The sequence below is a fragment of the Phyllopteryx taeniolatus genome, chromosome 6, assembly GCF_024500385.1.
Source record: "Phyllopteryx taeniolatus isolate TA_2022b chromosome 6, UOR_Ptae_1.2, whole genome shotgun sequence".
In the NCBI taxonomy this organism is placed as follows: domain Eukaryota; kingdom Metazoa; phylum Chordata; class Actinopteri; order Syngnathiformes; family Syngnathidae; genus Phyllopteryx; species Phyllopteryx taeniolatus.
This window is the reverse complement of record NC_084507.1, coordinates 28552945-28694320: the sequence shown is the minus strand read 5'-3', so window position 1 is coordinate 28694320 and position 141376 is coordinate 28552945. Positions and strand designations below refer to the sequence as shown.

General features: G+C 41.2%; 9 protein-coding genes and 2 long non-coding RNA genes across 31 annotated transcripts in view; 3 read left to right on the top strand and 8 right to left on the bottom strand.

The window, feature by feature from the left end:
* LOC133479903 (serum paraoxonase/arylesterase 2-like) overlaps positions 1 to 2561 on the bottom strand; it is a 2915-nt gene extending 354 nt beyond the window's left edge. Inside the window, exons 1-8 of the mRNA XM_061777438.1 lie at positions 2354 to 2561; positions 2194 to 2255; positions 2067 to 2122; positions 1159 to 1321; positions 663 to 789; positions 370 to 573; positions 203 to 284; positions 1 to 59 (exon numbers count right to left, since the gene is read on the bottom strand). The exon at positions 1 to 59 is cut by the window's left edge and continues 70 nt beyond it. Coding sequence (XP_061633422.1) covers positions 1 to 59; positions 203 to 284; positions 370 to 573; positions 663 to 789; positions 1159 to 1321; positions 2067 to 2122; positions 2194 to 2255; positions 2354 to 2430 — 830 coding nt within the window. The 5' untranslated portion in view covers positions 2431 to 2561. The remainder of the gene's footprint in view (positions 60 to 202; positions 285 to 369; positions 574 to 662; positions 790 to 1158; positions 1322 to 2066; positions 2123 to 2193; positions 2256 to 2353) is intronic.
* Positions 2562 to 3394: 833 nt separating this feature from the next.
* LOC133479408 (serum paraoxonase/arylesterase 2-like) lies at positions 3395 to 7709 on the bottom strand. Of its 2 annotated transcripts, XM_061776392.1 has the most exons (9): positions 7545 to 7709; positions 7399 to 7469; positions 7267 to 7322; positions 6534 to 6696; positions 5941 to 6067; positions 4544 to 4747; positions 4366 to 4447; positions 4084 to 4212; positions 3395 to 3951 (listed from the first exon to the last, which is right to left on the bottom strand). In XM_061776392.1, the coding sequence occupies exons 1-9, from the start codon at positions 7619 to 7621 to the stop codon at positions 3736 to 3738; spliced, it is 1125 nt and encodes a 374-aa protein (XP_061632376.1). In that variant the 5' UTR covers positions 7622 to 7709; the 3' UTR covers positions 3395 to 3735. The 2 variants fall into 2 exon arrangements, with proteins under 2 accessions (XP_061632376.1, XP_061632378.1); XM_061776394.1 differs by lacking the exons at positions 7267 to 7322; positions 7399 to 7469; positions 7545 to 7709 and adding an exon at positions 6934 to 7245.
* Positions 7710 to 8630: 921 nt separating this feature from the next.
* On the bottom strand, positions 8631 to 20556 carry LOC133479407 (casein kinase II subunit alpha-like). Of its 6 annotated transcripts, none has more exons than XM_061776386.1 (15): positions 20418 to 20556; positions 19630 to 19721; positions 18098 to 18179; positions 17486 to 17614; positions 17296 to 17407; positions 17105 to 17206; positions 11906 to 11956; positions 11752 to 11811; positions 11591 to 11674; positions 11387 to 11497; positions 11174 to 11275; positions 10123 to 10223; positions 9796 to 9944; positions 9587 to 9676; positions 8631 to 9494 (listed from the first exon to the last, which is right to left on the bottom strand). In XM_061776386.1, exons 4-15 carry the CDS (start codon positions 17584 to 17586, stop codon positions 9379 to 9381), a joined length of 1179 nt encoding a protein of 392 aa, XP_061632370.1. In that variant the 5' UTR covers positions 17587 to 17614; positions 18098 to 18179; positions 19630 to 19721; positions 20418 to 20556; the 3' UTR covers positions 8631 to 9378. The 6 variants fall into 6 exon arrangements, with proteins under 6 accessions (XP_061632370.1, XP_061632372.1, XP_061632371.1 ...); XM_061776388.1 differs by having other exon boundaries at positions 18098 to 18174; XM_061776387.1 differs by having other exon boundaries at positions 20291 to 20430.
* A 3607-nt stretch (positions 20557 to 24163) lies between these two features.
* tyrobp (transmembrane immune signaling adaptor TYROBP) lies at positions 24164 to 26670 on the bottom strand. The gene is made up of 4 exons (XM_061776395.1): positions 26048 to 26670; positions 25907 to 25956; positions 25755 to 25814; positions 24164 to 24297 (listed from the first exon to the last, which is right to left on the bottom strand). Exons 1-3 carry the CDS (start codon positions 26193 to 26195, stop codon positions 25758 to 25760), a joined length of 255 nt encoding a protein of 84 aa, XP_061632379.1. The 5' UTR covers positions 26196 to 26670; the 3' UTR covers positions 24164 to 24297; positions 25755 to 25757.
* A 5017-nt stretch (positions 26671 to 31687) lies between these two features.
* Positions 31688 to 41791, top strand: LOC133479785 (NF-kappa-B inhibitor delta). Of its 2 annotated transcripts, none has more exons than XM_061777181.1 (12): positions 31688 to 31803; positions 34403 to 34539; positions 34631 to 34664; positions 34898 to 35082; positions 35177 to 35358; positions 37207 to 37312; positions 37402 to 37548; positions 37776 to 37827; positions 38159 to 38316; positions 38672 to 38788; positions 38866 to 39030; positions 40236 to 41791. In XM_061777181.1, the coding sequence occupies exons 1-12, from the start codon at positions 31788 to 31790 to the stop codon at positions 40305 to 40307; spliced, it is 1371 nt and encodes a 456-aa protein (XP_061633165.1). In that variant the 5' UTR covers positions 31688 to 31787; the 3' UTR covers positions 40308 to 41791. The 2 variants fall into 2 exon arrangements, with proteins under 2 accessions (XP_061633165.1, XP_061633166.1); XM_061777182.1 differs by having other exon boundaries at positions 31712 to 31803; positions 34634 to 34664.
* A 151-nt stretch (positions 41792 to 41942) lies between these two features.
* On the bottom strand, positions 41943 to 54260 carry LOC133479786 (FXYD domain-containing ion transport regulator 6-like). Of its 7 annotated transcripts, none has more exons than XR_009789070.1 (11): positions 54011 to 54260; positions 51404 to 51460; positions 50002 to 50025; positions 49862 to 49888; positions 48561 to 48635; positions 46587 to 46623; positions 46439 to 46476; positions 46276 to 46302; positions 44276 to 44488; positions 42171 to 42202; positions 41943 to 42089 (listed from the first exon to the last, which is right to left on the bottom strand). XR_009789070.1 is itself a non-coding variant. In XM_061777187.1 (9 exons), the coding sequence occupies exons 2-8, from the start codon at positions 51453 to 51455 to the stop codon at positions 46298 to 46300; spliced, it is 258 nt and encodes an 85-aa protein (XP_061633171.1). In that variant the 5' UTR covers positions 51456 to 51460; positions 54011 to 54259; the 3' UTR covers positions 45290 to 45359; positions 46276 to 46297. The 7 variants fall into 7 exon arrangements, 5 of the variants coding, with proteins under 5 accessions (XP_061633168.1, XP_061633167.1, XP_061633170.1 ...); XR_009789069.1 differs by lacking the exons at positions 41943 to 42089; positions 42171 to 42202 and adding exons at positions 43514 to 43588; positions 43679 to 43714; XM_061777187.1 differs by lacking the exons at positions 41943 to 42089; positions 42171 to 42202; positions 44276 to 44488 and adding an exon at positions 45290 to 45359 and having other exon boundaries at positions 54011 to 54259.
* Positions 54261 to 59768: 5508 nt separating this feature from the next.
* Positions 59769 to 76101, bottom strand: LOC133479348 (IgGFc-binding protein). Its single transcript, XM_061776210.1, has 26 exons — positions 75943 to 76101; positions 72740 to 73876; positions 72310 to 72638; positions 71638 to 72220; positions 70973 to 71568; positions 70354 to 70897; positions 69731 to 70272; positions 69127 to 69658; positions 68776 to 68972; positions 68423 to 68564; positions 67564 to 68141; positions 66886 to 67450; positions 66027 to 66607; positions 65395 to 65956; positions 65113 to 65312; positions 64863 to 64998; positions 64457 to 64776; positions 63815 to 64394; positions 63150 to 63736; positions 62482 to 63049; positions 61628 to 62205; positions 61005 to 61560; positions 60726 to 60925; positions 60240 to 60614; positions 59911 to 60170; positions 59769 to 59837 (listed from the first exon to the last, which is right to left on the bottom strand). Exons 1-26 carry the CDS (start codon positions 75983 to 75985, stop codon positions 59798 to 59800), a joined length of 11331 nt encoding a protein of 3776 aa, XP_061632194.1. The 5' UTR covers positions 75986 to 76101; the 3' UTR covers positions 59769 to 59797.
* si:dkey-262k9.2 (uncharacterized) lies at positions 74153 to 89297 on the top strand. Of its 5 annotated transcripts, none has more exons than XM_061776217.1 (8): positions 74153 to 74270; positions 81716 to 81770; positions 82275 to 82310; positions 83579 to 83611; positions 84724 to 84798; positions 84925 to 84993; positions 85187 to 85229; positions 87631 to 89297. In XM_061776217.1, exons 2-8 carry the CDS (start codon positions 81725 to 81727, stop codon positions 87674 to 87676), a joined length of 348 nt encoding a protein of 115 aa, XP_061632201.1. In that variant the 5' UTR covers positions 74153 to 74270; positions 81716 to 81724; the 3' UTR covers positions 87677 to 89297. The 5 variants fall into 5 exon arrangements, with proteins under 5 accessions (XP_061632201.1, XP_061632203.1, XP_061632199.1 ...); XM_061776219.1 differs by having other exon boundaries at positions 74177 to 74270; positions 81713 to 81770; XM_061776215.1 differs by lacking the exon at positions 74153 to 74270 and adding an exon at positions 76433 to 76648 and having other exon boundaries at positions 81713 to 81770.
* LOC133479351 (uncharacterized) lies at positions 82350 to 83572 on the top strand. Its single transcript, XR_009788925.1, has 3 exons — positions 82350 to 83106; positions 83183 to 83281; positions 83345 to 83572. It is a non-coding gene; the product is annotated as an uncharacterized LOC133479351 (long non-coding RNA).
* Positions 89298 to 89578: 281 nt separating the features above from the next.
* fxyd5 (FXYD domain containing ion transport regulator 5) lies at positions 89579 to 97694 on the bottom strand. 2 transcript variants are annotated; one of them, XM_061776211.1, is made up of 10 exons: positions 97540 to 97691; positions 93254 to 93299; positions 92612 to 92653; positions 92403 to 92537; positions 92250 to 92300; positions 91073 to 91144; positions 90712 to 90741; positions 90299 to 90373; positions 90178 to 90223; positions 89579 to 89773 (listed from the first exon to the last, which is right to left on the bottom strand). In XM_061776211.1, exons 1-10 carry the CDS (start codon positions 97597 to 97599, stop codon positions 89731 to 89733), a joined length of 600 nt encoding a protein of 199 aa, XP_061632195.1. In that variant the 5' UTR covers positions 97600 to 97691; the 3' UTR covers positions 89579 to 89730. The 2 variants fall into 2 exon arrangements, with proteins under 2 accessions (XP_061632195.1, XP_061632198.1); XM_061776214.1 differs by lacking the exon at positions 92403 to 92537 and having other exon boundaries at positions 97540 to 97694.
* A 2614-nt stretch (positions 97695 to 100308) lies between these two features.
* Positions 100309 to 139096, bottom strand: LOC133480077 (uncharacterized). Of its 3 annotated transcripts, XR_009789171.1 has the most exons (14): positions 134985 to 139096; positions 134779 to 134860; positions 130799 to 130934; positions 130503 to 130618; positions 126137 to 126310; positions 125454 to 125556; positions 124788 to 124918; positions 122310 to 122449; positions 118449 to 118567; positions 117808 to 117947; positions 109094 to 110119; positions 108389 to 108458; positions 104714 to 104873; positions 100309 to 103808 (listed from the first exon to the last, which is right to left on the bottom strand). It is a non-coding gene; the product is annotated as an uncharacterized LOC133480077 (long non-coding RNA). The 3 variants fall into 3 exon arrangements; XR_009789170.1 differs by having other exon boundaries at positions 108389 to 110119; XR_009789172.1 differs by lacking the exon at positions 122310 to 122449 and having other exon boundaries at positions 108389 to 110119.
* Positions 139097 to 141376: the final 2280 nt, after the last annotated feature.

Below are 141376 nucleotides of genomic sequence, written 5' to 3'. Positions count from 1 at the left end.
AGGTCACCAGTGTTCCCGTCGACTTCGATGTTGTCACAATATGAACCCAAAGCCACAGACTGGTGAAATTGTCGATGATAAAAGTAGAATGAAACATACGTTTATTAATCACAAGGCATTATCTAATTTGTTATTTACATAAATACCCTGATTTTTTGTAATATTTTTAAATAATGTAAATACTATTCTTATTTAAATTTACCTTGACAGAGGCCAATGCATTGTCTTCTTTCCGCTCCAACACATGCACATTATGGGCTAATATATCCGCCACATATATATGCCTATAAATAAAAAAATGAGGAAAAAAATATATATAGCATCTCGATATTCATATGTAAATACACAACTCTTAAAGAACTCCCTAACCTTTTGTCTGGTGAGCTATTGATCCCATTTGCAAAGTAATATCCCTCAGAGACCACTTTGACCATCTCTGTACTGTAATAAACAACATTAGTCAAAGGTTGACCCAGAAGAGGCTCCACAACACTTTTCAGGTGTTCATCTGAAAAGTAGTGATCATTGGTGGCATAAAAACGGTCCACTCCCAAAGCCACGATATCATTCAAACTTGGGAAGAAAAAAGAGAGGAAAAAAAGTTACTGATTATAAGTGATATAGAGAACATTTTGTAAAAATCCGTTGTAGCCTTGCAGTACCTGTAAAGAAGTTTATGTTTGAAGGTCTTCAGATGCAAAAGGGAAAATCCCCTCTCATCAAATTGAAACAACTCTACTTGGCTCTTGTGGTGAGGATGATTCACAACAAACAAGTACACCGTGCCATCTAAAGATGATGAGGGGAAAACAGTATTAGCGACATCACTGACGTATGCATTTGTTTATGTGTAAAAAGAGGATGGCCATGCATTGATTTAAATGTCAGACAACAGGCAACAGTCATTATACAGTGGTAAATGTGTTTTACACTTTTAAATGCTTTTCATTTGTTTTAAAAGCGTGTGAAAGAATGTTAAACTGACAGGGCCAACAGCAGACGGTCTCCAAAACGTTTTATGCATATACTCAACAATGCTTGCATGCAAAGTGGAAAAAAAACAAAAAATATCCTCTATTGTTGTGTTGTCAAATAAATTGTGGTCACACGGCATTACAAAAGGTCAACAAATGCAATTCAAAGCAGGACGGCTCATACTAGTTGGGTCTGTGTAGACACTGATGCCGTGAGGGTTGAACGTCTCCAGGTCAAAGTTCCTCGATATGGGCAGCTCCACTGGCTCCATGTCAGACTCTTTTAGATTGAGGAGGAAGATCTTACCAAGAGCGTCAGAGGATGGCTGTCCAGGATACTTTAAACCCTGGCAATGTTGAAAATATGCAGGGAGACATCATTAATTTATGACTGGGAGTATGAAATTGTCTCCCAGCTCAACGCACGCACCGCCGAAGAGACTGGAGCCCAAGTTGTGTTCACTATGTATGTGTACGGTGTGTTGTGTCGGTCATCTGGAGTACAAGTCACGTGACCTCATACTGTAAGAGCAGTCCGCACACACAGTTGTCTCCACATTTTAAAAATCAGTTAAGATGCGAAACATCTGTATAAATAAATATCTCACTTTAGATATCCACTTGAATGATCCACAGGGTCAGATGGTAAAGTAGTCGGAAACATGACAGGACACCGACGTGACATCAGCAGGCATTGTCCTGATATCCTCTTGGCTCGCTATCAGGAAAGGTTCAAATAAGGGCAATGACCTCGCTGGGGTTCCGTGTTCGGTGGGAGCAGGTCAAAGCCACCCTGTGCGACTACAAACTTTGTTTTAAGCGAGTGAGCCCTCTTTATATTCTACAAGAATAGTTAAGAATGGGATACAAGCTGACCAGGATCTTTCTAAGACCGGGGTCAGCCAAAAATATCATGGTCCTCAACCATGATCAGCTGGCTTTCTAGAGGCAGAAGACCAGCCCAAGAGCACACAGTATACAGATACACGTGTGCAAAATCCTTCTAAACTCAGAAGAACATTAAAACATAAAAGACAAATATACTATTCAGTACAGGTCTAGAGAGGTGAATGTTGGACCAATTCAACTTACAGTGCTGATAAAAGCGAGTCCATCTCCAAAGACAGTTATATCCTCGGAACCATGACCTAAAATAAAATGCTCTGTTTAATTGCATGCTTAAGGAGTACGCAGTTGTCCGATTTTCACTTGTCCTTACTCAGATTTTTTAGCAGTACACAGTTGGGGAGATGATTGTTGACTAGTTCTCGAGACGCAAGACTGCAATGTTTGCAAGGGAGACGTCAGTGATAGTGCATAAACGTAGAGAAATACAAAATTCAAATGTACTGTATATGCCAAAAGTGAATGCTGCTCACCTCACATTGACCATCCACTCGCCAAGTAGCAAATAAAACAATGTTATAGCCACTGAGACGAAGCCCAGTGTTTCCATGTTTAAATTACACAGCAAGCTGTACAAAAGACAGCAAACTATTGAATCGTCAGCCGGATAAATATACTCGGCTTAACCAATACAATTTGAACAAAGAGAGAGAGAGAGAAAATAAACAGAGGAACGGCTGACGCCTGGTTTATCTGCCTGCTAGTCAGGTTTGATATGATGGCTGTAGGATTTATGCCAGGAATTTAAAGCTGTGGTCCTTGTGTCTAGAAATGAGTAAACAAAGATCGCAAGGGACTTTTTCTTTTGATTATGACTGGAAACTGACAGCTGATCAGCACAGGATCAATATTATGGCTTGACAATGACCTGGGATGCACTTTACAAACTGGAATACACTAAATACAAACACCACCAAAGGTCCTTTTTGTTTTTATTTCAACGTGACAGTTGCAAGTGTAAACACATACCTTTTAATCAACAATTTAGCACGGAATACATGAAACCAATTGACCTTCTGCTTTTACTATTGTACCTAAAACAATTTTTAAAAAAGAATGACATTTTTTTTTTAATTCAGCATTAAGTTCAAATCGATGGGGTTCTATATATATATATATATGAGTGAATGAGTAGTTAGCGCTTGCGCCTCACAGTTCTGTGGTTTGGGGTTTGAATCCCGTGTGCCACAACGCTGCTTCAATGGCCTTTTGAAAATAACTAAATAAATTCAACTGCTGAAGCATGATGGCTGATGACATTCAAGAGAATAACTCAAGAAGTCTCCCAAAAACTGTTGCATTTTAGATGAGCATAAGAAAAAAGGATTATGTCCATCTCTTCGGATATATATTAAAATGATATGCGCGTGTGTGTGCGTGTTCGCTTTTGAGTCTGACAATTTCCCCTGCTTGCCCTCTGGTGTCCTTTTTCAGGAAATGCATGCAATTTCTGCCTTCCCGTCTGGAATTCACGAGACGACTTATGACAAGCAACAGGCAGTGATGCACCAAACTTCATTTGAAAAACTTTTATTTTTGTGCACGTTTTGGTTTTACAGTACAAATTTTGGACCAAAAGATGTCCTTTGTAGTGTTCTAATATACAATTCTGTAGTAGCTTATTCATCTATTTTTCCATCGATCAATTTTCTATTGCATTTGTGCGCTTTGGTTGCAGGTTAGCTGGGACCTATCCCAGCAGACTTTGGATGAGCTGGACTGGTTTCCAGTCAATCACACGGCAAAGAGCTTCTTTAAAAATTTTTTTAAAATAATTAAAAAAAAAAAGATCCACTGCAGCTTATAAAACTTTTACCGCCACTAAAAATGAACGTAATGTTAACGATCCAACAAACTATTTATCAGAGGATTCAAAAAAATCCTCCTCATACTCAATTTGTGTCTCCACCTGTTCCAAATCGCAGCATAAGGCTTTATGAAATACGGATCCAATGATCAGTTTCCCTCCATAGGTCGTAGCTACCGAGGAGCCAATAATCACGTGACCATCATCGGCATACACCTGCGTCACCACGGGCTCGTCCGAATGAATGTTCTGAATGGAGATGACCTGAAGGAAACAACATCACAGGAGATATATAGATCCAAATATCCAGATGAATAATAGTTTGTGAATAAATGAATGAATTGGAATTTGATATGTGTTGAGAGTAGCATCCTTGATGAGTTTTCGCATGCAAACCTCTGATCCAGGTGGATCTTTGAGGTCATACTTGACGACTTTCCATCCGTTGGGGTGGCAGCCTAACCACAGGTCACCTGTTTTAGGGTCAACTTCAATGTTGTCGCAGAGTGAACCCACGGCCACAGACTGGTGACATTGTAAGACAAAATTAAACGTTATCCACTTTGTCTGAATGGGCTTCCTGAGTTATTTGTATTATGTAAAAAAAAAAAAATCTGAAGCTCTCGTAACCATCAAAATAAATGAAAAAATTTTCCTCCAGATTTTGCACTTCATTACCTTCACGGAGACCAATGCATTATCTTCTTTCCTCTCCAACACATGCACATTATGGTCAAGTAGATCCGCCACATAAATATACCTATTAATAGCAGAAAATCAATGTTTAATTCATGACAAATAATTAGTACAAATAAAATCATGACCAAGATGCAAAGCGCTTGCTAACTTGCCCAACCTTTTGTCCGGTGAGATGTTGATGCCGTTTGCAAAGTAATATCCTCCAGAGACCACTTTGACCGTCTCTGCACTGTAGTAGACAACGTTGGACCAAGGTTGACCCAGGATAGGCTCCACAATCGTTTGAAGGAGTTTATGAGAAAAATAGTGATCATTGGTGGCATAGAAACGATCCACTCCCAAAGCCACAATATCATTCACACTAGAAAAACATGGAGAAAACAAACTGATTATTTGTTTGATTGTAAGGAATACATAGTTATTTTTGACATCTGAGCTGTCATCTGTGTTTAAGGTTCGCACGAGCTGTAGCTTATAAGCAGCGTTTCCCCGACCTTAACACATTCACTGCCATTGACGGCTTTAGAAGTCAAATATCCATTCTAACTGGAAAGGCTGGTAGTGATTGAGCCGAGGTACATATTTTACAACTCATAGCACATCACCGAATAAAAATATCAAAAGAAGGCGACAAAGTTTAATTATGTATCTTCTGCCATCTAGTGGAAGAGTATTTAATAGAGCTGCCTGTCGCTATTTGCCACTGGTATAGATAGATGGAGAAAGATTCATTTTGTGGTGAACAAATGATAACTTGGGAATCACTGGTTTATGGGGTGCCATTCATAAGTATTTGGATTCTGCGTTTCCATAGATGTTCTCTTATAGACTTTCTGGGTCTTTGCACAAATATTTCCTAAAATCGAGTGATATCTTCCATTTTAGATTGTGATAAAAAAAAAAAAGTATCTCTCTTTCTTAAACTTAGATTTTACAAACCCCTTGAGATCATTTGAGCAAGAATTGGCTTTGTTATTAGACTGCAAAATGATGCCATTTTTTTTGCGACACTGTTTATGTCACAAAGTTGAACCCCTAAAATCAAACATTCCTGAGATTGTACAACTCGGAATAAATAATACACTTCTGAAATTGTGCAAAACGATTGGAGTTCAGCCTCATGCCTGATATCATGTGAGACGTAACGAGAGCTAAGGCAGAGTGGTTTGTTATTTTTACATTTCAAAATTAAAATGTTCAAAGACGACGTGTGAGGCGCAGCAGCTTCTGCATTATACATTCACCAATCATTTTAAGTTTAAATTTAAGTTCAAACTAAATGTTCTATTCTTAATCGCAGTGGGTAAAGTTTTTTCCCCCCACCACATATGACAGCTATGAGTGTTAAAGTTACTTATAACACTGTCTTTATAGTTATTTAAGGTTTTACTATGGTGACAGTTTTCCCTATGAACAGAATAGAATATTTCCAAAACTACCCATTAGGAGATTACCCACCCTCATTGAATTGTGTTTGACCTTACAGATTCCATGGTAATACAAATTAAACATGAATAAAAATGTCTAAAAATGAGAAGGCCTTGAAAGGTGTACCTATTAAGAAGTTTGTGTTTGAAGGTCTTTAGATGCAACAGGGAGAATTCCTCTTCAACAAATTTAAATAACTCTACTTGGCTTTTGAGGTGAGGATGATTCACAACAAAGAGGTACACTGTGCCATCTGAAAAACAAGACCAAGCATTGTGTTAAGACAGAATTGGCGACAGGGTGTTATTGTGTTAAAGGGAGGACAGACACTGCTTCAAAGGCCTTCATGACATCCACCAAGCATCATGTGTTGTTACTTTGGGGGCAGAATACACCATTCGTGAAATGAAACCAAACCTTTGCCCATCAGATTAAGCAGAAAATGGATACAGTAAAGTACTGCATTGGACATCATATCAGGATGCATATCTAAAGAAAAGTTAGCTGATAGAACAGACACAGCCAGGGTAAGGTTTGCAGAATATTGGATTGGTAACAGGTTTTTAGACATGCTTAACGTATCAACTCCCATGCCAACAGCTGGTTTTGAAAAAAAAAAGAAAAAAGAAATCATCAAGTGCTATTGTTCTCAAGATGAATCTTGAGAACTTTTCTTTTTCTTTTCATATTTATGAATGCGATGCAGGACTGGCTCGTACCGGTTGGGTCTGTGTAGACGCTGATGCCGTGAGGGTTGAACGTCTCCAGGTCGAAGTTTCTCGGCATGCGCAGCTCCGTCGGCCTCAGCAGAGTGTGTTTTAGATCAAGGAGAAAGATCTTTCCGGGCGCATCGGAAGACGGGATCCCGGGGTACTTTAGACCCTGCGAATACAAGGACAAAAATGATGACCGGCTTGTGATCTGATCTGATCCTATCCCCGCGGATCGATCGCAGCTCCGTTTTCCCATAAGGGGGGAAAAAAAAAAAAGGTAGTAACCGTAATTACTGTTAAAAAGTGAACCGCTGAGCTGATTTCCATGCGGTTGCTAACCAAAACAGCAGCACATACCAAAACATGCAAGCATTCTTTCAGCCGGGGAATTAAAGGGCAGTCTTACCGAATGTTGTAAACACAGCGATCCCCACTCTGTCCCGCACGTGCCCATAACCATAAGGCGGCCAACTGAACCAAACATTGTGTTTGGGAATTGATGTTGGATGTATTAAGCAGCGTTAGTCAGCCACTTTGCAAAATGGAAAAAAAGGGAGAAGAGAACAGGAGAGGAGGGGGATCGTTGGCGAAATCCAAATTTCTTATCACTGCTACACTTGGAAGTCACCCTATCAACATTCATTTCATATACAGTACGAATGCAATGGCTCTTATATTGTGCAACTTGTTTTTTTTTTTAATGGTTTATTCAAAAAAAAGTTTCGAGTCAAACGCTTACAGTGCTGACAAAGGCGAGCCCATCCCCAAAGACAGTGATATCCTCTGAACCGTCGTCTGTGAGAAGAGCACATTTAACCATTTATTCCTTGTGGAATAATAAGAAGAATAATGTTGACTTGGGCTTGCTTACTCAGATTCTTCAGTGGAACACAATTGGGGAGGTGATTCTTGACCAGCTCTCGAGAAGCGAGGGCCCTCTTCCTTTTATTGTTTACGAACGATAAGGTTAGGAAAGAGCACATTACTATAGGATTGAACGGTGGAAATGTGGTTTACCTTAAGCTGACGATCCTCTCCCCGAGTAGCACAGATAACACCGCCACAGCAAGTGCGATGAGGCCACACGTGCCCATGTTTAAAACCGCACGGCAGCTTTGGCAAAGTGCTGCACACTTTTGTGAACCTTTCAACTAACACACAGTTACAAGCAGACGACAGGGAGTGCCAAAGAGGACACGGCAAGTTCTGCTTGGAGAGAGAAAAACAAATATTACAAGGCAGAGTACCACCGTTCGGGATGTTTAATTGGATTGATTTAAATATGAACAGAAGTGAAGATACATTATAGCTTGCTGCACTTTGCCACCCGGTGAAAAATCTACTACTGAACTGTTTTAACAAATGGTAAATTCTGTAATTTCCCACGTGTTACAAGTACCTGAATGCAGCATAACCTCGAACAGGAAACCGGAAACAATTCGCTCGCATGCATTTTTTTTTTATCAGTTAAAAAAATGATTTACTTTTCGCATTACTGTGTTTCATAGAACACATTTATTGCTGTAAATTTAAATAGAGGTATGGATAAAAGCTTTGACATCGAGACAAAATACACAGCAGTGGTCGAACGTGTGCGATCCTCGGTTTACGACGGTCCCGAAATCACGAACACTGGCTTTCCGTCTGATTCTTTTAGAAAGAGGATCTGATGTTTCATCCGACTATTTACTGTAATTGTGCTGCGTTTGCGTAGACAATTGCGAGGAGCAAAACTGAGGAGCCACTGCCTTGTCCAGCCTGAACTGCCGTTGTTTATATTATTATTATTATTTTAAACACGTCATGTAGTTACATTTAATTGCAATTTGCAAGGCCCTAAAATAGTTTGGAATGCCTTTCACAACACTGATAAGGAGATAATTTAAGTCTCTAATCCCACTCCAAAGTTTGAACACACCGGCTCATGCTATTGAATGAAAAGGTGTTTTTGACTGGTACTGGAGTTAACAAGTCGTCCTATACAGTTTTGGCTTCAAACTGTAAATGCAAAGGTGCTGAAATCGATTGCAATAGTCACCAGATCTGTGACATACTGAGGCGCCAATAGGGGAGGGTTATACTCAAAAACACCGTCCCTGCAAACCCGTTTAAACTGTTTTATTTTTTTCAAGTTGTTTTCTGTAGGTGATGCCTCTTCCCAACATAAAACAAAAAGTTACAAAATTATCTGTCATCAAAATCATTTGTAAGAGACTTCATAAAAAAACAAACATGAACACATACATACACGTACAGAAGTGAACGTAACATAAAATTGGCAATCTATCGACCCTGTGATATTCAGCATTGGGTGCATGCAACCTGACAGTTACTGTAGAATATCTACAAAAGTCCAATTCTTGAATTATAGCAACTAACAACTTCAAAAGACCGACAACCCCTGCACATAGCGATGTGTGTGTGTGTGTGTTGTGTGCGCACAACATTGAGCACACCAGAGTCCTGACTGTCACGTGAAGTCGCGGGGAGGTTCACAGTGTCGTACAGAAGGATCCTGCATCAAAACAGTTTCAAGCAAGACTGTATATTCGGAACATACAAAATAAATTTTATTATCCATTCTCTTCATGTCTACATCTTATTAGAATTGTCAAATAACACACCCAAATTAATTCTAATAATCCTGACAGCTGCAACGATACATGTTCTGTCAAGTCCAGGTGTCAAAATATAAATGAATGTGAAAAGCAATTTAAATCTTTGTTATTGTCGACATAAAAAGGGGAACCGTGGCCTGGGGGCCACAGCGAGAACTAGGCAGGATGTGGCCATGAGCACACACAAACACAGGACTAGGGGGCAATAGGGGAGGGGGGAGGTGTGCAGTCCCTCAGGGCTGGGCCCCAGTGGCTGCAGGGACTTGTGTGGCCAGAGTGTTGGGGGCGGAGATGACGGGTGATCCAGCGATGTTCGCCAGCGGCTGTGCGGAGGTCATTGAGCTGATGCCTGAGACACACAACAAAGGTTGCTTACTCATGTGGGCTCAGGCCGGGGTGGGCGGGAGCGGACTATTCCCGATCGGGAATAGCACAACCTACCAGCCATCATACTTGAAGAGCTGACTGGTGTTGAGCTGGCCGCCATCCCTCCAGGAGTGGCCCCTCTTCCCTGATCTCGGACGATGGGAACTAGAATGAAGATGGGGTTCATATCACAGGATGCAGGCTAATACACATGCGCCCCGTTTAGGTCAGCTGCCCCAATCATTACAATACAATACAATACAACAACAAAAAGGTGCACTAACAGAAGTATGGATGATCCATGGCCTCTTTGGCTGTCAGCCGGGCTTGATGGTCGTAGCGCAGCAGTTTGTCCAGGAAGTCCAGGGCCTCTGTGCTGACCAAGTGCTGGTTCTCACTGTGCACGAACCTCTCCCACCTTTTACGGGAGTGTCTAAAGAAAGGGAAAGCATGGAAAGGAATGGTAAAAAGTTGCGGACCACCAACTGTTAAGGGTTTTTCATGCTGCAGTCCGCACATCGTCCACCAGCCCGTTCATTGTATGTAAAATAAATTATCAGTGGGAATGGGATGCTGAAAACGTTTCTAGAAGGACGGCCTCTTTGTCTTACCTTCCCAAGATGTCGTTGAACCGTGGATCCAATTCAATGTTGTATTTGTCGATGTAGTCGTACAGGTCTTCTGTGCCTAAGACTTTTGCAATTCGCACAAGCTGCAAATTCATGGAACCGTTATTTGATGCCAACGACACTACCGTATTTTCACGACCATAACGCGCACTTAAAAGTCTTACATTTTCTCCAAAATGGACAGGGCGCCTTATAATGCCTTATGTGTGCACCGAGTTCCAAAATCTGTAAATGTTGTGTGACTTTGATGAGCGCTCCGCTTGACTGACTGGGAGCATTTCCTGCCGACACGCTGCTTATACAGAGGAAAAGCGGACGTGACTGAGGATAGTATGCGGACGTTAAAGGGGGAAGGGTGCGCGTGAAAGAGGACGCTAAATGCACTCCCCCAGTCGGTATATAGTGCATTGTGCAAAACAACATAGGTTTGGCTAAGGACCCCCGAAAATGGCACCTACGAAGAGACACGCGTATGGATTGTGGATGCCTGGGCTAAGGTATCTGCTTTGACTGTTGTCCGAGCTTTCGCGAAAGCCGGCATCATTGCTGAACAGCCCCCCGGCAACGAGACTGACTCAAACAATGACGAGAGGGAACCCGGCATGTTTGATGGAGAACTTGCCCAGCTGTTCATTTCGGATACAGAAGATGAGGACTTTGATGGATTTGTGGATGAGGATTGATCAAAAAATAACATGAGTACATTGTTAAATACTTCAATAAAGTACAACCGAACTCACTGTTTACATTGTTAAATACTTTTAATAAAGTACAAACGAACTCAGTTTTGCTTCTGCTGCCTTTTTAAAAACATACGCTAGCATTTAGCGTGCATGCATGCTACTGTGTGTTTTAAGCTAGCGTATGTTTTACCGTGCCTGCGCCCTATAATACGGTGCGCCTTTTGTACGTGTTAAATACAGAAATAGACCCCGTAATTGAGACTGCACCTTTTAATACAGTGCGCCTTATGGTCGCGAAAATACGGTATATTAAAAAAAGCATTGCAGAACAATGCCGGTCGTCGTCCTACCTGATCGTAGTTGTCGTGACCATGAAAGAAAGGTTCCTTTCTGAAGATCATGCTAGCCAACATGCAGCCCAAACTCCACATGTCGAGACTGTAGTCATACATCTGCGGGAGACAAGAAACTGGTTATGTTTTGCATTTAATCAGTCTTAAAAAAAATAAATAAATAAATAAAATAAAATAAAAAACTCCCACTCAAAAACATGGTATCCTCACCTGGTAATCTACCAGTAGTTCAGGTCCTTTGAAGTACCTGGAGGCCACTCGCACGTTGTATTCCTGGTTTGGGTGGTAGAACTCAGCCAACCCCCAGTCGATTAGGCGGAGCTGAACATTGACAACAATACATATTAAAGATGTTTTCAAAACATGACATTGAATTGAATGTTGTCACTTGAGTGCAGAAAAGTGAGCCGGTACCTTTCTGTGTTCGTGGTCGATCATTACATTGTGTGGCTTGACATCCCTGTGCATAATCCCCATACTATGGCAGTAATCCAGAGCCTAAATAAAAGCGACGTAATATGTTCAGATTACACAGACACAAAGTGCTTAAAAACAAACTGATACATTTTACTTACCTTTAAGATTTCATACATGTAAAACCGTATGTCAAAGTCAGATAGGGTTTGATACAATTGCTGTGAAATAAAAAAAACAAAACACATACAGGTCAATTGTCAATTTGATGGCTGTTGTGCTCTAGAATGAGATGAAAAGTCAGTTGAGCCATACCTTGAAGTCTGTATTGTTCACATGTTCAAAAACCAGAGCAGGGGTTCGGGACTACAAAAAAAAAATAAAAAAAAATTGGCCAAGTGAATAGATGCACTTGATCATAGAGCAAATGGACCTCATTTGACCTCATTTAACTCGGTGTGCGTTTTCATTTTCCTTTTGGCTGCACTTCCTAATAGAAAGATAGTGTAAGAGAACAATATCCAGCGCAGGTTACTGGGAAGTATGGAGACTTGTCTGAAGCGGGGTATGTGCATACTGACAATTGGGCCACAATTTGGGCAATTTCCCTGCCTTGCGTTCCAAGTCAGCAAAGGTCAGATTCTCAGATGTCTCTGAAAGATGATCCTGAGGTGTGGGGTGTGTTACGAGTGGTATTTCCTCGCCGATCTGCTTAGAAAACAGTTGGGGCCATCAATCATAAATAGTTAACCGGTTCTTAAGATAGTCTTCAAAGAATTAAAAATTTGATTTTTCATTTGTTGGACAATGTCATTTGAGCCGTCACCTTATCGTGGTGGAGGCGTTTGTGTGTCCCAATGATCCTAGGAGCTAAGTTGTCTGGGGCTTCACGCCCCTGGTCGGGTCACCCATGGCAAACAGGTCCTAGGTGAGGGACCAGACAAAGCACGGCTCCAAAAACCCCTATGACGAACAAAATATATGGATCTAGGTTGCCCTTGCCCGCACGTGGGTCACCGGGGCCCCCCTCTGGAGCCAGGCCTGGAGGTGAGGCTCAACGGTGAAAGCCTGGTGGCCGGGCCTGCAGCCAGGGGGCCCGGCCGGGCACAGCCCGAAAGGGCAACCTGGGTCCCCCTTCCCATGGGCTCACCACCTGTGGGAGGGGCCGTAGGGGTTGGGTGCAGTGTGAGCTGGGCGGTGGCCGAAGGCGGGGACCTTGGCGATCCGAACCCCGGCTACAGAAGCTGACTCTAGGGACGTGGAATGTCACCTCTCTGGCAGGGAAGGAGCCCGAGCTGGTGTGTGAGGTCGAGAAGTTCAGACTAGATATAGTCGGGCTCGCCTCCACACATGGCTTGGGCTCTGGTGAGTGTCGGGCTCTTCACACCGGTGGACGATAGGGTAGCCTCCCTCTGCCTTCGGGTGGGGGGACGGGTCCTAACTGTTATTTGTGCCTATGCACCAAACAGCAGTTCAGAGTACCCACCCTTTTTGGAGTCTTTAGAGGGGGTGCTGAAGCGTGCTCCTGCTGGGGACTCCATCATTCTGATGGGGGACTTCAATGCTTAGGTGGGTAATGACAGTGAGACCTGGAAGGGCATGATTGGGAGGAACGGTCCCCCCGATCAGAACCCGAGCGGTGTACTGTTATTGGAGTTCTGTGTTCACCACGGATTGTCCATAACGAACACCATGTTCAAGCATAGGGGTGTCCATACGTGCATTTGGCACCAGGACACCCCCTAGGTCGCCGTTCAATGATGGACTTGGTGGTCGTATCATCGGACTTGCGGCCGCATGTCTTGGGAGACTCGAGAGGCGCGGGGCTGTGAACTGATCACCACCTGGTGGTGAGTTGGCTCCGATGGTGGGGGAAGATGCCGGTCCGACGTGCCAGGCCCAAACGTATTGTGAGGGTCTGCTGGGAACGTCTGGCAGAATCCCCTGTCAGAAGGAGTTTCAACCCCCACCTCCAGCATAACTTCACCCATGTCCTGGGGGAGGCGGGGGATATTGAGTCCGAGTGAACCATGTTCTGCGCCTCTATTGCCGAGGTGGCCGAGCGGGGCTGTGGCCGTAAGGTAGTCGGTGCCTGTCGTGGCGACAATCCCTGAACCCGTTGGTGAAGGATGCCGTCAAGCTGAACAAGGAGTCCTATCGGGCCTTTTTGGCCTGTGAGACTCCTGAGGCAGCTGATGGGTGAAGCGGAAAGGGGGTTTAGTGGTCGCTGAGGCAAAAACCCGGGCGTGGGAGGAGTTCGGTGAGGCCATGGAGAACGACTTCCGGATGGCCTCGAGGAAATTCGGGTGCACCATCCGGCGTCTCAGGAGGGGGAAGCAGTACACAATCAACACTGTGTATAGTGGGGATGGGGCGCTGCTGACGTCGACTCGGGACGTTTTGAATCGGTGGAGAGAATACTTCGAAGACTTCCTCAATTCCACCGAAACGCCTTCCCATGAGGAAGCAGAGTCTGGGGTATCTGAGGCGGGCTCTCTTATCTGGGGTTGAGGTCACCGAGGTGGTTAAAAAGCTCCTCGGTGGCAATGCCCCAAAGGTGGATGATATTCGCCCGGAGTTCCTCAAGGCTCTGGATGTTGTAGGGCTGTCCTGGTTGACACGCCTCTGCAACATTGCGTGGACATCGGGGACAGTGCCTATGGATTGGCAGACTGGAGTGGTGGTCCCCCTTTTTAAGAAGGGGGACCGGAGGGTATGTTCCAACTACAGTGGGGGATCACACTCCTCAGCCTCCCTGGTAAGGTCAATTCAAGGGTGCTGGAGAGGAGGGTCCGTCGGGAAGTCGAATCTTAGATTCAGGAGAAGCAGTGTGGTTTTCGTCCTGGCCGTGGAACAGTGGACCAGCTCTGCACCCTTGGCAGGGTCCTCGAGGGTGCATGGGAGTTCGCCCAACCAGTCTACATGTGTTTTGTGGACTTGGAGAAGGCGTTCGACCGTGTCCCTCGTGGAGGCCTGAGCGGGGTGCTTCAGGAGTATGGAGTACCGAACCACCTGATACGGGCTTTTCGGTCCCTGTACGACCAGTGTCAGAGTTTGGCACGCATTGCCGTCAGTAAGTCGGACTCGTTTCCGCTGAGGGTTGGACTCCGCCAAGGCTGCCCTTTGTCACCGATTCTGTTCATAACCTTTATGGACAGAATTTCTAGGCACAGCCGAGATGTAGAGGGGGTCCGGTTTGGTGGCCTCAGTGTTGCATCTCTGCTTTTTGCAGATGATGTGGTTCTGTTGGCTTTATCAGGCTGTGATCTCCAACTCTCACTGGAGCGGTTCGCAGCAGTGTGTGAAGCAGCTGGGATGAAAATCAGCACCTCTAAATCTGAGACCGTGGTCCTTAGTCAGAAAAGGATGGAGTGCCCTCTCCAGGTCGGGGATGAGATCCTTCCCCAAGTGGAGGAGTTCAAATATCTTGGGTTCTTGTTCACGAGTGAGGGAAGAATGGAACGGGAGACCGACAGGCGGATCGGGGCACCGTCTGCAGTGATGCAGAGTTTGTATCGGTCTGTTGTAGTGAAGAAGGAGCTAAGCCGAATGGCGAAGCTCTTGATTTACCAGTCAATCTACGTTCCTATCCTCACCTATGGTCACGAGCTGAAGAACAAGATCCCGGGTACAAGCGGCCGAAAAGAGTTTCCTCCGCAGGGTGTCCGGCCTCTCCCTTAGAGATACGGTGAGAAGCTGCTCCTCCGCATTGAGAGGAGCCAGATGAGGTGGCTCGGGCATCTGTTTAGGATGCCTCCTGGACGCCTCCCTGGTGAGGTGTTCCGGGGACGTCCCACCGGGAGGAGACCCCGGGGACGACCCAGGATACGCTGGAGAGACTACGTCTCTCTGCTTGCCTGGGAACGCCTCGGGATCCCCTCGGAAGCATTAGAGGAAGTGGCTGGGGAGAGAGAAGCCTGGGCTTCCCTGCTGAGGCTGCTGCCCCCACGACCCGACCTCGGATAAGCGGAAGACAATGGATGGATTGATGTCATATCTTTATTCCTGAATAGTACAAGGAGTAACGATTCGATTGTGATTCGCTAGTCATTCGTAACTGTCAATGCGAACAGTGATTGGGGATTTACCCGCCGAGTACGAGCTCTAGTATGCTGCTACGTTAGCTTCATGAACTAGCCAGCATATGCTTATCACTTGTGTTCACGTATGTGAGATAAGCGTGTAATACGCGCGTGTAATAGGGATAGGGTAAGATTTAACAATACTACTAGTCTTAACAATACTCCAAAATCTGTCAAATATATGTGTCGCCAAACAATCTATCTAGAAGTTCCGTGTTTTGACTGAACATGTTTTTAGCGGGTCTGGCTAGCATACCTGTGGAACTGCTGGAAGACGAGGCAGCGACAGATGAACTAGCAGGTCTAGTGGTTAGACAGTTGAAAAATGGTGCATTTCTCCACTAAATAGGACACGTATTTTGCAAACTGTTTGTTAAGGTTGCGTATGTTTCCCCCATTATATTCTATTGACTGGACTTATGGAAACGTGCATTGTCACCATCAACCTTTGAGAAACGTAAATCACACTTCATGATTGTCAATCACTTGGAGCACCTTCTGAATCCGAGAGATTCGCGCGTGATGAAAAGAAAAGATCATCATCCCTCTGTCACTCTTTCAGGCATGACAACTCAAACCAAGAATAACCAAACATTCACATTAGTGTAAATGTTGGATTGAGTGTAAACCAATTAGTTATGGCTCGAGAGTGAGACGCAATGATAATGACTGTTGAGCTAAGCTGAATTTAAATGCTGGGATACGACGTTAGTATAGCACCAGAGCTACCCTAACAGCCCACACATCAAAATAACAATGTAAACGCTATAGGGTTATATGGCACCATTTTTTTATATAACTTTACGAATCATATCAGAGGATGATCGCCCAGCACTGCAAGGGAAGGAGGCAGCCATGCCTCTCACGTGTGGCGCTGGAGTAGCGCGAGATGGCTCGCCCCTGATTGTGAAAATACTTCTTAGACAGAGATCTTAATTTTATTTTAAGTTAGAAACAAGCTCAGAGAGGTAAAAGGTGCAAAATAACATTTATAGAGCCTAAATAAATGAAAGAGTGGAGCTTATTGATACTATGTCTTTAATAATTTAGCCCTGGGGCCTGTTTAAAACCGGGGGGGCTCGTACACTTTACATTAGTGGTTGATATGCAAGTATTGAGATGAACTAGGTACATCAGTGTTTATTACCCCTCTTCATTTTTTCATTGAAGTGCTTTTTACCATAATATTATACTGTAACATTTAACTCTTTATAATTGAGTTGGCAATGTTAAGATGATTATTAAAACATTGCCTGTCCAGTTTATAAAGGTTTTATGATGCCAAACATTTATACTGTTGAACCAACTATTCCAAATCTCAGTGGGAATTTTTGTTTTGCAAGTTGATCAAATCGGAGGTCGAGAGCATCACAGAACACATTGTGGAGGAACTTGGAGGCCCAAATATATTGTGTTGAGTGCAAACACATACCACGGGATCCTTGACAATATCTAACAGCGAGATGATATTTGGGCCGCCCCGGAGGTTCTCCAGGATCTTTATTTCTCTCTTGATTTTCTTTTTCTTCACCGGCTTTGAAAGTACAGAAGAGGGGAACAATGACGGAACATTTGCAACACATTTTGCTTTAGCGCTAGTCCACATCCTGATGAGTGTCATACCTTTAGTATTTTTACGACCACTTTTTCATTGTTGGTGATGTTTATAGCTTCGAACACTTCGCTATATTTGCCTCGACCGAGTTTTCTGACTAGCTGATAGTCGTCCTGGTTTCTACAAGGCGACAATGTAGAAATGAATAATCAATTGGCAAATGCAACTAAAATGTTTAACAGCACGTCTTTGCCTTACCCCCACTCAACAACATGGGACTCATAATCCCAGTATTCTCGAGGTCTCTGCGTGTTCACATCGGGGTAAACTCGAGAGCGGCTTGGAACAGGGCCAGACATATTCTACACAGAATCTTCTCGAGATCTCCTTTAAAAAAACAGCAACGAGGTCATGGAAGTGCACATTCCCCTCAACAAATACAGTGGAGCAGGGGTGTCAAACTCATTTTTGTCACGGGCCACATTGTAGTTACGGTTTCCCTCAGAGGGCCGTTATGACTGTGAAACCATAAAAATCTTTTAATCGCATCATCATATTGCCACACAAAATTTATGAACTAGTTTTGGAATCAGAAATCAAGGGTAATGGGGTTTTCAACTATTCTTCATGTTTTGTAACAAAAATGCTTTCAATATCTCAACGTTATCATTTATGATATATGACAATTTGAAATTTTGATACAGATTTTAACAAGAATCACGGAAGCACATGATTTGCCTTCGCAGGCCACATAAAATCATGTGGCAGACCGGTTCTGGCCCCGGGGCCTTGGGTTTGACACCTGTGCAGTAGAGGATCTACTGTACATATTTGGAATATTTTCTCGCTGCGTACAAGATGACACAATACCTGGGAGGTTCCCTCCAGGAAAATGGTGACAGATGAAGGGCAACGAGATTAGTTGAGAGGCCTCTAAAGTTCGAGAGCTACGCTGGCAATCAAATATGAGAAGAAATATTTTTAAAGTGTGGATAGAACAATTGCAACCAATTTACATACAGTAACACAGAGGGACTTGGACTAGTTACAAAGACAAAGGAAGCTAATGTAGATTTGCTTACCATAAAAATAGAGGCGTCACAGTTAATCAAAAATTAATCGATAACTATATTGATAATCGATTCATCCTTTAGAGCCACTGTTTAACTTAAAATGGCTAATTCTCTGCTTTCTCAACAGTAAATAATCTGATTTCTTTCCTTCGTGATAGGAAATTGATTATATTTGCCTTTAATCAAAATCACACATTTGCCAACATCTCTTTTTACTTTGAAAAACAATGATCAATATATTTCCTTATTTCCTGGCATGTTACGGACCAAAACGGTAACTAAATCATAATCAATTTATGGAAAAAATGATCTAATGATCTAGTCTAATCTACTATGAAAATAATTGCTTTTTACAGCCGTAGTATGAATAACCTGTGATTGACATGTACTGTAGTTGAACCTGAAGCAGCCTCACAAGTGCATCTCACATTAGGAGGCCTTCGCATTAATCAGTTAATCTAATACATGATAACGCTAGACAGCCACACAGGGACCGGAATCGGAAGCCGGAAAGGAATTAGTGCTTCGCCGCTAGTCCGCTACGTCACTTGAGAAAATATATGTACATTAAAAAGTACATTAATATAATAACTATTTATAATGTAAGATAACCTTTATTAGTACCATAGGGGAAATTTGCACCCTATCAGCAGCAACAGTGGATACACGAAATACAAAAATAGCATGCAAGACATTTGGCTGTAAATGTGCCCACCATTACGGTGATGCAACAAATACATTAAAAATATATATATATCGTCGTCATAATTTAATAATAATGACAATGATAGAGTAATGATTATTTTGTGGTAAATTCAGACAAATTGTTAGAGAAGTTAATTTCTATAGGTTGGAAGCTTTGCAGTCATAGCGAAAAATGCAGTTTTAATAATAATAGGCCTAGTAATTTCGTTCAGTGTTTTGGGTTTCGCTTTTCGGCCTTGGGTTCCTCATTTTTGGTTTTGCGCAGTAATTTTCTTTTCGGTGCATCGCTACCAGCCAAGTTGCCTCTGCACTTCGGCAGTTTGACACATCGGCGAATCATCATGCGCATCACAGGAAGAAAGGTCTTTGATCACAATTATCTGTCACCGGGTTAATTGAACTTTGAATATATCAAAAGCACTAGTGGTATCAGTACTAGGTATCGGTGAGTACTCAAGAGTGAATGTGAATAGCCGTACTGGCATTGGTCTGAAAAAAAAAAAAGTGGTATCGAACATCCATACTAAAAATATTCAATAGTGACAGCCCCTATAAAATTGTAATTGCATTAAAAGGAAATAAATGATTACACAACCAAATAGAGGCATGAGAACGTCAATTCACCTGAATGTTAAATGGGGGCATCCAACCAGTTTAATCGGGACGTACAGGGTTCAATACAGTCATCACTGGGGACAACAACCAGGCAATATCTCCTGTAAGGGGAAAAACAAAAGTAGGTTGATTACAATCAATCCTGTCAATGAGGCTAACGCACGCCAACCATTATGGCTCATACGACTAAGTATCTTTGATGTAGCAAAAGGTGTCAAAGACCTGCGTGGGGATGTGGCCAATAATTTGGTCGCTTCACGCTTTAACGACCACGGCGAAAGCCCAATGGTCAACGGCCTGCACAAGTGCAATGCAGCTCCGGAGCTAACGTTAGCCGAGCAGGGCAAGCCGGCTAGCTGGCTAGCTGGCCGGGCTGCTAAAAAGTTAGCATTAGCTCGTCAAGTGGAGAAGGAAAAGCCGGCTGGAAGTCACATTTTACAGGACGAGCCACCGCCACAAGGACGCGAGCCCGCGACAAATTCCATTTTCGCCACCGGGAGGGGCGAACCGCCGATGTGTATGATTATCGTTTATGTTTAGCCGAGCCACAAGCTTCATAAAAATGTATTTCCTAGAGCTAAAAAAGTGCTAAGCTAACAGGCTCATGGGGGGACTTGAATAGCCTGCTTGAATGGCGAGGCGACTGGCTGACAACGCCTTAAAAACGCACCCCGCAAAGACGAATGTGGCCGCAGAGAGGTGGCGAGACTGCGCTACGTGCTCCCCGCCGCCCCTCGAATGGAGAACGGTCAACGGTGGTCACAAACGGACGACGATTCGTGTTCGAATACGATTACCTCTCAGCGTTGCTGGGACGTCAATATGGCGATGCTTGGGATCAGGAGCTTAGCTCGGGCGCCGTTTGCGCCAGGGGGCGCTCTCCCTTTTCTTTTTCCCATGACTTTTTTGGGGCTGGATCAGCCAACAACAGGTCGCGTTGAAGGTGCACATCATAATTCCTCTTCCCTCGGCTGCATTATTAGACTTTTCTACAGTGAGTAACACACAATTACGTTAAAAACAGTATTTCCTAGCCTTTATCGAGCTAAGGCACCCATGTTGCATTAAAAAAAGAATCTCACAGCACAAGACCAATAAAGGTCACAAAAAGTATGAATAATGATGATTTCATGTCATTGTGGTTTGAAATGTGGGCCTGTTTAGTCACAGGAAGCCATGACCTATTCGGTTTTATAAATGGCAACGTGGATATACACTTTTGTTGCACCTTTTGCCATTTAATGGAAGAGCATTTAATTGTGCCTGTCACTATACGTCGCCGGCATAGATAGAGGAACAACGCTATATTTGTAATAAAGAATCATTTCCAGACAAATTAAAGGAACTTGGATAATTTACCACAGCACCTCTGATGATCTCCCAGGGCACCTTGGTTGGAAATCACTGCATTAAACCATTGCAAATGCTCACATATTGTCACTGAATGTCGGCAGTGGCAAAAGTGCTCACACTCTGGACTTAAGTCGCAGTAAACATACTTAAAAAAAAGACTGGTAAAAGTACAAGTACTGCTTAAAATCCTTAAGTATAGGAAACAAAGTGCAGACTGAAATGTACTTAAGTACAAATGTAAAAACGACTTTTTACTGGCAATTACATACACAATCAGAGATGGCAAAAGTACTCACCCTCTGTAAAAGTACAGTTAAGAAAGTAAAGAAAAGAGAAGTCGTGATTCAACTCCCATTTGTTGAAATAAAAGAAAAAAGGACAAACTGTGAAATGTACTCAATTACAAAAGGAAAAAAATATATATATTTTTACAATCAATTATTTACAAAACTCATGTTGACAAATTGAAAAGAAAAAACCTTCTGCACCCAAAACTGTTTCTCTTTTTTATTAGCTTATATAGATGGGGGGGGGGGGGGGAATCCATAACATGGCCATTCTGTATTGTGAACTGTCTAACAAAAATGCTAAATTAGCTAATAATGTGAACTGAAAAATGCACCTTATTATGTATTTCCCACAAATCATTCCTGGAGCCGACAATATCAAACAATTCTTTTAAATAAGCCCATGGATGGGGAATATCTTGCTTCTTCGAATCTGTTCATTGTTGTTACGTCTCCCTTGTTCACGTTCCTCTGATTTTCCACTGTCTCTGTTTTTCCTGCCTTGAAAGTCCCGACAATCTCAATTAATCAATCAAGATCTCAACCCCTATGTACTATACTTTTCTCTATTTACATATTCTTCACGTTGTGCCGTCCATCCATGCAGGTTGAAAAAAGTAACGAGCCTGTTTTGACAAAGTAAGAAGTAGAACGTATCGATATATCTGTTTTCAAATATAGGGGTAAAAGTAAAAAGTTGACCGCAAAACATTCAGGTAAAGTACGGCGATACCTGACAAATCGAGTTAAGTACAATAAAAACTTATTTGTACTTTGCCACTTGCCACCACTGCTGAATGTCCATTAAGATACTTGTGAAGAAGACCTTTGTTTTGTCAGCGGTCACATCTGTTTACAATAGTGATAGTGTAGCTGTAACAAGGAACAATATGCGAGCAGTCGAGTATCTAGTTTGTTGAAAGGTTACTTTGATGGGGGGAAAAAAACGAAACAAAAAACAGCCGCAGGCATTTCCCCCCGAGATAATGAACCCCATCCGACCACTCGAGACAAGACATTATTTTGATACTGTGAATGGAGCTTTGTCAACTTTGCGGGCTCTTCTTTGCTCAGTCAAGCCGTGCACCGTCAAACAAAGACAATGATCTTTCATTCAAAGACAAAGGCCTGCTGGAGGAGAACAAATCAATAAAAAGCCTCAGTTGCAATCCTGACTCTTTAACGGTGGCTGCCAGACACTGACGTCAACAATGAGGCTGTGAGTTTTGATATTTCAAATTTTATTTCCAGCAGGACATTGTGCTGAACTTTGAACTCTTACCGTTTTTCAGTGTAATATGTTGGCTGATGCTCCTTCCGCTTGTGACAGCAGCTCCAATCAGAGGTGAGACAATATTTTGGATTCAAGAAAGATCTAATCATTTTCTTGCAGATAACTGCTTTTATTTTTTATTTGTAGCTCGAAGAGAAAATGTTCTAAGCTTTCTGAAAGGTGAGATATATTCAACCCAGATTTGTCACTACCTACATAACATTTTCTTTTTATTCCCATGCTTTATTTGATTACAATTGATGTTATCCATGGTGTCCCCTGAAAATGTACATCAATTCATAATCTAATAACAAGTCAAATATTCTGTGTAAAAACTAAGTAAGTTTAAAGCAGACCTATTGGGCATTTTTCCCCCACATTTTAAAACAGATCCCAGCTGTCTTTAGAACATGCCTGTCACATACTTTTCATCATCTTGGACCGGAGTGTGTCGTGTCACAGGCATATTTAACGTTTGTGAAGCTTTATAAAATTTGTATCCATTTGAATACGTTGTATTGATTTTGATAAATGAAGACTTTTATTTATTTATTTAAAAAAAAATGATGTCCATTTCCGGGGACACCCTGTATGACTGTGAACCCCGTGAACATAATTAACACAAAACTTCAATGGTTCATCGCTGTTGTTGTAGAGGCCCTCGGCACCACCGCGGGAAAGACCATATCTGCAATTATGACAGGTCTCTGACTCCAACACTAATCCACATTTACACTCAAATAATAGTCAGTTACAAGTGATAGTAAGGCCAAAATAATGTATTGTATGTATTAAGATTTGTCTCACAGAGATCGAGTGGAAGCCAAATCAGAACACAATTTTTCATGCTTTTGCTTGTTTGTCAAACACCTTAGATATGATGTGACATGATTTTTAAAATTATGGGTAAATAATTTGTCTTCTGTTGTAGCACACAAAAATCCTCCCAGCGAACCAAAGAAAGAACATGATTCACAAGGTAGTTTACAAAATATGTTTCTACTGCTTACAGATGAATATTAAGAGAATACAAATGTAAGTATAATTGGCTCAGTTAATCCATTCATTGTTTTTAATATTCTGTCACAGATCTTTCAGAGGATCAGTCTTTTGAGAGTGCCAATCAAGACACACTTGCAGGTGTGTGTTAACATTTTTTTAATACTTCAGATCAAATTAGTAATAATAATCCTAATATTGCGGAACCTGATGCAAACCTTGGAGGGGAAAGAAAAGGTAGATTTTTAAAAATAAGCCGATAGTTATACAGCGTATACGATGCTTTATAATTTCACTTATTTAAGTAAAAAAAAAGTTGGAAATCTTCCTTGGGAATAAATAGGAATTTATGGGAAGTAAAAGCGGAATTGTAATGGGTAATTTGCAAAATTGCAGATTAATCTTTAACAAGGAACTTCAATTAACAATATTGCAATAATTGCAATTAATAAATAACTGAACATTTTGTCGATGCTTTCAAAGACCTTGACAGCGATGAGATGCCTCAAACAAAGGAGAACGCTAAAGCTCCACCTCGCAGGCAAACGGGAGCAGTGCGTACGAGCAGCAGACGAGCTCAAGATCAACAAAGTGGAGAAGACGCTGATCTTCACAGTGAGACGGACATTACTGATGGTGTCAACATGTCAAGCATAGCGTCCGTCCAAGGCAGCAGTCTCCAGGGGAAAGCATCTGCTGAAGGGTTGCGCTCGTTGGCCCCGAGCAGAGAAACGGTGGACCAGGCCAGTTTGGAGACGAGACCTGCTGCGGTCGTCGGAGAAACGGACGATGATGGTGAGTTTAAAAGTCACAGAAAACGACAGAAGAGCCCTCACAGTGATCAAAATTCTGAGCACTTCATCGCAATCTTCCCCCAGAAACGAAAGAATTGATGACCTCTGAATCATATTCATTTGGTAAGTCAACATCGTAACTCCTGATATTACTGTATTTTGAAAATAATGCATGTTCTGTATATTTTAGCTATACCAGCAAGACTACAGCTTCCTAATGGGAACATTCCTCTGTCTTCATCATCTAACTCTGTGCGCTAGCTGGATTAGGAGACATATTTTGAATTCAACCTCTTGGCCTTTTATTTGTGGACATGTGTACAAGCTGCTTGTCATTCAGCTATTATGAATTCAATGTTGACCGTCGTTGGTCCCACTTTTGATGACTCAGTCGCTCCCGTCTGTTGACTCAGAATCGCAGTCAGCAGACCGGGTGATTCCCAATGTTATCCAAATTTACATTTGTATTCATTTTTAGCTTCACCATGAGAAGGGAAAACATTTTAAATGAATGTTTTTGTTTTTAGTCTAACTTTACGGTGCTATAGCACAAAGATAATATACTGAAAATACGTGAGAAAAGATGACAAACGGACAAAATTGACAACATTTATCCATTCATTTTCTATATTAATCTTTTCAGGGCCAGGATTGCGGAGAGTTGGCATCTATCCCAGCTGACTTTGGACAAAAGACGGACTACACCCTGGGCTGCTTGCCAATCAATCGCATGGCACATAGATAGACACACAACCCCATCACACTCACATCTACACCATCACTGAGTGGGAACTAAAATGCAAGCGGGCGTGTGAACCAAAATGGATGACTTTTGTTACCTTTTTTTTTTTTTTTCTTAAAAATAGAAATTGGGTTTTAGTGAAGCGTTTTCTTCTTCTTATCTTGTGTTACAGTAGTCTTTAAAAATGGTGCAAATTTGGTTATAGTACAAAGAATACAGGAAGACAGAAGAAGATGACAAGAGGTCTGGACAAAATTAACTTTGGATTCCTTTTTGTTTTACCTTAATGCATTTCTATGTTTAAGAAACTCTTGAATACCTGTTAATTTTTTTTTATAGTTGGTATGGTATGTGTTAAGCTATGACACAAAGGTTATATTCAAAACAGCGGGCCAAGAGAATGATTATGATTTCTTTAGCCTTCATAATTTTTTTTCATGTTTCCAATAATCTTGAAAATAAAAATACTAATTGCCTGAAAAATAAAAGCATAAGGGATGAAATGGTGCAAGCTTTGCATTCTTTTCATTCAGTGTCTCTCTTTAGTTACTTCGTTATACATGTACCCAATATGTAATTAATGAACTTGAATTCTACCTAGTATCTAGGACATGAAAAATAGCAGTACATACTACAGTGGAACAAGGCATAAAGTTAATGTTACATGGAATTGAAAAAAAACTTACGTTTTATTTCCTGAGGTGTTGAAGTTCACTATACACATCTGACTGGATTCCATGTAACTCCTACAAAACAAGAGCACATTTATATGCCATCAGTTTCTTTACTTTTATTTTGAATGAGGATTCTTGTCAAAGAAAATGAAATTACACTTAACCTGATAGGGAGATTCTGTTATTTCTTCTGGTTCTCGTACATGTATTTTTGCTGTTAATTGAAAATGAAAATGTGAAATTACTGATTGATAGCTAAACAACAAAAACAAATCGACATTTATTCTCATAAACGTAATGCTCACCAGCTTGCTCTGTCCTTTTCTTGTGGACGGTCAGCAAGTAGAAGAGAGAAACAGCGATGAAGACAGTCAACAGGAGGTCAGAGGCAATAATGCCTATGACGGACTGCATACTGATGAGATAACAAGATCCACATTCTGCCAGAGACATGAATACATAACTGAAGGATAAAGCAAAACATTACTAGGACAAAAAGAAATAACAATGTACCTTGTTGTCCTGCAGATCCTGCAAGATATGTTCAGAATCAGGGCATTGTACAAATACTGTACAGTACAGTGGATGTAGCGTACAACTCACCAAATAGTGACCCAGCAATACAAAATGTGTCTTTCATGCTGAATTTAGTCTCATCCATAAAGGAGAGGTTGTCAATCAGCAGGGATGTTCCAATTGGAAAAGTAGGAGGCAGACTTCCAGCGTATAGAAGTGCGGCTTACATGTGGACATGTGATTGTGTTTGCAGGAGGAAACATTAAGAGGAGTCACGATTTGCGTTTCCTCATTTATTGCAGGAACAACATAACATTTCTTTTTTTTTTTTTTCCATTAGTATAGAGTATCTAGAAAATGATGATGGATATTATTTGTAGTAATAATGGACAGACAGATACTATGTAATAGACCTTTCTGTCTATATATATATATATATATATATATATATATATATATAATGTACTGCACTGTACTGTTTTAAATATTTTGATAATAAAGTAAGAATAATACAAGAAAAAAAGGCCAAAATATTGTGAGAATAAAATTATAATATCACAACAAAAAGTTGTAATTCTATGACACTAAGGTCATAATATTGTGAGTAAAAAAGGTAAATTTACAAGAATAATGTAAAAACATGCAAAAAAAGTAGAATTATGAGAATGAAGGCAGAATATGAGATAAATTGTAATTTTTAAAGACAAAAGTCACATTATGAAACAATTGTTGAAATATAAGAATAAAATCATATTATTAGAATTAATTTAAAAAAAATATATGATTGTAATATTCCAAAAACTCTCATAATATTATGAGAAACACCATGCAATTTAATTAGAATAAAGTTAAAACATTATGGAAAAAAAGATTCCCTCATTCAAGTTGTTTAGTCCTCAGATTGATCAATAATAATATTTTTAAAAAATTAAATAAAAAAAATATGACTCTATTCTCACGATGGATTTGACTGTCATTACAACTTAATTCTTATAACTTTATGAAGATTTTACAATAGACAAATGTTTTTTTTTCCTTTTCAGAGTGAGTCAAAGATCCATAAGTCAGTGACATCCAAACATGATGCTCGAATGTAACAGTGTTATTTCCCCCCCCTGATTTCAGGATAAAAGTAAAACAAAAAAAGTGAAATAAAAAAACCATTTTTTTTTAGTTAAAACCCATGAATATGTGTGGGAAAAAAAATACTAAATCAAAAGTCTTCCTGACACAGTCAGGTCTTTCTGGAGGCGCGGACATTCATATACAGGTTGTGGTTGTCTGTGAAGAGATGTCGCACAGAGGGGAAAAAGTTAATGAATCATCTTTACCAGAACAGACTCACGCAGGCACTCACACGTATCACACAACTGCTGCCTTACTCTTTTTTTCTTCGCACTTGTGATTTTTGCAACATTGAATGCTGCCGCATCGGTAGGCGATGGTGATGAGGATGAGGGTCAGCAGCACATCTGCACTGACAATGCCTGCCAGCATGCCAGGCTCAATCTTGTAGCATGGCACGGGGCTCTCTGGCGAGTAGACGACACACAACACGTTGTGATGAGTGGGCGCAACAGAGAAGGCTGGAAAAATTGAATCAAGCCTGATTGCTCATCAGAGAGATGTTCATCTAACATTGTGTTTATTATTGTGGGTGAAGTTTGCAGGGAATTTTTTTTTTGCGAGAGGACAAATGACCATAAACACATTTTATTGTGATGCAATGTTACTACTATGTTGTAAGTTGACAGCGTTTTACTCCCCCGATAAAAATGGACCCCAGAAACATTTTGTGTCATGGCCAGTGGTGGACATGGTACGCAATTCCAAATGTTATACCATTAAAAGTCAAAGTAGCTGGCCCTGACAGCTCACCGCTGGATATACTTAAGGCGTGTGTGCAAGATACGTACAGTAAAGTGCATGCAATTCATTTATCTTGTGAGCACAAGTTATAACCATAAGTTCATAAGTTTTCCATAAGTTTTTGTAGGCCACTGTGAAATTTGTTTTCGTATCTAATGAGTAAAAACAAACAAACAAAAAAAAAACCCCACTTATTTAAAGTGCAGATCCTCAAAAACTGTACTTTCAGTAAGTACAGTACTTCAGTAAATGCACTTTCCTTACTGTGCATCACTGGTCCTGAGCATACGTTTGGGAAACCCTGCATGAGACTTTGCGGGGATTTGCACATTCAGTGACCTGCTGAACATTGTGTGCTTCCTCGCATTGACTTACCTGAATGTGCCACAGTCAGGTCTGAAAGAGAGAGGGGGTCGGGGGGGGGGGGGAGAAAAGAAAAAAAAAGATGTCACATTCATAACACCTTGGAGCAGTTTGCCGTTTGATAGTTCACGAGTTCCGTATAGAAAATATGTTGTGGTTTTCTCTTCCTGCACATAAGAAGGCAGACAACATGTCAAAAAGAAAGTGGGCACACTTACTGCACAGTGCACAGATGAACAGGGCAAATGCTTTGCTAGACGACATTGTCGATGCGCTTGGCTGTGGGCTTGTTGGAGGGCAAAATAAAGAATAAGACAGAGAGATAGATAGATAGATAGATAGATAGATAGATAGATAGATAGATAGATAGATAGATAGATAGATAGATAGATAGATAGATAGATAGATAGATAGATAGATAGATAGATAGATAGATGGATAGAATATACATAAATGCGCTTACTTTTGGTAATGTGCCATCCACGAAGATGATGAAGTTGAAGTGACTGGAGCTGCGGCTCTAGTTATTAGTTTCTTTCTCCTTCTTTTTTTTCTTTTCTTTTTTCTACCCCGCCCTCTTTGGGGGCACGACACACTTCCTGTTTGCTTCAATATTGTTTGTTTCTCCTAAAAGCGGAGGGGGCTGCAATTGTATATTCCTTCTACAGTCAGTGCGCCGCGTCTCTGTGTGCCAGAGGTAGCATATATTCACACTCTCTACTTAAGTAGAAATACAGATACTTAAATTAAAAAAATGAATATACATACATACTTTAGTAAACGTACATACTAATTCAACTACTGTAATTAATTAGGTAAAGGTGGAAAGATACATATTTGGAAATATACTACAAAAAGGTAAAAGGGTTTACTGTCTCTAGTAAACAAATTGCTGAAGCAAAAAGTACCAATCTAAGATAAAATAATGAAAGACTAAAGCAAAATCAAAGATAAAAACAATAAAAAGACAAAAACATGACAGTTTAAACATTAAATCATTGATTTTCAAAAAATGAATATTGAGGGGGCTTGTCTGCTGGGCAAAGGGAGGTCATTCCATAGTTTGGGACCACCGACAGAAAATCCCCTTCGACTTTGCTGGTCCTCTGACCTGAGAGTAGAGATGGAGCACAAGACCATTTAAAGAGTTAAAAGCAAACAAACAAACATCTTCAAATGAACTCTTAAGTGCTTTGGCATGTTAACATTTTATCTTTAGGAGCATTTATTTGAGTACAATTTTCATTGAACTTTTTATGTGCAATGCATTTTAATTGAACCATTATTTAAGTGCAGGGTTGTTGCTTTTTTTTTTCCTTCCAACTTTTCTAATGAGCAGCACTAATGTTCAAACCGTGCATAATGTTACAGTGATTTACAATAATAAATATAGATTTTAGGAATAAAACCTGGCTTTTTTTTAAATTAGATTTATTTTTTTAAATATAAACACTTAGGCCTACTATGCAACTGTATTTTAATGTTGTCACGATGGTGGTACTTGAAGTTTGAGAACCAGTGATGTAAAGCAATTCAGAGCACTACCACTAGTGGCCACAAGGTGCTGTAACCGAGCCACCAAGACCTTGCAGCCCACAGCGTCAAACGCTGCACTGAGGGGACACACACACAATCCTCATCCTCAATTTGCCACAAGAATGCCATTTAAAACGCAAAATAAACATGACTCTGCTATGTGGAGTTTTAAAACGACAGTTTTTTTTTTTTTAAACCTGTCAATATACACACCCATTTTGATTGATGACTTGGCACAGCAGAAAAAAAAATATATTATTTTCTCCCACTTTTATTATCTTACGCAGTGATCATACTGAGAAGAAGAACAACCAGCATACATGTGGCATGTTGTTGTTTAACAACTATCTATAGCCTTGGCTTGACTTTTGTTTTTTCAGGTTAGACAAAATTTTTGAACACCGGAAGCTCAGTTTTTTTTTAATGTATTTTTATTTAGGGTGGCACAGGACATAACATCTAGGAACTCTCTTGTAAAATAAGGCCAATGATGATGGGGAATATCTCGCTTCTCCAATTCTGTTGTGTCATTGTCGTTGATGTTTCCTGGTTCACAGTCCTCCGTGTCGCGGCTGTTCTTGTTTTTTTTATTTTTTTTAAATTATTTTTCCAATCAGTCAATCAAGATCTCAACTGCAGTTGATCTTACCTCTTTTTATTCGCATCCTTTTTTTTTTAAAGTAACAATGTTTTGTATTTGTATTGTGTAGTAAAAAGTACAGATATCTCGTTGTTTTTTTTAAATATAGGGAGTAAAAGTAAAAACCATCAGAAAAAAATAATGAAGTACAGATACCAGAACAATTTACTTATGTATCTTCCCATTGCTGTCTTCATGTGATGAAACTTGTTGTTTTCATTGTCACAATGTGAATAAGAAGTACATTATAAGGGAAATTGTAAAAGAGTTTATTCAAATGGGAAAATGTGTGAAACAAGTAGAACAGCACCATGAAATCATTTTATGACTCATGTTTTCTTAAGACTCAATCAGCCAGTTGTGTTAATGTGAGTGTGAATTATTATTATTATTCTGATTATTATTATTTTTTTTTGTCTATGTGCCGAGCGATTGCCTGCCTACCGGTCCAGGGCGTACGCTGCCCTTGGCCAAAAAAGTCAGCTCGGATACAGAGCGAGCTCAGCAGCAACCCTAATGAAGATAAGCGCTATGAAAAATGGATGGATCAAATTCAGCTAAAGCTTTAGAATCACAGTTTATTTTTAAAGGATTTAAGTGCAATCGTTCTATCCAGCGCCTGTTTTTTTTTTGTCTTCTTCTTCTTTTTTCTTGTTCTTCCTCTTCCATGAATATTATTAGATAATAATTAACTTAAATCAAATATACAGGAGAGGAGTTTACTCTCTGTGTATTAATACAGGGTGTGCAAAATAATAACATTGACATGATTTAAATGTGAATGCTGTGCCTTGTCAAGGGTGAAAGTTCAAACATGATGATGATGATGATTACATAGTTAATTACAGCCCTCTTATTTCAGAATGTTCTGTGTGTTTCAAGGAACGGCGAGAGTGTGAAGTGTACACACACACACACACACACACACACAGAGACACACACCCGCTCGATGACACACGCGCACACACACGTGTGTGGGCGGCGTGTTCAGTGTGTACAAGCAGTGGTGAGGAGTCAACAAGAAGGCAGACAGACTTGAGACAAGCACACATCACACATCTGCGCGCCGCTCTTGGCTGTTGTTCCATTTCGAATCTAATACCAAGCAAGACTTCCGAGACATGCACTTTGATAAAGGTGAGTACATTTGAATCACTTTTTTTCCCCCCATTCATGTTCTTCACTGAAAGTTTATGTAACGTCTTTCCCCATACACTGATTGCTGATGTTACAATGGATCCCATCATCGTTCTTTTCCTATTTCTTTGTGTTTACATTTTCCTTGAATTTATCTTAAGTATGTTTCAATCATATACAGCTATTCTGTTCGTAGTTAGTAGTAGTTTATTGAGTATGTACTGTATGTCTTTGAGTGAGCAGGAACAAATCTTCCTTGTCTCTTTTTTTTTTTTTTCTTCTCATGCATTCTCTGATGCTGCATGACCGCAAAATGAGGAAACGGGGCAGAGTGCCGCTCGTTTCTTTCATTCTTTGCGTGAAGAGAGAGTCCAGAAGAGAAAGGTCGCTGGAATCCCCGTCTTCCCTCCCACGCACATGATTCAGTGTCCAGGGCTTTCCGAGGCCCGTATTTGAATACAGCAAAGGGTAGCCCAGGGCACTCCGGGCAGGGTCCATCAGTGCAAAGCCAAATAAAAGATCACACTGTTAAGTCCCGCGGTATGGAAAAACAGATTGGGACACTTGCCCATGACAACTGGTGGACAGCACTGCTGTCCAAAACATTGGTGGCCGTTGGCTGAGGCGGCTCGCGGATCATCAAGTTCATCGTTTTGTAGCTCAGTCTTGTGAAATCTTTGCGCATCCTTACAACAATGAGGGAACACATAGAAAATAAGACTCATCGCCTAGAAAGGAACTTGTTTTTAGACCATTTTGACTTGTTTCAAGCTCATTTTTACTGGAAATTTGTAGGGGGAAAAAATTGCCAGTGGAGTAAATATAAAAAAAACAAAAAAACAACTGAATTAAAATTAGCTTGAAATAAGTGAACATTTTCTAAAAACAAGTGTCTTTCGAGGCGACGAGTCTTAAGAATAAGACATATTCTTGGTATGATGTTGAGTTTTTAGTGCAGCAAACATGCACGCAAGTATGCCCATGCACTTTGCTGTGTGCGCTGAGAACAGAAAACGGCCGTCCTATTACGAATCGTACAAAATGTCTTGCTAAAATGAGGACTTAAGATTCAAAGTTCGTTCAAAACTATGGCATCCGCCACATCTAGTTTTTCTACCGCAACTTCTTGAAACTTTTTTTAAATTTTGCGTCATGTGACCAAAGTTGATATTTCTATGTAAAGATCAAATGTCTCAGACTGAGTTATGTATTCTGATAAAGTGACCTTTAGGGTGGGGGGGGATGGGAGGGGGGGGGGGGGGGGGGCACATTCCACAACTCCACAAGAACCTGTTGTTGTAGATTATTTTTCATTTTTAAAAGAAAAGAGCAAGGTCGCCGTTCATACAGTTGTGTCGGTTACATACACTCGTGGACATGAAAATCATATTATCATATTATCATTTTATTTGAACCGCTCTTAACACATACATCTTCAATCATTTTTGAAGAATTTAATTTCTATAGGATTTTCTTGAATCTACACATACAGGGCAAAATATTGTATATACATACTGTAAATGCACTTAATTATTTTTAATAAGAGGTGCTGAAGTATATATATAGAATGACTTTCAACGTGAACCTCGCATTTTTTTCCCAAGATCACGACGTTTAAACAATTGCACGCAAATACAAGCCAATTGGAGGTGTCACCACTTTGCCAAGGCACGGAAGAAGATCCCAACTGTCCGGCTCGGGTTGAAAATAAATTGGTCAGGATGTTCAGGAACAACCCAGGAAGGATTGAATAGGCAAATGAAGAAGGAGGACTACTTTTAAAGTTTTTAACTTCACCTCAAATCAGCAGCAAGATGGCTGAAAGTTGGACACGCTTGAGTCTTCTAACAGGACAATCATCCCTAACACACAACAAAACAGTTTAAAAAAAAAATAATTTTTTGGGTGTATATATTTAAGCATAATATTTAATTATTGTCTGGATGAAAGAAAATCCAAAATAAATGAAATCTCACAATTGTTGTTTTTAAACCTCATAGACAATGTATGTTACATATTCATTCAAACCTGGAAAAGGAATTCTTCAAATAAACAACTTAAATTCCTCCAACGAACAATGCGACGATTGCTCATGTAAACCTTTGACCACAACAGAAAGTGCAGTCGAAGGCAACCAAGCGAACGTGCCGCTGTGACGTGTGCGTGTGTGTCACATTAATTTACAGGAAGATGTGGTTTGGGTTTCTGTGAGTGACAAAGCCACACAGGAAGATGTCATAGAAAAGAGGTAGGCAATCCCATTGTCAAGGTTTTTTTCTGAGACCTCATGTGTCTTCCTAACGGAGTCGGTGTGTCACCTCACAGGGTGGAAACATCTTTTTTTTTTTTTTTGTCCTGTGGTGTGTGACTTTTTCCTATTATTCTCATTTACCTGTCAAAGGAAATATCAACCAGACACGCTTTTATTAGGTAATGGATAAACCTTGGTGTACAAAAGCAGTGGTGGATAGTAGTACGAGTGGAGGTTTATTTAGCTATCTGGTACAAGGGTCGGCAAACTTAGATGCTCGGAAAGGCATTTCGACCGCGTAAAATAAAAGAAGCAAATTCAACATGTTAACTTTTGGTTGCCATACAGCGCCAAAGGAGAAGCCGTGCTGCACTCTGCCCACAGTGAAGAAACTTTTGGAACAGAAGAGGAAGCGAGAGACATCATCAGGGTTGAGCCCCTACGCCGCAAACACAACTGCTCCCGCCGGTCACAACATGCTTACTGTAAGAAAACATCTTGCAGCAGCTAAGTCAATCATTCACAGTACAATATTGGGCGTGACATCACTTTTTCTTTCTGTACTTCCTCTCGCAGCAGCTGCCGGTGTCAGAACAACTGACCTGCTCAGGTAAGACTTTGACAATTCCTGGACAAAACGTATCTGGAAATAGCCTGCACCACAGCAGGAAATATGCACACCAGTCTATATATAGCATCAAAAAATACAATCTAATGATCAAAACAGCCAATCCATGAACAACAATGTCCATGGAGTCAGCAGCATACCAGAGATTTGGTGTAGGCATGCAATATTGCACACAGTTAATAAGACACAAATTGCCAAATGTTTCTCTTATTCAGGTGCATCAAGCAGCTACGCAGACATGACAGCTGCGAGCTCCGAGCACTGGGCCGCAATACAGGAGTCCGCTCTCTCTTACGACCCCAACCAACCTGGACCGAGCTTCCCTGTGGGCTATGACGTCCCTATGGATTCAGATTTCAGCTCCCAGCAGCATCTTCAGGGATTTGCGTCTCAATCTTATGTGAGGAAAAAGTCTTCCGAAGCAATAGTCTGTCGATGAAAGCATTTGCATCCCCGATTTCCAGTCGAACTTGAGCCGGTGTTCTTTTGCGCAGGGGTGCCAGATGGCAGCCGCAGATCAGAGCACGGCTTCGACTTGGCCCCCTCTGGACCCAAGTGAGGCCCCTCAAGCTACTTTCGGGTCGTGGTTGGACACCGGCACGCTGGAGAAGGCCAGGATGCTGCTGAGAGACATGGACTACGGAAGAATCATTGGCCAGGATGAGGACGGAGACACGTGAGTGCTCATCAGTGTGCTTGCGTGTGTTGGCATTTTTTGTTATTCTCAAGCGGGGGTGGGAAGAAACAAAGTACAAATACTTTGTTACTGTTTTTTTCTTCTCCTTAATTTGTCAAAGTATGTTTGTTAACAGTGCTCTAATGGCTCTGATACTCTGATTGAACTAAATATTGTCCAACTCTGGCCGTAAGGCGTGGGACAAAATATTGACAGAATAGAATTAGAAAGCCTTTATTGTACAGTGCATCAAGTATACTGGAAGTGATAAGGGGTGCTTCACTTGTTCTCTACAATATAATGAATGAAGAAAAAATAGCACAATTAGAAATACAATGGATCCTCTCATTCTCATGGTTTGGCACGCACAGATTCACTGATTCGCAGATTTAAAAAAATACATATATATTTTTTTCAATTTGACAACAACATTTTTTTTTCTTTTCTTTTTTTTCTTTTTTTTGGAACACTGACAATGCTTATGGGCGGTTTATCACTCCTTATTCAAGAAAATAAATAAATAAATAAATACAATTATACAATTATAATGAGCATCAATTACAGTCTCTCTGATTTTTATTCTTTGACCCGGCCCTTACAGTCCCGCGAATACCAGGGCTCCACTGTACATAAAATATAGATATAATACAAAAGTGTCATAACAGAAACAGACCGGCTGTTTTAACTGTTGTTAACTATTGTTATTGAATTGGTCATGCTTTTTAACAAGCACTTCCTTTTTCTGCAAAAAGCATCCATCAAACAAAGTTTTCCTTTCCCTTTCCAGATGTGGTGACGTGTTTGTTTATCGTCTAAATGTTGTGTTGCGATACTCTGGTTGTCATTGCTAAAGTAGTGTGAAACTATTAAATCACAAGTTGACAAGTTAGGGTTCAACATTGGAGATTTTGTCGGATTTGGGGGATGATGGGGAACTGGCGGACGACCGGCATATGTAAATGTTTTCATTGAACAATGGGGCACAAATGAGCACGTCCTTTGAGCTCTGCCTACCATGCATACGGGATGTGACGAGGAAAACGACATAAAAACAGAACCGGCAACACCAACTTCTTAACACGGCTACAAATCGAAACAACCCACATGTTGCCGTCTGCTGTATTATGAATGACTATTTATGACTATTTACTGTCTGGAGCGTGTCGACGTCTGGTAATCGTAGAAAGAAAAACAAAAGTCGGTGAGTCATACTTGGAACATGATGAGCTCTAAAAGGTAACTGGGTCAAATGTGTGCGTTTAAACGCTTCCCACACGTTTACAGCCATGTGTCACAATTAAAAAGGCACTCATTGGAATACTTGAAAGTCCAACTTTTGGTTATAATAGTAAAAAATGGGATTCCCCCCCCCCCCCCCGCCCCCGCCCCCCTCCCACAATTATGATTATAATGATTTCATAATGGCAGCACGATGTTGGCGTGGTTAGCATGTCTGCCTCACAGTTCTGAGATTCAGAGTCCGAATGTCAGCCCAAGCATTCCTGTGTGGATTTTGCGTCTTCTCCCTTTCGTTTGTGTGCGTTTTCGGCCGGTACTCCGGCTTCCTCCGACACTCCAAAAAACATAAATCTTAGGCTAATTCAAGACTAAATTGTGCATCGGTGTGAATGGGAATCTGAACGGTTGTTTGCCTCGCGACTAAAGTCAGCAGGCTCCAGCTCACCTATGATCCTCGATTGGTGCTGTAGAAGATGGATGGATGGATGGACAAAAGTATTTACATTTTATACAGTGGACTGTATTTTGTCATGATTACCAGTCTTATGTTACCCAATAATTATGTTTCTTTGCCTAATTTGTTTTTTTGTTTGTTTGTTTTTGGGTCAGCATCCTGCATATCTACACTGCTAAGGGTCTCAGGGAGTGGGCCTTCGCTACTGCAGAGAAGCTGAGGGATCTGGGGAAGCTTGATGCTAAAGAGCACAAAGGCAAAGTATGGACAAATTATTTTAATACATGGATACAAATCTTTTTGAGTTGTAAGCAAACATGGTATTAACCCCCCCCCCCCTGCTTTTACAGACTGCTTTACTGGTGGCGGTGACGGCGAACCAGCCGGACATTGTTCAAGATCTGTTGTCATTTGGAGCAGACATCAACGCTTGTGACGTCAAAGGACAAAACGCTCTTCACCTGGCCGCCCACGACGGCTTACCTCGGATATTGCAGGTAAAGGACCGAATACACTTTTTTTCAAGGTTTCTGTGGAAATACATTACTCAGTCAACCTGGTCATGGTTCCAAATATATAATGATACAATGTCAAATGAATGCACATAGCCACGCATATAGCCACTAGAAGCATATTTGTATGATTACCTAGGGCTTGCTGTAATCATTAATCTTCTGTAATATTTATGCACAGTGTAAATTAATTATGTTTTTTTTTTCCCCAGGTAATTCTGTCCAACAGACCTGCAATCAACCTCGAGGCGAGAGACTTTGAAGGTAACGACTTACTTTGTGTACAATACAGTAATTACTGTCGCCTTCATAAAATGTTCACTAATGACACACATAATGTTTTAAATAACATTTTAACATTCTTCGCTGTCGTGCAAGTTAATCATGGTTAATAGCGAGACTAAATAAAATAAAATAATTGTACTCTTTGATTATCGATTGGCTTGGTTTAGTTTATAACATTGACACAATTATCGTTTTTCACTCTACTGGATTTGATTTGACTGATCATTCATTTGTATACGTATTTGTCACCGCAACAATATTTTAATCTGTATTTTATTATTATTATATATATTTTTTGTCTGTATTGTAGGTATGACCCCTCTGCACTGTGCAGCCATTTCTCACAGTGTCACCATGAAGGCTTTGTTTGCCTGCGGGATGGCGAATGTTTTCCTTCAGGCCAAGGCTGCGGAGAAGCTCTCGTGTGTGCAGATGCTCGTCAATGCTGGCGCCTCACCACTTAGCCAGGTGGAGTACAAATGTTCGACTGCTGTGAGAGGAATGTTGGACATTTGCCCAGTTACATTTGATTTTGTTTGATATCATTTTGGAATATGACACAACCGATCAAACATTTTATTTTTGTAAAGGCTTCTAATGGATAGTAACAGGTGCAGACATACTGCACCTAATCTTTTGTCCTGTCATTGTATTAAAAAGGGGAACTCCCAAATCCAACCATGATGATGTCATCACTTTTGTTTTCTTTCTAGTCTCATTTGCATGTTCCACAGCGTGACTTATTGTGCTTTTGTTGTGTCTGTGTGTGTGTGTGTTCCCCCCCCCTTCTTCCCTCTAAACACTCCCACTCGTCAAATTGCAGGAAATCAAAAGCAGCAAGACAGTGCTGCACTTGGCGGTGAAGGAAGGAAATATCAATCTGCTCCACTATCTGCTCAGCATCCACATGCACAATGTGAAAGACTTTGTCAACATGAAAGTGAGTCCATGCGTTTCGCTGCGTACAGTCACTGATCGTGTGTACACTTTGACTCATGGCCCGATTTCTGCTTCAAGGCGCACGGTCACACGGCTTTACACATGGCGGCCTGTCTCCATGGCAACCCCCGGCAGGAGGAGATCCTCCGGCTGCTGCTGAGCCGAGGAGCCGATCCCAGCATCCGCAACCTGGAGAACGGCCTCCCGGCGCACCTTCTGCAGGGCGGCCTGCAAGGGGAGCATGTGAGCTGCAGTCTTTTTTTCTTTTTTTTTTGTGGTACTTGGAATAATGGATAGTTACTAGTGCACACTAGTATTGTTGTTTCCAGTGAGTGCATTATTAGAAAGTGGAAATGCCCAGATAAAATCCAATGCCAATGATGTCATCCTTTTTTGTTTGATCACTTGTCTTCTTATTTCCAAATTCAAGCATGACTTATTGTGATTTGGTTATGTTTTTTAATTTTACTGCGGTTTCAATTCATAGAAGAACACATTGTCACACATAATTGTGAAGTGGAAAGAAAATGATACATGATTTCCATAGTTTTTTTTTTTCCACATAAAAAAAAAGAAAAACGTGACGTACAATTATTCAGCCCCTTTTTATTCTGAAACACTTAAATAAAATCCAGTGCAACAACTTGCCTTCAGAAATCAGCCAATCAGTAAATAGCGTTTACCTGGTTGTAACCTCATGGCAGTAAAAAATTCTGTGAAGACCTCGGATGTTTGTTAGAGAACATAAGTGAACAAACGGGAAGCCAAAGGAACACACCTAACAGGTCGAGGAAAAACGTGCGGTGAAGTTCAAAGCAGGGTTTTGAAAGAAGGAAAGAAAAAAAAAAGTAATAAAAAAAAAATGTCATGGCGCGTTGTACAGTCCTTTGTCCAAAAAGGGAAAAAGCATGGCGCCACTGGAAAATATAGCGATAATTAAAATAGGTAGTTTACTTTAATAATGAAGTAATAATTGACTCATGTCTAAATTTTATTTGTAGAATTAATTGAATTTATAATTGACTAATTCTTTAATACAATATGTAGTTTGTAAAAGAAATCCCTTTAATTTACAGTACATATTAAATATAAATAAATTATATAAAGCTCTAACATAATATAAAATAAAAATATTTTAGGGTTTTATTTTTCACAATACATCAATCAATAAGCAGCTATTAATTAGATAAATGATTACAAATAAATCAATTAATACATTTTAATCTACCAGAAAAAAATAACTAAATTCATTTGACAAATATCATAGTACATATTATACTGTATATTATATTGATAGTATGTGGCCAGCACTGCCCCGAGCCTATCACAAGAAATGCCAATTAAATGCATATACGTTTGTTCATGGTGTCTGAATACTTTTGCAAGCCACTGCATGTGTATTGCTTAAAATATCTTTCAAACTTTTAAAACAATTTTGTTTTTTTTAGCTCAAGTTAATGCTGAAGAAACGGAGCACTTTGACTCGTCGACGTCCGGTGGCCCCGCAGGACCAGGAATGATCGGAAATCTTCTGTTAAGGAGGAAATTCTTGACAGGACGTAAAGACAGCAAGTATGAATATCTGAGGCTAATTCACATTGGATTTGAACTCTTACTATGATTCACCATTTAGCTGCTTTTCAAAAAAAGTAAAAGTTAATACAGGATTTATATTTCTGTTACTTGTATGAAATGTTCATATGTAGAACATTTTTTCATTTAAAAAAATCATGTTGTTTGGAATATATTTCTAAGAAAAATTGACAGTTTTTTTTTTGTCACCAGCCAAAACATGAGGTACACACGCGCAATCTAATGACATCCAACACAAGAGCTGAAATGCTAAATGGAGTGCACCACTTAACTGATTGTTAATTTTGATCAAATATAGTCAAGAAACGTAATGTTAAGTGGAAAAAAAATGTTTTTTACACATTTCTCCAGATCTTTTGTGGAAATTGGTTTATTATAGACAGTATTTTGTGTAATCCGGCAAACAAAAAGGCTCTAACATGTTGGGAGGAAACTGTCAGACAAGTATTCGTTTAAAAATATCTTCATTATTGTAGCTGAAGTTTATACACCGAAACTGAAAATAATGCTTTATTTTAAAACACATTCACTGCCATTGACGGCTTTAGAAGTCAAATATCCAAGTTAACTGGGAAGGCTGGCAGTGAATGAGTTTTAAAGGCTGATTTTTTTTTTTTGGTATTGTATCTCATAAGATTGTGCTTGTGTATCTTATTAAGCGTTCAGGAAGGGTTTATTTTCACCATTTGGTTGACAAAGATGACAAAGTACTCATTTTATAGAAACTCTTTGATTTCCATGAAATCATTGTTCTGACCTGGAGGACTCTTCGTCATGATGATTGCATTGACGATGATGAGATGCTGAATTCAATCAGCACAATTCCTAACATTGACATTGCTCATATTAAAAATGAGCAGACTTGCTTTTGTTCTGTATGCATCATACTTGCGAATGTAACGTGTTTACTGCGTAAAAGTACTTTGACTCTTGTTTGCGTCATGCTCATGGTCGTAACCACATTCACACAGTACATGCAGTGATGAGTCATGATCTCAACAAGTCGTCATGCTTGGGGTGTTCTTGAGAGTGTGTACACAAATGAGCAGCGTGGGGAAATTGAACCACTCACAGAAAAGTTGTAACAAATGTGACAGTCACTCTTTGGGAATAAATGAAATTCATTTTCAACAACCAAAAATTCCTGACATCTTGATTGTCATGACCAGAAACCACCAAGAGGTCAAATTTGCTTTTGACTGTAATTTCAGTGAATAAAATAAACTTGAGGTCTGTGACTCATGTGTGTTTTTTTACATGCTTCTTGTAAAACAAATGTCACCTGCTGGTAAAGATATTTCAGATATCACACAGCAGACGTGCCCATAATATTAAGAATTAATATTTAGTTTATATTTTATAGTATGCTAAGCCAACTCATTTAATGCATGTGCCAAAAATATTGCCTGTGTTATGAGATCACATGGGTAAATCGTGTGATTGCTTTAGTGTTTGTTTCTCCTACACACAACTGAGACAATTAAATACTTTTGCGATAAATGAAAATTTAACCACTTAGTATCCCTAAAGCGGATCCAGAGGAACTTGCCATGAGGGTGAGAAACATTTGAGCACATTATTTATTGATCATCCAGCTGAGGACTCAGAGTCATAAAACACTTATGCATTCTGTATGCTTCTCTTCTTGTGACGCCGGCCTCGCTTTGCTTGAACAAATGACTCCGTTTGCTATACAGCTGGAGGAGGCACTGCAATGAAGGAGGGAAAAAAAGAGAGGGAATTTGAATGTAAGAATTTTGTATTTAAGCACAAAACTCAAATGAACTCACCGTCTGTCTTTGGTATTGGAGTATCAGATGATCTGAAAGTAGAAAAAGAGGACGTACCAGACATGAGTGGATCTGTTTTTAGGATTCTCGAACATGCAGAGGCCACATTGGATCAGGCACATCCATTATCAGGGGTTCAGGTTGTGACAAGGTCTGGAAGTCTTGGGAATTGATTCAGTCCATACTGTACTTTGTCCAACAGCAGTATTAATTATGTTTAAAATTTTGACTCTTGTGTTTTCAAACAAGTGACATGCGATAGGTTTAGACGTCACACTATACCAACACATGACGAGTCCAATATTCCAGAACTCCGTCATGTCTTGGGGAGTGTGTGTTGAATTGAGGAATGATGCAGGTTAGTATCCTTTGCTTGGTCCTCTGGTTCCCAAAAAAAAAAGTTTAAAAAAAAATAAAAATCATACAACATGCGACAACAGGCGCTGCAGCATCCACTAAACTAAACAATTCTTACTTGGATGAGGATTTTACACATTTAGTGCATTTGTTACCTGTTTGAGGAATGATACATTGGTTACTTATATGTCAGTGTGTTCACTCACCGGACATTTCATCGTACACTTACGCAATCTTATGAGATCCGAAACAAAGGCGGTACTGAAAAATCTGCCTTTTGCAAAGATAACCATAAATGTATGGCGGTAGTACCATAAAATGATTTTACCAGCAGTTAGCTGTAATGAATTGCTTGAATGTCATTGTCAAAAAATCATCAAACTTGAAGAAATACTGTAAATATCATTTTTGGGGTGATGCTGAGATGAATATGTATTCTGCAATAAAGATGTTGTCTCAATTCAATCACAAATGTACTTATTCATTGTGTAATCTGGGCCAGTTGAGGGTCACATGAAGAAATATTACGAATCCAACACGAGCCTGGAGCGGTGACACGGTGGGGGCTCCCTCTAGTACAGGGGTGTAAAGGTCATTTTAGTCATGGGCCACATCATAGTTTTGGTTTCCCTCGGAGGGACTTTGGGATTATGAAAAACAGATAAATATATAATCACCTCCACATATTATTTTGTATACGCAATTACCCCGGCAATTGATTTTTGAAAAAAAGGTTTGTAATATCTGTAGAAAGTGTTGCGTGTAAGAGCAAAGCGGTTCTAGCCGGATCTGGCCCCCGGGCCATGACTTTGACACCTGTGGGCGATCGTATATTTTTTTTTCTTCTGTACCTTACACAAGTGACAAAAGAGCATTCTCTTTGTAAAGTCAACATTTGTTTGGATCTCATTCGACTGTGCACGTGTACCTAATAAAGCGTCCGGTGGGCAGACTGCAGTGAAGGTGTAAAAGAAGTAAAAACGTACTTAAGGCTATCAAAATGCCAGCCACAAACATGACAATGGCAAGGACAAGCCCTGTGGTCCTCAACGTCTCTTCGTCTATTCGGGGACACAGTCTAATAAACTCAAAGTAGATATTATACACATTTTTTTTTTGGGGGGGGGGGGGGGGGGTTTCATATCTCTTACCATATTCAAAGTCATTATGATCTGTAAACGTTGCTTCTGCGTGTAAAGAAAAAGAGTGTAAGGGTGTGTGTGTAGTCCCACACAACTGCAATATGGCTTCCAAAAATCTCTGGGGTGTTTTTTTTTTTTTTTTTTTTTTGGTCAACTCAATGCTTTTCTCAGCAGAAAAGATGCACAGCAAAGAAAGGTGGAGCAGCACAACGCGACGCCATCTCTGCACACTAGCTACTGTATTTCCTGGCATCTAACATACTGTTGATTCAGAGCTCAACTCGGAAAAGAAGCATGCTATGCAATGTACATAAATGCTTTACTTGTATGTAATGTCAAATCAATTACATTTATTATAATAATTACATCGAGGCAAATGGTGCAACGGCATTTGCCAGTGACACACACTTGCAAAAACTAGTTTTGGGAAGTAGCGGCGATGCATGATAAAAAATGCATGAAGGTATATTTCTCAGCGGCTCCAAAGTAATGCAAGGTTTCATATTTCGATAATAAAATAAATAAGTACATAAATAAATAACTGAGTAGCAGTATTAATGCGGATTTTGTGACTCGTATGTTCCGATCGCGTGAGAATGGACTGACCTGTGGTGCCCATGGTTTCAGTGCGGACGCTGAAGAGTTCCTCAGAGCAAATCGACGTGCAGACTGCAGATGGGTGGAAACGTACTGACATGCCGTGGCCCACATTCCAGTAGGGCGCACCCTGGTGGCGCTAGTCCAACATTGCGCTGCAGCACCGTTTTGAGCGTTCATTCCACATCCAGCAGCTTGACGTCCACGCACTAGTAGCCTACGCTGTTTTACAAGTAGAACAATTCAGTTGACTACTAGAGCGACTGTTTTACTAGCAATGATTGTTCCACTACTATATGAAATTTCTGCACACTCGTAGGGTAAGTGCAGTAATTGAGGCACGAGATGATATGTAGTAGAACTTCTAAGCGTCACTAGTACTAGTAGCACGGAGTTGCCAACTAGTGCACAGACAGAGACACAGACTGTCGCAACCCTGCCGATTGTGTGGGGGTCCATGAAGGCAACTGTGTGTGAGGTTATTGTGTTCTGATTTTTTTTTTTCCCTCCTGAAAATGTCGCTTTAAATGAGGCTTGCTGAGTGTGCATTGGCAGGAGTGCAGTGCGGCCTCTTCCTACTGTACTCGAATAAAGGAAGCCTGTACATTTTAATTGCATCATCACAGATATGCAAATTGGCCGGAAATCCCTGTGTTTAGCAGCGATTGCCGCAGAGGGGGTATGAAAATGTGATGCAATTTTGCAGATAACCACTTTGCGGACGGCCACTTTGCACCGCATAAATCATTCACGTTCACTGGCGGCGGCGGAGCCGAGTGCAACGTCAGCACAGGAGTTGCAGCGGTGGGCTGTCATCTGTCGCACAACACGCGAGCAGGCCAAATACCGTCGACAATAACCTGGCATGTTTGAAATATAAAACAGGAAAAACAAATTTCATGGCGCAATGTTGCTTGCATCAATGTCAATTTCCCCAAATGTACACATTTTGATCATACTGTTGCATCTTCATTAATCAAGTCAGACGCTTGCAAGAAAGAAAGAAAAAGAATGAAATGGAGAGACGTTTTAAAATTGAAGTGTTTATTAATAATCACGCTTGTCTTCGGCCGATGGGAGCATCTGCTGGCATCTGGTGGTGATATTTGGGAAGTGCAAGCAGAGGAGGCAGAGCCGGTCATGAAAATGTATTTACTGCAGGCTACATACAGTATGTTAAAATCATGTGAGATTGTTTAGAGCAGGGCTGGAAAAGTTGGCCCAATGGCCGCAAAAAAGATCGTTTCATGCATTCCCCCCCCCCCCGGTTCCGTTGTTTATTCTGAACATTTACATGATCAATCCTGTAACTTTTGGTCCATTAATTTAGTTGTTTGATGCTAACCTGTCGCCCACCGTATAAAAAAAAAAAGATAATTAAATTATTTATCAATGGCTTATATTTATTAAAATCAACTATATTACATATTTATCTCATTAAATATTTGGGTAGTTGATTTCTTGTAAATAATACAATAAAATATTTGGAAAATTAAAATACATATTAATTTCACATTTTGTATTAATTTGATTTAAATGGATTTTAATTTGATTTAAAATGATTTAATAGGTTAATTATAAATAACCTCAACTGTTGTGAATTATTATTTTAAATGAACTAGTTCACATATTTGTCATGTATTTATTCATGACTGGTTAATAATTGATCATTTGCATTGATTTATTGTAAGTAATAAAATACGAATAAATAAATAAAATACATTAGTTAAAATATTTTTAAGTATATATTAAACCATTTTTATGTATTTGATTAAATAATTGGAACATTAATCATCATGGAATTATAAACATAGATAATCATTTTATTATTAAGACACTGTAAAAATTTTCCATATTTAATTTAGGCTTAACTATTATATTTAAACTTTTTTTTAAAATACTTTTTTTTATATCTCATCGACAAATGACCGGACCCATCTGTCAGTTTAGAAATCAAATATTGCTCTTGCGCATAAATGTTTGCCCACCCCTGGCTTAGAAGTATTTACCATTTGATCTTTGTCTTTGGGATTATGCTGTGAAAAAAATAAACAAACAAACAAACAAAAAAGTTAGATTACACTGTTGGTGATGACAAGACAGTTTAAACTCCTTAAAAAAATGTCATGATTTAATAATAAAAATAATAATAATATAAATAAATATATTTACCCCTTTGAACACCCGATTCCACATCAGGACCTCGGGACCTGAGCACAATAGTTAATCAATAGTTAAAATAGTCAACTACTGGCACAACGACATGCATGCAGACTGCTTAAAGATGGACGATAATTTATTTAAAGATTTCTTGACTCACCTTGACTTGTCACTCTTTTTACACATACATTTTCTGCCTGGTTGCGAGAGAAAAAAAAACATTATAAGAAAAGTTATAAAACATAGCTGAAACTTACACTTGGTTGTTGTTAGTGCAATGACACAAATCATTATGCATGGAAAATTGAATTAAGAAAAAGAACTAAATTTGAAATGTGAGAACTGAGTTGAGAACTTGTTTTCTATAAATCCATTTAGATTATTCTGAGAAAAATAACATTTGCCTCGACCTGCAAGTTTTCATTCATTTTACCCTGTTAAAACTATCAATGGCTCAGTCAATAAGTCGGCTAAGTCGATTTCAAAAATAGGTAAACGCAAAAATTATGCCGCGAAGCGCCACCAGTACCCAAAAAATAAATAAAAAAAAAAACAAAAAAAAAAACATTCTGCTGGAACCAATGTTTCACACGGACATTTATTGCAGATGGACGCAGTGTTGGGCCATTGATAAACTTTGCCCAAAACGACAGAGAAACATCTGTAAGTGATTTTAATGACACTGTTTGATGGGTAATGTCCATATAACATGATTTATGAGTGAGCTGAAAGGGAGTTAGCATTTTTGGACCAAAAATGGTAACCGCTAGCGCGCTAATGCTAATTGCAATTGCTAACCGGTTAGCATTTAGCATTTTTCAGTCTCAAATTCAGTACGCCAAATTTATACCATACACTCAGTACTACCATATGCATTTTAAGGATCAAAGTGCCCTCATAAATGAGAGCAAAATGCATTTAAATAGTAATAAATACATAAATAAATAAAGGGATAAAACAAATAGTGTATATGTGTGTGTGTGTGTGGTGGGGGTATGATAATAGACAGTATTTTATGATCATTACCCTGTTTTATTAATCACCCTCCAAGATGTGCACTCTTTTCTCGTCAATGGACTTGTAGCCGCACTAGTTGGAAAGGTTGATGTGGGAAATCCCAAGAGAGGCTTGTGACCTACATGTTGTCAGGGTAAACATCTTTGAAAGATAACGGTCATCCTTTATTCATCCACTGGGAGGCGCCAGCGGTGTCTTTCACTAGCAGGAAGTTTCTCAGCGCTCTTGTTTTTTCACGAGTCAAAACAGTAAAACTTGCACATCTCTGCTCTCTTTTATGTTCTCTTTTTATGCACTGTCTCTATGATTTGTCCATTTTTCTGGCCGTTTTTTATGATGTTTCACCTCATTGGGAATAACTGAGAAACCCTCTTGCCTTCGTCGACTCGACTGCGTAAAACCTGAATAATAAAAACAACAACATGTGCGACTAAAAAGTATTTACTACATGCTAATTGGTAGTCAGCAGTAACAAAATGTCTCATTTAAGGGCACAGTTTTGCAAGATGTGTCACTTTTTGGAGAAAGTGCTAAATTGTAAAATAGTAGTTGGTGACAAAGAAGTAAGTTGTATCGAGAGGGAAATGAAATTAGTCTGGGTTGTTAGCAGAAGTTACGGAGAGTCTTCGCTGCATGTGTATGTTTTTGCTCCGCTCAGCCTCTATTAAAAAACGTTGTTTTTTTTAAAATCATGTGTAAGCCATTCATTTTAAGGCTAATGTTGTAAGATGAATTTGAAACGATATTAAAGTCATAGTTTATGGTATATTTATGCATTAAACCAGGCGTGTCAAATATACGGCCTGCGGGCCAAAACTGGCCCCACTAGGAGGTACAATCCGGCCCGCAGAATGAATATGAAAGGGAAAAAAGTGCTGTCTGTTATTCGACAAGATATTTGACCAAGAGAAGCAAACGAGAACGCTGTCCACAGGCTGTGTTCGTTCTTGTGTGTTGCTTGTGGGTTGTTTTGGTCAAATGTACGTGCTGGCACGTGAGAGGAAAGTGTCAGCAGAGAGAGTGTGGTGATAAGGACCGACCGGATGACAGCACTGATATTGGACTAACGCCACCCCGCTTCATGATATGAGTGCACACACGTGTCGTAAATACTCACTGACGATGAGGGCGATACCCAGCAGGAACAGCACGACGGCGAAAATCAGGCCACCGATCCTCAGAGATTCGTAGTCTGAAATGTAAAACAAAAATAATATAAATATTATACATTAAATAAATTGCAAAGATGCATGCTAGATTATGCACACACACACAAATTAAATATGACAGTCAAAGTTCAACTCCCAAGAGACCACCAAATCCAGCTGTCATCTAAACTATCACACAGAAAGTTTTATCCAAAGAAAAGTAGGTTTAATATATTTTTAGAACACATTTCCTCATGTAGTGACCAGGGGCATTTATTTACTCAACTGGTGGAGGAGGAATCATCTCGAGGGGTCAACACTTAAAAAAAAAAAAAAAAAATGATGAAAAATGACTACAATGGAGAAATGCAGAGAAAGGGCAACAACTAATGCCGACTGGTGGGCATGCCTAATCTGAGGGCTCGTAGTACCCCCGAAACATAAACACAATCTTTGACTACATGTGATAAGACTCCACACATTAATTCATCTAAGAGAGAGTTTTACACATGATAGTAGAAGCTTCTTCAGCTTCTTTAGTTAGCAACGGAGTTGTAAAGGGCCGAGCAGCTACAGTAATTCTTGAATGTCCCTTGTTTGAACGATACAAGATCATCACAGTTACCAGACATATATTTCCCGAGGGGAAAAGGGAGGCATCAAATTGGGGGGAGATGATTATTTTTTTTTCAAGCGGACAACACTACCAGAGAGCAAGGACCACTATTTTGAGGAAATTGTTTTTCACTGCAAAGAAATAAAAGTAAACCAACACCAATAACATCAATGTCCATCATATGGTGCTGACTTGACAACTTGTTATTCAAAGTAAAGATAAACATAATTTGATATTTATGACATTAGAATAGATGTTAGAAAAACATGGATGCACATGTTCAGTAGTTTCATGATGGGGTATGGATGTAAATACAATTTGTCAACATGTACCGCCCCCCCCCCCCAAAAGAAAAAATCTCCGTTTACACCAATGCAGTGGAAAATAACACATTTGCCGATTTACAATAGATGGCACAAAAACCCATAACTGTTCTAAACATGGTTTATTCAGTCCACATTAACACACTTCAAACGTATATAATGTGAGTCCTGAATTTAAATGGCGTTAGTTTGCGGACAAAGGCCAAAAACTGATATTCCATTTAAAAAGAAAATCCAAGGCCATGAGATGAAAGATTAGCAGGTGCGAGATGCTTTAATCTGAACCTTGCAGCTGTCTCCTTTCAAAGGTTTGTAACTAAGACTCGCTTACCATATTCAAAAGCGCTGTCATAGTCTGCTTGAAGAGAACAGAGAGGGCAAAATGAGCAACAGATTTGACACATCAACCGCTACACAGCACTTAACTTTTGCCTTGGCAATACCAGAGTTGCGAACTCCAACAAAACGCACCTTTTTCGCTGTCTACTGCTGAAACTGTGAAGACAAAACAGACAAGACAAACAGTGTTAAAGAGTTGAAAGTATGAAAATGTTCTGTTTGATTATGAATAATTTGCAGCTGCCTTTCAGATGTAGCAGGCCGACTTAAAGCGCAATTCATTTTAGCTCAGCAAAATGAACCGCGTGGCAATTTAGTGGATTTTATCAGACGTGATCCTGGTTACGTCGCATTAGTAGATCGGCGTCCGCATCTGTTTGCGTGCGACATGCACAATCACGTTTGCTCCCGTTTTTTGCGTGTACAACCATTAGTGAATCAGGCCCTACGCAAACAGAACGCAAGAAAATCCATTGCAGTGGGTGAGCCTCAAAATGTTATTGGTCAAACAGTAGGATAGTCCAAAAAAGGCATTTTTCCGCTTTATGCGTAGTCACTTTTTTTTGGCGCACAATTAACTAGATTGTGCACACGGCACTAAACGTCACACTCATTTGCAGCCATACTTAGTGTTTTTCAATTGATTGTTTTATTTTTTTAATGCCTAGAAGTGGTTTCCATTCAAATATTTACTGTATTTATGACTTTACTACTGCATTGGCGCAGCTTTGTGATAGACGATCTGGCGTGTCTTAAACAGAGGACGCTCTGCATACTACAGTGGTTATCTTACAAAGGATGTTAAAATGTGAATTTGAATATAATGCCCAGTACAACTGACATAGGTTTTATGACAAGACCTTTACTCTGTTATGGATCAGTTCAAATTCTATTCTTTCCTTTTTTAAGGACTGGAAAAAAATTAAAGGTCGATCAGTATCCGATCCCGTAACCGATTGTGTTTGACGATCAAGGTTCCACTTTACTTCTCTGCAGGTGGCTTAGAATGTACAGTTTGGCATTGAGCGTCAATAGACATCGAGTAATAATCATTTGCACGCTTTTCCCAGCATGACTTAAAATAAAAATGCATTCAGTAGAGGAAGGTTCCAATCATCAGTAGGATCGTGTGTCGTGTAAGTGTGTGAGCAATGACAACATAGATAAATCTAAATGATCTTGTCTTCAAATCTGCATAACATCAGGCAGAGCAGAGAGCATGCCGGAAGCACAGAGAATGGAACCAAAAGCAACAGCCAAATGACCTTGTTGTTCAAACAATGAACACAAATATGACTTTAAAAGGTTTGTTCCTCACTGTGAAAAAATTAGCACGGACATTTGGCTGACAAACTAATGCAAAGCATTGAAGAATCTTTTGAACAAGCAGCGCGTGACAGGCAAGTCTGCCAAGGAAATGAGCATGAGGTCAAGAAACGAAAGTGCCGTGTGACCACTTGCGAGGGAGAATCTGTAAATATAAATGAATCCCTCAGACACGAGAGGCCGAAAAGACACCGGAAAGCATTCTCACCGAGAGCAGGGGTCAACCAGGTGACGAATGCCACAAACAGCAAAAGATCCATTGTTGCTGGTGAGGAGGAGAAACAAATGTGTTCATAAAGTCAACTTGATTCTGTGACATGCAGAAACCTGACATACACTAGTTGTCAACAAATCAGGATGAATACGATGAGACCCAAATATTCCTGTAATGTTTTGTGAGTAGGATACGTGTATACATTTTAGACGTGTAAAAGCACAGAGAACAACAAACTCGTAACAAATAAATCAATAAATAAAAATTCCAAGCTGATCCTGCCAGCGAACAGAGGGGGATTGATGTGCTCAGCATGCCTTATGAAAGGAGAGGCAAATACAGTGTAGGGTTTATGCGGCACCGGGGGTGGGGGGGGGAAGGGGTCACCGCAGGTATTTAATAAAGTTGCGCTTCACAGGCTTTTTGTTTGCTATCAAACAAGTGAAGCACAGACCTTTTGGACATAGGTCGCACGGAGCTAAACGCAAACAAAATGAAAAGATGATTTTCGTTGTGATCTTGTTTGAGGAGTAAATTGAACTTCAGCTGGTAAATTGGGGAACTGCTTCTTCTGCTTCTGATAAGGCAATTACATGGCTTGTCAGTGAGGAGGGATGAGAAAAAAACAACAACATCCACATAAATTAAAATCTTTCATCCAATTTGATTCAAATCTCGTTTTTTCATTCCTCCTCCATTAGTGCAGTTTGATCACGTGTCAACTTCAGTCTGCAGTCCAAATCAACTGATCCTGAGCCAACCAACAACTAAGGGAAGATTCCAAATAAATTCCGGCAGTTGTGGTGAGAAATCCATTCGATTTTGATCCGACACAACTGATAAGTTAATCAATCTTGTTTCACTGGAAGAGGAAATTGAAGCACACTAGACCATTTGCTGCTGTACTATAAACTGTATGACTTTCCAAATGATCATTGTTGTCATTTTGTGTTGCTTGGCTTCATTTTTAAAGGGGACATATTATGGAAACGTTACTTTTTGTTTGTTTACAATTGGGTTTGGTCTCTGTAGTTCTTTCCCACCCACCACGTGTGGAATTAAACAACCAAGTAGGCTCTTTGTAGCTGCCGATTTCTGAGAACGTGCCTGTGAGCGATCCGTTCTGCACTGTGATGTAGCGGTGGGGCGAAGTGACATATTAACCCCACATTCTCAACAGGCGCGATATGCCTGCTGTCATGTCAAAGTTTAAAGGTAAGCAGAGCTGCATTTTGTGGGATGCACAAAATAGCGTTCGCTAACAGTGCTAGCTTCTCGTAAGCGGCACATACTTGCTCAGTGAAGTTGGCGCAGGGCTATGTGTGTGTGGTGATGTGTACATGTGCCACATAAACACAGTTTACAAATATTGTCATTATTATTTCAGCACAGTATATACTTTTGTGACTTTTTCTTGTGTGTGTGTGTGTGAAATATGTGCCTTGGCTCAATTAAGGTTGGGTCACGCTGCCTTGCAAAACTGACTGAGTTCTTCAGTCAACACCTCCTGACAGGGAGTGCGATGGGGTCTATTTAAGGCACCTCAAATCGTTTCCAGTCCGAGATCGCCGGTGTTGAGTTGCAGTTGCTATTTGGTTTGACTGTTCCGTCTGTTGGCAGGAACCCACAGGCACCGTTTCAGCGACATCATTATCTAGCAGGGTATTGTCGTTTAAAAGCTCGCACAAGCTCCACAGCTTGAAGACTCAGTTAAGTGGTCCTCCAGCTGTGGGAAGATGCTCGGCAATTTAAAATACGCAAGGCCCGAGAAGACCCTTGGTGGGAAGCACGGATGAACGTGAGGATTCCAAAATATGAAAACACACAGTTTTAGAAAACAATTGTAAGCCCTGGAATGAGTGCGTGTGTGTGTGTTGTCCACTGCAAAGATGAAAGTTTATGTAAAGAGAGGCACAAGCCTGGCTCAACTCAGCAATGGTGGCTCACATTTTCACGCATGACCGCCGTGGGGATGTGAGCACAGCGCCGGAGTGGAGAGAAATAAACACTTCATCTGAGGAAAGTGGGATTAACAACAAAAGACTGCCAATAATTTTAATCAAACAAGCACAGGGTGACTTATTGAAATAGGAACTGGTCCATTGATTGAATGATAGAGAGGGGGGGGGGGGGGGGAAATGTAACACTGTAAAAGAGCAACACTTACAAATAAATTACCTCAGGTTATAATGAAACAGGATTAACAATGGGGGTTTTAATCGGGGAAAGTGCCAGTCAGTGTCACCCATCAAAACATAAGGGCTCAGATTTTACTGTTACAGTTACTGTTAGCGCAAGAGGATAAATGAGGTAAAGTACTTCACTAAACAGGTCCAAAACGAGATACATTGTAACAAGTAAGTGGAGGAAAAGACATGGGTACGCTTGCAACGTCAAATTTGTGAGGGTAAAGCGGCTTGGAGTCATTAAATAGTCACATGCTGCCACAGGCATTTGGATGGAAGTTGGGGGTGGGAAGTTCAGCTGACAAAAAAAGTAAGTTAACTCACAAACATTTCAGAAGTGTAGATAGCAAACTTTAGGGAGTTTCAGGCAACAAGCAAATCCATCCATCTGGACTACTCAAAAATGAGAACTTACCGCGTTTTAAACTGCAGATGTTCCCTCCACCTAACTTAGGTGGACTCCTTAAAAAGTTTTCTTTCAGCGGTAACTCTCTGACAGAAGAGCTGGAATCTGATGTGATGTTGAGTAAACAAACAAACAAAAAAAAAGAAAGAAAGAATTTTAAACAGATTACATCTGATTTATGAGGAATTGGAGAACGGCGGCGAAGCCTTTAGGGTCTGTCTGTGTGTCCTGTTTGGCCCAATGTGGAATGAAGAAGGGGGGAGGGGATGGGCACATGGTGGGAAGTTCCACCCAGTGGAGTGGAAACACAACCACAGCACCCTTCATTAGGACACAAAAGAACCGTGCTCAGTTCGGATTGACACAGTCAGAGTTGTATATTTTAACAATATGTATTTAATTGCAACATTTCATCAGTTTGTTCATTTTAAATTGGAAGGTTGTGTAGTCAGATGTGGTTTTTTTTTTTGTGTTCCCCCCCCCCCCCCCCATGTATGAAAGCACAGAAAGTGTTTCTATAGTACAGATCCTCACTTGGGTTCCGGTTGAGCTGGAGCCTAACCCCAGCTGACTTTGGGTGAAGGGGCAAGGCCAAGGTCACGCAGACAAACAACCCGTTCATACTTAAATTCACACACATGGACAATTTGAAGTCTTTAACTAACCTAGCATGCGTGTTTTGGGAATGCTGGCGAAATCCCACGCAAGCACCGGGAGAATATACAAACTCCACACACGAAGACCGGAGAAGAGACTCGAACCCTAAACCTTCGAACTGTGTGGCAGACATGCTACCCATTATCACCATCCTAAGTTTTGATATTTGGATTTCATTCACACGTGATGTTGCCAAAAATGGGATAGAAATGCCTATTCCAGTTAGTAAGCTATAAGCTACTCCTACCTCACAACATAAACAGTGACTTACGACTAAATGCAGTAAAAATGAAGACTGGTATGTGTTGGTATTGAGTCGTCGAAGTCAAGAATTGTGCCACATAATGATCCCGGTTTAAACCTGATATTTACGCCATACGCACATTGATCAGCATAGGTAGGACGTGCTGATCGCAGTACACTTTTCTAGTTTGTTTAGAAATGAAATAAGATTTTTTTCGAAAAAGTTTATTTTTTTTTTTTTTTTTTTTTTTTGAGCGCTCAAACTTGGGCTCGAAAAAACACCAATGGTGGCAGAAAAACATCTCGTTGAGCTGAAGTTGCACTGTAAGAGATAATAGATTATAGATAAAAACAGATAATACCAGCGTGTTGTTGTGCGTTCTAATCAGTGTGTTGCTGCCGGGCTTCGTTCTCAAGGTCTACTATGCACCAAAGTGACACATTCTTTCTTGTGGGACAAGCAAATATAGAGCTGGCTGGACAAACCGTACGTTATGACTCAGGAAAAAGTGAAGTCAGGCTTATTGATCGGAGCCTAAATGATGTAGAGGCTAATTAAATAACCTTCGTCTGAATGGTTTGATGGGTGTGAAAAGGATAGGAATGATTTCCCATGGCCTTCACAGTCGGCAGCACTTAGGCCAATGAAATATCTTCAGGAGATTTGATTGACAAGTCATTCCCTCCACGGGGGATTTCTTTTTTTTTTTTTTTTTTTTTTTTTTTCAGGAAAGGTGTTGGGTCGATCGATACAGAAAAGTTTCAAAGATAAGACTGGAGCTTCGGCATTTGATTTGACAGCTGTTGACATACCAACCTCAACATTCGGTGCAATGAAATTCAATACACAAGATGTATTTACAAAGATTATACAGTTAGTTACCTTCTTTAGCTACACGACGGACACAGAATTCCCTTTCGTAGGATGCAAATTGCTACGATAATATACATCGAGCTATATCTTTGTGAAGGCAGTATACAAATCTTGTAATGGATTGCTTTGTCCTTTTTGCCTAAATCAGGCCACTTTCTTCATACCAAGAACCACACACACATGACTCATAGTGGTGAGTGTTTTTTTTTCCTTTTCTTTTTGTTTTAAACTAAATGAAAGTGGGGGAAAGCACATGCATTGATAACAACAGTCAGGAAACACAATTTCACACGTTGAACTAACAGGATGTGTACACGCGTGACAGCAGCATCAGGTTTGTGCAGAGGGCGACGTAACATCCTTGTCCACTAGATGGAGATGTTAGGCAAGAAAGGGCTGCTTCATTAAGGAGCAATACAAGGGACACATCATCAATGAATAACAGCCAGTTTACTCGTAACCGTGGAAAGTTGAAAATAAGGACCAAGTTGCCACCTAACTGCAGCAAAAACTTTCTATCATTCCCATTCAGTGCATTGATTTGACAAGGACATTTATGAGAAATCTTTCATGTGGTCAGGCAGAAATGATACTGTGTAAAAACAACGTATACAGTATATATTGTTACAGATTTGTGGCCAGTTTTGGGGGAAAGGCGCACACATTAAAAAGCTAATTCAGAATAGTATGAATTTAGGGCCAGAAGACAAATTTTGGGTGAGGGCTTGAATGAATATTGTGCCCAGATGAGTCTTAAATGTCCTTGGATGACAAGCTGTGATTGGATTGCAAGCTTGGTAGCTTTTGATGGCCAGGCCTTGTCAGCCTCACCTGCTTTTTAATCAGTAATTACCATAGGGGATTCTCGAGTATTTCTTAATTAAATTGGACCAAATGCAATTAAAAACTACGCACCCCCATTCCTATAAATGGACTCTGCGGAGTCCTTGTTTAGTTCTCGCTGTTAAGAGCTTAAGCGGCTGAATGGTCATAGCACTGTCCCATTGCTGCCTGATCTGCACTTGATTATGCGAGCGGTCAAATAAAGTTCCCCTTTGCATATTAAAGCCGAGTTCATGAGTAAAAGAAGGTTTGAAGAAGGTCTATTTAGGCCTGGCGTGTGGTTGTTGTCGGAGATGAATTTTGCTCAAGATAAGCCTGAGGGCAGTGAGAAGATGGACTGCTGCAGCAAAGTATATAACTTAAGCGACTAAAGCTCAGCATACTGCCACATGGTAAGCTAATGTTAGCATGCGTGTTTAGTTTTGTCATTTATTCTCGAGTGCCCTCAAACATTATGACCAAGTCATGATAAATCTCATTGACCAATAGGCGACCATTTGCAGTCAACACCAGTATGGTACACTGGCTGAAAAGCTACAGTGGTCCCTTGAGATATAATTTAATAATAATATAAATGAATATAACACAGTATATCAATGAATTACAATATTCTAACTTATTGACATTACATACCTAAATAAATTGTGCAACAGAAGCCTGCAGGTGAGTATCGATGTGATTTATTATTTATTATTATCAGTTTTTGTAACATTGCATCGATTGATTGCCGCTCCTTTTGGTGTGCCCACTTTGACAGACAGATAGATATACTGTTCATGGAGGTGTTACGAATCCCGCTCCCAGTTGAGCTGCACTATGATTTACTACTGCATGCAGTCCTGCCCGGATGCAGCTTCCCATCATATTGCAGTGGGGTTTGTCCTGCCTGGAACTCAACCGCCACAAGTGCTCTCAGCTCATCTGTACGGCACTAATATTAATCAAGCTACGCAAAGGATTAAGGATAAACAGTATGAATATGAAAGTACTGTTACATTGTCCGTTTACATGTTGTTGACCAGAATTGAAAAATACAACATGAATGCACAGGAATAATATTTTTTGTATTATGAATTTCTGCTGCCCTTGCTAATCCTTTCTAATGTACAGCTAAATCTTGAAGTGTCACTGGATGGAAAATGAAGTCTGCAATTAAATATAAATGGAGGGGAAGGCATGTAAGTGCTCAAGGCATTATCATCCACTCTTTTTATTTAGGCTCACAGTATGCTATTTTTAATACCGTCAAATGCCGTGCTGTCCCGTTTACCCTCACTCAAAAGAAAAACCCAAATCTTTCCATCAAATTACACCTTAGTTTTATTTGATCTATATTTGCACTTGAAAGGGCTTCGAGGGTATTCCGAGTTGATGAGGTCGATACCTTATATGGATAGCAGTGACACAACCGTGGGTTGGTTACTGCTTCACTTCTCAGGTGTTTCTATTCACCTTGAGCTGCAGGGAGCACATTGAAACCAATTGAAATACACATTCCCATACCTGCAGCCATTTTAAAACATATGGGGCATCATACCTGAGGCAATGTTGCACTTTTCCATAATAGCGGTTTCAGTGCCGGTTCTGAGCCAGCTCACTAAACTTTCAACGGTTCCTTGGATGTGACCAAGTTCAGTAAATAGGAGCATGACAAGAATGGAACCAATTTATTGGATCATGGATTCACCAGACCCAGTGAGTCAGTGGGATTTTGCATTAGAATCAAATTGTCGAGGTGTGTTGAAGTGGATGTTTAACACAGATTATGGCGTTTGCACAGATTTTAATAGTCCCATAGGAGAAAGGCCAAAATAAATATAAATTCACCAGTTAATGCTTTTTTTTGTATGTTTTTGTACTTGGAAAATTCCTATTGCAAAGTCAAACAAATACTAAAAAGACAAAACCCTCTTAAGGGTTGTAGCAATACTAATGTTACTGTAGGGTAAAGTTGGTGAGCAAATAAAAACAATACACTCAAGCCATCTAATGTATTCTGTTTGACAGTTTTTTTTTTTTTTTTTTTTTTTAAATGTAAAAAATACATCAGAAATAAGAATTTAGGATTTCTATTTGAAATGATTTCAAGCAGCATGTGGATTGCTTTAATTCATAATCCTCATGAGGGAATTATTTTGAGAAATAAATCACCGAGTACGTCAAGCCAATAAGTTACATGACAACTGCCGGGTGAAGATAATGATGAACCCATGAAATCCTTTTTTCCTGGGCTCACTCAAAGGGGTTTCTAGATTACACTTGTTTCACCCATTCAGCATAATAGTTCCAACTCAAGAGTGGAAGGTAAATGGACTTTCCAACAACACTACTTCAATTTAGATGGCCATCCATTTTGTGCTGTGCTCTTGAATTGCGCATGCTAAACATTTGGCTTTCATTCACAAGAGCCGAAGACGAGATCAGGAGAGAGGAAGCCCTGACGAATTACTTCAAACTGGGCCATTATTTGTCAATGTCCTGCTGGGTGAATTCCCAGAAGCTGCTGTGATTGATTACAAGCACGTATCCACATTGTCATTTTTAATATTACCCATTAGAAAAGTGTTCTGATGGCTTGAACATTTTAAAATTCATTTTGTTTAACCAAAGTAGTAACTAGTTTCCCAAAAGGGGATTACTGAAGGACTGTACAATCAGCCAGTTCCACTGTTGGGAGTCTTCAACTTTATACAGTATTAGTGTGCCATTTGCAAATATTGCTAATCTAAGCGGTTTAAAAAAAAATAAAAAAAATTAGCAAAATAAATAAATGCAAGTGATTTAACATTCTAAAACTTCAAACTAGCATTTGAGATAAAATATCTACCCATCTCTTATTACTGGAATGTATGCATCTCAATCTTTGAATGCTTGAAGCTTTCTAGGCCATTTATGCTCATAAGAATACTAACAATACCACGTCTATGTAAATCTTAAAGCTCAATAAAGTAATATTTGTGACGAGTTATCTTTCATTCAACGTCAATTACAGATGTGTAGTAGTTTGATGCAGGACCAAATGCCCAAGTCTGTATTTTTACTCAGCAAGTCTGTTCAAATTCCTTCAGTAATGTTACTAAAATAAAATTAACAGTGTAAAAATGGAAAAAATTAAAGGGCCCCATCACAAATTCAATGTCACACAGTACAATAAGTTATCATTTTTAATGTACATTCATTCATAAATTGACATTTACCCGGCCAAGTCCGAGAGTGAGGCTGTGGAGGAAAACAAACATTTTAAAAATAAAATGAAAACTACTGCCTGTACAAAATGTTGCATTCCACCTACCAGCCTTGAAAATCTGAGAGCGCCCATGACCTGACCAATGTATGAGAGTGGGGGTCATTAAGGTTTCCACAGATGCCACACAATTTTCCAGAGTACCAAGGAGCCGCCTTGAGTGTGACCATAGTGATGCCGATCTCCATTTCCAGTCCAGCATCTCTCTTCAGGACCACTACCACCTCAGACTTGTCCCAGGCCACACCAGATGACAGCGAAACCCCTAAAGGCAACGTGTAAGGCAGAGCCACAAGGTGTCCATTCACCTGTGGTACGGACAGTGGAGTGATTAAGACCAACCAAAGGACAGACAAATATTGTGATGTAAATGGTACCTTCACAATGCCATCCTGGATAACAATTGAGAATCCCACTAGGAGGATTTGGAACACTGTAACAAGCCTGGTGCCACTCCCATTGCAGGGTCCGTAGTAAGAAATCAGGCTGAACCCATTTGGAGTGGTCTCGTTGCAAAGGCCCATCAGCTTGTAAGCAGTTTTTGGCGCCAAGCTCAGCTGCTGTCCATTAAAAGTAGAGACCCACCGGCTGCTTCTGAGTTGACAGACTTCCCGTCCAGCACAGCTCCAGGAGCCGTTCTTCAGAGAACACAACTGGCCAGGGCCGCAGGCTGCCTTCTCACACAAAGCGCCACCTAGGGGGTGGCACCAGCATCGCTCTGTGCAATTCTCATTGTACAGCTGCTCATCCAGCTTTTTATTAAAAAAAAAAAAAAAAAAAAAGGGGGAGAGACAGGTGTGTTAAGAGTGCAGTTAAAGTAACATACCTATTAGGGATATTTTGTATACAGCTTATACATTTACCTTGATATATCTACCATGAACCACACACCCACACTGGCTGACTGGTACACATTCATCCCCATCAAACACATTTCCATCCTGGCACTGGCATCCTCCCGAACAGCCAGCTGCTGCCGACCCAGGCTGGAGCAGAGCAGGACACGAGTTGGAATTGGAATCAACACACCGACTTGGGCTGCTGTGGTCTGGACACTTGAAAGCTGGCGTTACAAATGAAAAAAACATTTAAAAGCGGGTCAACATACTTTAATTTGAATTTGATCAAAAAAGGTCACTCACAGCAGGGGCCATTTTCTCTCCAGGAAGCTACAGTTAGTCCTTGGGCCTGGCACGCTGCCGCATAGGCTTCCAGCGCTAGACATGCAGCTTCATTAAGGGCTGCCCCACCACAAGTGGCTCTGAGGCACACATCTCTGTATACTTGGGGTTTAACACCCCAGTTCCAGCAGTGATTGAATTCAATACTAGTGGTCAAGAGGATGTCACAAATTGTTTTGGCCTTGAAAGATGGTGTGCACTGACCACAGCCCACTCCACAAGTCTCACTGCAATTCTGTCCAGGAGCACCAACAGACCAGCTATTCAAAAAATCTGCAATACTTTTGGCAAGATAACCACTTCTTAGTTCCAGGTCGTCCGATTTGTCCCCATTGAAATTCCCACAAAGGCCTGAAGCTGTGCTGTTGTAATCCCGTGGTATGCTCAACCTGAGATACTTTGTCGTGGACAGCTCAAGACTCACCCCAGCCACAGACTTCATGATTAACCTACCACCATCTTCATAAGCATTAAGTATATCATTACTGTAAGGCAGCTTGTAGTCTTCACCATTTACCTGAAATGAAACACTGGTTAAATCTTCAAGTCAATTTAAATTCAGTTGCTCAAGATGCAGAACTTACCTGTATTTCCCATGGCATTTCTGGATTGATGGTTACCTCCACTGCAGCCAAAATAAACACCAGCTTGCTCACAATAAACACAGAGTCATTGATGTGCTTCTCAAAGCTAAGCAGCAGCCGGTGGCCATGCATTTCGTTAGGAGAGCGTTCGGACACTAAATAGGTGCAAGCGCCATAGTGCGGTATAACCAAATTGTCAAAGGTGACGTAGCCAAACCCAGCAAAAACTTCACATGCTCCATATTGCCGGGGTATTGGATCAAAAAGGCCAACACTTGAGAGGCCCCCTATGGGCTTACAAGGTGATGGACTGCAAGACACTTTCCTCTGATGACAGTAACAAATGTGACAACTTTTTGAGTCAGAAAAGTAACCAGCAGGATAGTATTGATCCTCATATAAGCAACCACAGTCTGCCTCCAGTACACAACGATCATTACTGAGGATATAACCGGCATCACACTGGCAACCCTCCTCACAACCGCCGCTGCAGTTAGTTGCAGAGGAAAGTCCAGCACACGTAACAGGACATCGAGGGCCACACAGTTCATAGTGACTGTTTTTGGGGCACCTCATACCTTTGGAAAAGAGGGGGTGGGGAAACAGTGGGTGAGTACAAGTAAATGTATAGTTAACAGGTTTAGATTTTACCTAGACAGAACATAAGTTGTCTTTATTAGTTGCAATTGATAGACCAACTGTTACACAGTACAAACTTGAAAACTCCCAAGTTAGCAGAGTAACTGGTACAAGCCTAAAAATCTGACAGTATATGATACACAACTGTACCTCAAGTCAGTGATTTAGCATTCAGTAAAACATTCAAAAGTGTAATAAAAAGTGCATTTACTCACCACAAAAGGTGTCACTCCTCCAGTGCCTGACGGGTAACAGAGCTGCTTGGCAGGCAGCTGCATAGACCGCAACGGAATTGCAAAGTGCCAAATAATGTCCTCCATAAAAACAGGTGTCTGCTAAACAGTTGTGGAAGTACGGCTTTGAACTCAAAACTAAGGCACACTCTGCAAAAGGACCGAGTTCATCTCTGAGTACCCCACAAAAATCACTTCCCTCAAAAACTTTCCGTGCAGCTGCAGGGCAATTCTTTGGTGTGGAAGCGCAGTGGGACCGACAGGCCGTGGCTCCTCCCAACCTCCAGCTGTGAGCAAACTCTAGTGTATTTTGAGCTTCCTCTTCATCTGGCATAATCTGGTCATCGTAAGGGTCAGAGTTGGCATTCCCACAGAGACCGTGAACAGATGATGCATAACTGCTAGGGAGGACAACCACCACAGTGGCAGTTTTATGGACAATCAACTGCAATCCTGTATCTATATGAATAACTAGTGATGAAGATGTGGGATAGGCATTGAAATGGCCTGTATGGTGCAAGTATGGCAAAGGTTTATGCATTCCATTAACCTGAGGGTAGAGAGAGAGAAAAAAAAAAAAATAAGTTTAATTTTCTGGGTAACATTTAAAATTGTAAGGGGGGAGAGGAGAAAAAAAAAAAGGTACTCACAAGTACTTTGTCAGGATCTTCTTTGCCAACTGCTATCTCTAGGCCGTAGATTGAGAGCGTTAAATCTAGGCTATGAAACAACCTTTTGTGACAACTTGCGCCAGAGATGGTGATGTTGAATGGTTCAAATCCATTTAGATTGGCGTTTGTTTGAACTAATATATAAGCACAATTGTCCCTAAAGTCATAATGATGTCCATCAAAGGATTTAAAGTGCAGCCCAGTGACAATAGTACAGTTCTGAGGTTTGTCAGCTTGACACACCCTTTTTTTAGCAAGCCGCTTGCAGGACATTCCTTTAGGGCACTGGGATGAGTTGCACTTAGTTTCTCCTGGTTGACAGATGCAAAGTTGTCCACAGTCATCCGGGATCCAGAAAGTAGCATTAAGGAGGTGGTATTTGCCTGTGGAGTCAGTGCAACCACATTGCTTAGGTGGCACGCAACCCTCTGGACTCCTGATGAAACCCGGGTTACAGAAGCAGCTTTGGACACAAGCCTTATTACAGGATCTCCTTTTAAATTCGCAGGTCGGGGGACAGGCTGAGCCACAAGTCTTGTAGTGGCTGTTTGGTGGGCAGCTCACAACTGAAACAATCGGTACATCATTTAATTCACAATAGTCAAAGAAAAATTCACAACATGGCCCTTGACAAGAGTACTTACCAATGGTCCGTTCAGGGGGAAAGTCATCACTTAGCTCTTCACAAACAACAGAATAGGATGTTGTAGCCTGTTCAAGAGAAGCCTCTGACCTTCCTTGCATGAGGTCAGCTATACATTGCTGATAAAAAGAATCTGGGCTGACATAGCTGTGACAATGTGAAAATGGACCAGTTGGGTCAATGAGATCATTACAGTGAATTTTCTGACTGGCAATGATTCCATTGGGCACATCTTCCAGCAGTGAAGTGTCATTCAATTTGTTCTTTTTACAACCAGTACAACAGTTATGATCGCTATCAAAAATGCGATAAGCCTGTGCCAACTCCACACTTGTTTTGGCGGTTGGGAAACCTTGTAAATGTATTACAGAGTCATCTTGAGGATCACCGTTAAAATTGCCACAAAGCCCATAGACAATATCCTTATAGTTGGGGTCCAATTTTATGAGAAGGGTGGTATTCCAGTCAAACAGTACATTCAGCCCAAAGTCAGTCTTCAGTAGAGTTTTGCCTTCCTTGTTTGAAACTTCAATCTTACCCCGAAGCAGAGTAACAGGAATGCAATTTACTTGACCATTAACCTGAAAATAAGGAGTATTAGTTAACATCAGGAAGCACTGCTTTAACATTAAACTAAACTTACTTGTACACTGTCCTTGTCCACCAACTTGATCACAAACCCATATGTTTGTACAGTCACCAGCTGCATGGACGACACTTCTTTGCAATCACTCTTCTTGGACACCAAGAAAGGCATCGTTCCACCCGCTGCACCTTTGCTGCCTGAAAGCAGATAGGTACAGGTACCCTTGACGTCATAGTTTAATCCATCGAAGGTGTGGTAGTGCTGGCTTCCCCAGGTCCAGCATCGACCCGGACTGCTCTCACAAACTGCTTCACCGTTGCTCAGGTAGCAACGCTCAGATTTGTCACATTTTCCCTCACAGGAATCTTGGTCTGGCTCTGATTAAAGACATTTTAAAAATTAAAGAGATGTAACAAGCAAAAGAGCAGTGATAATACACTTTTCAGTCATGGAAATAGCTCACCATCTTTGTGGCAGCCAGCCATTCCATCTAAAACCAGACAACTGTGCAATGGCGGACACTTGTTTTCCTCACAGATAAGTGGAGGCCCACAGGTGCAGATCACAGTACAGTTTTGTAGAAGTTTGCTTTCAGAGGCCTACAATTACAAATTAACAAGCGTTATATGTTTAGAATAGATTGTTTACTAAGCCAAGTATTGAAGATACTTTTAAAAAAATTGTTAAATTTGTTTGTATTAGTGAACCCCAACCTTAAGCCTCCTCCCTTCATGCATGCAGCCACACTGCTCTGCTGGAACACATGCATGCCCATCATAAAGGTGATTGGCATCACACTGGCATCCTTCCTCACAGTTTCTGGGACACTCCGTAGCAAAGCTGATCTCAGGACAGAGCGAGGAGCAAACATTGGCACATTGGCTGAAATGGCTGAACTGAGGACATTTCTGAGCTAGATACGATATGGGAGGAAAAAAATAAGTCAGACATTTTGTTGGTCTTTAAAAGTATTGTTAACCATCTTTTAGGCTTACCACAGCCTGTGATGTTCCTCCAGGAGTCAACATTTACACCAGCCATTTTGCATGCTGCCTCATACATCACTAATGCACCACATAAAGCTTGCTTTTGGCTCTCTGCATCACTAAGATTATTCAGGCACAGGGTGTAATATTTCTGAGGGCATGTTGAATTATGACAAGAGGAGAATGGCCCCTTTGGCTGGGTGACAAGGCCACAGTACAGGTCAGAGGTATACTCTGGCACAAGGGACGGAAAACGTTGGCAGGTGCCGTCACACGTTTCGTTGCAGGAGGATTCAGAACCCGACAACTTCCACGACTGCCCAAAGATGTCTGGATCAGAGACAGCAGTACCGTTGGGTAGCTGCATGTCATCAGAGGGATCATCATTGTAGTTCCCACAAAGACCACATGTTGACTGGTGATAAGCATTTGGTAGCTTGACCTCCAAGTAGTTACTAAGGTCAGAAAGAATCTCTACTAAATGTGCAGTCTTTATAATCATCAATTCATTTTTCTGATGCACAGTTACATTGTTCCCTGAGAATGGGAGGTTCTGGTATACTTCATTAACCTAAAAAAAAAAAAAACAATTAAAAAATGCAAATACTGTAATCTGATTATTAATGACAATCATGACCCACCTGGATTTTTTCAGGATAAGCAGTTGACATCTTAAAAGTCATATTGTTGACTTCCAGATAGATCTGGTTGCCTCCACTGTAGTTAGCATACAAAGCGATCAAAACTGGCTCCACATTCAGGTCCTTGAGAGCACATGTGTGAACCAGAGTGTAGTTGCATGAACCATGAAATTCAAATGCCAGTCCATCAAATGTAGTTAACTGGGATCCGTTAATGGAGCAGTGTGCCTTTTTAACTTTGGGGTGGCACCCTTGAATGCCCCTAATAAGGGTACACTCTTCATCCTGACTACATGACACATCAACACATGTCAGGTTTCCACCAAGATCACATGAACACCTTTGCTCACACGTAGACACCACCTGCCCTGGTAAGATGTATTCTGCAGAAGCAGATCCGTGCAAACAGCCACAGTTGGATGGATGGACACAGCGCCCTCCACTGTGGACTAAACCTGCTTCACAGAGACAGTTCTCCCCAATGTTTGGAGGGAGCTCAATTGTTAAATTAAGCCAGCCAAGGCAAATGTCAACAGGGGAAATTCTCATGGTGTAGCTGGTACTGGAGGGACATGAATCATCTGCAGAAATACAGTGGAGACAGAGGCCAAGGTCAGTGCGAGTGACCAAAGAAGCGTTAGTACCATCTTGTGGATGGGTGGGAGATTGTGGCCTTATTAATAAATTTGGACTGGACATTAAAACATTAGCATTTGATTTATCTGGGGGGGAAGACTATTAGACAATGGATTATGCTCATGAATTTGACAATCACATTAATTTTCATGCAGGGATAATTTGACTATTAACAAAAATTACATCAGGTTGCAACACAAGTGCTGCGCAATTTAATACTCACAGCAAAATCCAGGGCTCCTCCAGGCATAAACTAAAGCCTTGCGATGAAGGCAGACATCAGCATACTCAGCCAGGGAACGACACACTGCAGGCAGCACATCTCCATAAAGACACAGGTCACTGACGCAGCTCTTGTAAAAGCTGGAGGGGTCCACTTTGCTATGACAGTGTTTGAATGGTCCATTAACTTCCAGAATCTTTCCGCAAGCCGCTGGGTCAGAGAACCGGTCCAAAGCCTCAGATGAACAATTCGGACAGCTTCCACCTAGACAGCCTTCCACACACGAGTGGTTCAGTCCAGCTCTCCAAGCTTTCCCAAATTGTTCTGGTGTGAGAGTCTCCTGTGTGCCATTCACTGAAAGGTCATCAGTAGGATCAGAATTGAAGTTACCGCACAGGCCGCAAGTAGTATTAGCATATGTACTAGAGAGACTAATGACTATGAGCCCTTCTCTGCTAACACTTAAAAAGCCAAAATCAGAGTAGATGTAAGTGTGCAGCCCCAATGAAACCACCAATGCGGTTCTGTTGACGTAGAATGGCATGTTCTTCTTGACACCATCAACCTGTAGGGGATGCCAAAAATAGCATTTTGAAGTCAACATCACAGTACAACGCATCCACAATGCAGAATCTGATTTACTTAAATTTAAGTGGCAAAGGCATAGTTAAGACTTACCTCTACGCTTTCTGTATTTTTGCTATTCAGTTTAACATGTTGGTCATTTATGCTGACAAAGACATTTTGTGCTGACTGATTATGCGCATCTGTCTGCACATCAACGTCGATGACATCAAGAACTTGCCACTGTTCACAGATCCCCAGTAACCGATACCGGCAAGTGCCAAGGAAATTATACTCTCGCTTGTCGAAGGTGAATACACTATGACCACTATAGCGGCAGATCTTATAATTATGCTGCACACAGCTTCTCACTCCATTCTGAAGACCACAATATTCATCATCACCACAATAAGCCTCGTGGCAATGGATCTGGTAGGTGTAGGGGTCACATATACACTGTCGAGTACATGACTCTGCCCAAAAGGTCTCATTGCCATGGTAATGGTCTCCATTGTATGTACAGCCACACTCAGATGGGGTGACACAGGTGTCACCATCCAGAAGAAACCCAGGGTCACACTGACATCCTTCCACACAACCTTGGGTGCAGGGTGAAGCGACGTGGCCCTCGCACGTCGAAGGGCAGGCTGTCCCACAGGATTCATAATGGCTATTTACTGGGCAGAACAAAGCTGAAAAGGGGTGGGGTGGCGGGCAAAATGTGCACACAAATATTAATTTAAAATATCTTGCCAAACACTTTAGAGTCAGACATGCTTACACCAGGAAGACAGGTCCTTTTGTACATAATTGACTAGTTCAACAGGAAAATAACAGCCTCATAAATTAAAATGTAGTGTGCATACAGTATAACAAGTGTAGTACAGCAGACTTTCAAAGAAAATATTTCAACCTGACTGAGCAGTTGTGGTGAAATGTCCACCAACCAAGTGGAAGATGAGGGTGGGCTTACTTTTTTCCTTTGCACAGTGCCAAGTTTCATTAAATACACAGTTCTGACCCTTGGGGCAAGAGGCTGTTTTACAACACAGGGTGGCAGTGGAACAGCAGTTACAGCGATTAGAACAGTTCGCATTCCACAGAATTTCCCCAACCTATACAGTGACAGACCACGGTGGAGAAAGAAAGTACCATAAATGTACATTCCTCTAAAGTCCAATGAACTATAAACAAGATTTATATGATTAGCATATTACGCATGAATTTGGTCATTTATACCAACAGGTTTAAATTTGCAGAATCTGCAGAAAAGTCAGTCCTCATGCTTTACCTTTAGATGCATCGAATAAAAATGCTTTTGCTCACCTTATAGTAGTGCCCGAGGTAGAAACATCCACATTGCTCAGGTCTGACACAGCCATATGTACTCTGCACGTATCCAGCATCACACTGACATCCCTCATAGCAGGGCCATGGACAGGGTACATCAGATAAAATAGCGCAGGACTTAGAACATGCACCAACACATGCATTGTAGCGGGAGTGCCCAGGGCATGAAAGTGCTGTAGGAGAGAATAAGAATAGTGGAGGGTGTGTGAATGTGTTGGGGTAGAATCATGGGTCATCTTGTGTCCCTTTTAAAAAATACAAAAATAATTTGGACAAATTTAGCTATGAACAAGGTCACAACAGTCAGGAAAACCAGTGAAAGCTTACCACACTTATTCCTCCTCCATGGTTTGACCTCAGCTCCAGCATCCTGGCATGCAAATGTGTACTGACTCAAACTGTCACAAAACAATTCAGTGTTATTTGACCTACACAAATCTTTCACACAGTTCTGGAAAAATGGCACTGGGTCCACAGTGGAATGGCAAATCCCAAAAGAGCCTTCATGAGCAAGCAACATGCCACAGAGGTCATCTGATTCAAATTCCTTTGTGGAGTTGCACAAAAAACAGTCATGACAGTCAACAGAGCAGTTTGTTCCAGTGGGAGAAAAGCACCAGGAAGATGGTTGCATGGAATCAGACAGACTTCCTTGCTCATCTGTAGCAGCAGTAATTGAATTTCCACACAAGCCACAAACTCTTTTGTTTGTGGCTGGAATAGTTATTTGTATTAGGTTAGGTCCTCCAAAGGTGACCACAGTGCTAGCATCTGCAGCGATGATACGAGCCAGTAAACCAGAAAGCAGCACTGCTACGCCATTCATATGAATAGGAAGGTCCTTCATAACACCATCAATCTGCAAGCAAAAGCACATTCTTCATTATTGGAAGTTACTTCACCCCCCCCCTGTAAATTTGCAGCCATTTACCTCAACTTTTCCAAAATACTCCCTAGACAGTATCAGGTTCATGTCATTGATTCTTAGGTACAGTTGGCCTTCGCGGATAACAGCAGAAAACCCAGGTTCGTCACACAGCTGAAATATGAGGTGAGGCAAATTCCCCATGTTCAATTCAAAGGGATGTCCGTGGAAGGCCTGCAAATGTCTGCCACCCATGATGGTGCATTTCAAGTGTGTGGCATGGCATGCGCGGCGGCCGTGTTTGATGACACATTTTGTTCCAGCTGGACATGTGTGCCCTCTACATTGCACTACATTGTGTCTCACACACACACAGGAGCGAAGGCAGTTCTCATCAGGGTGGAAGTTTTCATGCAGTTTGTAGTAACTACCATTATGACTGCAGCCACATTCAGAATTGAGTACACATTCCCCAGCAGTGTGGAAAAACCCAGGTTTGCAAAAACAGCCCTCCTTGCATCTCTCTGAAAGAGAACTTTGGTTTTGAGCACAGGCAAACACGTGACTGGAACAGAGGTGGTATTTACTGTTGGATGGGCAAGTGACAGCTAAGGAAGAAAAGGAGAGCAAATTATTTAAACCAATTCTAATGGGAGTCTTAAAATGTGAGATTTTACTTTATTACTTACAACAGAAGCTGGAAGCTCTCCATTCATCCACTCCAGCCCCCATTTCTTGACATACTGCAACATAGCTGGACAGAATCTGGCACATGTTTGTCTGGTTCCCATTGCAGAGATCATGAACACAGTTATCATAGAAATCTTGTGGATCCACAGTATTGTGGCAGCTCTGGAATGGCCCCTCAGGATCCATTAACCTTCCACAGAAATTGTTTCCCTGATAAATATCCTGTTTTTGTGGACTGCAGCCTGATGTGCTCATGGGCACATCCCAACATTCATGTTCATAGCTGGTTCTCCAGTGTCTGATGGCTTGAGTAATATCAAAGTCATCTGGCACCAGGTCATCCTGTGGCTCATCGTTAAAGTTTCCACAGAGTCCACACAGATTACCTGCGAAGACCTTGGGCATTGTGACAATCAAGATGTCTGGGCTGTATGTCACAACAACACCAAAGTCAGTTTCTATACACTTAGACTGTCCTTTCAGGTACAGCATTACTTTGCCTTGGCTCAAAACAGAAGGAAGGTTCAGTAGCTGACCGTTTACCTGAAACAGGTTAAATAATTAAATACCAATATCATATCAAAAACTTAAGATGCTGTGTACAACAAAATACCTTACCATAACCTTGCTAGGCCACTCGTATGACATCTGAATGGAATAACCAGCAACAGACATTTTAACATGTCGAAAAGAAACATTGGCTGGCTTTTTGACATGGTTCTGAACCTCAACACTGAAGTCTTGCAGCTCTCCCCATGTGGGACAGTGCGATGTGAGTAGATAACTACAGTTTCCATGAACTTCAAACTTCCGGCCATCAAATGTGGTGTAGTGAGGATCTCCTTTGGCCACACAAAAGCCAGGTCCATCAGCATGGCAGCCAAGGACTCCATTTATAACCTTGCAGACTTCTCCAACCTGGCAGCGAGACTGAGTGCACAGAACAGTCTTAGAGTGAGGCTGGCAGATGCATTTCTCTTGACACTGGTCATCCTTCCAAAAGGTCTTTGTGGGAAGATAATAGGAGCCATTTTGAACACAACCACACATGCTGGGCAAAACACACTTGCCATCACTTAGCAGATATCCCCTGTTGCACTGGCATAATTCCACACAAGGGAGGGAGCAGTTACGGCGGGGCTCTGGGTTACCGCATGTCGCCTGGCAGGAAGACCCACACACCTCATAATGGCTATTAATAGGACAAGCCAGATCTGTAAAAAAAGTTCAACTCTTAGTGCTTCTCATTGAACAACGTTAACATGAAGCATTTCGAAACTTACGGCACTTTGCGATTGCGCTCCAGTTTTGGATCCTGGCCCCAAGCCTCTGGCAGATGTTGGCATAAGCTGTAAAGACCTTACACACTGAACTGGCCGTTGCACTGAGACACAGATTGTTCTCACAACTATGAACAAAGGGTTGAGGATCAATATAGACATGACAGTCACTAAAAGGTCCATCCTTCCTCTTCAGTAAAGTGCATTTATTCTCATAAGAGTTGCCCTTTATGCCAGGATAAGATTGCATGGGACTGCACACTTGACATGAGCCACCTTCACAGTCTTCCATACACACAGCTGTATTGCTGTCCAAGACCCAGGGGAGAGTGAAATCTATAGTTTGGGACAGATTAGTACCATTAGAGAAAACGGTGTCATCTGAGGTGCTGTCATTGGCATTTCCACAAAGACCACACAGAAGTCCATACAGCTCCGGGCCTGCTTCAACCCAAATAGTATGAATCCAGTCATACTGCAGAGTCATGCCAAAGGAAGTATCCAGAACAACACCACGACCACTTGGATACACTCTTAGGATTCCGTCACCTAAGATGAGCGGCAGGTACTCCCTACGTCCATTAACCTGTGAATTACAAAAAGACAGTTTACACACCAAAAGGCATGAATGTAATTTTTTGGTCCCCCCGCCCCAATAAAGGCTAGTGTGCTTACCCTAATTTGATTTTGCTCTCCTTTAACCATGGATATATTGAAACCTTGGATTTTTATCTCCAAACTGTGAATGCTGGAGACAGTGGCACCATTCAAATATGCTCTGCCTATATTAACCTGTAGTGGAATGGAAGCATTTATGCCTGGACAGGTGGTCTGAACTAAGGTATAATTACAATTTCCCAGGAGGACAAAATATTTTCCGTCAAAGGTGCGATAATAAGAGTCACCCCACGCATAGCATATTTTAGGTTTTAAGGAACATAGAGTTTCATTTCTGAAGGAGCACTGCTGTTTGTGACCACAGTGCACATCACAGGAGGATATTTCTGACACAGAGGGAAGAAAAAAAAAGAAAAAAGGTTAGCACATGGATACATGAACAGAAAAAGAAGGCATACATTAGAACAATGGGGGGGACAGTACTCACTTTTTTCACACACTGATAGATGAGACTCATTGCTCATGGTGCTCAGATAGTGTCCCACATCTTCTGCATAAGTAGAGCTGGAGCTCACATTGTTGGGCTTGTGGGGAAACTTGACAGCAGACTCAGTCAAATTTTGTGTGTGAGAAGTGATAGCTAGATGTGAAGTAATATTTTCTGCATCAAACATTTGCCCAGTCTGACAGATCTCATCTACAGAGAGCAGCACTGTAAGAGTTGTAGCACGCTGCTCAATGTCATGTCTGAAATAAATGAGTTGAAGTGGAACGTCACTAATGACGTGAACTTGATCCAAGGCCGCAACTGGGATGGTCTTCATTAGCCCTCCACTTAAAGACACACTGGTCTGTCCATTACTAGTGGTGACAACTATGTTAGAATTGATGTTGGTCATAGCTAACAGGAGACTGGGACTTGTTCCAGCATTTACGAGCGGAGGGACAAAATATTCATAACGCCAGAGAGAGACTGGTTTAAGTTCAGCAAATCCATACAGGCAACCCCCTAATAAGTAGTTTCCGCAGGTAAAACCAACTATAACCCCCACAGATGCTTGGGCGTAAAGCTCTGAACCAGAAAGGCTGAAATTACTTTGGAGGTAGATGCTTTCAAACAACCCTAAACGCAATTTAAGGACACTTCCCTCGGGGTATAAAGTTCCATTAAAGATCACATCCCCTGAGAGGAAAATTTCTATCGATGTCTCTCGATTGGAGTTGGTGATCACCATCTCGCTGACAGATGTCTGACTTGGGAAGTTTGGGGTAGCTGGATAGTAGTGGGTCCCCCAGGAAGACACATCATGAAGGAGGTTATGCTCACATCCAGTCTGGGTGCATAATGTCGCAAGAACTGTAACAGGCTGTACCGACACTATACTGAGGAGGGAGGAGGAACGAGCACTAGCCATTTCCACAGACGACGGCAAGTGAATAGTCTGCGACTGAGTGGCAGTGAGAGAGATGTTATGCATGAAGTCACTTTGCAGAACTTTCACAGCGACTGAAGTCCAAACGCCAGTAGCCGTTATGGTTACTTGGTGGCTAGCATTTGCTGTGGGGTCATTATGAGGTGGAAACATCATGAGAAAATTCCAACCAGTACTCGCCCCAGAGAGACCTGAGAAAGAGAACAAAATTCATTGTACTATACATTGTTTAGGGGAAAAACAACTCAAAGGAGGGCATGCTTGCATAAAGGCTAACATGAGTAGGTCAAACATTTGAGACAGTTGAATTTACAACTGTAAACCACACACTTGCATAAGGCTGATAACATCTTGTGTGCAGAGTTATACAGGTTTTCCAATATGCAAGCAGAGATAAGGTGTGGTGTCAGATTTCAACCAGCTGAGCAGCCAATGAAGTGCATGTTCCGAGTTCCTGACTGGGTACACCTGTATTAAACGTGCAGACCGGCTCCAGCAGTTCCCATGATAACAAGGATCTCTGTGGGAGAGCAACAACCTACCAACAGTGCACAGCGAGAATCCTGAGCTACAGCAAACTTTAATGTAAGTTTAAATTTATATTTACATGCTCAGATGGGACGGGCTTACTTGCATTAAATACAACATACCAACTTCCCAGCTTTTACTATTGACAGTGCATGTTAAAACAGCTGGAAAAAAGGTGAATGATTAGTTGGTGAGGTGTTAAATCACTTTTTGGCAAAATTCAAGATGGCTCAAAAAAAAAAAAAAAAAAAAAAAAAAAAAAAGTCATTTTGGTTGTTCCAAGGGCTGCAACATAGGCAGGGTCCTAGCATCACTAAAATGTGGACAAATGTGTGGGCGGGCAAGGAATTGTCCTGACTTGAGAGCTGCTTGAAGTGAGGGGAAAGACTAACCAAATGATGCAAATGCAGCATGTAGTCAGTCAGAGTAGGGATAAAGTCAGGAGCTGCTGCATGACTCACTGAAGTCAACCAGTCAGAAGTGTGTGAGCTAATTCGACATTTTAAATGAGTGGCTCAACTGTCGTGGCCCTGGGACCTGCTTTGACCAACTGTTGCCAAGTCACGACCCCTTTTTAGAGAAGTTCAAGAAAACATTCAAAAACAGCCTTTGAAGAAAATGTGCATACATTTAAAAAACAAAAAAAACAAAACCAACTACAACATGCTGCCATGTTCAAAATGCCTTTTAGAGCAACTTTAAAAAAGGTACAGAGGATAAACATAACCATGTTCTGAATGAACTAAAATTAAGTATCACAATAGCACAAAAGACAATCACAGAATGGCACATATCTGGCACTGGTGCCTTCTCTTTAGGAAAGTCCCTTCCCTAATATGTTAAGTGTGGGAACTTGGTATGGTACAGAGGTATTCCAAATACAAATGCATGCAACATTACGCCCGAAGTAATGACTGACACATGCCTGTCAAACTAAAAATTTTCCCAAATAAAAGGCACATCTGACATGGGATGCACATTATTTCACTGAACAAGGGATCGTCAGTTTATGACAGCATTCTAAGAAGTCTGAACGAGCTGTAGTCGATCACTAACCTACACAGTAGCAGAGTCATAATTACAATTCATTTGTATGAAGAACAGCAAGCAGTGGTAACTGACAGTCACTTATCACATATTCTTATGCCGCTGCTCAAGCTAGTTCATCGCGAGCTGTTTGCAACCACAAAACATCGTATGTCGGTAAAGTCTTAAACGGAGAACCTCATGAGATATACATTTTTGAACCAAAACAGGAGCATTCTGTACTAAAAGGTAACTTTGGCTGACCTTGATCTTATTGAGTGATGTGCGATTGGTTAAAACCAAGGAAGTGGGAGAGGAGAACAAACTTCTGCTCTTCTCCTGCCTTGCCACACAGTGTAGAAAATAGGTACTGTAGTACAATGCACACAAGCTGTGCCAAATATACATTTTAGTTTGCAAGCCACTATGAAAACACATGCCTCAAATTGCCCCCAGACCATAATTTGGACACCGCTTGTGTAAGACTAATTATTTCCAGTGTTAGTATGAAGCACGATTATCCAAATATTTTAAGCATTCATTTAAACCCTAATAGTACATTTAGCAATTTTTTACATTTAGTTTTTCTTTTAAATGGTAGTTATACTTATTTTGTCATTTTATTCTAGATTAGCTTGCTACATTTCTCTGGTGGGTAATTATAGTTTTGTACATATTCCAATTAAACCTGTCCAACACTTACCTAGGCATACCAGGCACACATGAAGCAGCAGTAAAGGCTGCATTTTTTCCCCCACACTGGAGCAAAGAAACTTTCCTTAACTATTTTGACTTGGTATTCATAGCAGATGTAGGATTTAACTCTAGCCAAATGGAACACGGGAATTATGGAGGCAAATTAGCTCACCTGCAACTAATATAGTCTTGTCAATTATCGCGAGATGTCACCAGCTGGATGTCATTGTCACGTCACGACGTTCTTCATGAGTGTCAAGTTAACGGTGACAGTGTATTGGAGCCCCGACTAATTTTTTATTTATTTATTTATTTTTTTTAAGTCGGGTTGATGACATTTAATAATGAAAAACAAATAAAATAAATATATTTTAAAAAAGACACATTGAAACTGATGTTTCGCTGCTTGGAACTTTACCGGAAGATGTGGCGGAAGGCAGGAAACTGTCGTAGTGGTCGCGGTAGTTTCCACGGCAGCGACGTATTGACGAAGAAAGGTGGTGCCCGACCAACAGTTGTGTAAATCCCCTGTCCCCTTCCCTCCCACCCTCGCTAGGTGAGAGCAAACTTTGGCCCGAGTTTGACTCACGCGCAATTGCGTTCCTGTAAGGAAGTGGGCTGCAGCTTTGGGGGAGTGTGTCATTCATAATGGCACGCAGCACAGGAGCATAACAAGGATGTACTTCATCCAGTTCACTTCGCTCTCTCGATTGGTATGTATAATGCAGGTATTAGTCATGCAATGTTATGATGCGAACCTTTTGAATTCATTTGCTAAATTATATATATATATATATATATATATATATATATATATTCCTTTATAACTGTGCTATCTTCAGGATAAAATGACAAGTTTTAAAATGCAGCACACTTCCTGTGTGCATGTTACTTTGGGTTATAAAATATGTGAACTATTATCAGAAGCTTCACTGTTAGTGTCAGAGGTCAAACAGGACCGCTTAATCTCTGTAAAACATTTTTTTTTGTTATCTATATATCAGCCATGGAGGTTATCTTTTGCTGCTGTTTCGTTTGACCGTCTGCAAGCAGGATTACAGGGTGCATTATTGGGAGTTGATTTTTATGGAATCTAAAGCAGTTGGATATGGCCCAAGAACCATTCCGTGTCTATCTTTTATAATCCCGGTTGAGAGATTTTAAAAACATTGTATTCTGTTATCTTCCAGCCTTATTTTCCCCTTTGAGATTAAAAAGGATTGTTTTATTATTGTCTATTAAACCTAGGTTGCACAAAGTGTTCACGAAAAGTCCGCCTTAACTTCCAGTTTGTTCAGATTTCCATATTTTTGTTTGAGGAAATAATAAATTTGAGCGTCAAACTGTTGCCATCATAAAACATTTATTAGTGAAAGCAATGTTTTAAGTAATATTTTAACATAGTTAACGACCCTAAAAATGTAAAAAAAAAAAAAAAGTATTTATTATTAATACTTTAAACAACACTTTAAAAACTTTAAATGATGAACAATGACGGCATTATACGTCACAGATGCCTTTCACATCTCTTTCTTCATAGACTAACTGGCATGTAAGTGCAAAAGTTTAACTCAAAATGAACCACAAACTAAAATCAATCAGTCAAACACTTCTACCTTAGAAAACATGTAACAATTGCAATAGGAAAGTTGGTGGCCAGCGAGTTAGCGCAGTGCTAGCAGCTGGCATCGATGTCACTGCCTGGACTTCATGCTTCACAATTGTCACTATACAGTATGCACAGCCTAACATTGCTTTGGGACAGGCGGGGGGTCTTATTGTGTTTTTTATTAACTTTTGGTGTGTATTATTTCCACCACCCATGTTGGAGTCTGGTGTCCGCTCCATGTGCGTTAATGCTTTTTGATTCTGATACGAATTCCAGTGAGGTACACTGATATTTCGTGCTGTAGGCTGATGTTTGGCGTGACGCCGTGAAGAATGGTTGTTCGATATCCAGGATTTCATAGGCTTTGGGACGTATTCCAAACTGTAAAACAGCTGGCTTATTCAAATTTTGGAGTAGTACCTCTGTTTTCTGAAAATTGGCTCCTGTCAGATAAACAGATAAACCTTGTTTGACGGCGCTGTTTCTGACATTACCCGGTATAATTCTACATACTGAAGATCTACAATAAGTGCAGCATAGAAGTTTGAGTGCTTTAACTTAACATTTTCCCAGGTGAATAATGAAAACTTGAATTCTTGTGATAGTGTTGCTATGAAAATAGTGCATTGGAGATTTGTCTCCATCTGATAGAAGAGTCAATCTAAGGTGTGTATGTATGAGTTGCTGCTATTTTGGGCAGTAAGTTAAAAAGAAAAAAAAGAACAATTGCTCGGATTCATGTACACCTATTGTGTGCCGTGTTTTCATGCATCCTGACGTGCGTTCAAATGTCGTACATCTGCACACACATGCAGGGAGTGTGGGATGGGGCTAATACAGGATGTACGTGTATCCTCATAGTGGCTCAACAAACTACATGAGCAGTGTTTAGTGACCAGGCTCCTTTCTGAAGAACGGTTCACTTGCGAGTGGCATCAACTGACAAAAGTGTGAGTTTGCCTTTTTTTCCCCCCCTCTTTGAAGTTATTATATTCTCTCACCTAAAAGCCATTTGCTAGGCTACAGCTCATACACGACCCAAAGGAGGACAAGCAGTATCGAAAATGGATGGATGACAGTTATTATATTCTGTGATTTTGCAACTAGGCACTCACAATATACACTTTATTAGGTACACTCTAATAGGACCTGATTGGATAGTGAATGGGTACCTGACTGTGGAGTGTATGTTAGTGAACACACCCAGATGGCAGAGTTGAATAAATGATATGATATACTAATTATCTGAATTATTATATGAATTATCTATTCACGTTGATCTTCTCTATCGCTCTAGTTGCTTTCTGAAATCGGATTGTTGATTGATTGATTGTAATTGTGATATGAACGTTCTTCCTAACCCTATTGCAGAAGTTCCCATAAATGTGCGGCACTTGTAGGTTGCTTTGCTTTGTTCTGTCCAGTTCGTCCCAAAACAGCTCGAACGGGTTTAAATCTGGAGACTGTCTTTTTTTGTATCATTCTTAAATGTACATTATTTTTCAGTTTTTGGTGACCTTACATTTTTTTTTAATCACTTACCTTTTACTGTACCATTTCAAGCCATTCGTTGGACTTGAACTGCTTGCCTTTTAATGCAAAAATCTGAAAGGTGTGGGATGTTCTAAACCTTTTGACCAGTCGTGTACAGATATACAATCATAAATAACATAACATACTGTATTTCATTACTAAATATGAACGTGTATCTGCTTTAAAAGGAATAACATGGATGTTTTACCCCGACAATCATCCGCCTTTTGAAAACCAACTGAGGTCCTGACCCCTATTTTGGGAAATCAAAAAGAATCAAAAGCACTGGTGCAATTTACATTTTTCAGCACTGCTCCATAGTTAAATATCTTGTAGATTTAGCTTCTATGATCTTTGAATCTATGTCCCTAAGGCAGTTGGTATTCTTCTTCATAAGCAAGAAATTGGGTCTTGTGTGTTGTAAATTTGCTCTCTCGTAAAAAGTAAATTCATTTGCCGTTCAATTGTACAAGAATATATTTCCCAATTTGAAAATGCAGCAGGTGTAAGGAGCCATTTTGATACAAAGGCAGTGGACTGGTTTGATAAATACGTCTTAAATTTAATCTGCTTATTATTTCAGGCTAAGCAACTCAGAAAAGCAATTTGGAGGCAGTTTTTATTTGTTTCTGTTTGGAGAGCTCCTGCAGCTATTCCAGAGGCTGCACCCACTACACACCCTGCCCAATCAACATCTATTGTATGAGTAACGTCTTTATTTTCCAGTACAGCCAACCTAAGAGTTTGTGATAGTTATAATTTAGCCCATACTCTCGATGTGGATTGCTCTGCGCTCATTACAGTGCAGCTCCACAGAGGAGACAAATGGAATTCTGCAGACGACAGCAGCCATGGTAGACCCAAAGTAAAGGAATTTTTCAAAAACAATATTACTAATTGTCTATCGTTCATTTTCACTTCAGTTCACGAAGTAATCAGTAAAAAGTAATTAGAATTAGAGCCCTGCAAAGGGAGTATTATCCACGAGTGCTCATGAGCAAAGACCTTTAGCTGCTAGCTGTATGATGGATGTAATGTGTATTACTTGGGTTCTTTCCACATAGTCATTAACAGCGGCGGAAACCAAACACAATGGCTATAGCTAACAATGACCAGTGGGCACAAAGGTCAGTGGAGAGCTCCTTCTGTATTACTTGCATGAGTGAGGATTGGTTCCTGATCCCATGCAAATCTCAATGACTTGGTCTCACCACAGAGGCTTCATCTGGGACTTCCACTGGAAGAGAGGTCGTTCCCATGTTTTCCTATTTTAAAAATATCAGCCGGTGTATTGTGTTGAATACAGCTGGGGCTTTGTTTGGAAGCATGCGGAACAGCTGTTTTTTACATCTTTGTGGTGCAGAGTTAGTTACTTTTTGGCCTTTTGACATTAGGAATTGGCTTCCAATGCTGGTGTATCAGTTGAAGTGTGTCAGTTGACTGGTAAACATTTGCTCTTCTGAAGGGTACTTTATCTCCAAATTACAACCCCAGTTCCAATGATGTTGAGACGCTGTGTTAATATATACAGAATACAATCATTTGCAAATCATGTTCAGCCTATATTTAATTGAATACAACACAAAGACAAGATATTTAACGTTCAAACTGATAAACTTGATTGTTTTTAGCAAATAATCATTAACTTGGAATTTTATGGCTGCAACACATTTAAAATAAGCTGGGACAGGGTCATGTTTCCACTGTGTTACGTCACCTTTTCTTTTAACAACATTCAATAAACGTTTGCGAACTGAGGACACTAATTGTTGAAGCTATGTAGGTGGAATTCTTTCCCATTCTTGCTTGATTTACAGCTTCCGCTGTTCAACAGTGCGGGCTCTCCGTTGTCATATTGTACGCTTCATAATGGCATCCACCTGTTCACCTGTGGGATGTTCCAAACAGGTGTTTGATGAGCATTCCTCAACTTTCTCAGTCTTTTTTGTCACCTGTCCCAGCTTTTTTGGAACGTGTTGCAGCCATAAAATTCTAAGTTAATGATTATTTGCTAAAAACAATCAAGTTGATCAGTTTGAACATTAAATATATTGTCTGTGTCGTGTATTCAATTAAATACAGGTTGAACATGATTTGCAAATCATTGTATTCTGTTTTTATTTATGTTTAAAACAATGTCCCAACTTCATTGGAATTGGGGTTGTACATAAAAAAACAATACACTCTCTCATCCCTTTTTGTTAGGAAATCATTTAAATGTTGCCTATCAGACACGAAGGAAAGGACAATGTCAAATAGCCTCTTGTTGGCAAGCTGACTGTGACGGAATTCTTTCGTTTTTGCTGAGCTGTGTGGGAAATAAGGCTCTCCTTCTCTGTCCCTCGCACGCACCTCAAGTTGCAATGTAGCCTTGCGTGCCTACCCTTAGACCAGTATAAACAGCACAAGTAGGACTTTTTAATTTTCCACTGACTGCTTACGGTATACATACTCTCAGGGTGCCAAACAAGACCAATAATAGGCATCGTTGAGTCTTTCCATCACACTCTATGTCTGAACCAAAAACAAGTTATTTTATTTATTCTTTTTATTTATTTATGTATTTATTTTTTACACGTCTATAACTGAATATGATAGCGGGTATTTTTAACTTAGTTTCTCTCGCTCTCCCCAGCAGCATTTGAAGATGATGCGATTTTTGCTCCTGTGTCTGCTGCTGCCAACCCCTACTGGTGAGTTCTCATCTCTCTGCGGCTTGCAACTGATAAACATCCAATCAGCCTCCGTGTGCCGGCATGTTTTCCTCATCTACCTACAGTACATACAGTGCTGCATGTGTTGTTTGCAGCATGATGAGACAACGCAAGAATAACATTAAAGGCTATTATGCACAAATGAATTAGTCTCAAGGAAGTCACACTTAACGCATGCAAACAGAAGTACATATAGAGTGAAAATAAAAAGTCTACACGCTGCTGCTCAAATTCTGGGTTTTTTGTTATATAAAATGTGCTCAAAAAAATATTTTGAGCAGCTTATACTAAAGGTCACAATATTTAATATAATTAAACTGTCTCATTTTTTAAAAATCACAAATACCTGGCATTTGAACAGGGGTGTGTAGACTTTATGTCTACCTTAGATCTGTATGCGTGTCATGTCAATGATTTATTATTCATAAGCCAAACCGTGATTTAAAAAAGTTGTGTGGTGAATTAATGCTTTCTGCTCCACAGTATTTTCTGATGAGATTGAAGGATCAGCTGTTGATGGTATGTAGGACATTAAATTACACAATATATTTACTGGGGGAAAAAGGGGGCGGGGGGGGGGGGGGGCACATGACATTTTTCAGCTGCCATCATGCTAATATGTGAAGGTAAAATGAAGGCTATAAAATGATAGATACAATAACCTTTATTAGTCCCACAATGGGGAAATTTGCAAGTAAGAATCATGTACTGTATTTACCGAGTTTAGTTTTTCCATCCATCCATCCACTTTCTGAGCCGCTTCTCCTCACTAGGGTCGCGGGCGTGCTGGAGCCTATCCCAGCTGTCATCGGGCAGGAGCCAGGGTACATCCTGAACTGGTTGCCAGCCAATAGCAGGGCACATAGGAACAAACAACCATTCGCACTCACAGTCATGCCTACGGGCAATTTAGAGTCTCCAATTCATGCATGTTTTTGGGATGTGGGAGGAAACCGGAGTACCCGGAGAAAACCCACGCAGGCACGGGGAGAACATGCAAACTCCACACAGGTGGGGCCGGGGATTGAACCCGGGTCCTCAGAACTGTGAGGCTGACGCTCTAACCAGTCGGCCGCCGAGTTTAGTTTTTAAAAATAATAATTTTTATTACAACCTTTCTAAAAATATCAATTTGAAGCTATAGCTATATATTTTTATTATGACACTGTAAGGTGTCCCTCAAGGGGAAATGCAGCTGTCACTCCGAAGTATACAGTACTTTGAACCAGATCACACACATGCAGATCTGCAAGGAGAGATTCAGAGTGAAAGAGGTGCACAAAGAGGGCTGCACCACTTGATGCCTTGCTTAAAGGTACCTCAACAGTAGCCAACAAGCAGACTAGCATCTCTCCCACAACTAATTGTCATTTTTACCTTTTTGACTGTAGTGGGACTCGAACCTGTGTCCTCTGACTCCAAAGCCTAAGTCCTTACATCGGAGCATGTAGAGGCAGCATTTTCATTCCTGTATTTATCAGGTTTTGCAGGTATACCTAATATTACGCTCTATGACTTTCTAAATTGTAAACATTTTGATGAATGGCATTCAGGATCAGCAGTCTATCCCAGTTTACTGGGCGGAAAGGCAGACTGCACCTTGGATCTGTAGCCAGCTAATCACAGGGCACATATAAACAGTCACACGCACGCCGACTATCAATGAACAGGAATCGATCCCACGCTGGCTACATGAAAGTCAGTTGTCAGCTTTACCACTATACTGTGACCTGCTATTGTGATACCCATTGTGATATATTTGTATTTGTTTTCTCCTCCATCCACAGGGCAGGATGATGAGGATTTGTTTGAGGAATATGGTGAGTTAATTTTCAGTTTCCAAGAGTAAATACCGGAACTAGGACTTTGCGTGGTTTGCGTCACTAATGCAAACAGTGTAATGGCAGACATCCAAGGGAGAGTACAGCAAGGTTATGGCCTCGGCAGTCATCAAGCTTTGTGTACAGGTCGTTGTAGACCAATGGGACGTGTGAACAGCTTCGGCCCACCACCCCCCCGCGCCTCCATTCCATCATCCATTAAGTCCTGAATAGAATCAATTAGCTTCGTATATGGGCCCTGAGGATTGTGCCAAAAGGCCAATGAAGATTTCGACATTCCAGCCATGCTGCCCGCGGGTCAGCTAATCAACATTGGCATTCTCATTCCCTCAGCGTGCCTCTCTGTGTCACTCCTCGTTTTGGTTGTGATAGACATATGATGGAATTACAGATCTGTTCACTCAAAGAAGATTTGTTGGAAATCGACACTATTTCCATAATGTCGACATGCCTCCGTCTTGTTGACATCTACTTTGTAGCAAATGCAATAACACCATTCTGCTTATTTGGTGAATATGATAAGATGGACATGAGTGGTGCTGGTAGTGGAGCTAACGTAAGTTTGGCAGACCCTAAATAATACCCTGCTTTACCTCCATTGGCTACTCAAAATCAGAACACAAATAACCAAATAACTTTACCGTCTAAAATAAAACCTGTAGTTGAGACCATTATTTGGTAAATGTCGAGTGATGCAAATATTTTCTGCTGATTATACTTTGTTTTTGCAAAGACAATTTTCTAGCCACTGTAAAGCCGCCCTGAAGGTCATTAGAAAATAAACGTATTTCAGCATTCGCTTCTCAGACTTGAAAGCCTTATTCATTCTTTCATTCTGTCTGCAAAAAAAATGGAGATAGATCGATGGTTTAGTCTGGGTTTATGTATTTCTTCAACAACTGTAAAGACATACTGCGTATGTTCAATTAGTGTGTTTGTTAAAACCTTATGTATCAAGGTCCTTGTTGTAGCCTATCGAGACATAAGCAATATGTTGATACACTTTTTTTTTTTTTTTATCACCAATTAAGTGTGATTAATTGCTGTGCTCAGTGCTGCTGAGGTGACTTGAGTCAAATATTCTCTTTCAGAGATTACAGAGGTCCACGACAGAAATGATTCAGACACATTTGTTGATAAAACCAAAGGTGCAGAGGACAAAACAGGTGAGTAAACAAACAGCAGAGAAATAGCTTATAATTGTCAATATACAGTATGTGTAAGCATTGGTTAGCATCTTAGCTGTCACTACTTGCTAATAGTCAAACATGAATTTATATTTCTTCTTTTAGATCACTCCACTCTGATTGTCATCATTGTAGCAGTGAGCGTGTTGACTCTCTCAGTTGCAGGCATAGTTGGTAAGTTTGTGTTGTGTTGGAACCTCACTGAGTGAAATAAGAAGTAGTGGGTGTTTCAAGGCCACTGATGACAAATGCACGGCTAGGAAGCCCTCACAAAGCTTGGCTGCAATCTTGTGTGTCATGAAAAAACTGTGAACACCGAAACAAACAAGCTTCTGCAGCACTGACATTTTCTATTTCTCTCTTACAGCTGTAATGTTAGTAAGACGCCGCATGCACAAACAACAGCAAGGGTAAGGTCATAAGTTTTGTTTTATTTCTCTATTTGCAGTATTCTTTCCTTTTTCAGCTGTTAAAGGGTTCCGTTATGGAGAGGAGGTGCAGATTATATTTGTGTTGGATGGAGAGCTGCATGCCCCACTTTTACTCTAAATCAAACTGTCGGTGACAGAGTCTGGTGGCTAACAGTCTCCCTGCTGCCTTTGCCAAATTGCCCCACGTAATCCGACCTGGCAGAATCAAAAGCAAAGAAAAACACTTTGGTGCCAAAATGGAACCAGCTTCCACCCATCCGAGCCTGCTTGGACTTGCTATGCAATTACCATCGCAGCCTGAGGTTGTCATGCGTCACCATTTGAACACTCGCTAACGCTTAGCTTCTCCATCTTACCCATCAAACAATAGCCTCAAGACGGTGAGCAACAGTAGGCTGCTGTGGCCTAATCAAACAAGACCTAACCTGTTCTACAGCAAACCTGTTAATAGATGACCATCAAAAACAGAGTGCTTGGGTGCAGCATCCATTGTCTCATGACAAAAGTGTGACTGTAGAATTCAAGCAGCACAACAACCTAAAGCAGTACAGTGAACAGCAAATAGTGAAAATCTGTGGATAATTGACTCTCTATATAATTTGTTTTAGTTTTTTTTGTTTGTTTGTTTTTTTGCAAGAAGCATGCCTATGATACTCTGTCGTTTCCCATATCCCTGGATTCTTTTGCACACCCAAGTTCAGTTCTGAAAATAAAATGTCAATGCGTCGACACTTAATGTTTTACTCATTTAATCATCTAACACCATTGTCCGTCCAAGGTCCTTCAAAATGTTGGTAAACACATATGACATTAGTAATGCCAACATGTCGCCGGTTAGTAGAGTGATGTAAAGGCACTGACAGACTGCAGTTGGTTTTCACAGCACCCACTGCAGGGTAGGAGGCAGGATGGCGCAGGGGCTACCCAAGAGTGTACACGTATCTCTCTGCCCATGCACATAAAAGCACTTACCCGTTACTCCACAGTCTTATTTATTCAGCTAACGTTTCTGGCTAACATTAGCTAAAACACTTTCCTGTGATTTGACATTGTTACTTATTCAGCTAACGTTTCTGGCTAACATTAGCTAAAACACTTACCTGTGATTTGACATTATTTATTCAGCTAACGTGGCTAGCTAACATTAGCTAAAACACTTACCTGTGATTTGACATTGTTACTTATTCAGCTAACGTTTCTGGCTAACATTAGCTAAAACACTTACCTGTGATTTGACATTATTTATTCAGCTAACGTGGCTAGCTAACATTAGCTAAAACACTTACCTGTGACTTGATATTATTTGTTCAGCTAATACAGTTAGCTAACACTAGCTAATGTCTACATTTCCAGATACACTTGCATAATAATGTGACGTTCCCGTGACTAGTCCATATTATTTGAAAACTACAATTTCACCGGGTGAGCAGAGAGGTATTGAGGTGACTCCACATTGCACGCGCACCCACCTCGGGATTACAGCGGCCCAGCACAAGCGTGCCCATATTTGGTACTGGTTGCTAAGATACCAAATGGAAAATAGCCTGCTGCCTTTTGTACGCCAGTTTGTATGTAAAGTTGTTAGAATGGAAAGCGGGCGCGATACAAGTGAGGTATGCTATTTTTCATTTTAAGATCAAATGTTTACTGTTAAACTTGCTGAAATCACACGTTTCTACCACTTTCAACCAACCTGGTATAGTCAATGTAGTGGATATCGCCATATATCGCTGCGTTTTCCTTACCACGTCACGTCATGCCAATAGCTATACTGTGCCTGCATCCTTACTTTCTTAATTGAATGTGGTGCTGTGGCGGCACTGTGCAGAGCAATGGCTTTCTTTTGTGTTGGAGCGGTGTCATACTTGATCTGCAGTTTGGGTCATTGTTACAAAGTTCAAAGTCGATGCCAGCGATCTTGGAGCATTTGTTGAGCCGACATTCTTGAAGGGTTAAATTCCTCTGCAGGATTACTGGCTGCCTCCTGGGGCTGCAACGTGTGTACGTGTGTGTGTGCGCGCGTGTTAGCCGTGTTTGCTGCTGACTGATCGCACGGCTGAAAAGACGCTTAATCACACAGCAACCTCTGGCTTGTTGGATCAACAGTCCCACCCGGGGTGATCCGAGTTTCGAGGCGACGCAGCCTCTGTGCACCTGTCAGAAGTGTGCTGTTTGAGACAGACACGTTTCCTGAGTTCCGACACTCTGAAGTTCCTCCTGCTGCTAAACGAAGAAGTAGCCTAAAAATATCGAGAAGATGACATGTTTGCTTTTGCTCCGTCTCACCTCATCTGTCTCATTGTTAACCCCCCCCCCCCTCTCATTGTTATTCCCCCCCCCCCCCCCCCCCCCACTCTATTCCCTTTCTGTGCATCACTAGGATTTACTCTGTACCTACAGAGCAGGACCAGAAAGGGGCAGTCTAGTTCCTGGAAAAGAAGCTAATATGGAACACACACGCATGCAAGAGCGGCTCACAAGGCAATCTCATCTCACCGCGAGGATTATGCTTCTTTAATAGCTCCGTGTATTGCTCGTCCAAAACCTATCAATCCATAAATAATGCTCTTATATACTTTTTTCTTTGTCCCTGCTGTTTGCCCCCAACAAAGACCCAATTTGGGGATATTTTGAACATGTTCAAACCTTCTAATTGGATCCTATTTTAGGAATCTAAATCAAAAGGCAATAAATATGGCTTAATGCTTTTTTAAAAGGATTTTTTTTTTTTTTTTTGCACTGCCAGAACTCCCCTGGTGTTTTATTAGCAGAAATAAGCTGCACAGTGAAAGAATGTTTAATTTGGTACACGTGGAGTAGACCTATCCATGTGAAATGGTCGTTGACTGAGACTAAACATGCTAATCCAAACTAAGACAGCCAAGAGGGCCACACTTGCGTCTCTGGGTTGCTTGACTGACATTTTATGTTCCTGGCCCATTAAGACTGACAGCAGGCTGTGGAATAGAAGATAAAACATACCCATCCATCCCTTTATTCTCATCAGCCACTCCCAAAAAAATGGAAACTTCAGAGTAAACAGTTGCTTTCAAGGCAGCAAATTAATCGAAGGTCATGAATGGGGATGTTTCCTTTCCTCTTTTTGTTTTGGAAACTTCTCTTCGAAATCCACCGTTGTGGAGCTTGTAAATAGCCATGTGACTGCCGAGGAGGCAGGTTAATGGTTCACATTCGTCGGAGGAGAGGCCGGGTGTGAAAATCTCATGAATCAAATAAAGCCTAATGGACGATTGGGGAGCATAGCAACAATACCTCAATTCCATCCACACAGAGCGAGATGTTTCCCTGCTGTCGTTTTAGCAGAAATCAATCATTCCCTGTGAAGCAAAGATTTCATTTCAGCAACGCAAGCCGTTGGTTATTTGGGGGAGGGAGACTCTTTGTAGCAAAGATTGAATTGGAAGGGGTGCTCCTTTTCAGTTTCTACTTGTCGTCTAATGAGAGGCTCTCTGAGAAAGGTAACACAGAATTAAACCGTCCATTTGGAAACAAATAAGATGTCACCTTACATTCTCATTACACATTGCAACACTTCCTAGCAGTGTCAACATTTCAAAGGGACAATAGAATTAAAAACTATACAAAATATTTCAGTTTATTTAGCATATAAATACTTATATTATCTTTGTAAGTTTTTCTAAACGCTTGTACAGAAATCTAAAAAGCAACACATCATTTGGCCAAACTTTATTTTTAACTGGCAGTACCTGAGCTTTGTCAAATATTGTAGCTTTAAATCTCCAAAGCATCTGTTTGGTGGGAGTCATTTACCGATATGTTTGTAAAATGTTTGTTTTTGTATGTTGAAATTGGGACGTAAGGGTAAATGTTTATACGTACTTTTGTATGAGTCAATTCCTGTCAACATTTCCATGTTTTTTCCCCCCAACAAGTAATTTAAGCATGCAATCTTATAAACAACAAGATTTAATAAAGGATTTGTCAACGTTATATCATTTGCACATCTGGTATGTGTTTTGATCCGATGTCGGTAAGAATATGTCATTAAATCGGTTTTAAAATGTACTGGTGTTCTTTTTCTCCTCCACCCGTTAGCATCGTTTTGTTGTCATAACAATGGAAAGGTATAATTTGCCAGGCGTTCGTTTTTTTCTCTCTCAGAGCTATATTTATTAGCGTCGACCCACTAAGAAAAACATCTTTTATGAACCACGATGAGGTTGTCCAGTTAAAAAAAAATAAATAAAAATAAAGGTTCCAGTTTTACATCCTGTTAGAAGGTAAATGTTTTACACAAAATTGACAACAACTGTCATTTGTTATTGAACATGGCTAAATGGAAATAATTCAGTTTTTATTTTTATTTTATTGTGGGTCAATAAAGAAATATTAAACAAATTCAGTACCACTTTTTGCTTTGTGAACTCATTTCCTTTCATGTCAATTTGAAATGTACGACCAGCTCCACTAATTTGTTGGTCTATCGACTTATAGACTTTTATGACAATATCTCTGATTTTCTTTGCTCCACTCTATAAGACCTGCAAAACACAAAACACCATGATTATCTTTCACCGTGACTATACCGCCGAAAGAAAAACAAACCAGACATTTATTATGATTTTTTTTTTTTGTAGCAGTTAAGACTTATGATTTGGATCGTTTAATCATCGCAAACATCTTAGTCAGCATCCTGTAGGCCACTGTAGCCAAAAGTGATTGATTGTGCGTCATTTGTCATCCAGTGGTGTCATATGATTTACCAAGCCGGTTAACAGAATGACATACGTAAGCAGCTAGCCTTCATGCATATTGATACTGTATTTTGCTACAAAAAAATTTTATTCAAAATCACTGTGTCGGTTTACACTTTGTTAAACCACTCGGCAAACAGCCCATTTTTGCATTCTTTTCTCAGTATGGAAATAAAAATAAAAATTCTTACTTAGATGACCTCTTGCGACACTTGGGAAGCCGACAGCCCTTACCACCTACACAAGAGAGTGAGGAAAAAGTTTAACTTCATCAAGGCAATTTCAAGAAATTACAGATCAAGATAGTCTTACAGCCGAAGACCAAGAGGCCGATCAGGAAGAGAACTCCGGCGATGGACAGTCCAGTCACTTGCAGGGACCAATAATCTAAAGACAACAACAAAAGAATTTTGTGAGCCTATAGAGCCAGACTTTTCCCTTAAAACTTTCGTCAAACGCCAAATTATATGACCTCATTGGCATTTAACTTTAGTGGTTCCGGGGATACATCCCAGACAATAGCAGGGTACATATATATATAAGTATATAGTATAAGCAAACAAACATTCACACCTACGGTAAACCTTCTTCTAAGAGTCTTCTATGAATCTAACATACATGTTTTTGGAATGTGGGAGGAAGCAGCAGTACCTGGAGAAAATCCACGCAAGCATGGGGAGAAAATCCACTATCCACAAAGGAGAACCAACTCAATGATTTCTTACCATATGTGAAATCTCGATCCCAAATTGGATCTACAACAAAAGTAGAAAAATAAGTTGGAAGGCAGGAAGTGGGATAAACACAATCTGGAGAGCCAGTTGGAGGTGACACATGTCGTAGCCCGGCTGACACATTGATGACTGTGTATCACAAACATCTTATCTCCTCTCGCAAAAGCAACAATCGAGCATTAATCTGCCAGCAAGACAGGAAGTGAGGTGCTCTTTTCCTCCAGTCTGCCGTGAGTTTTGTTTGGAAGGCTGGAAATAGCGAGATTGTCAGCCTGCCATAAGATAACAAAAAAAAAATGTAGACACCCGGGGGCATTTAATGTGACGATAGAGTAGGAAAATGTTTGGTTACCCCAGGCAGGAGGTTGATGGGTCCCATTTTCAGTGGTTTTCTTCGTGCTGGTTGGGGAGGATGTCAATGTGGCTGTCGAAGGAAACAAATCAATACAGTATGTTTTCTTTGTGATTCCTGGTTTGTGTGTAATTGTAGGACTTATAACACATGTTTAAGAATACATTTGTAACTGGAGGAACAGATAAGTATGACTATGTTTGCCATTTGATACATCCCCTTACAAAACGTCCATGTTGGTATTCAAAAGTCAGTGTGGTTAAAATCTCAAGCCTAAATGTAATTTCTGTCATGAATATACGAATATACTAGTGTGTACTTGTATGTAAAATGATTTTAATACTTCCATCCATCCATTTTCTGATGGATTTTATCCCAGCTATCATCGGGCAGGAGGCGGGGTACACCCTGAACTGGTCGCCGGCCAATCGCAGGGCACATATAAACAAACAACCATTCGCACTCACATTCACACCTGCGGGCAATTTAGAGTTGTCAGTTAACCCACCATGCATGATTTTTCCTCAGAACTGTGAGGCAGACCACGTCTACCATGCCGCTGGTTCAATACTTCTTCATACTAAATATGGCCAATGTATGCCAATTATCAAAGCTATTTTTGGGCTTTATGCCAGCAACCATACTATAGTATACACCATATATTGTCATTATACTTTAGTATAAACTAAGTGCAATTTGATGATCTCTGAATCAGTATAGTGTTAGCCTAATAGCATATTTGCCGTATTCATTTTTAACTTACTGTTACCAAACAATAAACAATACCAATGTGCTTGCTAAAAATACTACAAAATTTGTACTTTTAAGAGATTTAAAAAAGAAAAAAGGTTCATGTTAAATGTTAGTATTCATAATTTCATGAAAATGAAGTTGTAATCGTGTTTTTTCTTTTCGATAATACATTTCCAATATCTGCACCTTACAATGACAATAAAGGCTTTCTATCAATTATCAGACCTACTGTATTTTTGGGACTAAATAGTTGACTTTCACTCCAGTTCCATTGTCGTTCCTCTGACCCGAATGACCTCATTGATTCATATTACACTAACGCACTTGTCCTCCTACTAGATCTACTATATTTGAGACAAACTCAATGGCTCCAGCAGCCGGGTGCCCCAAACACATCAGCAACCTGCAGGGTGGGGACTATTACCTGGTGTGGATGTCAGCTGTCTTAGGCGCTCTGTTGTTCCCTCACTGGAAACTACAGCGACACAAATATTCACGATAAGTCACATCAGGTTAAATAAGTTCACTCGATAGATAGATGTTTGTTGTTTTGGGACTTCAAATATTAGCATCTAACATCGCATTGAAACACCCGTCGAGGTGCTTGTTTCTGGTCCGGTGGTGCTGAAGTTCACGGGATTGAGGGAGATGATGGTCTGGTTTACGGTGAGCACAAAAACGTCAGCGGCACTAGTGAGCTCCTGTCCTTTTCCTGTTACACCAAGTTAGTTACAATGAATCAAAAATCCGCTGACAGATTAAATGATGGGAGGTAAATCAACATACCAGACGTTGGAGTGAAAGGTTCAGGGGTGATAGCCCTCGACACTGCGGAAAGAAAAACATTTATTAGTAGTAACAGCGGTAGACGTTTGATAACAGATTCCCATTGTAGCGAACTTAACAGGAAGAACAAAGCACAGCGCTGTGACTGCCTCACACAGCCTTGTGCTCTGTTGTCCTGGCATCCACTCGACAATGAGTGGATGCCATGCAGGGTGGAGAGACCTCACAGTATGTCCAAGTAATAGCCTTGTGAGTGGGGTGTGGTTACAGCACACAGACGTGGCTCTCATGAAAGCTCCAGTGACCACAGAGCTGGATTGTTGTGTGCCACTCAAAGCACAGGAAGGCCTTTGTTTAGCCACTCAGGCTTTCAGCACCTTCCAACTATCACCAAAGCTCATTCAAGAACTCTACTTTCTCAGGATAAAGCTGCGTTTTCAACCAATTTGCATGATCTGCAACCATCTTAAATAAATGTTAAGGTAAGCCCCCACCCCGAAACACTGACTGGCCAATCACAGCGCACCACAGGCCAGCCTCAGACACTTTCCTGGCGTCTTCCCGAAAGGTGAAATGCGTATCACCTGGATCAACCCCATCCGCGTAATATTTAGAATATATTTAGAAAATTCTGCCACTTACCATTTAACAATGCAGACAGCAAAAAGACAAGGGAAGCCAAGTGAATCTAAAATTAAAAAGAATAATTGTTTTTGAGTGATGGAGTGAAACGGTTAATTCAGTAAAAAAAATTTAACCAACCAAAACAAGAAAAAAATAAACAGCGCAACACAAGCTGTTACTTTGTATTGAAAGTGACAATCTATTAAATGATTGTACATTTTCATCCATTTTCTATAGCGCTTGTCCTCTTTAGGTTCGGGGGTGAGGTGGAGCCTATCCCATCTGACTTTGAACGGGACGTGCCATAGACCCGGGACTGGTTACCATCCAGTCAAAGAGCACATTAGAAACAAACAGCCACTCATGCTCACATTTGCAATTGAAAGTCTTCAATTAAAAAGCATGCTTTTGGAATGTGGAAGGAAGTTTGTGAAGAAAACTGGGGGCACGCAATCTCCGCACAGGAGGGCCTGAGCCCAACCCGGGGACCTCTCGACTCCGAGGCAGACATGCTACCCACCACTACACCGTGCTGCCGCATGTTTGGACATTTTGCAAATGTAATTTACAAATGGTTTGAATCATTTTGAGTGCAAGTGTGTACCACCATATTAAAGAAGTAATTTATTTCCATCAATCGATCCATTTTCCGTACCGCTTATCCTGACTAGAGGAACAAATAATGAATTCTTCTGTACGCCTGCTAATTATAGTTCATTACTTTTTCATATGAAATCCTTCTAAATTCACCCATGTCCTTGAGGGTAGCTTTAGACTTTCGTGGATGGACAAACTCAAACGAAAAGACGAAGCACTCTATGATATTGTACTTTGTATACAATAGAATACTAACATAATTACAACCCCAATTCCAATTAAGTTGGGATGTGTTAAACATAAATAAAAACAGAATACAATGATTTGCAAATCATGTTCAACTTATATTGAATACACTACAAAGACAAAATGTTTAATGTTGAAACTGATAAACTTTATTGTTTTTAGCAAATAATCATGAAGTTAGAATTTTATGGCTGCAACACGTTCCAAAAAAGCTGGGACAGGGTCATGTTTACCACTGTGTTACATCACCTTTTCTTTTAACAACATTCAATAAACGTTTGGGAACTGAGGACACTAATTGTTGAAACTTTGTAGGTGGAATTCTTTCCCATTCTTGCTTGACAGTCCGGGGTCTCCGTTGTCGTATTTTACGCTTTATAATACGCCACACATTTTCAATGGGAGACAGGTCTGGACTGCAGGCAGGCCAGTCTCATACCCGCACTCTTTTACTACGAAGCCATGCTGTTGTAACTCGTGCAGAATGTGATTTTGGTGGCGTTTCAAGTTGCACTTACTGATGTAGCACCGAACTGTATTTACTGACGTTGGTTTTCTGAAGTTGAAGACTCTAAATTTCCCGTAGGTGTGAATGTGAGTGTGAATGGTTGTTTGTTTGTATATGCCCTGCGATTGGCTGGCAACCAGTTCAGGGTGTATCACACCTCCTGCCCGATGATAGCTGGGATTGGCTCCAGCACTCCCGCGACCCTTGTGTGGATAAGCGGCTCAGGAAATGGATGGATGGATGGGTTTTCTCAAGTTTTCCCGAGCCCATGTGGTGATATCCTTTACACATTGATGTCGGTTTTTGATGCAGTGCCGCCTGAGGGATCGAAGGTCACGGGCATTCAATGTTGGTTTTCGGCCTTGCCGCTTGCATGCAGTGATTTCTCCAGATTCTCTGAACCTTTTGATGATATTACGGACCGTAGATGATGCAATCCCTAAATTCCTTGCAATTGTTCGTTGAGGAACATTGTCCTTAAACTGTTCAACTAGTTTCTCACGCACTTGTTCACAACGAGGTGAACCTCGCCCCATCTTTGCTTGTGTATGACTGAGCAATTCAGGGAAGCTCCTTTTCTACCCAATCATGGCACCCACCTGTTCCCAATTAGCCTGTTCACCTGTGGGATGTTCCAAACAGGTTTGATGAGCATTCCTCAACTTTCTCAGTCTTTGTGGCCACCTGTCCCAGCTTTTTTGGAATGTGTTGCAGCCATATAATTCTAAGTTAATGATTACTTGATAAAAACAATCAAGTTAAGCAGTTTGAACATTAAATATCTTGTCTTTGTTGTGTATTCAATTAAATATAGGTTGAACATGATTTGCAAATCATTGTATTTTTTTTTTATGTATGTTTAACACAACTTCATAGGAATTGGGTTTGTAAATAGAATGTAAAGAATTAAACAGGTTGGGCATTAAAATTTAATGCTGCACTGCACTTCATTGCGCTGCTCCTTCTCATGTGCCCACCTTGGCCACCGGGAGGCAGTGTAATACAGTCATACAGACACAAATGAAGAAAAATAGTACTTCTGCTGTAAGTGAATCAGTAAGATGCTTTAATGTTAGTCATTTTTCATAGAGGATAAATAATATATGCCTATGGGTATTGTTATCTGTCTAAATGTGTTGATCCAAAGTTTGTGTTCAAATATTAATTGCATAAAGGGTTCTAAAACAGCAACTACCGATGCAAACTGTTAGCATGTCAAAGTCAATTTTCATAATATGTTAGCATTAAGCTAGTGGGCTGTTGTTTGCTTGTTTTAAATACACAACCTGTACTTGTCTTTGTTTTATGTCTAGTTTGACAGTAAACTGCAAGAGGGAGTGACATTAAACAGCTTGAAGTCTCTTTTTTCCCCTACTATTTGCCAAAAAGCTGTTTGGTTTGAAGTGAGTTGAATTTAGTTCAATGCCACCGTACAGCGCCACAAGTCAAAGTAAAAAATAAATAAATCAATAAAATCATCCGAATGATGGCTCATATCTTGAAAAAAAAAATGTGAAATTTGGTCTGTATATATTTATGGCCTAAATGAATTTTTCTTGCCCATTTTTAGTCTAATTATGAAATTACTTTAACGCTAGCATAGGTTAGTGACAGACTAAGGTGCGTTCCGACTTCTGACCGTTGCAGTGGTCAACGTTTATTTACACTTGATCATTAAAATTGTTAAAGTTTTACTTAAAACATTAGTTAAAACAGCCTGGACAACGATTAAATGTTTATGACAGTGACGATTTGAAACAAATAATTTCAGTTTCTATTAATTCGTATGGGAAAATTATGTCAGAGGTTCCACTGCAAACTAATAACGTTTTCTTTTACAGTGCTTTTGACAGCGGGTTGTCAATACTATTGTATCATCTAATTTTGCTATTTTCTTAAAATAGCTCAGCCTCGTGTTATGTAATCAACTAAGCCATTATTGATAGTTGCTATGGTTACGGCATGAAGAAGGACAGACAATACAAATGCAATTAATCATAGACGATTCGCAAAACAGGTTTGACATTTGTAAACAGGGGCAGAGGTATCGTGTATATTTATGTACAGTATGTACACAGCAAGGTAAAATAGGGCTTGGACGAATAAAGTGGGAGCAGTTTCTCTGTGGGGCGTTATTTGACAATGCAGACAGGAAGTTTGCATTGCGGTCGACGCCACGTTTGGCACCTCTCCTTCCTCTTTGAAGCAACATCCCCCACACTTCTGTCGCTACGTGGCACGCAACTGCTCTTTAAATGTCATTGTTTTTAAAGATGCGCACATCACGGCAAACGCTTTTCTTTTTCTCTCCGAAAGAAAAAGCTTCAAGGCTGGGAATTGTGCTCACAATCCTCCCACACCAGTCTGAGACAAACTTTGTATCCATCAAACTTCAGCACGTGTTTCAAGTATGGACCTGTCACCAATTAAAATGTGGAATTGGACAACGTGTCAATGTTTTTCTTGTAAGATAACGGAAACGCTTTACACGCTGACGTACACAGAGTACCGATTCCTCCCCTGTAAATGAACCAAAACCACGATAGCGGGTCTTTTTTTCCAGTGTGCGTGTGGACGCATGAGGAGGCAAAAAGTGGGGATTGGTGGAAGTTTATTCCTTGGTGTGGCTTTAAAGCCACCATTCGCCCCCAAGAGAAAATGAATCTTTGACCTATCCTGGTGGCAGCTCGTCCTCCAGGCTCGGAAGAGTGTCACAGGTGAGCATGGAGGCTGCCACCAGCAGTGACAGCTCACATTAGCAGGTCATGCCAATCTTCATCTCACTGCATAGCATATGTCAAAGCCGATGCCTGATCCCCTCCGGGCCCGAAAAGGCTTCTACCCACTCCTGACCTGCCTGTGTGTCACATCTCCCCATCTGTCATCCGCCATCAATCGCCCTTCACCAAAACAGGCCTTTCAAATCATCCATCGGGAGGGCTATTGTGCCTACCTTAGTGTCCATTGTGTGAGGGAGCCCGCGCCAACGCTTCATCCTCTTCACCCTCATCATCCACGAGGCTTCTTCTTCCTCATTCAGAGAGGCTGATGAGGTAACGGCCAAGCGGCCACACCCGCGTGTTCAGCGTCACGACTTCCTCATCCAGACTTGCCAACTCTGTGTCATTCGTTCACTCCTCCCAGTCCCCACTACACATCCTTTGTTTTCCACTCTCACTCACTCTTTGTCTTTTCATTCCAGAAGTCTCAGCAACACGGGATCATTGTTCCTTTAAGCATCTTCGGAGACATGCATTTTCTAAACGGGTCTTTAATAACAAGTCAGTCATATGATTTTGTAAAAATACCCTGAGGAAAGAGAATAACTGCAAACTTTACTTTTGAGAGGGCGGCCCTGTTTCATACGAGTGAGCGACTGGGCGCCATGCCCCTTATACTGCTGGGCCAATCATGTACATGGTTATGTTACAATGACAACTAGAACAGGCAACCAACCGGATTGCGGACTTGCCGAGACCCCTAGCAGGGGAAAAATGCGAGCTCCCGCAAAAGAAAATCGAATAATTTTCACTGATATAGGCACCACGTCATAAACAACACTGTGTGTAGGTGGGATTTAGAGACAGCACCACCAAACACAAATACCCACCGCCACCGTGTCTACAACTTCACTGAGCCGGATATCAGAACCCTTCGTCGCTCTGTTCATCCAACAACACTTAATGCAGCTCTGCTTACCTTTGAGATTATAGCAGGGATGACACACCCGCGGAGGAGGTGGGTATTTCTGCATTATAGTGTTGCAGACAGTGCAGTCCAGCAGCTTGAAAGGGGCTATGGCTCTTCGTCCAGCCTAGCAGATCATGTCACGGGCGGAGAAACTTAAACTCACTCATCTTACATCACTGCTACCCTTTCTTGCTACCATAAACCATGAAAAAGTACACACACAAAAGCCAAAGACAACGCAAATGTTCGTGGACGTGTTTTTATCCCTACCATTGTGGTCAGTTTGAAACTGACAAGCAAACAAGGTGTTCAAACTTTGAGGTTCTTCTGTACTGTATATACTGTACATTACATGAAGAGCTAGTGTGGCACGAGAAAAGAGAGATATGGAAAATAGCCCAACAATGACATCATCATAACTGTCACATAGGCCAAATAATCCTATTGCTATAATGCTAGACTGTTTGAATGGCCCACGGCGGGCTGAGGCTGCCGTGCCCTTGGGCAGAGAGTTAAACAGGAAGTCAGACACACACCACGCGGCTAACTTTCCACCGCTCTGTATTAAATATAAACCTATCGGAAAGAAAGACAGGACCATCTGCTGGATCTGGTGGGGCAATGCTCTAGCTGCCTCTGACTGAGAGTCGCCACTGAAATTGGATAGACGCAACAATTGTTGTTGGTGATTAGATGCTATACTGTAATCAAATGTGTGTTTGTGTGTGTGTGTGTGTGTGTGTGTGTGTGTATGTGTTACGCAAGACAAAGCCTGCGATTCATCCACATGTGCAGAGGAGTTTCCGTCCTTCTGCTCGTGACTAACTTCGTACTTTTGCATATTAACAATTCTTTTTGAACATATGTCAGGTCAGGGATTTGGACTCATCACTTTATCGAATATGACCTGAAACTTTGCGGCAGAATTAGTTTCTCCTGTATGCTTTACCCTCCGCCACATCCTGCTCAGAATGATTATTTCAGTTCATCATTGACGGTGACTGTTTCACTTATTTTGTCGACGGCCACCTCCTACAGTCACAGTGACAAAAGTATTATTCTTACTGATGTTATAAGACAATCAAGATAACACTAAAAAGAAAAATACTTTAGAGTGGTATTGTGCATTTTTCATACAATTCATACAACACAACATTAATAACAACAACTAAAACAGATGAAGGCTGGAATGGGAAACAAATGTAAACCACATGGCTTAAGGCAAAACATGGATATGAATGTACTGTTATTGCAGCGATAAATATGCAAAGCACATCTTGTTATTTTACTGACTATCTTTCAGGGTCTTTAGGTTTCCGAAGCAGTTACACATTACATTTACATATATTCATCATCATCGTCATCTTCGGTGTAGGAAGTTCAGAAAGAGCCACATTGGGCATCACTTCAGTACTTTGTTTCATGTTGCGCCTGACACAAGTGCATGGAGGTTACTGGCATATGGTGGTACATATCTCTGCATTCCATAAATGTGGCTGACCCTTCTTGTTAGACTGAATAATGATGGATGGATACTGTAACTTAGTAGATTCATCTTTGGGGCATCATTAAAAAGCTAAATCGGATGCTCGCTGCCATGAGGATGTGGGAGTGAGTTGGTGAGTGTTCTGTGTAAGATTTGTAGGTTGTTTTATGTGTGTTTGCGATCGGTTTGTTTTTGGAAAATCCTATCAACACACTCTAGAGGAATTGCATCCTTGTCTCCTTGCTGTCCCTGAATTAAAAATCTGGAAAAAGCATTTGGTTACATAATGGAAAGTCAGTGAATTATACGACTAAAATCATATTTACAAGAATAGAATGGAAATTTGACGAGAATAAAAGGAATTTTACAAAAATGAAGTCAACATATTGCGAGACCAAAAAAAAAAAAAACATTTCTAAGAAACAATCTGAATTTTATTAAAATAAAATGGCGATTTCTGAGCATGAATGTATAGCTGCATTATTATAAGCAAAAAAAATATGCTTTAGTATAAATTTTTACAAACAAATATTGTTTTGTCACATCATCATCATCATCATCAGTGTGAAAACTGTAATGTGATTTTTCAAAATTAGTGATGGGTTCCATCATCATATGTTTTTTAATATAATATATGTTTAAGGATATTACCCAATCAATATGTGGCAGGTCTCTAAAGAGACAGCAGCTTCTGCTCTCAGACTGTTGTCTATGCATTGGTGTGGGAATGTTTTCATTCACCCAACTTTATTATTGTAACACTCCATCTTTTCCCCCGTAACTTTTGCAGGCTCTTTATATCTGTGGTACTGCAAGACAAAATTTATGAATCTTTATATTTCAGTCTGCTTCTTTCCTGCTACTCTTTTTATGGTTTAAGTTATAAAGCGCAATATACTGTATGTGGATCGTCGTTTAACATCGCAGGGCGTTCTTAGATCAAATCGCTAACTGCGCGGGTGTGAGTAGCCAACTATCATTTTTTTTTTTTGGCGATGGTCCAGTCCAAGCGCGGAGAAAATCCACGCAAGCACTGGGAGAACCTGCACACGCCACCCAAGCTAACCACATCTACACTGTGCCGCCCAGGAAATTATTCCATTTCACAAAATTGCTCCCAGAATTATTTATTTACTCCAAACAATGTCAGCAATGTTTTGTTTCAGGCAGAATAATTAAATGTTCATCCATTAGATTGTAGAAGATACAATTAACCTGTGGATTGACATACAACAAAATAATAGCTTTGTGTTTTGTAAATAGGTACAAATTTCACACTAAGGATTTTTCTAATGTAAAATATTTGCCGGAAATGTGAAGCAGTCTGTTAAAGCCATCGTCAATTTTCACTCTTGGCTTACATTTGTTTCTTCAGAAGAGCACTCAGGAAAGCATGAGGAAGGATGTGAAAACAGGCTCGAAGCCATGGTTATGATTTGTTCCTCTTTTTTTTCTTAATTGTGTTCTCTTGTATGTTCAAACTCCCGGGAGAGTCTTCACAAGGCGGCATATAAAAAATGTGCACGTGGCACAAATGAAACGTAGACGTTGAAACAGAGTATTGAGGTGTCAAGCCTTCAGTTTAGCCCATGACTGTTGCTGATGATGCATTTAGACTTGCCATGCGTTCAGCGGCACAGGCGGCTTGAACTTAAACAAACGTTCAGTAACGAGGCAAAATGTGCGTTGACAGTTCATGATGGAGAGCAGTGAGCCAACTGAGAAAATGTATCTGAGGGGAACAAGGGAGATTCATCTTTTAGGGTGGCATGCAGGTTCCTGTCGGATAATGACAAGGAAAAACTATGATGGCCACACATTATATAATAAAAAAAAAAAAATCAATTGAAAATGACGTCTTAGTTCAACAATAATGGCAAGAAGAAGAAAAAAAAGCAAAATAAGCAAACTGATTGATGTGGAAGAATTTGAAAGATAGACATTTCCCAATCCAGCATATTGTCTCGGCTGTCTGCATGTGTTTGCTCATGTGACTGATGTGACGAATTGTGCTGGAGGGAAAAGCAGAAGCCAGAGGCTGAAATATAATGGCCCTGCGCGGACAAATGTGAGCCTGATCGCTTTGTCTGTGTACTGTGCAAAGCAAAAGGCAACTAAACAAGCCAAAAGGAAGTCAAAAAATGACACAAATACTAAGTGACACACACGGACTGTTTGCTCGTTTGTCCGTGTTCCAGCTGAAATGGTAAAAAGGATTTACTGATGTGTCAAGTTTAACCCTTTAGTGGGTAAGGAAGCATTTGGAATGAGTATCGATTCCAAACTGCTCCTGAAGATTGCGTGCTGTTATATTGCAATTTTGAATAGTATCGATGCTTTCTATGATTGCAGTGTGATAGCGTTTGGTATTAAATCAAATCAAATTCATCAAATTAAATCCCCAATGAAGGCCCAGGTACCAAATGCACAGGCCGCCACAGCTTTACTTCTTGAAAGCCTAATATGAGGTAACACAGTTAACTCTGTGATTTCATACAGACCGGCAAAGCAATGACACAGTAAAAAAAAAAAAAAAAGGCACGTTGAGAAGTAGTACAGTAGGTGGTCGTATCAGAGGCATAAAAACTGCAGGGCAGTGTTGAACAGGGGTGCGAAGTTTGAGACTCACTTCTCCTGTCTTGCCTGTGAATATTCTCATTCATTCAGGTCATTTGATTTTCAGGGAATTGAATCGATCGCTACTAGACTGTTCTGGTTGTCTTTGAAGACGTCTTGCCTCTCATCCGAGCAGGCTTCATCAGTTCATGCAACAAGGCTTAGTTAGGCCAGACTAGCCTGAGTTGGCGTGGAGAATTTCAATGGATGGTATCATTCTTTTGGAATGCAAAAAAGACGAGTGGCAAGAAGCCGCTGTCCGTCCACAAGAGTTTTTAGGTGGGAGCTCCCTTATTAATATTCCATTCAGTTCTAAAGTGACAGTGGAGCTGCCTAAACAGCCAAGGAGGCAGCGTTTTTGCGTTATTTGTTGGAAGCAGAATTATTGCGTTTTTTGGGATGGACGAAAGGACGGCAGTGTAAGTGGGAGATAGATGGTGTCGGAAGCCACCTCCTCTTTAAGAGATGGTCGTTCAAAACAACTGCCTTCCCTGTCCAAAAATATGACCTGACAAGTTTGCCTGTCTGTGTTGTGCCATGTGTCTGCTCAGTGGTTGTTCGGTTTCCCCAATGTATGTATCTGTGCATTCCTCACTACACTTGACCGCATACACCAGATTGCTTTTCTGGGTACGGGGTGTTCGGTCTTTGTCTCAGTTCGTTGGTTGGGCTCCAGTCTTGTTGTGTTTGAAGTCATTCGTGCTTTTTTTTTTTTTTTTAACAATTACTTAATGAACGTTTCCCAGCCTTTATTCAGCCAAGGTTACCATTTTACAAAAACACACCACTAAACAAAACTGTCACAAAAAGTATGACACTGAAACAATGATGACATTGATTCAGTTTACTCAGTTTACTACACTTGCAGGGACTCTGTCTGAAATCTTGGCCTGTGTTCTGCCTGTCACTATACGTCACTGGCATAGATACATTTGTAATTATTAAATATAATTTCCAGACAAATTCAGTAAAATTGCACAATTTCAATCACAGCTATATACTCTATGTCACACCAGGCGCTGGCACTGACGTCATCAGGCATCTGATTATCTGAATGTGTGATTCTGTGTTGGCTGTACGAATGTGCGCACATTCAGCTTGATTGGTTGTGTGTGAAAGACACAGGCTGATAAATGCTGACTCTACGTATCCAGCTCTAATGCCAATTTCATGGAAACTGTGTGAAAAAGATTCTTTTCTCCAGCCACCTCCTCAGGTTCGCTCAGAGGGGGTGCAAAAACATTCCCAGTTCAGCAGCGAATCCAGTGTGATGTCGCTCTCCAAACCACACATTCCTGGCTTTCTCTTTCTTCTCCATCAGGCTGTCCCAGGGAGGCTGAGGAGTGTGAGTCCCCAAACGTTGGGACGCTCTCTCTTGTCCCTCAATCCTGTCCCAGATGGTCAAGTGAAGGATCGGGACCAGCTAAAATCTGCGGATAATTGGATTGCATTTAAGTTTTAAACCCAAGGTTGTAGAATAAATTGGGATGAACTGCCAATAAGTGTTTCCGGGGTTGGAAAAAGGAACAACAAATAAAAAATTAGAAGAAAAAAAATTGGAAACATTTGAAAAATATTTGGAAACAAAATCAGTGAAAGGGTGAATCTGCGGGTGCCGAATCACGAGTATGCGGGGGTCCACTGTATACTTAGTTTTGTGTCATTTTTTATACATAATTTGACATTACTCCTGAGTCCCTTAATGAAGTTCTCTGAAATGGAAGCGTATTCATGTTTAAAAAGATGACATACATATTTTTGGAAAATATATTTACTTCTATAAAAGTGGGTCTGCTTAGGATTTAATGTCCCAATGTGTGTCCCTGGGGCAGACCACTTGAGAATGCTTTCTATGGCAGATTAACATTTATGACAAATGTGTTTATCACTCGGAGATATATTTCGTATTTACAAACTGTACATTCAGTTTGTTTCCCTTTCCATATCGAGACACGTATTGAGTTTGGAAGGCATAAAACCTGGGGGCCGGATCCAGAATTCTTCGTGTATGCGTGTGGTTACCAAGGACGAGTGACGCAAACTGAAGCAAAAGCTAAAATGACTTTCCCTCTCGAAATGTGAAGGTGGCCATCACACAATCAAGTAGACGTTCAGCCTAAAAGCCATTCAGATGAAAAGAAAATGAACCGGCGTGTTGAAAATGTTTAGAATGATCTACTTTAGAAAACAATACAACTCATACAATTGTGTTTGCACATCAAGGCAATGTTTGACTGGTGCCATAGCCACCTGTACTTTGTTTGGTTAAGAAACACTTTGAATGGTACTTTAGCTTGAATATGGAAGGATTATGTATTCCATGACCTTCTCGTACCTTTTATTCAGTGTGGATGAATCTATGCGGGATGTCTCCGCATTGATTACTCTCGTCGGAAGGTTTCATCTTATCCTTGAAGAAAACCGCAAGTTCCATGTACTAATCCGACACGACACTTCTGTTATCCCAACACAAAGTTGGCCTTTTCCTTGTTACACTGTCAATGAATAAAAGATGATGATTTTAATATGAAATGTTGGACAGCGTAAGGTGAAGCAAGGTGAACATGTATATGTATTGTGTCAAAGCTTGGAAGCTGAAGGTTTTTCAATTGAATGCATTCAGTTCAGACAAAATTGTTTCTTGGGTCAGACAAGCAGATTTATCATTATGTTGGAGTTATAAATCATTGTAGCTTTTCATAGTGCAGGGAACCATATTTTATTGATATCAAAATGTTTATCATGCTCAGGGTGGAATTATAGTATGTTATTCTGCACTCTCGCTACATTCTACTCTTTTGACAGGTGAATTCAGGGAAAATATTAGAAAGAACATTTTTGTACACAGCCTGCAAAAATATGGTCCCTTATTTGCTTGGTCTGACCTTCTCCTTTAAGACCGACTCGCCTTGCAGCTCAAAGGAAAAATCTCGCTGTATGTGTCTAACTTCTGTGTACTCAACTGATACATTTAGCAGCCTGCTGAGATCATACATGCACAGTCCAGTTAATGCTATAGAATATCATCTCATGATCTTTAGATTTTTTGGACTACGGTGTAAGTGTAAATGGAAGATAAAGACCTGAGGGCGGACAGGAGATTCATTCCATTCTTTCCTTTGATATGCACACATGTAACATCCTAATACAAACCACTCTCACATCTTCATACAAATGACAGAGTGTCTGCAGGGAATCACATGCACAAATTGATTAGATCAAATACAAGAGCTATGTTGAATATTCTGCCTTTGGTTGCACCACAAAGTTGTCCTTTGCCTGAGTAGGGTGCCATTTGACATTTGACAACAGCAAGACTATTTGCATAAGTGTGAAAGTAAACAATGGAATTCTATATTGTTTGTTGTCGAGGTCGTTGTTTTATTATTCCATCCATCCATCCATTTTCTGAGCCGCTGATCCTCATAAGGGTCGCGGGAGTGCTGGAGCCTATCCCAGCTATCATCGAGCAGGAGATGGGGTACACCCTCAACTGGTTGACAGACAATTGCAGGGCACATATAAACAAACAACCATTCACACACACAGTCACACCTACGGGCAATTTAGAGTCTTCAATTAACCTACCATGCATGTTTTTTTGGGGGGATGTGGGAAGAAACCGGAGTGCCCGGAGAAAACCCACACAGGCACGGGAGAACATGTAGACGCTCTAACCAGTTGTCCACCGTGCCGCTGTTTTATTATTATTATATTCATTACTTTTTCTTTTTTCTCTTTTATTTTCACACATTTTAGATCAGTTTGCATGGTGAAAAGACATGCATGCTGTGGGGATCTTCTCCTCTTGTCCCTGTGTTTGCTGTTCCGGAATATGTGGGGGTGGGACTTTTTTTCACTCCTTCCTGATCTCGGGGGGTGGGGGTGAACCAGTGGGGCGACCTCCTGAGGAGTAGTGGAGGTGTGATGGTGACTCGCCCATGTTCCGTGGGTGCTGGGGCGGTGCCGACTGGCACCCGCCTGGGTCCCCCGCTCTGGCTGCTGGTGGGGGCGGTAGGGCCCCCCTGTCGCTCCTCGGGCCTGCTTCCTCCTCTTCTCTCCGTTCCTTGCGTCCCGCTGCATTCGCCTCTTCCTCTTCCCGTGGGGGAGCAGGGTGGTCTCCTGCAGGCTGTTGGGCCTGCTGTAGGGTTCTTTTCCCTGCCTGGTTTGGGGGGGGGGGGGTCCACCTCCCACGCTCAGGGGCGGGTAGTGGGTGCTGGCTGGGGTGTGTGGGGGGGGGGAGTTGGTGCTGCGGGTCTGTCCTATCCGGCCTCCTTTCCAACAAACAAGGGACACTCTCCCACCCTCGGGCTGGGCATTGCGGGCCCTGCGGGTTGGGTGGAGGGCGTCTTGTTCTCCTGGGAGGGGGGGGGGGGGGGGGGGGCGGCGGGGCAGTGGGGGGGTTGGCCGGGGGGGGTGGGGCATTGAGTCCCTGCGGCCTAATCCCGCCCCTCAATTGATTGGATGGGGTCCTCAGCCGCCGCGGTGCGGCCACAGCAATTACAGGACACTGCTGTCAGTCTTTGTGCATGTAAAACGGTATCAATTCACTTGCATGTATCCGCAGACACACACCCCTAGGACTCTTTCACTGGGTGTGGGGTCACGCACTTAATGCAACAAATAACTCATGAATATGCAAATCGCGTGTGTATCCCCTCACTTATACGTTCCTCCTGTAGACTTTTATAATTCACATAATTAATGCCACCACACTTCAGTTGTAAAGTCGGGTTCACGACCTTTGTCCTGCATGCTTCTTCTCCTGTCCTTGTCCTGTTCTATCTTGTCCTGTCTTTCCCTCACAGGGTGTAGCACTATAGCCACATGGAACACTCATATTTAATGTTTCATTGTTGTAGATAATGTAATGATTTACTTCTCTCATCCTGTTTACAATTAGTGTTTTGTCTTTTGTCTTTGTTTCTCTCTCCCTTGGAGAAACTTTTTTCTGTTCGACTGATCAAGTCTGATTCTCAATAAACCTCAATTATAATACCACAGCGGAACCTTAAAAACTCCACTGTGACACAGTAAAACTGTTCCAGCATGAAAGGGACACAGATTTTCCATTCTGTTTGACCTGACAGCCGAACAGGACAAAAGAAATATAGATATATTTTTATTTATTTAACTAGGTTGGTCTCATTGTGATTAAAAACCTCTTTTTCAAGGGAGACCTGGGCAAGACAGGCAGCAGAAAAGAACAAAAAAACACAAAGAAGTTACAGACATACAAGGAAAGACATACAAATTAAGCCAACATTTTGGATTTAACCAACTATGAGTAATAAATCCATTGTTCAAGCAGCTGAGCTAAAACATCGACATTCTATAGAAACTGCTTCCATTTGTTTCATCAAAGATTTAAAAGCATTCAAGGACACAATTTCCTTCATCTTTAAAATTTGATCTGGTAAAAAACATTTTTGGTCTTATCTGCTTTCAAAACAGGTTTGAGCTCATGCAGTGTATTTTGAACGATCACAAAGGTATTTTGCAAAATTTCAGCAGCTTGTGCAAGAGATGCAGCATAGCAGTACACAATGGCATCATCAGCATAAAGATGGAGTTTTGCATTTGGCACATTTGGACCCAGATAATGCACATAAATGGAGTGGACCTAACACAAAACCCTGTGGCACACCCTGCTGAGTAGATATATCTGAGCATACACCATCACATCTAATGCACTGTGAACGACTCCTAAGATAGTTAGAAAACCAAGCTACAGCCTTTTCCGAGAGCCCTGAAGTCAAAGTTTAAAAACAACATGGCCAACTGTGTCAAAAGCTTTGGACAGATCAATAAAAAGTGTAGCACAGTGTTGTTTCTTGTCAAGTGCGACGGAAAGGTCGTTTACCACTATCATCGCAGCTGTGACAGTGCTATGCCCTTTCTGAAACCAGATTGATAAGGTGATAAAATATCATCCATCCATCCATTTTGTTTACCGCTGAGACACTTTTGTAACTGCTGTCTGGTTTCCATTTTATCGTTCGGTGCTTACCGGTTTCCTCAGGATGTGCGCTCAGCGGTACCGTCTCGTCTCCGGCGCGGTAACAATAAAGGGAACTTTCCTGAAATTAGGGAAACAAAAGCATGCGATAGCATCACAATATCTCTGACCCAAAGTGACCCTGTATGAATGACCATTCCAGCTGTCTTATAGATTTCTCCCAAATAACACAAATGTATATATTTTTGTTGTTGTTGTTTTTGTCTCGGGGGTAACTTGTTTTTATTGATTCAACTTTTGCACACCCTGAACAGTAAGCTCAATAGACTAATCAAGTTTGTGTATTAATCACAATGGCTGTGCTCTTGTTTCAAATGAACTTTTCAAAGTCATTTGAATAATTTTTAAGAGCACTCAGTTGTAGAGGATTTAGCTGTGAAAACATTCATGCTGGCTTATTGGATATAGAAAATGATCAATCCTTAGAAATCAATGCATTTTTTGAATGCTAACTGCGAATTATTGATCTGTGTTCCATCAGCGTGAACAACTAAAGGTGTCATTAGTGTAGCTATCCATTTCCCCCCAGTATAGATGGATTCTCCACTGCAGGATAGCGTCACCCCTCAACCACACCTTTTTCCTCCACTCATCTGTTCACTCAGCCCTTTCTGCACCTCTGCATATTTTCTAAATTGCCTCCTGCGCCCGTCATCCCTCCCCATCCCCTCCTTTCCTCTCTTCTCTTGCTCTTACTGCAGCGTAGCTCTGCTAGATGTTTCTGCCTCTGTCTGATGTCAACGAGGAGGGTGCGCTGGGCTGTGGCGTTGAGCTTCTCTCTGCTTGCAAACTTATTTGGCTGGCTGACAGTTGAACGACTGGACCTGCATGGAGATTCTCACACTAGTCTTGATCCCAAACAAACCAAAAAATGCAGAACACATTTTTATCTTGCACGGAGAAATGTCTTTACATAAAAAGCCTCATGTGGATATGTTCTTTGGAACTTTGTGTTTTAGGTAAGAGATCTAATACAGCGGAACCATGTTAACATTTAACAGAATGCGTTCCTGGTTGGTTGACCTCTGATTTTTATGGATATTTCCATGGTAAATGATGGCAATGCAGTGAAACCTGAACCAAAACCTACTGGAAAAATATAATACCATGCGTGATGCGAGCTAGTCTCACAAGACTTTAGATCAGTGAGCATCTAAATATCGCAGTAGTCGTAATAGTGATGACAAAGATGACATCTGTGACCATAACCATAGATCAGAAGATATCACTATTTGTGATAAAGGAATGCTAAGGAGTAATACGTGCATGCAATAATTCTACCAAGCAAATGGTTGCTTTTAAGTATTGTACGTTTGCGTTACACAACAATTTTAGCTGGACTCGAAGAACTTTGAAGTCCAGCGTCAAGGAACGTATTGTGTCTTTGAGGTTCGACGATATTCTTTTTCTTCTTTTCTCACATCCTTCTTCTCTTAACACCTCTAGTTGTGGTTACTACTTTTTGGGGGACTAGGTGTCGTAAAAAGTCAAAGAAAAAGCAGAACACAGGAGTTCAGTTAATCCTTTGATTCTTGCTCAACTGATGGAACACCAGAGTTCCATGTGACTTCAGAGACTTGCTTTCCCCCTCAAATTTTGGTCTCCAAATTGTTTGACCTCGATGCCATTTGACTTCGACTGTAGATTGCATGTTTGCCTCAGTCCAGGTCCTCCACTCAGCCCTCGTCTTTCACATTACTTTCCTGCTGCCTTTTCGACGCCCTGTAAAAGGAGAGGGGGTGGGGGGGGGGGGGGGGGGCAAACACAGGTGGGGGTAAGGCTTAATGTTTGGGAAATTACAGCTCGAAAAGACTAACATCGTCTCACAAGCCTTGAACTTGATCGGCGTAACAGCAAGGTCAGAGTGAGGTAAGAGCAAAGAAAAATAAAAGCTAAAAGGGTGACGAGTAGAAAGCGATGGGAGAGGAAGAAAAGCTAGAAGAATATGAGATACGAGATATGTAAGCAAGACAGAAGTGACAGTTTAGAGGGATGAACGTGTCCCGAGGAAGAGGAGGAGGGCGGCGACAGAGATAAGAGGGCCGTGAGGTTGTTTGCTGACAATTGCATCATCCTTCTGAGTCACTGCTTTATGTTGGAGCGTTAGTCATGAAGGAAGGTAATTGAACGACAAGTTCTCCACATCCATGGCAACGAAGATCATCCATCACCTTATTATTTTGCTCGCTTCTTTTTCTGGGAACCTGAGAAAAGAACTGAACGCCACCAGACAACTGTCACGTGTCACGGTCCTCCTGCATTTGAATATTTGGAAAACCGTTTAACGGAATTTATTCAATATCCTTGAAATCCAGTTGAAGGTCCATATGCTCGTACGCTTTTTCCTAGTGGAATGACTGTGCGTTGCACACTTGTAGCCACCTTACCAAGGTTAGCAAATGCTCAAAAGGCTTTTCATAAAGCTGTTTGATTACACTGGGTTACAAATTATTTTTATTTTTTTTAAGTAATAAGATGTCTATGTTTTTTCCTCTGATTTAGGACATTTTTGGATTGCTGAATCCGAAAACAAGATCCGTTTCTCTTGTTCAGGTCAGGTTTTTATGCCAAGTTCTTAACAGTTTATCAATACAATGTTTCATGTTGCGTACTGTAAATTGAATACGAGACATTGATAAAAGTAATTACCTGTAAATCGAATGTTACGTCCTCATTGCTCAAAATTCAGGGCATGAACCTCCATTTTTTTTTTTTTTTGAAACTCTGAAACAGGGTTGTCAAACTCATTTTTGTTCATGGGCCACATTCATCCAAATTAGATCTCAAGTGGGCCGGACCACAATATTTGTGGCTTAAAAATCCATAAAGAACATCCACCCATCCATCAATTTTCTTTAATCGCTTATCCTCACGAGGGTTGTGAGCTGCTGGAGCCTATCCCAGCAATCTTCGGGCAGGAGGCGGGGTAAACCCTGAACTGGTCGCCAGCCAATCGCAGGGCACATAGAAACAAACAACCATTCGCGCTCACATTCACATGTACGGGCAATTTAGAGTCCTCAATCAACCTACCACGCATGTTTTTGGGATGTGGGAGGAAACCGGAGTTCCCGGAGAAAACCCACCCAGGCACGGGGAGAACATGCAAACTCCACACAGGCGGGGCCGGGATTTGAACCCAGGTCCAGTCGGTCACGGTGCCACCCCATAAAGAACATCTATTAACAATGTTCCCCATTGTTTTGGTGCAAATAATTACAAGTACTTTGGGAAAATATTAGGGAAACAAAAGCATGCGATAGCATCACAATATCTTCAATAACTTCACAAGTGAATCAATGTCATTTAAGTGTTGTCAGGACACCTTCCAGTGGACACAATTTACAACAAAGGTTACTTTTATTGAAAAATAGCAGTGAATGTGTTCTCCATCCCTAGGGGCCGGATTGGACCCCCTGGCGGGCCGGTTCTGGCCCACGGGCCGTATGTTTGACACCTTGCGCTAAAAGGAAAATACCTGTACATGTAAACAAAACCGTGGTCATAGTTCAAAAAGTTGACGTGATTGAAAATTTTAGACATTAAATTTGTTGTTGACCATATCCTTAATATCCAGCTTAAGGTCTGTGTACAAGTATACTCTTTGTCCTAACTAATAGTACAACTTTGGCATACCAGTAGGACACATGCCTACTAGTAGCGTTACTTGTGCAGGGCAGAAGTTTACGTGTAAGATTTAATTGCATACTAATAGGACAAAAGTGACAAGTATTGGAAAAATAAACTAGCGCGCCCTAGTTGTTCACTTACTGCGCTGAATTGTCTTACTGGTGAGGACAAAAAGTGTAGTAGTACATGGACCTTAAGCTGGATATCAAGAATATCGAATAAATGCTCAAATGGCTTTCCATATGGATGGCAAATATTAGCAAACAACTCCAGGAAACGAGAACTAACGAGGAATTCGTGAGGACATTGATAACGCAGTGGGGAAAAACAACAACAACATAACCGCCTTGAAGTTGCATACATTAACATGATTTAGGCCAATGACACGCAAGTATCAATTTCCAGGTGGCTTTAAAGTGACGGTAAGGACTTAGTTGCTTTGACCGTGGAGTTGGAGGTGCTTGCAGGTTAGTCACAGTGAAGATTGTCGCTCGGGGAGGAAACGCGTCCATGTACACGAAACTGCCCGACTGGTCCCAACGGTATCAGCGAGCCAAAAACACAAGGCTCTCTTTAATTATGAAAGGGCCGCCATAATCAAACTCACGTCCTGTTTTCCTGGTTGATCTCATGCGGAATCTTTGACGCAAACCACCGTTGATTTTAAACTCACTGCCGGGATCCACACCGGAGTGACCGAATGGTGGGTAACAAAGATGAAGGATCAGAGAAGGTAATTGTTTTTGATGAAAGAGCTTTCCTTCAATATGACTCAAATAATATGACTATGATGCTGTCGAAAGTGACTTGTGTGGCCCAAAATAGTCCAATAATTACATTTGTCATCTCTGGATCAACACATTTCCTCCACTATATGAGATTGTAGCTTCCCACTGGCCCTCCATCTCTCAGCGAGAGCTGTTATGTGGAGACAGCAGCTGACACTCTCTAATGAAAATAGAAGGATAGAAAGTTTGAAGGTATTTTCTTTCTTTTCTATCAAATACACCTCTAGATCCTGTTATTATTTTCAATGTTCTGTGTTCAGGTTGACAATAAATTCTGGTCATTTTGAACTCCACCAAGAGCAAGTATGAAGACTATGTCCAATCGCAGTAAGCAAAAATTACTTGGCACAAAGGCCAACTAGGATTCAGTTTTGGTACAGATTCATATGAAGGTGTGTATTGTTTATTGGTTGGACACGATATTGCAATCCTGTTCTGTATGGAAACAGAGGTGTGAATACTTTGATATTATCCACGATATTATTTTGTTTCATGTAAATTTAACAAGAGTCTCAAACAAGATTAGCTTTGCTGTCAACACCACGGCTAGCTTTCAACATAGTGACAATTAAAATAACATCCGCTGAATCTCCATGTTTTTCTTAGGTTCGACCTTATTTACTAAGAACGCTTTATGCCGGGGGGACCGCATAAAGCGTCAAGTTCTAATTCACAGTTTTAAAGACTATATAGCATGACTTCATTATCCCTGATCTAGGATATATTCTGATAACTCAACACAAATTGAACTTCTTAGTTACTCTTCACTTTTGCTTTGCTCGAGCTGCCGTTCTAGTTGTCTCCGCCAAGCACGTTCATTGCTAAAAATGAGCTAGTTCCTAAAGGATTACGCAAACATGTCCATTGTCAAGGGATAGCACATTGACAAAGGAATAAGACACCGACATTTGATGAAGGTCAGATGAAGATGTTATAATAGGTTTTCCTTTCATGCCCATTTTGTAATTTACATTGCATGTCATGATTTTTCTAGGAAGATTTTTTGGTTGATTTGTTGATTTTTTTTGTTTTTTGGATTGGATTCTTATTTAGGGCGGCACGGTGACCGACTGGTTAGAGCGTCAGCCTCACAGTTCTGAGGACCCGGGTTCAATCCCCGGCCCCGCCTGTGTGGAGTTTGCATGTTCTCCCCGTGCCTGCGTGGGTTTTCTCTGGGCACTCCGGTTTCCTCCCACATCCCAAAAACATGCATTAATTGGAGACTCTAAATTGCCCGTAGGCATGACTGTGAGTGCGAATGGTTGTTTGTTACTATGTGCCCTGCAATTGGCTGGCAACCAGTTCAGGGTGTACCCCGCCTCCTGCCCGATGACAGCTGGGATAGGCTCCAGCACGCCCGCGACCCTAGTGAGGAGAAGCGGCTCAGAAAATGGATGGATGGATGGATTCTTATTTAGAATTAAAGCAACTGTGTCTTAGTATCTTAACTGGTACACTTGTGTGTGTGTGTGTGTGTTTTCATCACAGGGTAAAAGTTTGATTTGAGGGTAAAGCATTGTTGACAGGAAGGTGTTTATCACATACTCTCAAGTTGTGCTATATTTTAATTGTGGGGGGTGTGATGAATAATAGTGAAATGATATCAACCAGGAGAGATCAACATCAAGGTCAAAAGTTGTCAGTGAGCCTTCAAAGCTTCTCGTGTTTTTCTTACAGTTTATTTCAACGACTTGGAAAGAACATGTTTTTGACAGCAAACGCTTTGCATTACTTATTGGCTTACTTTATGTATTTGTTGCCTGTGGTAGAGCTTAGTTGTCTGAAATGTTCAAGAAATACGGGCAGCGATACACTTGATCTTCCTCGCAACAAATTTGTCCAGCGTATCCCAGCAAAGACAACAATTAGAGAGTTTATCATTGTCAACAATGATAGGTGGTGGAGAAAAAAAAAGTGGCTTACTTTACATTACGTGCATGGAATAAAACAAAGAAACAAAGAAGGGTGATTTTCGGGGCAGAGGGAGCGATGGTCAAGGAGATGCGGAGGAGCAACACAAGAGGATGATGCTCAGTCGGCTCCTCTCTTGCTGCAGGCTGCACCCCAGTTTACTGAATAAATTATTTCCAGTCAGCGCTCCTCACAACATTCCAGAGCGAAGAGGTCAGTGTTATTTAGATCTTCCCTCTCTGTCTCTCTCTTCTCCAACAATCAGGTAGCATTATTTAAAATGGAACGTAAACACAATTACATCCCTAAGAAAATGAATGGGGGTGGGGTTGACGACGCTGGATCATACTTTATGGGCTTCGCAGTAAAGATGAAACGTGTCCAATGGTGGCTGCGGGCCATGACTTCGAGCAGTAGTGTGCTGATAAAGGTGGCGGTGGGGGGGATACCGTGAAGACTTGCAGCTTGAGGCTACAAAAGTCTACGCACATATGGAGTGCAAAGTATATCAGAACAGCATTATCTGAGAGGGGGTGAAGTAGCGCTGTGAGCTAAGTGATAAGGTAGAGATACAGCCATGAAATAAGTTCCTAAAAGCGTTGATGCTCAGAAGTAGCAATTCTCTTCACTTCACACATGTATAGCCTCAGTGGCCGTCGCTGCAAAAGGCTGATAAAGCTCGGACAAAGCTGCACAGACAAAAAAAATTTTCCTCAGATGCTGCCAAATGGGAACCAAAGGGAAAATGTAACCTCCACTGTCAAATACGTGATATGCATAATCCATTCATGTTTTTGTGTGCGTTGACCATTGACTTTGATCATTGCATTATTCATTTTTAAAACTGCACGAAGTGATTTATGACCACCAGGGGGCAGAAAGACTCCAACACAATGGCCCCACGTTCACATTGGTTCTTGCTTTGGTTTTATAAGCCAATCACCTGTTGGCAAACTCATTTAAACTCCACTTCAGACTGACTTTATCTTTGGTTTACTAGTTTCTTGACTTACTTTTTTAATAGACAATTTTAAACTCACTGCCGCAATTAACTTCTTCAAGGAGGTTAATGTTTACAAGACAGTGCGTTTACATATAAATGTAGGTACATATCCTAAACAAAGGAGTGGCCCCACTAAGCATTTTTCACTAAGATAAAAATGGTATACGGTACTTTTCACAGGACAGTAAGGACATTTTGGACACGTAGAAACACTTAAGTTCACACTGGTACATTACTTGCATGCTTCTCCAGTGACGTTGGCAGACACACACACACACACACACACAGATGCAATTTCAATTTCACACATCAAAGACGCATTAAATGTGAATGTTCATAGTGAAAAGCGAAATTCACTAAATCTGAATGTAGGGGTGAAATAGCAAGGGCATGCAAAACAATAAGGCAGTAGCTTAACGTAGCGATGCTGAGGTTTTCTAAAGAATTGGATTAGCACAAATATTGAAATAAAGACACGATAATCATGAAACAAAAATGTTTCTTTCCTGACCTGGGTTTTGTAAAGTCCATTTAAACACTATTTCTGTTTCCCCTTGGAGAATTTAACACGATACCATCTGCCTGACATGCAAACTCAGCAGTGCTGCAAAGCCGTAGAAAACCAAAGTCTGGACATTGATGTGATTCATTATTCATCTGTTTAAAGTAATAATGGTAGATTTTGTTTAATTAATATTTGATGAATAAAGGGTGTACATCCCTTAGGTGTCATGTTTCTGTGTCTTTCGGGAAACGGTGCATCCGCTCATCTTGTCCGGAACAAGCGGAACTGCCTACAGCCACACAGCAAACCATTTGACTAAACATCTACCAAAATCCACTTAAAAATGGCCAAAAAGTGACCAGGGCTAACGTAAGGCAATGCCAGTTAATAGTCTGGCTCTCTCTGGCTGGCAACACGACGTCCCAAAAAAAAAACATATGACATGGATTTAACCAATGATTTAACCAATGACAGAGCAGTGCGGTGAGTTCAAAGACTGTCCAGACTTTGCTTTCTGCAGCGTAGCATGACGGTTTTCGTCCCCTTGACTGGCAACCTTCCTTCACTGTGCTCTGATTGCACAGGACAGAAGCTATCCCAGTTAGTTAGAAAAGATACACAACACACACAAGAGAACTGCTCAGCTATCCATCCATTCGCATCACGGGGGAAGTAGTCTTTGAATATCCAGACATTCCTTTTATGTAACTCAGTAATATGTTTGTTTTCATTTCAAACTTCATTCTGTGCTTGTGGAGCACTCCCAAACGTTCCATGGTGAAAACCATCAGCATATCTACGGTTAGGTGCAAAAGGCTCTTTTAAATACGACGATCTCCACTACTTTTACATCCAAAAGTGTGCAACCTGAGTGAGTGAACATGCAATTTAGCGTCTGCTACTTGGGATCTTCATAAAGGATCTGAGTAAATCATGTGCAACATGCCCATCAACACGGCGCACAATCTTTTAGAGTGAACAGGCAATTTAGCGACCGCTAATCAAGTTAGCTGTTGTAGAAGTAGGAGCAGGAGTAAAGTACAATGTTTAGAGTTGCAACATCTTGCCAACTATGCTTTAGCAGTCTCATGCCTCATTGCAGTAGCAAGCTAAAAAGTCTCCAAGATTTGCACTGATGAAATGTTTTACATTCTCAGACTTGTCTGCGCGTCAAAGAAACCAAAAGTGGCTTGTTACTCACACAAACTAGCACTTAATTCCAGGTTGTCAACATTGAGTGAAAAATATAATAGCCCTTAAGGGTTTAAAAGGTTGGACTGAACTAGTGGAACCACAAGGAGCACTTCAGGTCCAGAATAGATTAAATATTTAAAATGCAATTTCCAAGTCCTCAAAGCACATGTGGAATGGTTGGACAACCAGGCACCTTCCAGTCTCCTGGTTAGGATAAAGAACTGCTCAAGATTTTAATTGATTGGGACAAAAAAACAGTTTCTCCTAATAACAAACAGATGGACTCTTATCTCCAGAGTCCTGGAAAAGACTTTCCAAAGGGGGCTGAGGCATGACTGCCGATATTGAACTTAGTCACTGTTACATGATCTGCACTCACACGACGCTGCCAGAGGGTCCAATGACATTACAGACTGTGCACTGGTGAATTCCAGCATGAGCCCAAGTCACATTACAGATGGTGAGAAGGTCTGATTCGTCTTCCTGGGTCTCCTCTCCCATCTGCACCTCCTCTTCTCCCTGTGAATGACAGAGTGAGCGGGAATAAGTGGAAGACAGCATATTTCTCTCAAGATATAAAACATCTCTCCTCCTAACGACTAAGGACTTGAGGGATAGGAGAGGCATCAACAAGATAAGTGGACAAAGAAGGATAACATCACAGGCTGGAAAGCCACAGATTAAAAAAAAAGGAGGGGGCTTTACAGGTAGGAAACAGGAAACTGAAAACTGCCAAGGGGCAGGTTTGACTGGAGAAGACAATCAGTAGATACAGAGCCCTCGCCACATTGACAAATGTGGCCTTTATTCACGCGGCAGTAATGAAAGCCATTTTTCTGGATTTGGGCTCAGTACGGCGCTGCGAGAGGTGGCATAGAGGGATAGTTAGCGCCAGTGAAATATGTTGCATCTGTGCGCTGAGAAAGGTCAGTGATAAATACAGAGAATAGATCAGATAATAGAAAGAAAGGCAAATAAGAACATTAATTACAGGTGGGGTATAAACGTGTGGAGCCTCACCGGCCATTTCCACGTGAAGTCGGTCGCGATGGGGTTGGCATCCATCACGGATTTCAGGTCATCCGTTTCCCCAGCAGTTGATAACAAAAGGCCTCATTTCGCTTTAACACTGGGAGCATCTGAGGTTGAGAAAGGGGGGCACGGCAAAAGCGCAATCAAAGGTTAACATGCCAACTTGGGTCGCGTCATTTGCCAAAACATTAAACAGGTATGCTGCATTGCTATAATTATTCTTGCACGCATTTCTGTCTGAATGTGTTCATAACCCTGCCCTAATTGGCCTCAGTGCTTTCGTTATCGAGCCATTAACCTTCTTTATATGTTGGGGCACCGCAGGTGCTTTTCCAGCTCAACTGAAAATTGGTCCTGTGACGCATGAGGCTCTGCACTGACAGTACATTCACATTCAAACTGTGGCCCATTCCCCGCTTTCATCCATCTATCTATCTAAATAATTCTCACTTCTCGAATCCTGCACGGTACTCAACTCTTGTCTTATATTTGCCTCTGCTTCAGAAGCACTTTATACTTCCCGGGGGTGCCATGAACTTGAAACAATAAGGCCATTAGCGCCTACTTTTCTCAACCTATGTTCACACTTGAAGAAAAAGCTTAAGAGACACAAACCTCTGGGATGGTTAGATCTTCCCGCGTTGGTCTGCTAACAAAGACCGACATTGTTAAGTGGGCTACATCGCCATCCATAAAAGCTACTACAATTTTCCATACATAATGAATATCTACAACTGTCAAGCCCATCAGATAAGGATGGCAGAATCCATTAGGCTTGTACCATGGGCTTTGGTGAATTAGGCAGGCCTACATTTTCAACACTTGCATTATTTAATCATAACTACCGGGGCAAAGGGCCTGAAGCCCGAGGTGAGACCTGGGGCTGCATTGAGAAGTGCAGCCTCATACGCAGCTCTAATGAGGGAATGTTTGCTTGGTTGTGGCAGAAAGTCAAAGTTGTTTGGGTGGGTCTGCAATGAAGAGTCACCCTCTTAAATTACATGACATTACTTGCCTTCAAAAGCGCAGTGCAGAAACAAAATATCAAATCCTTTCAATTTCTCTATAATGAAATGTAATATAGTACTGGGTGAATAATGGAGCCTACTGAGCACATGCTCTGGTTGCTACAAATTTGGGAGTTTTTGTGCATGGGTGTTTTTGTCCATGCGTGTGTTGTACACTGGGGAAGAGTCAATGCTGGACCAGAAAAGGGTCTGAAAAGGGTTGAAAGCATACACCTGTCTAGAATGTCTTACGACCCCAATTCCAATAAAGTTGGGACGTTGTGTGAAACATAAATAAAAACAGAATACAATGATTTGCAAATCATGTTCGACCTATATTTAATTCAATACACTACAAAGACAATATATTTAATGTTCAAACTGATGAACTTTATTGTTTTTAGCAAATAATCATTAACTTAGAATATTATGGCTGCAACACGTTCCAAAAAAGATGGGACAGGGTCATGTTTACTACTGTGTTACGTCACCTTTTCTTTTAACAACATTCAATAAACGTTTGGGAACTGAAGACACTGATTATTGTAGCTTTGTAGGTGGAATTCTTTCCCATTCTTGCTTGATGTAAAGCTTCAGCTGTTCAACAGTCCCGGGTCTCCATTGTCGTATTTTACGCTTCATAATGTGTCACACATTTTCAAAGGGAGACAGGTCTGGACTGCAGGCAGGGCAGTCTCGTACCCGCACTCTTTTACTACGAAGCCAGGTTGTTGTAACACGTGCAGAATGTGCTTTGGCATTGTCTTGCTGAAGTAAGCAGGGGCGTCCATGAAAAAGACGTTGCTTGGATGGCAGCATATGTTTCTCCAAAACCTGTATGTACCTTTCAGCATTAATGGTGCCTTCACAGATGTGTAAGTTACCCATGCCATTGGCACTAACACAGCCCCATACCATCACAGATGCTGGCATTTGAACTTTGCGTCCATAACAGTCCGGATGGTTCTTTTGCTCTTTGCAAGTTGCACTTATGGATGTAGGGGCAAACTGTATTTAATGACATTGTTTTTCCGAAGTGTTCCTGACCCCATGCGGTGATATCCTTTACATATTGATGTCGGTTTTTGATACAGTGCCGCCTGAGGGATCGAAGGTCAGGGGCATTCAATGTTGGTTTTTGGCCTTGCTGCTTAAATGCAGTGATTTCTCCAGATTCTTTGAACCTTTTGATCATATTATGGACCGTAGATGATGAAATACCTAAATTCCTTGCAATTGTACGTTGAGGAACATTTTCCTTAAACTGTTGGACTATTTTCTCACGCACTTGTTCACAAGGAGGTGAACCTCGCCCCATCTTTGGTTGTGAATGACTGAGCAATCCAGGGAAGCTCCTTTTATACCCAATCATGGCACCCACCTGTTCACCTGTGGGATGTTCCAAACAGGTGTTTGATGAGCATTCCTCAACTTTCTCAGTCTTTTTTTACCATCTGTCCCAGCTTTTTTGGAACGTGTTGCAGCCATAAAATTCCAAGTTAATGATTATTTGCTAAAAACAATCAAGTTGATCAGTTTGAACATTAAATATCTTGTCTTTGTAGTGTATTCAATTAAATATAGGTTGAACATGATTTGCAAATCATTGTCCATCCATCCATCCATTTTCTGAGCCGCTTCTCCTCACTAGGGTCGCGGGCGTGCTGGAGCCTATCCCAGCTGTCATCGGGCAGGAGGCGGGGTACACCCTGAACTGGTTGCCAGCCAATCGCAGGGCACATAGGAACAAACAACCATTTGCACTCACAGTCATGCCTACGGGCAATTTAGAGTCTCCAATTCAGGCATGTTTTTGGGATGTGGGAGGAAACCGGAGTGCCCGGAGAAAACCCACGCAGGCACGGGGAGAACATGCAAACTCCACACAGGCGGGGCCGGGGATTGAACCCGGGTCCTCAGAACTGTGAGGCTGACGCTCTAACCAGTCGGTCACCGTGCCGCCGCAAATCATTGTATTCTGTTTTTATTTAATTTTAACACAACGTCCCAACTTCATTGGAATTGGGGTTGTATATGATTCAGGTGGGAAGGGGTTGACTTTGGATTGATTAATTAACTGGTTACGAGATGTGCCCTTAAACCACTCAAAAATAAATGTATAAAAAGTGCACGTTCTTTCAGAGGATGTTCAGCATGATGGAGGTTTGGTTGACACGTAAACTCCGGTATCCTTTGCTATTACATTTCTGATATCCAATGAAGAGTCGCTGGACCAGAAAAGGTGTAAATGCCTCTTTTCCCCTTAACATGGAAACACACACACACACACACACACACACACACACACACACACACACACACACACACACACACACACACACACGCACACTGAAAAACTATTTTAAATTAAGTATTCATTCCACATTCATCAAACACATGCCCTTTGGCCACTGGTTGCTGGCTATGTGACATCTTATCTTGCATTATTGATTGGGCGGACTGGAATCCCACGTCAAGACAAAAATGGGTTTTATGGGAGATACTTTAATTACCACAGCACTCAAAAGATAGGTTGTGGGTTCCCGCATTCAGGAAACTGTTATTTTATGGCGAGGATGATGGAGCTAACAGAGAAAAGGAGTGAGTACAGCAGGGTGACACGGCCCCGGAGGACAAAAACGGGTTTAGACCCGTCACTCTTGCATTCATGAAGACAGCAATCCTCATTTAGACTGCATACATTACAGCCATAATGAGAATCACATTTGGCAGGGTCCCATGCTGACTAACCTGCCATGTTTTATTCAGACCCTAAATGGCAGTGCTGAGTGCTTACTTGCTAGCTCAGCTCAACAAGAACCCGGTTTTATAGAGCCCTCACCTTTGACCTGCTTCTCCCTGCCCTGCAACCAAACGCAGGAGACCTCCTCTGCGTTGGCAGTGATGAGCAGTGGGATGGTTGCCATGTCATCCTCCACCACCTGGACCTGTGTGCGCTGGTCGGGCTGAACTCCGGTGGGTCTGACAAACGTAGATCAGTGTTGGACCTCTACCAATCGCACATGAGCAGAGGCATGGATAGGCAGAGCACGCGGGCCCACATCGCGACAAGACAAAGGTATTCCATGCTTTAAAGCTGCAGAGATTGTAAGTAGTATCAGCCAACCGGTGGAAAAACAACCCACTAATAATTCCAGATCTAACCACGCACACGCACACACACGTGGACGACGGGAGGAGTGAGGAACGTGGGAGGTAGACGGACAGGCATTGAAATGACTCGTGACGGTGCTGTTGTCCGACTGCTGTTCGCCACAAACACGCAGTGACATTCCTTCATGCTCATGCACAGTGCCGAGCTTTGAAGCTATGGCGGGCTGCTGCCTGTGAAATGGCATCAAACACAAACGCGGCCATGCGGCTAAGCAAATGCACAATTAGGACACACTGCTGCAGCGCATAGCAGAGGCACAAATCACAACAAAGGCTTTCAGGCAAAGCCAAAAAACACACACTGAAAGAAAAGCCCACCAGCAAAGCAGTTTACATCATTATGCATCGTTTGAGAAGTGTGTAAACCTCAACTATTGGTCACAAGGCAAAACAAACCAGGGACAGAAAAATTCTGATACTGAGCCATCCTTAGGGACGCTCCATCCCTTCCAAACAAGGACACAAATTCCCTCCAGAACATCTGATCATCAACAAGGAAGTTCACGATCAATCCTGTACATTTGCATGGTTAACGGTTATATTTTTCGCTATACATGTGGGGTGACCCGAGTGCACAAGAGATGCATTCAGAAATGCGACACATTTGGAGCGCTTTAGCAAGGAAGAGTAAGCAAATATTGCCAAGTCAAGATGATGAAAATCAAAGAGCTCCAAACGTGGTCAAAATCCATTTTAATTATACTGAGAGACGTGAAATGACATTAACACCCAAACACTAATTTAGTCTAAACATGTACTGTAGATAATACATTGTTGAGTTTCATTGCGGCAAGATCCATTTTTTATTTTGTTTTGTCTGCACTGATGGAACCATTTTATTGTACTGAATTGTATTTGTTCATATGTTCCTACGACACCAGGGGTGTCAAACTCATTTTCGTCACGGGCCACATCGTAGTTATGACTTCCCTCGGGGGGCCCCTGAAACTGTGAACCCACATAAATGAAAGATTACCACATATATTCCAATTACATACATTATACACAACACATTGATGAATAACCAGTTTTGAAATCAGAAGCCTATAAAAACATGTTTTTCAACTATTACATTTCTTTTCAAAGGGGGATTGGTAAAAATGCTTGCAAATATCTCAGTGGTATTACACCAGAACACAATGAGAAATGGTTTAAACCCTACATATACAACAGACTTTATTTGCTTTCGCGGGCCACATAAAATGATCTGGTGGGCTGGATCTGGCCCCCGGGCCACCAGTTTGACACCTGTGTACTACACGTTAGCTTTGTTTTCAGTCAACAGCAGTGCATTCTGTACAGTATACAGAATATTCCTCAAATGTTATATTGTTGGTGCAATAAATAAATAAATAAATAAATAAATGAATAAATAAATAAATAAATAAATTTAGGGATTTCATCATCTACGCTCCATAATCTGGAGAAATCTCTGCACATAAGCAGCAAGGCCGAAAACCAACATTGAATGCCCATGACCTTTGATCCCCCAGGCGGTGCTGCATTAAAAACCAACATCATTTTGTAAAGGACTTTTAGTCACTCATGCTAAAACACTTAAAGAAGTGCATCTGGTTTGTCTAATGTTCTTGTGATGTCCACAACCAATTCTCACGTGGCACGGTGGGCGACTGGTTAGAGCGTCGGCCTCACAGTTCTGAGGACCCGGGTTCAATCCCTGGCCCCGCCTGTGTGGAGTTTGCATGTTCTCCCCGTGCCTGTGTGGGTTTTCTCCGGGCACTCCGGTTTCCTCCCACATCCCAAAAAACATGCATTAATTGGAGACTCTAAATTGCCCGTAGGCATGACTGTGAGTGCGAATGGTTGTTTGTTTCTATGTGCCCTGCGATTGGCTGGCAACCAGTTCAGGGTGTACCCTGCCTCCTGCCCAATGACAGCTGGGATAGGCTCCAGCACGCCCCGCGACCCTAGTGAGGAGAAGCGGCTCAGAAAATGGATGGATGGATGGATTCTCACGTGGGCTCAGGATCACTTCAGAAAACCCCTGTCAGTTAACACAGTTTGTCGCTACATCTTCTATTGCAGGTTTGGATCAGACTAAATTGATCACATTCAATTTTGTGGCCTGTGAGGGTAAAATGTGTCATATACAGAATCCAACTATCCAATATGATTGATGTCTTACAGTAGACACTTGGGTGTGTTGCTGTAGGTCTTGGAGAAGCGGATGCCTTTGAACAACTCACACGTTAGCATTAGCCTGCCCTCCTCCTGGGAGGCCTAATGGGCCATGCTGGACATGCCACCATTTCCCCCCTGCAAGACCAAATCATACATGGCAGGTCAGTCGGAACACTTTTTCCTTTTTCTCAGAAAGGAGACAACAAACAAACAAATTCTTGTACGTCTCGGTGAATACATATGCCAAATTAGCTAGTGTATAATCACAAATGCTGTGCATGAGCTTCTGCACCTATCAACAATATTAAGTTCTCCTCCTTTGACCACTTGTATGTTGTGCAGAGCATCATTTTGCGCGTCTCCATAAGTGGCCATGCCAGTGCAGCACATCTCGATATTAAGGTTCTTATTTGGACGATTACAGAGAAAGTCCCAGTCAAGAAAGACTAATCCAGACACTGTGAAGAAGCGTCAGTCTTAATTAACCTCACACTGTTTCAGATGCATTAGCACTCAGACAACAGAACACCGAGTACCTTGTGTAAGATCAAACGAGGATGCGGCTGCCAGACAAATAAGAGCCTGGTTAATAATGCTCATCGTCTGTGTCAGCTTTTATTCACTTTGATCTTATTAACACTTGCAAAAGACAAGGTGAGGAGAGACTTACCTTTATGGAATCAGCTGCTGAGTCAATGCAGGTCCAACGCTCATGGTCACAACGATTTTGCTGGGGCGTCTTAGAAGAGGTCCTTTTCTTATGGCTGGTGGTTCTGAAAAAGTTGGTTTGACTGAAAGCGAACGCTTTTACATTTCATGTCATGCCTAGTGCTCATACAAAAACAATGAAAATATGCCCATTCTCAAGCGTGAATGTCAGTATTATAAGCAATCCTGCATGCTGGTAAGTATGAATGGGAGAAAATATGCAGCTGTATTCTGGAAGTTTACCATGGAATAAAGTTGTAACACTTTATTTGTTAACAGTGCTTTAGTCAAGTTCTTCCAATAAACAACAGAAAATGTGATTTTTGAATGGAATTAAAAAAAAAAAATCATTTCAGGACTCAGTGGATTCAGTATTGTCCTTTTCGTTTGACTCATTTAGCACCATAATTCCTGTAAATTCCCATATAGTCCTGTTCAATTCAATAAATCCCAATGGAAAGTTTCCAACTTCGCAGTGGTCACTGACTCTGTCGCTGTTCATACCAAACTTGTTGACTTGACTTGATTGGCTTGAGGTCACGGTTCCGTGCCAGTTCTTCCACACCAAACTCACCCAAGCATGTGTTTATGGACCTTGATTTGTGCATTGGCGCACAGTCATGCTGGAATAGAAAACTGACTCACCCAAAACGTTTCCCCCACAAAGTTGCAAGCGTAGAATTGCCTGAAGTATCTTTAGGAGGAAGTATACGATCCATCCAAATTCAGAGACTTGGGCTGAGGGTACCGAAGGTTCACCTCAAACTCAATTCTTGGCCTTCGATGACCGTGCCATGTCAGCTTTGCGGGTTCAACTACCTACATCACAACGGGTCAAGAAAGAGAATAAAAAACAGATCATGAGAACGGCGGCACAGTGAGCATAATAATAACTCTGAGTGGCAGCTAGTTTTCTCAGGAGGTTTTCGATATGGTTTGTAAAAAGTCTGCTTCGTTTCAACCACAGTGGGAGATGGTGTGCAATGGCTGCAGGCAATGTGCTGCACCTGCATGAGGCCCCCAGAGGAATATGAAGACTGGGGGAGCCTGGGTCATGTATGGAAATCTTTGTGTCTACCCCAAGTGATACCAAATGTGATGCAATTCTGCATGCCACACATAAAGAGTGCAGAAAGTTTATTACGTGGTTCACAAGTAAGACAGTCTGTGCCCTGAGGCAAACTTGAAAATTCCCCGACATCGTTGCATAGCTTGAACAAAACATCTCAAATCAAAGTATTTACATAAAATAGGTGTATCACTGAAACCGGATTTGGGGCTTTGACTTGGACTCTCTGGGCCTGGCTCTGTAGTGGAAATAGGTGTTAGACTCAGTGCACCAAGACTATTGAATATTCATTCTGTATTTGTTCTATTATAGCTGAAACAAACATTTTCTATTCAGAGAGAAAACCATTATCTATTAACCAGGAGTTGCAGTCGCACAAAGTGTAGGCTTTATTGCCCCGGGACTGTACACGGAAGCAATTCAGCTAAATTAGCATAGCAGCTATGAAAGTGTATGCAATGATACTAATCTGGAGGCAATTGTGAAAAATGTGTAATAATCATTAGTTTCAATAATGATGTTAATAAAAGAATTTGTGCTGGGACTGCAGAAGACTTTGTTTTGGAGTTAAGACTAATTGTATCCCTACTCTAAGCTATTAATGTTAATACTCTAAAGACGGTGAACTCATGCTTATTGCGAAGGAAACATTCCAGACCAAGTCACGATAGGTGAAAATCTGCATCTGAATTTTCTTTTTAAAACAATTCTACCCTTCCCACACGCTTTCAAACTTAACACACTCAAACTTATTAAAACACATTGAAAACTTGTTTGAACACGAAAAAAAAAAAATCCACAAATTGAAAATTAAAATGTTTTTTAAAAATACTGTACATACTGTATTGTAGTGTCTGTGTACATGCATGTGTCTTTCAAGAGGCGGGGCCTGGTGGGGCGGCGTGTGACGACGGCGAGTCTGCGTGTGCGTGTCTGGGTGTAAGCTGTGGCCGACAGCAGCTCCTACATCAGAATCAGAATCAGACTTATCTTTATTTTGCCAAGTATGTCCAAAGAAAACACACAAGGCATTTGTCTCCGGTAGTTGGGGCCGCTCTAGTACGACAACAGACAGTCAATTGACAGAGAACACTTTTGGGACATAAAGACAAAAAAAAAAACAGTCACTGAGCAATTAATTAATAGTTATCTGGTAATGCCAGTACAACTTTTTTTTTGACAATTGTGCAAAAAAATGCAGAGTCCCCTAGCACTTAGAGCAGGTTGAATGACTAATATAGGAATAGTCCGGTGCAATGACCATTGTGCAAAGGGCGCCGGGACTTCAAGGAGTGTATGCGGTTTAAAGTGACGAGTAGTGCGATAATCTGGGACAATGTTGATTGTGCAAATTTTGCAGATACTCCTCAATCAGTGTGCAAATGGAGCAGATGCTACTCTGGCATGTGTGGCCAGTATTGGTCAACAACAGATATGCAGGTAGTGCAGCGCAGTGAGACTACTACAGGGAGTGCACGAGTAATATATAATTGGCCCCACAGAAATGTGACAACAAACAAAAAAAAGTGGCAGCATGTTGCAATGGAATTGTAGATTAGCTGTTGAAGAAGTTGATGGCAAGAGGGAAGAATCTATTGGAATGTTTTTGTTTGCATTGATCAGTAGCGCCTATCTGAGGGAAGGAGCTGGAGCAGGATGTGGAGGGTCCGAGAGGATTTTGCACGCTCTTGTCTGAGTTCTGGCAGCGTGCAAGTCCTCAAGGGTTGGTTGGGGGGTACCGACAATCTTTTCAGCAGTTTTGATTGTCCGTTGCAGTCGGAGTTTGTCTTCTTTTGTAGCAGCACCAAACCAGACTGTGATGGAAGAACACATGACTGATTTGATGACCGCTGTGTAGAACTGCCTCAGCAGCTGCTGTGGCAGGCCGGGCTTTCTCAGAAGCCGCAGGAAGTACATCTTCTGCTGGGCCTTTTTGAGGATTGAGTTGATGTTGATCACCCACTTCAGGTCCTGAGAGACTGTAATTTCCAGGAACTTGAAGGCCTCGACGGTTGACACAAGGCAGCTGGACAGCTTGAGGGGCAGCTGTGGCGAAGGATGCCTCCCTAAATCCACGATCATCTCTACAGTCTTGAACGTGTTCAGCTCCAGGTTGTGTCGGCCGCACCACAGCTCCAGCCGCTCGACTTCCTGTCGATATGCAGACTCGTCACCGTCTTTGATGAGGCCGATGACAGTGGTGTCATCTGCAAACTTCAGGAGTTTGACAGCCAGTTGCGTTGAGGTTCAGTTGTTTGTATAGAGAGAGAAGAGAAGCGGAGAGAGGTTACAACCTTGGGTTGCCCCAGTGCTGATGCTGCGTGTGGCTGAGGTGGCCTCCCCCAGCCTCACCTGGTGTGTCCTGGCCGTCAGAAAGCTTTAAAACCACTAGCAGATGGCAGCCGAGACGCTGAGTTGGCTTCTTCTCCATTTGCAAATGATCCTTTTTCGTGGATTGTAAAGTGGCAAAAAAATATTTTTTATTTTCATGGCAGACTGTGGTTTACAGCATCTCTTCTATTGAGACAATGGTCACACCAATCTCTGCGGAGAAAGGCCGTTTTGTGTCTACAGGGATATTCTACATTAGTTATGATTGATTAACAAAATACTATATATAGTATATATCATATTTATTGCTTTGTAGCGCTCCCTTAATGGAGATAATGTATGGATTATATCAGCCGTAGACATGCCAAAATAGGTTTTCCTCGCTATGGTCCGCGCAATCTTCTGTTCAACCACACTTGTTGTGTGGGTAGGCAGAACTACACGCCTACACACAATCACTCACCAAATTATTTCAGATCTAGCAGCAGCCGTGTTGGATTGTTATTGATAGATAAGACGGTGGCGCCCGTGTCTACATTGGCCCGCGAGAGTTTTGCAAAACTAAGACTAAATTCATCATCAAAACCTGTGGATTTCATCACGACAGCTCAGCGGAACATCACTACACATTCCTACGACTGTCAGTCTGTGTTGTCACTGCGTGCTGGTACGGTCCTTTGTGTATGAGCATGTTTAGCTGTAGGCTGTATAATGTGCTGTATTTTTAAGGGCACAGCATTGTTTGAAAAGTTTTTGCGTTTACATTTGAATTGCTATTCAAGTGTTTTGAGATCATAGTCTGTTGTATATGTAGGGTTTAAACCATAAATATAGGCAATTGTGATCACTGTCAGTGATAACATCACTTATTTGTGGCAATTAGCTCTTCGCGGTTGGGTTCGGTTCCTTCCACTGTATGGGGAGGTATGAACAATGAACCATGAAGTAGGGGTGGGGGGTGGTGGTTTGGGGCGGACATACTGAAATCTTTTGGTTATTCTCGTCACGATCCGTGTTTTTGTTGACTTTGTTTTGATTAGATTTTTGTCTCATGTCATGTCATGTTTTACCTCGGTGTTCCTTGCCCATGCTAATGTCTTGTCTAGCTGGCTAGGTTTTCGTTTCCACCTGTTCTTGTTAAGCCATGTTCCATGTGCCTACCAATCAGCTCCCTCTTGAACAGGTGCTCCTCATTGTCTCATCAGTTTGCTTGTATTTAGTTACGTGCTTTTTTTCAGTTGGTGTTGGTTCGCTGTCATCAGATGTTACGTTTCCTTAGTCCCGTTTCATAGTGGTGAGTGTTTTTATTACTTTGAATTTAGATTTTTGGACTTGGTTAATTTAGTGTTTCGTTCCATGATTTTTTTTTTTTAGATTAATTACCGTTTATAGACTCCTGCACTCCTGCCTTGCCTCCCTGCACTTGGGTCCTCCATCTTTTGCCTCCATACCAACATCACAAACCAATCATGGCAAATCTTTTGCAATGATCATTCTTGTGCACCCACATAAAAACTGTTATTGTGCGGCTGATGGTCAATAATAATAATACCATATTTATATTGTGCTTATAGTACTCAGGGATGCTTAAATCAATGGTGATTGGTTCACCGTGTTGAGGCCTTCACAAGGCAGCACTGGCTGGTTGTCTGCAGGCGTAACCCTCTGGTAGAGGGTACTGCTGGTCAGTTATGTCATCTTCCCACATCTTGGACAGTCTCCCCATTCTAATACATACAAAAGACAAGCATCAGTGTGATCATGAGACTGTAGTCCCAGATGGTGTGGTACAGAAGGTACTGACAATTTGATGCACTTACAATGCAAGTTGATGAAGTGAAATGACTAATTTTGCTAGCATGACAATGTGTTCGTAAAGTTATTAACAGATGGTGGTGATGCTTTACCTTGGTCCACTGAAGAGCGGCTACAGGGTTTCCACCACGAGACACACGCAAACACACCAACCAACGAACATTAGAAATCTGGCTGCTTTGACCTCCCCTTTATCCAGACCCAAAATGAGTGGAGGCTGGGGGGCGTCTGCAAGGAAACCAACATGTAAATATAGGCTAAACGAGGTTAAAGGAGACCTGAAGTGGAAATAAGGTTAGGGGGAAAAGGAAGCAGCAGGAGTACTGAGAGATAGTATGTGAGGAGTGCCCATCGATGGACATAAAAGAAGAGAATGCTCCACTATGGGAGCACTCGCTGCAATTGAATAGGAAGCAACCCGATTTGCTGAGGCAGTGCCAATAAATTAGACACGACTGTGAATAAGAAGTCTAGATCTGTTGAAAGAATTAAAGGAGCAGTGAGATGGATCCAGTCCATGAAGGACAATAACAAATGTTCAAATAGTTATAAGACGACAGGAAGTACAAATAGATTACACTCCTCCTTGAATAAAATCTATGCAGTCAAATAAATTAACGGAGGCCAGCCATTTGTTATCGCTGTAATCAGTTTCAGAGTACAAACTGCAGAGTGGACCAACAAGACAAATTGCACATTGCTAACAATCAAGGCGGCTGAAAATGGCCAGCACTCTTGCTATGATGGGCTGGCATTCTAAATGCACCTGCGGCCCTGCCAGAGCTGCAAAATTAGCACTTAGTACCCAGCCATTTTTTGGAGGAAAGCAAGGAACAATCTGGACAGGGAGGGAACAGTGCCCACAGTTACTGGGAATGGATAAAACACGCATGATAGTGACAACAAGGGGGAGGATAGTGCAAAAGGTGTCAACATTTGTGCTGTACTTTAATCGTCAGTTTGATTTAGCTCATGGAGAAACAGGTGGACTGTAAAACAATGGGTTACTTCAAACAATCAGCAGCGTAGAAGACACTAACAGAAGCAGCAACGTCACTGTTAGAGCTACAATTGTGAGTAGGATATCTATGGTAATGTGTTCAAAAACTTGCTGTGGCTGAAGGAAATGGCTCTTGGTCTGGGAGGGTCAGCGAGTTCTGGGTTCAATTTCCAAGCAGACAGGGCACAAGATCCGAGGCGGGGGTGCAGGGGATCGTTTGCAGGATAGGTTGTCGGACTACACACTACAATTTTCAGAGTGGGTGAATGCAACAAATACGACAATAAGTGTTGTCAATCTGGTGGCATAGTGGAGTCCAAGACCACCTTAAGAAAATTTGTCTAATTTGTTAGACGAGGTGCAAGGGCTGGCTGGCTCCAACACACCTGTGTCCAAATATGCAATTATGTAATTACACACACACATGCGCACGCACGCACATGGCAAATGGGCGGCGCTTTGGATGCGGAGACAGCAGACCTGACAGTCATATTGTTTTGCATTCAACTGCAACAACTTTAAATGCTGTTTTTGCCAGAAAAAGAATGGCCTCTTCATTGACAAAACCAGTTCACTGTACTTGTGTTCTGTGGTACAAATGGCATTATATGATCCTGGAGTCCCACAATGTTTGCTTGAATAAATTAATTCCAAACAAAAGCCGTGCCATCCTGCATCAGTGGACTGCAAATGCAAATTGGGCTGACAACAAATTAGCTTGGTTGATTTTGTTTGATTAGTAACTGTGGTTATCTTGGCCTCCAGTTTTAAATCGTGTTAATGTCTGCACCTTGAGCGTTGATGATATACTATATTGTAACTGCTCTCACTTGGTCTCATAACTGAATTATTTATACTGGATAAAATTGGGAAAATATGTTCTATACAGAGTAAATGTAAGCTGCTTCCTGCTTCAGTTTACATTTCATCTCGCCATCCCTTTTTCATACCTCTTGTACTGTTCATTGTCACGGGACGCTGTGGCCTATGCTATCTGATTTTGGGCGAACTACAGACTACACCCTTTACTTTAGGCCAGTAAATCACAGGGCACATAGACAGACAATTCAGACTCACATTGCCACCATCGTTGAGTGGGAGCTGAACCAACGCTGTCTGTCAGGTGAGCGAACCACTACATCGTCAGTGACTCGATTTCATCAAGACTATTCTATAATGTTGTTCCAATGGAAATGCACTGTATAAAGGTATTTAACATATAGATGCACATTCTCGATATGTGACAAAGTTCTGTTCCTACGGTAACCTGAATTTACACGTACGTCAGAACGTCCCGTAGTTCATTAACACAGTATTAAAGTCATAACTACAATAAATATTTGTATGATAAGACTTCTGGCCATTAATATAAAACTATTTCATCGCACGATGTTCGTAACCTCAAAACCGTGCATGTCGGGACCATTGTAGACCCAGGACCCCTTGTATGCACACAGGTCTTGGGACCCAACTCTAATTCAATATTTAGTCCATCAGGTATTGAGTTAGACCCCTTAGTTGTCCTTGAATTTGAATGTTTCTTCTTCAATTTAAACATTAGACATTTTAAACTGCATTTACAGGGAAGAGTTTTGGGAAGACCCTTTTGTTTTCCAACATTACTCTGCCCCAGTGTACAAGGCAACTCGAGAACCCTGACCCACAACATATTGAAATATTTTTGGGCATAAGCTGCATCATTCTTTGCGGATGATATTGCTCCCAGTCAGTCAGTTAGATGACAACAACCACTGACGTCATGTGTTGGTGTGTTGTTTTGACTGTCAGTTTACAAACGGACACACTCACAGTACAGCCTGTCAAATCACCTATCCAGCCATCCATCCTTTCATCCACCCATCAATTCCAGTGTTCCATTTATTCATCCAGCCACCCATTCACTCTTTTCCGATCCAGTCATCAATCCATCCATCTATCTGTCCTTCTACTTTACTATCCATCCAGCCACTTGTTTGTCCATCCTTCCATTGGTCATCCATCCAGTAGTCAGTATTGGATTAAGAAATTCATTTTTTTGGGTTAGTATGCAAAAACTAGCATGAATTTTGGCTAGCATCTCGAAATTAATCCATTAATTAATTGCAGTATTGATTCTGGTCACCATTTGTGTCCACGTGTTGCCTCATCCCTCTTGATCATTAAAGCCTTTCCCTCTTTTCTCTTTGTTGTGGTCTTGACATGAGCTTCGTCAGCTTCCCAAAACTTGTGTCCTCTGCAGAAGTTTCAAATTTAGCAGACGTCCCGTGACAATGAACAGTACAAGAGGTATGAAAAAGGGATGGCGAGATGAAATGTAAACTTACATTTACTCTGTATAGTACATAGCAGACACTAAACGTGTGTAGATATGATTTGGGGTTGGTGTGTGTTCAAGTGCCTTTTTTTTTTTTTTTTTTTTTTTTTTAAAGAAAGAAGATGTGCATAAGAGGGTCATGCAGGGACTCTTCCTTAATCTAGCAAAACATGTTTAAGGCTAAGGCAGGAAGCTGCTGCCTTCAAGCCACATAATGGATTATTCTTATTCTGGGCCTCGTGCACTTTTTCACTTGATACCTTCTGTTTAAAATTGCACCTCATTGCCAAGCGCAGCCATTACACATTACCCACTGCTGTGTACGCACCGTGTGAATAGGAAGAAGAAGCAGAATCAATATCGCTTAAGACTTTGGTTGCAATGGCCATGAACAATGTTGCACATCCTCGGGACCAATGTTATCTCAGGATATGACACCAAGTTATTATCTTCGACACAGAGGAGACAAGCAGGATTAAAGCAATCTCTGGCCGTGTTTAATGTAAAGGCACCTGGCGAACGGGAGAGGATCGGATTTGTCTCCCCTCTGGAATGTAATTTTGTGCCTTTGACAGAAGCTAATTCAATCGCACAGTGCCAAGTAACAGTGCGGCGTGCGCCCAAATTCATTGTGCTCACTATAAGCGAATGTGAAAATAAGAGCTGGGCGGAAAAAGAAAAGAAACAAGAGACAAAGATAGACTTGGATCGGAGAGGCTGCTGAGGAGAATGAGTCTGGCAGGCGGAGGAACACATACGTTACTTCAGCGTGCATGTTCACAAGCTTATCCTTTGAGCCAGATATGGAGGAAGACTGTGCACCTGTCAGCTCCACTCCATCTGAAAGACACAATGAAGTATAGATACACAAATCATATCTACACACTAAACGTGTGTAGATATGATTTGGGGTTGGTGTGTGTTCTAGTGGCATATTGTAACAGGATTTAAAACAACACTGCACCTCAATCTGCCATGCAACACTCCATTCGGATGCAGATTATGGTTACTGACTCCAGACCCAGTCGCAGCAGGTGAATGAATATCTGCTGCGATGTAGAGAGACAAATAATAAAAAAAAATAATAATAATTGTTTTACCCATCACACAGGCGTTAAACACATTTAAACTTACTCATGAACACCTTTCAAAACATACTTTAATCATATTTGAGGAACACAAAAATGCAAGCATAAAATGTATAGAAATACTGTACAGTATTGATGAGGGCTGTGTGCTGTGAATAACCCGGGACGGCAATAATGCCTGAGACTATCTTGTTGATATGCAATCTCAATGCAATGGTCATGTAATTACGTTCTTCCTCATGCATAGCCAACAGATTTACACTGTAATCAAATTTTAAAATATGCTTTTGTTTTTTGTTTTGTTTATTTTTAAGGCGGCACACAACCCCCCAAAAGCTCATTGGCAGTTGAGCACCGCAGATTCAAGAATTTTGGGGGTTTAAAAATACATAAATGAAAACTTTTCAGTGCAATTATATTGGGGGTCAATTAGCTGCGGATTTTCTGTATTCGCGGTCCAAAATTATTTCTACTAGCTAAATGCCAGAATAATGAGAGGATTTTATCAGGAAATGTTTCATTACTTTCTTCAAAGTCATAAATTTACATAGAGTAAGATTACTATGCCTTTAAACTATTTGTGAAAAGCCAGATGGCGATGTTATATCTTTGAACGCTTTTGACAGGTTTATTAACAACATTTGAGTTAATTAGACACACACCTGTGGATGTACTGAAATAGGCATACCTGAAACACAGGTTCAACTTCTTTGTGTAACATCGCTGGGCAAGTCAAACAAAATCAGCCAAGATATCAGGAAGAAGGTACCACGTTAATCTGTTCAAACAATTAAATACAAGTATACATACTGTGAGAATGCCCAGCTAGCATACAGCTCAGGAAGGAGATGGGTTATCTGGTCCAAAATGTGTATATCAATCCAAGAACAAAAGCAAAAAACCTTGGGAAGATGCTGCCTGAAGCTGGTAAGTGTGTGCCATTCGCCACAGTGAAATAAGTACTGTACCGACATGGGCTGAAAGGGCAATCTGCTAGGAAGAAGCCATTACTCTAAAAGAAACCGTGCAGAAAAAGACAGATTAAAGTTTGCAAATGCACACAGGGACAGTAACCTTCATTTTTGGAGATATGTCCTGTGGTCTGACGACACTAAAGTTGAACTGTGTGGTCATAATGAGCATCGTTATGTTTGAAGCAAAAAGAGGGAAGCTTGTAAGCATGAGACAGCATCCCAACTTTGAAATATAGGGGTGGCAGCAGCATGTTGTGGTGTTGTTTGTTGCAGGAGGGCCTGGTACGAAATAGATGAGCAAATAACATTATCTCGGAAACACTGAAGCAACAGCTCAAGACATCACCCAAGAAGTTAAAGCTTGGATGCAACTGGCTTTTCCAAAGTGACAATGACCCAATAACATAATGCCAAACTGGTTACAAAGTGGCGTAAGGATAACAAAGTGGATTTTTTGCTGTGGCCGTTGCAAAGCCCTGATCTCAATCCTTTTGAACATTTATTGGCAGACCTGTAAAGGCATGTGCGAGCAAGGCGGCCTACAAACCTGGCTTGGTTACACCTGTTCTGTCAGGAAGAATGGGCCAAAATTCCTGTCAACTATTTTGTGATGCATGCGGAAGAATATCCAAAAAGCAAATCATGCTGTCATTGTCGCCAAAATGTATGCGAGCGTTGAACGTCGTGCTCCGGTTATTTTTAAGTGAATGGGAGCTGAAGACGAGCCCAACCTCAAAATATCCCCCTCTCTTTTTATTTGCACCCACACCCCCTTTCAGCTCACATTCCCTGTTAGTGGGCCAACAATCCAACGCTTGGCGAATTCTGCTTCACAATGATACTAGGAGACCACATAAAGGATCCAAACGCGACGTCGCTATGAACCATTGACCACCACAAGCCACAAGATGCCGTGATATCGCAAAGGACCAATCAGAGCAAAGCTGTTTTTCATATTTAAATTAAGAAGAACAGTGATCCAATCAGAGCAAAGCTCATGTACATATCGAATACTAAAGAGAAATCCAGCCGTCTCAATTGTCAGGCGTAAAAATCAAAGACTAGGAATAACATAAAAAATAAAATGAGGGCATTCAATCAGGTTGAAAAAAAATTTGATAATATACCGCACTTTTTTTTGTATATACGAATGCAGGTTGTAGTTTGTGGTGCATTGTGTTGTACAGAGGGGTGTGAGAGAGACACCTGGAGTGAGTTCTTACATGTGTAACACAACTCGATACAAAAGCACAAGAGAATAACAGCATACTGTCAGTGTAATAGGTGTGACTAGGGGAGGGGAAGGCAAAAATTGAGAATCGGAATGCTGCAGGGGGGCTTTGGAAACAACTCAGAACTTGCAATCCATCCACTGTACATGCAACATAAAGTCAGTGAAAATTGGAAATTTGAATCTTCAGGTTATAACCTCCCACTCAGAGTCTGCTCCTTTTCAATTCTCAGATAAAAAAAAAAAAAAAAAGAGTGAAATGAAAAATCGTTTCTGAACTTACATTTCATTCTTGTGGAGGTGTTTTTTTGTTTTGTTTAAATAATCCGGTTGTGACCCACAGAGAACTCCGAATTGAATTATTGGACAGACTCTATTCAAGCTGTCTGGCTGACCACCTCTCTTACCTTTACAGCTTTTGAAAGGCCTTTATAATGTGTCATTTCTGCCACCGGCTTTGCATCAGTGGCGACATAGGTGACAGGATATTTCTGTCCTGGCTGCCATCCATTGCATCACCATGTCTGTTTCAAAGTAAGACTCCGATTTACTGTAGGAACCACACAATGTAGACAAGTCAGGTGCTTATTAGTTACGGAGCATATGGAAAGTTTTCACAGCACTTTATCCACATTTTGTTGTCTTACTGCCATGTTCCAAAATGAATAGATCATTTTTTTAAGCATCTCTTGAGAGCTCTGGAAATGGTTGTGCATGGATGCTCCCCATCCAATCTGATAGCGCTCGAGAGGTGCTGCAAAGTGGAAGGGTCAAAACTTCCAAATTTGTGACATTCTAGTTAGTGTTAAGGCTGCTATTGCTGCCAAATGTGCATAAACCAAAGTATTGTGCAAAGGCTATGAAATTCATATATGAAGTTTTTTCCCCCCGAATTCTTTATACATTTGCAAAAAACAAAAACAAAAAGACATTCTTTTGAAGGAAATAATTTTAAAGGAAAAAATATTTATTCCATTTTGGAATAAAGCTATAATAGCAAAATGCGGAAAAAGTAAAGCCCTGTGAATACTTTTCAGACGCAGCATTTATAAATAACTAAAAGCCCATTCATCATTAATTTTGCAGGAGTGTAAGCTGAAAATGTCCACTGATAAATGCTTATGCAAACATAAGGAAATAAATACTTGTGATGTCATACTGCAACATGAAGTCATCAGAATGTAGGAAGAAATTTCTCTAAATGTGACACTCTCTATTACACAACTGTATTTGATCGCATCACATCCGAACAGTAGCAATAATGCCACCAAAATAAAAACTTAAAAAAGGAATCAACTGACGGTAAAGTGAAAAGATTTTAGTCCCTCATCACTGTGATTTACTCCACTTAGGGTTTTACATTGGGTTTTAGCTGAAGTAGACTGAAAATGACTTTGAGAATGAGAATAAGAAATACATTATTTTTACAGAAAATTATGCTGCCCAAAATACTCCTGTATTTTTGTATAACTTGAAAACTATTCGCATTTGGGTATAATATATTCATATAATCTATTGATCACTGTGATGGGCTGGCAACCAGTCCAGGGTGTGCACCATCTCTTGGCTAAAGTCGGCTCCAGCTCACCCGTGCACCTAATGAGGACGAGCGCTATAGAAAATGGATGGATGGAATCTATTCATCAAAAACAACGCTAACCCTCAGAATATGCAGCCTACAGTATCACAGTGCATTACTTCTCCAACAAAATAGTCTTTATTGTGGGCTTAAGTGAATTACTCCAATGAGGTTTTACATTCTGTTCTAGTTAGAATACAAATTGTGAACAAGAAGAGAACACAAGCGATCAAATAGTGATGAAACCAATCCAAATGCTAATCTGTCATGGCAAACACCAAACAGTTCTCAGATCGCCTCCAAGCTAAATATCTGCTTTCTCGACTGAACACTTCTCTACTGCCGTACTCTTCAGTCCTTTTATCTGACCATAAATAGTCAATCCAGGAGCAAAAAGAAACACAGGGGACATTTAATTATTTTGTGATGACTCGATGAATCACTTTTTTTTTTTTCCAGGCAGCTCTATCAATCTACAGTAGCGCTAAAAAACTGATTTCTACTGTGCCAGCATTGGGCAAGTCTGATGAGTCTGAAAAAGTACTGTTGCTATTATTAAGGTTGTTTTTCTTTAGCGTGAAATCAAATTAAAAAAAAGGCAGCCTGTGTGAGTGTGTGTGTGTGTGAGAGAGAGAGAGAGAGAGAGAAAGAGAGAGAGAGAGAGAGACAGCCGGGCAGGAATGAAGAGTGAGTTGTTGAATTCAGAGATAAAGCTTCCACTAATGCTGGCTAAAGAGCTGGACTCAACCAGTCCACACCTCAAATCTTCCCTCAGTCACTAGGGGATGCTGTTGCTGTGTACACAGTGGCCCGGCTCTGCTATTGAGACAGATGAGATGGGGCTTCAGCCTCAAACTGATTTAGAAGAAGCAATTGAATCTGTGTGGACTGTGATGGGTTACCCAGAGCACTGCAGAGGCGCACGTCGAAATAATGAGATGCATTTGTTTACCCCCACCTACCGCCAATGTCAACCCTCTTCCCGGAGAAGCGCCTATTGACAGTGCCTTTGCTCTCAATCTACTCAGGCCCGGACTGTTCACATATCACTTGTTGTGCTCCTGGCAACCAAACAAATCCTAAAATAAGAACAATGATATGTACGCAAATGAGCCAGGCAGATATCTAATTTGTTACTCGCTTGCTGGCCCATTCTTCTTATCTCTTTCCCACTCCATCATGTCTCTGGTGGTGCCCCCCCCCCCCAACCCCACAACCCTCCATCCCCATGCATGCAACCCTTCCAGACTTCCCCCAACGCAGTCCTTCTTGACCCCTGCAGCTAAACTAAACAAGTGCAGGGGAAGGTGTGTTCCATTCTGGGATGGAAATTACAAGCCCCTCCATCCGTCACATCCACTCAGGCGACCCGAGTGGCCTAATCAGTCCAGTTGGGATGAAGTTTGACCCGCACACGTTTGAACAAATGTGATAGCAGAGGAGCTCACATCCTGTTCAATTTAGCAGACATGAACTCAGAGCAAATAAGAGAGAGCAAACATTATGTTCTTTTAATTAACTCTTTCCCCTCGTTCATTGTCAACTTGCCTGTCTGTTTTTCTTTTTTTAAAATCCGGTTGCCTGCGTTCCCTCTGTTTCCCAGCTCTCTTATTAAGGCGCACATGTAAAATAGAGAAGCATGCAAAGTCTGCACAGATGAGAAACAGTGAGCCGCAAAATTCAATTCATTACACAAATACAGACGGATGGATAGAGAGGCAGATAAGAAGCAGATTAACAGGCACACATCAGTATGCATAAGCAGCTTTTTTTTCATTCCTTTCACATATAGACACACTCACTGCCTTTTCTCTTTTATACACAAACACACTGAGATAAAGTCAAGTGGACAGCGCAAGCAGGTCTGCACACATGAACACACTGACAGTCAAATGAATATGCACGCAGGCTCCATTTGTTCTGACTTTTCCCTAAAAGCAGTCACCAGCATGTCAAGCTCATTTCCTCAAAGACATATTACAGGAAGATCAGAAAGTAATTTGGCCTCTAAAAACATAATATGTTAAATTAAAGGAAATAATAGAGAACAGCGCTGTCAGTCAAGGATAAATCACCCCCGCGTGCACATTTTTAGTCATTGTGCACTGTGAGATGCACACATACTAATTGACACACGTACGCACGCACAGACACACACATGCACTCTTCCTTTTAACTTTGACTTCCAATGCACTTTTCCTAGTTGGAGGTTGATAGAGTCTGACTCCCAGGATTGGGGATATCATTCATCCAGGGATAACCAAGTGTGTGTTATGGGAAAGTTTTGCAATTAAAAAAGTCACTTTCTTCATACTGAAGAAAGTGACTTTCAGCTTGTCCCATCAGAGGTCAACACCACAATGCGTTTGGCACAGTTTTTATGCAGAATGCCCTTCCGGACACAATGTGAATTTTTTTTATTTTTATACATATATGTTTTTTTTTAATCATGGTCTTGCGACCCAGTGGCTGGTTATTGGGACA

Coding starts and splice junctions, on each gene's coding strand:
- LOC133479408 (XM_061776392.1), bottom strand. CDS start 7,621: ATGGGCACGTGTGGCCTCATCGCACTTGCTGTGGCGGTGTTATCTGTG. Junction 4,448..4,543: donor AACATCTCACCGGACAAAAG/GTTGGGCAAGTT, acceptor TGCTATTAATAG/GTATATTTATGTGGCGGATC. Junction 4,213..4,365: donor ATGCATTGGTCTCCGTGAAG/GTAATGAAGTGC, acceptor CAATGTCACCAG/TCTGTGGCCGTGGGTTCACT.
- LOC133479407 (XM_061776386.1), bottom strand. CDS start 17,586: ATGTCTGGCCCTGTTCCAAGCCGCTCTCGAGTTTACCCCGATGTGAAC. Junction 11,498..11,590: donor TCGACCACGAACACAGAAAG/GTACCGGCTCAC, acceptor GTCAATGTTCAG/CTCCGCCTAATCGACTGGGG. Junction 9,495..9,586: donor CTCTTCAAGTATGATGGCTG/GTAGGTTGTGCT, acceptor TGTGTGTCTCAG/GCATCAGCTCAATGACCTCC.
- tyrobp (XM_061776395.1), bottom strand. CDS start 26,195: ATGTCTCTGGCAGAATGTGGATCTTGTTATCTCATCAGTATGCAGTCC. Junction 25,957..26,047: donor GAAAAGGACAGAGCAAGCTG/GTGAGCATTACG, acceptor TTCAATTAACAG/CAAAAATACATGTACGAGAA. Junction 25,815..25,906: donor TAACAGAATCTCCCTATCAG/GTTAAGTGTAAT, acceptor CTTGTTTTGTAG/GAGTTACATGGAATCCAGTC.
- LOC133479785 (XM_061777181.1), top strand. Junction 35,359..37,206: donor CAGGATGAGGACGGAGACAC/GTGAGTGCTCAT, acceptor TTTTTGGGTCAG/CATCCTGCATATCTACACTG. Junction 38,789..38,865: donor AAGACTTTGTCAACATGAAA/GTGAGTCCATGC, acceptor TTCTGCTTCAAG/GCGCACGGTCACACGGCTTT.
- LOC133479786 (XM_061777183.1), bottom strand. CDS start 44,366: ATGTCAGTACGTTTCCACCCATCTGCAGTCTGCACGTCGATTTGCTCT. Junction 43,589..43,678: donor TCATAATGACTTTGAATATG/GTAAGAGATATG, acceptor GTCCCCGAATAG/ACGAAGAGACGTTGAGGACC. Junction 42,203..43,513: donor TGGCATTTTGATAGCCTTAA/GTACGTTTTTAC, acceptor TTCTACTTTCAG/ATCATCTGATACTCCAATAC.
- LOC133479348 (XM_061776210.1), bottom strand. CDS start 75,985: ATGCAGCCTTTACTGCTGCTTCATGTGTGCCTGGTATGCCTAG. Junction 70,898..70,972: donor AGTGGCCTAGCAAGGTTATG/GTAAGGTATTTT, acceptor AACCTGTTTCAG/GTAAACGGTCAGCTACTGAA. Junction 65,957..66,026: donor CTTATCCTGAAAAAATCCAG/GTGGGTCATGAT, acceptor TTTTTTTTTTAG/GTTAATGAAGTATACCAGAA.
- si:dkey-262k9.2 (XM_061776215.1), top strand. CDS start 76,613: ATGTACTTCATCCAGTTCACTTCGCTCTCTCGATTG. Junction 76,649..81,712: donor TCACTTCGCTCTCTCGATTG/GTATGTATAATG, acceptor CGCTCTCCCCAG/CAGCATTTGAAGATGATGCG. Junction 84,799..84,924: donor AGGTGCAGAGGACAAAACAG/GTGAGTAAACAA, acceptor TTCTTCTTTTAG/ATCACTCCACTCTGATTGTC.
- fxyd5 (XM_061776211.1), bottom strand. CDS start 97,599: ATGATGAGGGTGAAGAGGATGAAGCGTTGGCGCGGGCTCCCTCACACA. Junction 93,300..97,539: donor CTCACACAATGGACACTAAG/GTAGGCACAATA, acceptor TTTTAATTTTAG/ATTCACTTGGCTTCCCTTGT. Junction 92,538..92,611: donor ACCTTTCACTCCAACGTCTG/GTATGTTGATTT, acceptor TTGGTGTAACAG/GAAAAGGACAGGAGCTCACT.